The 116,606-nt window shown below is 38.9% G+C and overlaps 8 protein-coding genes across 11 annotated transcripts in view; 5 read left to right on the top strand and 3 right to left on the bottom strand.

Moving 5' to 3' along the window:
- Window positions 1-2,437: 2,437 nt before the first annotated feature.
- Window positions 2,438-5,412, bottom strand: mibp2 (muscle-specific beta 1 integrin binding protein 2). 2 transcript variants are annotated; one of them, XM_073850367.1, is made up of 8 exons: window positions 5,171-5,410; window positions 4,491-4,581; window positions 4,315-4,363; window positions 4,027-4,213; window positions 3,879-3,950; window positions 3,666-3,772; window positions 2,727-2,821; window positions 2,438-2,647 (listed from the first exon to the last, which is right to left on the bottom strand). In XM_073850367.1, exons 1-7 carry the CDS (start codon window positions 5,194-5,196, stop codon window positions 2,733-2,735), a joined length of 621 nt encoding a protein of 206 aa, XP_073706468.1. In that variant the 5' UTR covers window positions 5,197-5,410; the 3' UTR covers window positions 2,438-2,647; window positions 2,727-2,732. The 2 variants fall into 2 exon arrangements, with proteins under 2 accessions (XP_073706468.1, XP_073706469.1); XM_073850368.1 differs by lacking the exon at window positions 4,315-4,363 and having other exon boundaries at window positions 5,171-5,412.
- A 1,905-nt stretch (window positions 5,413-7,317) lies between these two features.
- LOC141345423 (CDC42 small effector protein 2-like) lies at window positions 7,318-11,818 on the top strand. Its single transcript, XM_073850275.1, has 5 exons — window positions 7,318-7,379; window positions 8,206-8,408; window positions 8,572-8,673; window positions 9,000-9,078; window positions 11,284-11,818. Exons 2-4 carry the CDS (start codon window positions 8,355-8,357, stop codon window positions 9,072-9,074), a joined length of 231 nt encoding a protein of 76 aa, XP_073706376.1. The 5' UTR covers window positions 7,318-7,379; window positions 8,206-8,354; the 3' UTR covers window positions 9,075-9,078; window positions 11,284-11,818.
- Window positions 11,819-14,234: 2,416 nt separating this feature from the next.
- On the top strand, window positions 14,235-32,807 carry LOC141345422 (signal peptide peptidase-like 2A). Of its 2 annotated transcripts, XM_073850273.1 has the most exons (17): window positions 14,235-14,450; window positions 14,533-14,643; window positions 17,376-17,552; window positions 17,630-17,719; window positions 20,545-20,678; window positions 20,757-20,908; window positions 20,976-21,072; window positions 22,962-23,063; window positions 24,727-24,808; window positions 24,893-24,967; window positions 25,051-25,104; window positions 25,185-25,238; window positions 26,435-26,534; window positions 27,380-27,460; window positions 27,553-27,716; window positions 30,685-30,718; window positions 32,459-32,807. In XM_073850273.1, exons 1-17 carry the CDS (start codon window positions 14,400-14,402, stop codon window positions 32,485-32,487), a joined length of 1,587 nt encoding a protein of 528 aa, XP_073706374.1. In that variant the 5' UTR covers window positions 14,235-14,399; the 3' UTR covers window positions 32,488-32,807. The 2 variants fall into 2 exon arrangements, with proteins under 2 accessions (XP_073706374.1, XP_073706375.1); XM_073850274.1 differs by lacking the exon at window positions 30,685-30,718.
- Window positions 32,808-35,366: 2,559 nt separating this feature from the next.
- trpm7 (transient receptor potential cation channel, subfamily M, member 7) lies at window positions 35,367-77,522 on the top strand. Its single transcript, XM_073850840.1, has 40 exons — window positions 35,367-35,553; window positions 46,674-46,753; window positions 46,938-46,976; window positions 47,062-47,260; window positions 48,411-48,624; window positions 49,098-49,222; window positions 50,292-50,463; window positions 50,779-50,953; window positions 52,021-52,144; window positions 52,231-52,303; window positions 52,571-52,671; window positions 53,578-53,712; window positions 54,152-54,205; window positions 54,286-54,426; window positions 54,681-54,797; window positions 54,877-55,154; window positions 56,112-56,340; window positions 56,419-56,568; window positions 56,748-56,891; window positions 58,276-58,404; window positions 59,515-59,766; window positions 59,845-60,019; window positions 62,796-62,928; window positions 62,999-63,183; window positions 63,259-63,391; window positions 65,190-65,791; window positions 68,312-68,406; window positions 68,488-68,578; window positions 68,758-68,825; window positions 68,972-68,997; window positions 69,691-69,716; window positions 69,822-69,869; window positions 70,111-70,155; window positions 70,374-70,439; window positions 71,617-71,900; window positions 73,261-73,343; window positions 73,423-73,628; window positions 74,154-74,205; window positions 75,451-75,557; window positions 76,653-77,522. Exons 1-40 carry the CDS (start codon window positions 35,551-35,553, stop codon window positions 76,781-76,783), a joined length of 5,490 nt encoding a protein of 1,829 aa, XP_073706941.1. The 5' UTR covers window positions 35,367-35,550; the 3' UTR covers window positions 76,784-77,522.
- A 3,791-nt stretch (window positions 77,523-81,313) lies between these two features.
- usp8 (ubiquitin specific peptidase 8) lies at window positions 81,314-96,567 on the bottom strand. Of its 2 annotated transcripts, none has more exons than XM_073849936.1 (19): window positions 96,419-96,567; window positions 96,019-96,136; window positions 94,431-94,575; window positions 94,208-94,293; window positions 92,115-92,250; window positions 91,615-91,657; window positions 91,381-91,537; window positions 90,512-90,674; window positions 89,527-89,668; window positions 88,141-88,367; window positions 87,588-88,064; window positions 86,809-86,883; window positions 86,438-86,733; window positions 86,137-86,361; window positions 84,925-85,135; window positions 84,599-84,835; window positions 84,239-84,381; window positions 82,742-82,874; window positions 81,314-82,649 (listed from the first exon to the last, which is right to left on the bottom strand). In XM_073849936.1, exons 2-19 carry the CDS (start codon window positions 96,120-96,122, stop codon window positions 82,491-82,493), a joined length of 3,159 nt encoding a protein of 1,052 aa, XP_073706037.1. In that variant the 5' UTR covers window positions 96,123-96,136; window positions 96,419-96,567; the 3' UTR covers window positions 81,314-82,490. The 2 variants fall into 2 exon arrangements, with proteins under 2 accessions (XP_073706037.1, XP_073706036.1); XM_073849935.1 differs by having other exon boundaries at window positions 91,615-91,660.
- A 358-nt stretch (window positions 96,568-96,925) lies between these two features.
- Window positions 96,926-107,274, top strand: gabpb1 (GA binding protein transcription factor subunit beta 1). The gene is made up of 8 exons (XM_073849937.1): window positions 96,926-97,216; window positions 101,252-101,359; window positions 101,437-101,604; window positions 101,745-101,939; window positions 104,772-104,919; window positions 105,216-105,395; window positions 105,503-105,657; window positions 106,375-107,274. Exons 1-8 carry the CDS (start codon window positions 97,079-97,081, stop codon window positions 106,522-106,524), a joined length of 1,242 nt encoding a protein of 413 aa, XP_073706038.1. The 5' UTR covers window positions 96,926-97,078; the 3' UTR covers window positions 106,525-107,274.
- Window positions 107,275-107,329: 55 nt separating this feature from the next.
- On the top strand, window positions 107,330-114,762 carry hdc (histidine decarboxylase). The gene is made up of 12 exons (XM_073849938.1): window positions 107,330-107,357; window positions 108,165-108,337; window positions 108,424-108,537; window positions 108,665-108,787; window positions 109,839-109,979; window positions 110,103-110,246; window positions 110,323-110,389; window positions 110,570-110,732; window positions 111,973-112,060; window positions 112,141-112,239; window positions 112,501-112,602; window positions 112,845-114,762. Exons 1-12 carry the CDS (start codon window positions 107,330-107,332, stop codon window positions 113,472-113,474), a joined length of 1,872 nt encoding a protein of 623 aa, XP_073706039.1. The 3' UTR covers window positions 113,475-114,762.
- A 173-nt stretch (window positions 114,763-114,935) lies between these two features.
- Window positions 114,936-116,606, bottom strand: part of LOC141345415 (long-chain fatty acid transport protein 2) — a 5,609-nt gene continuing 3,938 nt past the window's right edge. Inside the window, exons 4-7 of the mRNA XM_073850265.1 lie at window positions 116,349-116,394; window positions 115,581-115,678; window positions 115,377-115,507; window positions 114,936-115,112 (exon numbers count right to left, since the gene is read on the bottom strand). Coding sequence (XP_073706366.1) covers window positions 114,936-115,112; window positions 115,377-115,507; window positions 115,581-115,678; window positions 116,349-116,394 — 452 coding nt within the window. The remainder of the gene's footprint in view (window positions 115,113-115,376; window positions 115,508-115,580; window positions 115,679-116,348; window positions 116,395-116,606) is intronic.

Consider the following 116,606-nt stretch of genomic DNA (forward strand, 5'->3'; position numbering starts at 1 on the left):
GGCTTATCCTGTATCTATTATAATATTGACCTATTCATTGTTAGAGCTTTAGAAAATATAATGCATTAAAACACATGACAAACGTTCATGTGTTTATAATGCTATTTCATTTTGGTTACATTATTTATGACAAGATATAATGCACTGCAATGGACATTATGAATAGTTTATAATGCATGATACATAAAGGCTTTAAGTAAAGACACTGGATCTGATGAATCAAGTCTGTCCTACATGACCTACATTATATTTCTGTATGTACCGCGGTGAATAAAGCGTTATGTGAATGCGGTCGCTGGGTTTGGGGTGAGTGGAGAGTTAGTGTTTTGGCTCTATTTGGGGTTTATGAACAGCACATTCTTTATTTCAGCGGCTCCATTCACATCCTCCGTAATGAGTCCAGCGTCCAGATGCACAAACCACAGTTCAGTTGCTGTTCCAGCCTTTTACTGACCTTCACGTCAGACCGAACCCACGGGTAACATGTGGGTCACCAAACACAAGATGTTTCTAAAACACTGAATTCAGTCAAAGCAGAAATAACCATAATAATAATATCCATGAGTTCAGACTAATCTAACATCAGCTGATCACTGCGTAGCACCCATAGAGAACAACTATTACCTTTGGTTTAACAAGATAGTTCACCCAAACATAAAAAAAATTGTTTTACTGATCCTCAGGTCATCTAAGGTGAACACGACTTTTGTTCTCCAGTAATCTTGATGATTCATAAAATGCAAGTCAATGGCTGCCGTCATTTTAAGGCGAGACACTGCAGGTGAATAGGGTAAAGAATATTACTAATAGTTATCGCTTTACTTACCCAGTTGATTGATTACGTTGATAATTGCAAACTTTTTTAAAAGGTTTAAAATGCAAATGAGCATTATTTAATGAAATATGCGCTAATTTGCATACATTTCTACTAGAAAAATGGACACCGGATGAAGTCAGTTTCAAAATTCTTGTTTAATTTTTGACATATTAGAGTCAAATGTTTTTACAGAGGGGATTTTGGGTATCTCATTTCGTCACGACATAATTCGGAGAAAACTTAGTATAGACAGAAAACATTTTTGGGGGAATAAAATCAAGCAAATTCTATCTGAACAAATCCCTCTGTATAAACTTTCAGGATATAGACAGGAATAAAAAGTAAAGTGTGGTGTGTGTAAGAGCTGCTGAAGTGGAGATTTATGGCTCAGTGTAGGAGAAAAAAAACTCTTGGCCTTTAATAATCTGCATTGTAATTGAAATCTATTGACACAAATAGATAAAGTGCTATAAAAGAAACACTTAACAGTGTCTTTTGGATGTTTTCTTTCCCCTAGTCTGAAAAACCAAAAAGCCCAAAATCTCAAACTCGACAGGTGCATGAAAAAACAGCATTTTTACCTAAAGTGTCTCCCTTTAAGAGTCAATAAAATCATATCAGGCAGCTAAATAAATCCCTGTGGCCCCTGAGAATATATTTTCAGGAATAATGAAGTGAAACAATCAGTCGGTGTGAGAAACAAAACATTATTGATATTATTACCTCCATCAGACCTCAAGCAAAAAGGGAAATGTGATTATTTTTTCTGTGAACTGGTTCTTTCAGAGTTAGTTTCAATTGGACAGTAGGTTGAAGAACTAGTTCATTTATGTAATCACATAGTGATGTAACATATGCAATTATAGTATTTAAACACTCAATAATATAAAATGTGGATTTTTTTACTTAAACCATGAGAAACTAAAAACGTTAATTTTTCCCTTCATTCGGGTGTTTGGATCAAACACACACGATCTGAGGATGAATAAATTAACAGTACATTTTAATTTTTGAGTGAACTGTTCCTTTAAGAGTATCTCAATAATGACTAGACTAGACCTGAAAGATGATCTTGAAGGAGCATCAGGTGCAGTGAGATGTTCTCCTGAGGTTAATCAGCGTCTCACAGTTATGTAAGGCGTCTGAAGCGTGAGATTACCGCAGCTATCAGTCGCAGCAGCTGCAGTGACGCAAGCAGTGAGGACGCTATTTAGCGGTGAGCGTCTGAGAGGATGTGTTTAAGAAAAGAAATATGACGGAAACCATAATGACAGGTCTGCTCCGGCTGACCGACATAAACACTGACAGGACAACTGTCTCCCAAAACATGGTCACAGCCTCCGAATGTGGAGTAAACAGGGCAATGCATGTTGTGTTCCCTTAGTTACTCCTTCACTGACTCATATCCCAGTGTGTGACAAAGAGTGGAAAATACTTGCTTTAGAATGGAGTCCAGAATAATGGCTTATATGATTTTCATGCTGCCACATGTTTGCATTTGTTATGCAATGTGTCTTTTGAAGAACCAGTGGTTTGGAATGACTGTAATTTTTGGATGAATCACCAATCTTCCTTTATTTCCATCAATCACGCTCAGGAAAAAGTCAACAGACACAGACGTATGGCAGGAGCTTCATTTTATTGGCTTGTGCTCATAGCTGCAACCATGCTCAGAACATTCTCCCTCCTGATGTTGATACAGACGCAGCCTTATAACAGCTGCATAAGCAATAAATACAGAGGATATAAAAACAGATATAAAAACAACAGCGATGTAGACGCCGTCTGGGCCGGAGTAAACGCAGGAGTGGCTGAAGCTGATCGACAGATCTGTAATACAGACGTGACACGATCAGGAACAGGATTGAGAATCAAGAACATACTGAACATCAGATGGTGACATACACACCTTTGTTCAGGGCAGGTTGTTCTGGATGCTGTTCAGAATGTTGCCGTACACAAAGTTGTACAGTTGTTCCTTGGACATGGTTCCATCTAGTTGCACTGAAACACAAACACAATTAGAGTCTTGATGATCTATCAGCAGGAAAAAAAAGTTACTTTTAAAAGTAACATTACACTATTGCCTTACTCCTTAAAAAAAAAATTTTTTTTGCATTTGTTACTTTTTTGGAAGGTAATGCATGTTACTATTGCATTTTTCAATTCTCCCTCTTTATTTGAAAAAAAAAAAAAAAAAAAAAAAAAAAGTATCTGATGTTAACAGTTGTTACTTTTGCATTTCTTTTTTCTAAGTTCTCTCTGCTGTTCTTTATTTGAAAAAGTAACTTTGTGGTCTTCTTGTAAGTTAGTGTTACATTTTTGGAAAGTAATGCATTTTACTTTTGCGTTACATTTTCTTAATTTCTCTCTGGTGTTCTTTATTTGAAAAAGTAACTTTGTGGTCTTCTTGTGAGTTAAAGTGTTACATTTAAGTTCTTTCTGGTGTTCTTCATATGTAAAAGTAACTAATTTTTTTGTGAGCTAAAAAGCTACATTTTTGGAAAGTAATGCATTGTTACTTTTGTGTTTCTTTTTAAATTCTCCCTGTTGTTGTTTTTTTTTTAAATCTCAAAAAAATAACTGATGTTAAAAAAAAAAGTAACTTTTTTGGAAAGTAACTCGTGTTACTTTTGCATTACTTTTCTTAAACTAATGTTTTTCTTGCGAGTTCAAAAGTAATGCATTGTTACTTTAAGTTCTCTCTGCTGTTCTTTACTTGAAAAGTAACTGATGTTTTCTTTCAAGTTCAAAAGTAATGCATTACTTGAAGTTTCTTTAAAAAGTAATCCGATTACATCACTTGCATTATGTTATAATTAGCGGGACATCAAGTATCAACACTTACCAACATCAACCCCTGAGTCTTCCATGATTTTAGTGTGTTTGACATACATGGGCCAGACGTGTCCGTCGAACAGACCAGGTGGGTCTGGCACAGAATAGTTCCTTGAACTAAAACACACATAGAACGATCAGATACGTGACCCTTCAATCACTCCTCCAAACAAACAAACAAACAAACAAACAAACAAACAAACAAGCAGCAGATGTCACTCACCTCCTCCTCTTTTTGCACTCTTCGTATGGAATGGAAATAAAGTATCGTTGGTTGAACACATCGATCAAAGGTCTGCACAAGAGAAACTACGTTCAGTAAAAGCCCAAGTCTGATTGGTCACTCAAACACGTCTGTATGCGACACTCACCCGTAGGTGTACAGCAGAAACCCTTCCACGATCAGGATATGAACGCCTTCGTCCTCAACCTGATTGCGCGGAAGGATCTCGGAGTCCAGGGTGTTGTTGACGCCGTGAGATCGCTCGAACTTGACGGGGTTCATCTGCCAGGCGTGGATGGTGCTCATCATGGCGTCCATGTCCAGAGCAGTGATGACTGCGGAGGGAAACGCAAACAAGTGAGCAGGAGGGACGAATGTCGCGCCGCCGGACATGCAAAAGCACACACACCAACCCCTGGAGAAGAGCCCGGCTTACCATCGTACTGCTTAAAGCCATCTTCACCAACTTCAATCTCATCTTGGGGCTGAAACATACACCAATGAGATGCACTCCAGAACACCGCCGATCTGAGCCTCCCACCGCTAAACCCTTAACATCTCACCCCTATCGTCAATGTCTGACCCCTATGACCTGTGTCTGCTGATACTGACCTTGAAGAAGTCGTCCTGGTGGACCACACAGCAGTTGGGCAGGTTCTTGATCAGCCTGTCCGTCAGCGTAGTTTTACCACCGTTGGTGACCCTGCGGGATGGAAAAACACATGCGTTATGTTTTTATTTCGACTATTTTGTATGAATCGTTCATCCAGAAATTAATTCCACAAAAAGTTACTCATCATGGCGACGGTAGCCATTGACTTGCATAACATGGGGGGAAAAAATACTATGGTTACCGTCAAATCTTCCTTGTGTGTTCAGCACAAGCAAGAATGCATAGAGGTTTGGAACAAAATCGAGGAAAGTCAATAACACAGTTTTATTTATTTATTTATTTTGGGTGAACGGTCCCTTTAAGACGCTCACAGTGGAATAAACACCTAACGTTAGTAAACAAAGCAGATAAGTGTGGAAACTGTAGCGTCTGCCAAAACTGCAGTTACTATTACATAATTGTCATTAATTAGTCTAAAAAAATTTTTTTTAGTTTTATTTAAAACATTCCCGCCTGAACCCGATCTCCCGCCGTTTAAACACCATTCTATCATTCCGGCGGGAATTACCGTTACTATAGTGATTTTTGTTCTCCTCTCAAACAAAATGAGAGTGGCACGCGGCCTGCATCGAGCACGCGCTGCGCTCTCTCTCTCTCGCTCGCTCACTCACTCACTCACCCTCCGATTCCGATGATGATCTTCATCTTCAAACTGATTCAGACGCGCGTCAATGTCGGGAAAGTTGTTAGTAACACCGGATCGATGACCGTACGAAGGAAGGCGTGAAAAGAGAAGGTTTAAGGAAACGTCAACTACTTGATTCCTCCATGACGCTGAATGAAAGCTGGACGATGGCGCTTCCTCGCAATCTTCCACCAAAGAGAAACTCGTGTGCTCGCTGCTGCTCAGACACTACCCTCTGCTGCGCGCTGATTGGCTATATAAACACCGGCCAGCGGAAACCGCCCTCGGCCAATCACAGCGCAGGATCCTTAGCCCGCGTAAGCTCCGCCCACCGTGGGCCAGACAAATGGTATTTTTGTGTTGCTGATGATTCATGATGTTCCTTTGGGTGGATTTTTTTTTATGTAATACCGACAACACAATTTATTCTTTATAAATACACTACCAGGAGAAAGCGTTTGAACTGTTTTTATTTATTTATTTATTTATTTTTTAAAGTCTCTTCTGCTCACCAACCCTGCATTTATTTGATCCAAAGTACAACTAAAACAGTAAAATTGTGAACTATTTTGACTATTTAAAACAACTGCTTTCTATGTGAATATCTGTTAGACTGTAATTTATTTTTGTGATTTCAAAGCTGAATTTTCTAATATACTGATTTACTGCTCAAGAAATATTCCTGATTATTATCGATGTTGATGAAAGATCCAAAGACCAGCATTTATTGGAAATAAAAAGCTTTTGTAACATTATACACTATACCATTCAAAAGCTTGGAGTCAGTTTACATTTTTGGGGGTTTTTTTTTGGGAAGGAAATGATAGAAATGAATACTTTTATTTAGTTGGGATGCTTTAAATTAATCAAAAGTGATGATAAAGACATTTATAATGTTACAAAAGACTTCTATTTCAGATAAATGCTGCTCTTCTGAACTTTCTATTCATCAAAGAAACCTGAAAAAATTCTACTCAGCTGTTTTAAAAATAATAATAATGTTTTTGAGCAGTATATTAGAATGATTTCTGAAGGATCATATGATACTGAAGACTAGAGTAATGATGCTGAAAATTCAGCTTTGCATCACAGAAATAAATTACACTTGAACAGATATTCACATAGAAAGCAGTTGTTTTAAATAGTAAAATTATTTTAGAATATTAATGCTTTTGCTGTACTTTGAATCAAATAAATGCAGGTTTGGTGAGCAGAAGAGAATTCTTAAAAAAAAAAAACATTACAAATAGTGTAGTTTATGCTTTTAATTAGTTATTGTAGACATATATTTTACTAGACTTATTCTCTGTTCTTAATGAATTTAAACAGTTTTAAAGAGTAAAAAAAAGATTTAAATTAAATACAAGGCAATAACAAAGTACATTTCTCCAGATATCCTCATTAAGTGTGAACAAAACTCACACAGATCTTCTTTATTTAATAATCATTCATAAACTGTGACATATAGCGTTGTTTTCCTGGTGTTTTTGAGAGATCACATACACACTATACTAATATATGCTCCAGAGCTGAATGATAGTTTTTCGTGCTGGACGTGATGATGGTGCAGCAGTGAAGGGTTCTGGAGGAGTTCAGGGTTTTTCCATTCCTGATGATGCGTTTATTCCTTACATGGATACAGCGCACGCGCATGCGCGTTACACACACACACACGCGCACACTCCTGTACAAACACACGGTTCAAATATAATGAATTATGCAATGTGGCTTTGTTGGAATCTACAATATTTAGTTTAATGCCATCCAGGCGCGTCGCAGTTACTTTTCCTTTTTTATAATGACTGCTTATGTTTTCTAAAAAACAAACAGCGCGTATTTTATATATGGAGACATGAAAAAAAGAAGTTGATTTTTTTTTTTTTTTGCTGACTGTTTATTTATTGTAGTCTGAAAGAATCTCAAAGCGATCAATGTGGAAAGGTTTGTGAAAATATAAACTCATATGAGCGTCGCCCCCTGGTGGAGCAGATGCACTTTCACATCAGGTCAATCTCTCGTGTTCATGTAAATCCTGACGGCTTTTCTTCTTTTAGTTCACCAAGTGAGGTTACTGCGTTGTGCGCAAGCGAGCGCTATCAATAGACAAAACTACAAGCCCCGAGATGCACCGCGGCGGACCAGCGGCGGAAGAGGGCGGAGCCACTATCGGCTTTCTGACAGACGCTTTCAGGAAGTGCTCGAGGTAAGGCTTCACATCTTCCTTTTATTAAACATTTATCGCTAAAATCGCTTATTATAAGCGCGAGCTGTGATATTAAAGCTTGTTTTTCACCTCCAGGTTTGATTTTGTTCCTCTAGTTGTGCTGTAAGAGAGCATATTTGATTGTTAGCATGCTAGTTTGTGGCTGAGGTTTCCTGCTGCGCGTCTGTTTATTAATATTGGATGAATATAAATGCTTCATGTAATATTTAAGGCTTTTTAATGAGTTTAACAGCTGGAGACTGGTGCACTTACATTCCTAAAGCAAAACAGACAGATCTGTGGTGTGGAGCTCAGATTTGATCATGATTAATCGATTATTTTATACAGTTTGATGATGATGAGAAGGAGGAGGAGGAGGCTCTAGTGTCAGAAATGAGCTTGAACCTTTATAAAGGCATTTGTTTTCTACTAGATGTAAACATAATGCTTTAACCATGTAGTCATGTGTAATTTCGTTAAGGAACATACACAAAATCATCAATCAATCAGATTTATAATCAAATATAGTGGGGGTTTATCTCTTATAACTAGGCCTGCAATAGAATCTTATGAACTTCGTCAGATGTTATGAAGAGATGACAGAGCAGTTTATTACAGGGGGATTTTATGCCCAGAAACCCCTTTCAATTCTCTTTCTGAATGTCCACATTTTCAAGTTTCAATTTTAATTTCATTTTCTCTCAGAATTTGAACAGACACATTTATGTTTATGAACTCCAGCGGTGCCGTTTGCTCATTTGCTGCTGAAAATACGAGGAAGGTTGAATGTTGTTGAGATTTCCGCTGATTTAATTGTGTGTTTCAGGAGGATCCGTGAGCCTGGCATGCGTGCGTTGAGACGCTGAGATCAGCTTCCGGCAGACGCTTGCGGCCACTGAGCGAGAGCACAATAGAGCAAAACACACAGGAAGAGAGAGAAGAAAGTCAGACGGAGGAAGTTGCTGCAGAAGGAGCATGACAGAGTTCTGGGTGTGTTTCAGCTGCTGCGTCGCTGAACAGCCGCAACCCGTGAGTCTCAAACACTGGCTTATATATCCGTGATGAGGATGAGGATGATGAAGAGTGCAGAGACTCAGATGTGTGTGTGTTGATGTGTGTGAGTGTAGCAGGTCTTCCTGAGTCTCGCTTCATTGTTCCGCCCTCTTTTTTTCTCTTTGCGTGTGAATTGCAGAAGCGGAGGCGGAGGATAGATCGCTCTATGATCGGAGAACCCACAAACTTTATTCATATGACACACGTGGGCTCTGGAGACATGGGAATGAGTCTGGGAGCTGTGAGTATTCAACATTTAGAGAACGCACTCTCACCGAATTACGAATAGGACATCATTTTGTCCTCGGAGTGAATATTATCTAAATTTGTTGAGATTGGTGTTTTGCTACGCAAACCGCATAAATAAGCATTATTTGCATGAGGATGACTGAATCATTTTACTTGACACACAATTTGTTTGTAAGTCAAAAACAGATTTGATTAACAAATGAGCTGGTTTGTTGAAGCTGCCAGACTCAGGTTGAGATCAGAATGAGCGGAGCAGCTGTGGTGTTCTGGATGAAGTGATGTCCTGTGATCTTGATTTGTGGTGTTTGTGTGGGGCAGGTGGATTCGGTGCAGGCGCAGATGAAATCTAAAGGCGGTTACGGGAACGGCACGGCGGAGAGCGTTCAGGGCTGATCAGGTGATTGTCTGACTTCATCAATAGACAGCACTAGAATCATCTGTAATTCTGCATTACACAGGCTCCAGTTTAGTTTTCTGACAATTAGAACTTATGGCCATAAAATGTCTGAAATATTAAATAAAAAAACATGATGGTGGACAAACAGGAATTTAATTTTATGTATATTTAATGTTTTTTTTTTATCAAATTATCTAGTCAAAACTGTTTGAACAGTAAGATTTTTTAAAAAGTCTCTTCTGCTCACCTAGCCTGCATTTATTTGAGCCAATGTAGAGCAAAACTAGTAACATTTTGTAATGTTTTTACTATTTAAAATGACTGTTTTCTATTTTAATGTGTTAAAATATTATTTATTCCAGTGATTTCAAAGTTGAATTTTCAGCATCATTACTCCAGTCTTCAGTCTCACATGATCCTTCAGAAATCATTCTAATATGCTTTTTTTGCTGCTCTAAAAACATTTGTTATTATTATTATTATTATTATGTTGAAAACAGCCGAGTAGAATTTTTTTCAGGTTTCTTTGAAGAATATAAAGTTCAGAAGAACAGCATTTATTTAAAATAGAAATCTTTTTGTAACATTATAAATGTCTTTATCATCACTGTTGATCCATTTAAAGCATCCTTGCTAAATATAAGTATTAATTTCTGAAATTTCTTTCCCCCGAAAATCACACTGACTCCAAGCTTTTGAATGGTATAGTGTATGATGTTACAAAAGCTTTTTTATTTCAGATAAATTATGATCTTTGGATCTATCAAAGAATCCTGAAATAAATGAACTCAACTGTTTTAAATATTGATAATAATAATACTAATCAGAAAATCAGCATGTTAGAATGATTTCTGAAGGATCATGTGACACGGAAGACTGATGAAAATTCAGCTTTGATCACAGATTAAAATTACATTTTAAAACTTTTTAAATAGTAAAAATATTTCACAATATTACTGCCTTTGCTGTATTTTGGATCAAATAAATGCAGGCTTGGTGGAAGTGTCTTCTGCTCATCAAGGCTGATCAAAAATACAGAAAAAAAACCCAAAATACTGAAAAATGTTATTACAATATAAAATATATTTTTTATTTTAATATACTTTAAAATCTAATTACTCCTGTGATGCAAAGCTGAATTTTCATCAGTCTTCAGTGTCACATGATCCTTCAGAATTCATTCTAATACACTGATTCATTATTAGAATTATCGATGTTCTGCCAAATATTTTTTGTAACCTGTGATTCTTTTTGTTTTCAGGATTCTTTGATGAATAAGTTAACAGCATTTATTCAAAATAGAAACAATGTAAATCTATGCTATCACTTTATCAATTTAGCACATCCTTACTGAATAAAAGTATTAATTTCTTTCAAAAAAAGAAAAAAATCACTGACCCCTAAAAGTTTGAACAGTAGTGAATATTGTTAGAAAACCTTTCTATTTAAAAAAAAATGCTGTTCTTTTTAATTTTATTCATCAAAGAATCCTGAAAAATGTATCACAGGTTACAAAAAAATCTGTGACTGATAATAAATCAGTATATTAGAATGATTTCTGAAGGATCATGTGACACTGAAGACTGGAGTAATGATGCTGAAAATTCAGGAATAAATGTTTAACTTTTAATGATTTTTAATGTATATTAAAATAGAAGAACGTTGTTTTACTTCATAATAATATTTCACAGTATTACACTTTTTTTTTCTGTATTTTTGATCAAATAAATGCAGCCTTGATGAGATTAGAAACTTATTTAAAATCGTACTTTTGACCAACAGTGTGTTTTTGTCAGAACCTCGGAAGTTTTTGACAATCATTTACAGTTGAATACGTTACATTGCCCTCATGCTCATGTAGTATTCATTTTATTGTGCAGGTCTTATAAAAAGCATAACATTTTATTCAAAAGTCCTGCAGATAGATGAGCTGTGCTGTTATTCCGCTCTGAGTGTGTGTTTATGATGGTGATTTCTGATAGTGATCTAGTGCTTTGGAATGAAAGATTGATAAGCGAATTGAAGAGTTGATGTTCAGCTGTTATTGCTCATGATTCAGCGTAATAATCTGACACAGCGGCTGGTTAATGTTTGATATTCAGATCAGAAATCAAACCTGTTCTGCAGTCTGTTTGACGCTGCGATGTGTAAAAGTGTTAACCTCAGACTCTGAGATGTTGACTCTGCTTGTTTTGTGTCCTGCAGCCGGCGTGAGTCCGTCGGAAGCGCAGACGCTGGAGAGAGCGATCGGTTCGCCGACGGTTGTAGATATTTTTGTAATGAAAGCACTGCTATTCTTTTACCGCTTTATCGATTGTCCTGTACAAAACCTCCTTTAACGGTAGAGATTGATCAGAATGCCTGGCGAATACATGATTGTCTGTGAGCATCAATGTTCTGATGTGGTTTTTCCCATGGATCTGTATTTATTTCATGGTTAAATGGTGGCTGGGCCACATGAGATACGCAGAGACACAAATTCAGACGCTTCGGAGCTGTTATTCGGTCTGTAATAACTGCTTTTTGTTATGTTTTGTACCTTTCCAATATTCCCTGGACAATGGAATATCTTTTTTGTCGTTTTATCTTTTAAATGTGCTGTGTTTGCAGTAAACTTGAAATGTGCATCTCACTGTAATATTTGTGCAATGCTCGTACGGGATGCACTGACAGGAAAGTATTTTTGTACAAATCATGTTCATTTTCATTCTGATGCATAAATAAAATTTCAACCTTGTAACCCACTGTGTGTGTTTGTAGTGTTTCGGTGAACGCCGTGACGCCGATCGGATCCATCACACTTTATTAACGGAAACGCATCATCTTTTTATAGTCGTACATAATTATGTGAACTCATGCGTCTGAACTGTGAGTGTTGCTCAGGTTTTTCAGGTTCTGTTGGAACAGATCTGGGATTTCCAGACCTTCATGTTTATACCTTCATCAGATCATAAAACTAAATCAACTAGAACACCTCTGGAAACCAATACATCATAACATTCAAAAACAATTGATAATTCATAATAATAATTACAAAAACAGTTCATATTTATTCCTATATATATACTAGTAGAGATTGTTCTTGTTAATTAATAGGAATAAATAATAATTGGTCTAAAAACAGTCATATATATTTGTAGCAATAGCCAAAAATACATTGTATGGGTCAAAATGATCAATTTTATGCCAAAAATCATTAGGATATTAATATTTTGTACATTTCCTACCATAAATATATCAAAACTTAATTTTTGATTAGTAATATGCATTGCTAAGAACTTCATTTGGACAACTTTGAAGACGATTTTCTCAATATTTACATTTTTGCACCCTCAGATTCCAGAGAGATTCCAAATAACAAGTAGTATTACATATTCATGTCAAATTAACATTAGCTGCCAGAGAAACGAAAATAGAAAAATATAAAATTACATAAATTTGAATGCTTTCAGAGCATTACATGTTTTCAGTGCTTTTTGGTTATTTTTGTTTGTTCCAAGAGATTTACATACAATTTGAAGTCATTAATAAAATGTGAAAAATTTGATTTACATTGAGCCCACTTTTTTCTTATCTATATGGAATTATCAGAATAAAATAAATGTATAATATGTTTTTCTTCACAATTCAAATTTTCATTTTGTATAAAAAAAAAAGCACTTCAAATATACAAATTTCTATCATACATTCCATTTTTCTGTAAAGGGGAGACACTGCAGGCAAAAATAGTGTTTTTTCATGCACCTGTCAAGTCAAGTTTGAGATTTTGGGCTTTTTGGATGTTCATAAAGTGTTTAAAATTCTTTTATAGCACTTGATGTATTTGTGTCAATATATTTCAATTACAATACATATTTTTAAAAGCCAAGAGTTTTTTCTCCTACACCGAGCCATAAATCTCCACTTCAGTAGCACTTACACACACCACACTTTACTTTTTTCTTTAGATTCCTGTCTATATCCTGAAGGTTTTTACAGAGGGATTTGTTTATATTCAATTAGCTTGATTTTATACATCTTATTCCCCAAAAACTGTAAATAATCTATCTTTTTATAGTATTTTCTGAATTATTGAGTGACAAAATGAGATACCCAAAATTCCTTCTGTAAATTATGTAAAAAAAAAAAAAAAAAAAATAATAAACAAGAATTTTGTAACTGACTTCATCCCGTGTTTAGATTTATGTACTGGAAATGTATGCAAATTAGCGCACATTTCATTAAATAGTGGCTCATTTGCATATTAAACCCAAACATTTTAGAAAATTTGTTTACAAAAACTGTTTACATTATTAATGTGATCAATCAACTGAGTAAACAAGGTAATAACTGCTTTGCATTTAAAAATTATTTGACTCTATTCATCTGCAGTGTCTTGCCTTAATATAGAATTCCACATCTTTCCAAAATAATCTTAAATAAATACAATGAAAAAAAGATGCAAAATGGTTTCTGTATTTTTTTCAGTGTCACTTTTATACGTCATCAAGTCTATTTATTTATTTATTTATTATTTTTTTTTTTTATTGAACAATCATTCATGTACAAACAACTTGGCAATATCAAAACATCATTTTATTACAATATACAGAACAGGTGCATACAAATAAAATAGAAAGAGAACGGAGAGAGAAAGAAAGGATATCCAACCATAATGCATCCACATACATACAATGAAAAAACAATATCATCACAGAATATACATTTGTTAGTCTCAAGTCTTAAGTACTCACTGGATGGATTTATTCCGTTTAAAATTTTAAAATGAATTTCTTTAATTTTGGGAGATAAAGGAAATTTTAAGCATTTGAGGTTTCTGTATTTTTTTTTACATTTTTATTATTATTCAGTGCCACAGGAACAAGAGGTATTACATATTCATATCTAATTAACATTAGCTGCCAGAGGAAAAAAAAGAAACAAAATAGAAAAAATAAATTAAATTACATACATTTCAATGTTTTTAGAGCATTAAATGTTTTCAGAGCTTTTTTGTTTGTTTCAAGAGATTTACGTACAATTTAAAGTCATTAATAAAATGAGAAAAATTAGGTTTACACTGAGCCCACTTTTTTCTGAGGTTTCTGTATATTTTTATTTTCCTCGGTGTTGATGACGTCGGGCGTGACGCGTCCACTCATGTGACCCAGCGGCCGAACGCGGAAGCGGAAGCGAAAGCGTTTACCGTCGCTGTAAACATGACAGAAACGAAACCTAGAAAGTAAGTCGACGGTTAAAAATCGCCGGTTTTAAGTGAAATCAGAGTTCAGGAACTCGTCGTAAGTCGTTTTGTGTCGGAGTGTGACTCGGATGCGGCAGTGATGGCGGTAAAGGTGTTGTCGTTCCTCCTGCTGCTGTGGTGTTTCTCTCAGGTAAACTCTGGAACCGATTCCCTCAGAGCTGAAGATCGGCGAAACAGTGAATCAGCGCCTATTTATGTGTTTGTGTTCACAGGTGGACGGTCAGGAGGCGATTCTACACGTGTCTGATGGATCCACAGTCAGAGAATATTGTCTGGTGTATAACTCCTCATGGAGCAGCATCTCCGACAGTCTGAGTACAGCTGTGAGACAAACACACAACACACACAACACACACACACACACACGTCAAGTCACCTTTATTTATATAGCGCTTTTATCAATACAGATTGTGTCAAAGCACTGCACAGTATTTAAACAGAACAATAGTGTGTAAGTAACGCATTATTGTCCATAATCAATTTTCAGTTAAAGGCAGTTCATCAATGAATTCAGTGATATCATCGTCAGTTCAGTTCAAATAGTAAACGATATCGCTGGAAAGCGTCCCCAACTAAGCAAGCCAGAGGCGACAGCGGCAAGGAACCAAAACTCCACAGGTGACAGAAATGGAGAAAAAAACCTTGGGAGAAACCAGGCTCAGTCGGGGGACCAGTTCTCCTCTGGCCAGACCAAACCAGCAGTTTGTACCAATGTCTGATTGTAGAGAACTCATCAGGATCCTGTGGTGTGGCACCGATGGCCGTCAAGGTTGGCGAGGTCTTTATTGATGATCCGTCTCTGGAGCTCATCTGGTTGACATCCACGGCTATTGAAGTCATCTCCAGGTGGTGATCCATGATCTAAGCTGGGTACGGACTGGATCCAGGGGACTGCAGTGACCATCTGATCCGGATACAGGCTGGGTCTGGAGGCTACAGTGACCTCGGAATAAGAATGAAACAGACTAATATTAGCGTAGATGCCATTCTTTTTACGATGCAACGAGTGCATCAGGTGTTATAGGAGGTGTTTTCGGTTCCGGTTGACCTAATTAATGCAGCCTAACAATCCTTTAACGGATTTGAGTTATAGAAATGTAAGTGTAGGCCAGGTTAAAGAGATGTGTCTTTAATCTAGATTTAAACTGACAGAGTGTGTCTGCCTCCCGAACAGTGTTAGGTAGATTGTTCCAGAGTTTAGGCGCTAGATAAGAAAATGATCTGCCGCCGGCAGTTGATTTTGATATTCTAGGTATTATCAAATTGCCAGAATTATGAAAACGCAGCGGACGTGAAGGACTATAATATGATAAGAGCTCGCTCAAGTACTGAGGAGCTGAACCATTGAGGGATTTATAAGTAATTAGCAAGATTTTAAAATCTATACGATGTTTTATAGGGAGCCAATGCAGTGCTGACAGAACCGGGCTAATATGCTCATACTTTCTAGTTCTAGTAAGAACTCTAGCTGCTGCATTTTGGACCAGCTGGAGTTTGTTTATTAAGTGTGCAGAACAACCACCCAATAAAGCATTACAATAATCTACCCTTGAGGTCACATCACAGACTACGTTTACATGGACACCAGTAATCTAATTAATGACCTTATTCTGAATAAGACAATAATATGATTAAGCTGTTTACATGAGTTGCTTTTAGAATATTCCTTTCATATTCCCGTTTTACATGTTGTAGTACATAGATCAATTAATGACACACATTAGGTCCACACGCGACGCTATCAGTTCATCTTCATTATAGACTTTTGGATGTTTCGGTTTTAATTTTACAAAAACTTGAAGTGGCTCTGGACATATGCAACAATTTTTTTTAGAATGTGTGAGTAAAAATTTGCCGTGGTCGCATTTGTGCGAGTGCATGCTGCGCTGCTCCAAAGCGTCTGCTCCATACAGCGAGCGTTTCAGAGCCAGTCAGTTTTTAGGAAAAAAAAAAAAAAAAACCACACGCAAGTCGAAAGCCAGTTTAGTTTTACTTTTTTTTTTTTTTTTTTCATTTTGAAAACTCTTTGCCGTTTACCTCACATTACGCTTTGGAGGCTTTCTTTTATTTATTTTTTATTAATTGATTTGATTGCTCAGTGTTTGCGTGCCCTGTAATAAATTGTTTAGTCGGCACATGTGATGGAGTCCATGCCTTGTCTTATTAGTTTTTGTTAATAAATGATATAAGCTGGTTTTATTTTATTGTTGTTATGCTGTTTAATTAAAAATAACAAATCCATCTTTTAAAAATTTGTTTTAATCTTAAAATTGATAGGTGTAGCCTATATATGTTAGCAAAACCAAGATCATGAATTCTATAGTAAAAGTGAAAAGCATCCTAAGACATTCCAATAGCGGAAATCCCGTTCACAAAATTAAAATTCCAAATAATACTAATGAAAAAGAACGGGTGGAATGTTAACTACGTTTCCATAAAACTATAAATTATGATCACAGACAAACCATTTATCAGCAATGAGCATTGATTAATCCCATGTTGTAGCTAAAAAATAAAAATAAAAATGAAACCAAAGCATAAGCACGTGCGACCAACTGAGAGCGTTAGCCACGTTCCAGGCAACCCGTTACCCATGTTTTTCCAAACTTCTACCCGTGAAAGTGCACTGGAAAGGCAGTCAAACCCGTGAAGTCGTGGTTTGAAGACGTGATTTACGAGCTCAAAAACCTGCCTGGAACACAGCATTAGTGCGTATCCTGTCACAAAATGTGGCAAAAAGTCCTACACAAGGGGAATAGTGTGATTAAGGTGTGTACATGTCTTCCATAATGCGACTAAAATAGGAATACTCCACCTTTCTTAATTCGATTTATGTTTACTCAGATTATGACTTTAGTCGGATTAAATTAATCAAAAATCTCAGTTTACATGGTTGCTTCTTAATCAGAGTATTATCTTAATCGCATTAAAATCGGAATATTGTTGTCCATGTAAACGTACTCACACTCTCACACACTCAGGTGAACCTGCTACAGGTGTGTCATGTCTCTGTGTTTCTCTGTGTGTGTGTGTGTGTGTGTGTGTGTGTGTGCAGGTGGCCTATCCGCTGGTGAGCCTGATGTCCAGTCAGCTGTGTGAGAAGGGTCAGCAGGGTTCTCTGAAGGGTCAGGCCGTGGTGGTGATGAGGTACGGCTGTGAGTTCAGTCAGAAGGTTCTGGTTGCTCAGAATCTGAGTGCGTCTGTGCTTCTGGTGGCCACCACTGATAGTCTGGTAAGAGTCTGTCTGATCTCATTGTAAACGCCGACGTGAGCTTTTCATCTGACGCTCCTATGAACCTGATTTCACAGGTGACACCGTCAGTGAACGACTCCGAGTTCAGTAAGATGAAGATTCCTCTGGCCCTCATGAGACACCGGGACGTCCTGGACGCACTGCAGGTGAAGATGAAGTCGATGTCTTCTTCTATATAGGCCCAGAACTGGTGCAAACTGCCGTCCCACAACTAAAATACAAATTTAAAAAGCATTTAGGTGTTCTTATCTGAAATGTTTATTAAAATCCTTCTATTATCTATTGAAACCCACAATAATATTTAAAATATGTGACTCTGGACCACAAAACTAGTCTTAAGGGTCATTTTTTTATACATCATCTAAAAAGTTTTCCATTGATGTATTGTAACCTATTGTGCGTTATTTAAGCACCACACGAAGCAGGTCACCATTAACCAAGGGATTATTATTAAAAGGAAGAAGCAACAAAACCTATTAGAAAGACCCGCATATAAACTTGAGTGCAGGGTTAGGGAAATTCCCCGAATCCCAAGCCTTAAAGGGACAGACACCTAGACTGTTACAGTATGATGACAATATTTGGCTGAGATACAACTATTTGAAAATCTGCAATCTGAGGTTGCAAAAAAATCTAAATACTGAGAAAATCACCTTTAAAGGGGCTATATTCAATTTTCTGAAATTTGAACTCGCGACTGACACCTGTGGCCAAAAAACGGAAATGCTCTTCCTTTCTGCTCGCTCTGGCAGCGCGCGCTCGTACGTGCAAACTTCACAAGTCATCCGCTGCAAAGGAGTCAACATTATGTTTACAGAGGTAAGAACAGTCAAATACGTAACATTGACGTCACATCCGCAGACAGCGCGCGAAAAATCCGACCCGACAGAAAATACGAAAAATAGGATACAGGCTTATAGGTGCACCCACTGTGAGCTGACAAGGTGTCCGTATGCTCATCAGGAGATGTTTGAGTCATAAATAGTTAAATAAAAAGGCTATTGTTACGTTTATTTTGGGGGAAAAGTTGCATATAGCCCCTTTAAAGTTGTCCAAATGAAGTTCTTAGCAATGCATATTACTAATCGATAATTACATTTTGATATATTTATGGTATGAAATTTACTAAATATCTTCATGGTACATGATCTTAACATCCTAATGATTTTTGGCATAGAAGAAAAATTGATCATTTTTGACCCATGCAATGTATTTTTGGCTATTGCTGCAAATAACCCTGTGCTAGTTAAGACTGGTTTTGTGCTCCAGGGTCACATATTAGTAAGTGTAATATATATAAAGTCATCATTTATTGGGTACTTTCAATTGGGATTACATTTTTATTCCTGTCTATATTCTGAAGATTTTTACAGAGGGATTTGTTCATATAGAATTAGCTTGATTTTATTTTCGAAAAAAATGTAAAAAAATCGACCTGTTCTAAGTAATTTCTGAATATGTCCCAAACCTTAACCCCATATTTTATTCCATTGTTGTTTTATAAAAATATCTTTATGATTTTTTTAAAAAGTGAAGTAAAATGTGTCCCGCATTTTCTAAACTTAAACACACTTTAATTGGGAGCTATTCCATAATATTTATTTTTTAAATGTATACCACTGTTCAGAACTGATCTAACCATGTGCTGATTGGCATCTTTGAGTTAGGTTCAAAAGTATCTAAAATTATCACTACTGAAACATTTGGTGGAGTTTCAGCAGTGGCATCTTAGTTTTTTTTTGGGTGTTATCCCATAAAATTGTCAAAAAGTGACACATGATCCTCATATTTGGTGGAAATAAACAAAATGTTAGTACATTTGCATAACTGTACTTGCATAACTTTGCATAACATTCTCCTTTGCTCAGCAAGGCTGCATTTATTTGCACAATAAAAACACATGCCTGATTCAAGAAGGGGATCTTAAAAATGGCCAAAGAACTTTATTTTAATAACTTATTCACTTGAAGTTAAATTGTGCTTTGTTTTAACTCGAACGTTAAAAATGTTCAGTGTAAAGTAAATATTTTCAAATTGTTGTTTTGTAATGGATTTTTTTCTTTGAAAAGAAAATTTTGGCTCTTTAATTTATGCATTGGTGAAAAAAATTTGAAAAATACATGGGGGGAAAACAAAAAAAACTGTGTTCACAATTGGCCTTCAGACCAGTGTGTAATTTTGTTGGGTGCATACTAATAATGTTACTTTTTCCAAGTAACTAGTAAAGTAACGCATTACTTTTTAATTGACAAGAAATATCTGAGTTACTTTTTCAAATAAGTAACGCCAGTTACTGTTCCTCCATTTATTGATTAAAAGCTCTCCTGTCCCCATGTTGAGAGAAATCAAGAGTAAGATGTTCCTTTAGTTCTAGAATAAATGTGAACATGCATTAATTCATCTCACTCACTAAAAAACAGATCCAGTGTTCTTCAAAATGAATAAAAACACTGAAATTCAACACAAACCTGCAATAATTAAATATGTTCAATAATACAAATATCCTTTATGTATTTAATCCCATTTTATGAACCGATGTCTTTGATGCTGACCTTCGATGATCCAATTCATCCATACTAATAAGCAGAAATGACTCAAGATAATCTAACGTTTGTTTTCCTTTTTACTGCTAAAGAGTTGACATTATTTCTTCTGTGGTCTACTGTACAGACGACAATGTACTTTTCTCTAAATCTGAGGCTTTTTCTGTAAAAAGCTTTTACATTTTCCAAAAATAGAACTTTTTACATTAAAAACAAACAAGCAAGTCCTGCCCAGATTTAAAAAGTAACGCAAAAGTAACGTAACGCATTACTTTCCATAAAAGGTAACTAAGTAACGTAATTAGTCACTTTTTAGGGAGTGACTCAAGATTGTAACGCTTTACTTTTAAAAGTAACTTTCCTCAAGGCAGTTAATCAGTGATATGAGTGAGTATGATCAGTGTGTTGAGGGTGAGTGTGTCTCTCAGGTGTTTCCTCAGGGGATGGAGGTGAGGTTGTACGCTCCTCCTGTTCCTCCGTTTGACGGCAGTATCGTGGTGATGCTGCTGATCGCCGTGTTCACGGTGACGATGGGTGGATTCTGGAGCGGAGCGGCGGAGAAGTGAGTTAGTGATCATCATTGGTTTGCTGTGATGTGGATCGGGTGTGTGCTGATGTGCCGTTGTGTGTCGTCGTTGAGGCTGAAGCAGGCGGCGGGTCCGGCGTCTGACGCGGGCGAGGAACGCTCCGACAGCAACGAGCTCTCGCTCTACTCTCCTCTGAAGGTGCTGCTGTTCGTGGCCATGATGTGTGTGATGCTGGTGCTCATGTACTTCTTCTACCGCTGGCTGGGTGAGTCCTGCTGCTTTACGGTGTTCAGGAAGTGAGGAGTGTGACTGATGATTGTTTCCTCTTGCAGTTTATGTGATTATCGTCATCTTCTGCCTGGCGTCCGCGTCTGCGCTCTATAACTGCCTGGATTCACTGATGACGGCACTGGGATGCAGCACACTCAGGTCAGAAAACACACAAACACACACACTGACGTTAAAAAGCTTGGAGATCAGCAAGATTTTTTAATGTTTTTTATTTTTCTAATGGATCAAGGATGCATTTACTTGATCAAAAAAACCTGAAAATTTAACAGTAAAACTGCTAAATATTATTACAGTTTAAAATAATGTTTTTCTATTTTAATACGTTTTAAAATATAATTTATTTCTGTGTTCAAAGCTGAATTTTTTTGCATAATTACTCCAGTCTTCAGTGTCACATGATCCTTCGGAAATCATTCGAATATACTGATTTATTACTTTTATTATCGATGTTGGACACAGGATTTTTTTTTAATGAATAAAAAGTTTAAAAGAACAGCATTTATTCAAAATAGTAATCTTTTCTAACAATGTAAATCTTTGCTGTCAGTTTTTATCAATTTAACACATCCTTGCTGAATAAAAGTATTAATTTCTTTGACAAAAAGAAAGAATACAAATGAACTGACTGCAGATTTTTTAATGGCATTTTATAATGTTACAAAAGATTTCTGTTTTAAGTAAATGCTGTTTTTTAACTTTGTATTTATTGAAGCATCCTGTTCTTAATCCTGTAAATTAAAGATATGTTTTCAACATTGATAATAATCGGAGATGTTTGGTGAGCAGCATATTAGAATGATTTCTGAAGGATCATGTGACACTGAAGACTGCAGTAATGATGCTGAAAATTCAGATTTGATCGCAAAAATAAAATACTTTTTAACCGATATTCATATAAAAAACAGCTATTTTATATTGAAATAATATTTCACAATATTACTGTTTTTTATGAATTTTTGAACAAATAAACACTGCCTTAATGAGCATAAGAAACTTCTTTTAAAAAAATAACTCTTGAACTGTAGTGTACACGCACACAGTAACTATAATGGATAATAAAACTTTAACAATAATTGTAATCATAAAATAAAGTGTTAAAGCAAAGTAAAAAAAACTAAACTTATAAAAAGGTCAAAAGCACATAATTACCTAAACTAAAATTAAAACTGAAAATAAAATAAAAAAGGTAATTCAAAAAATAAAAAGTCTGAATAAAAAATTAAAAATATCTCAAATATGTCACTGACTGTAAGTTGCACCGGGTCAAATTTCATTATTACAATTGAGAAATTATTCCAAATGCATGTAAATAAAAACAAATATATCTGCATGCATTTTAGTTCAACAAATCCTTTAAATTTAACAACATTTAAAACGACAGGAATGAAAAATATAAATATAAAACAAATTAAACAAACTAACTATAGTGGCATTCATAATAAACAACATTAATTATGCACATATATGTGGAGCACAAAACCAAAAATACATTGTATGGGCAAAATTATTGATTTTTCTTTTATGCCAAAAATCATTAGAATATTAAGATCATGTTCCATAAAGATATTTTCTAAATTTCCTACCGTAAATATATCAACTCATTTGGACAACTTTAAAAGCGATTTTCTCAATATTTAGATTTTTTTTGCACCCTCAGACTCCAGATTTTGGAATCTCAATTTCAGAATATTAACCTTTATGACTGGTTTTGTGGTCCAGGGTCACATATTATGAACTAAATTAACTTCAAGTGAAACTTGAAATTTAGTGGGAAGGTTACAAATAAACATTCCTCTCTCATTCGAACCCGATCCACATGTGTGACGTTAACTGCGTTATAAAATTCCCTTTTAAACACAGCATGACTTATATTCTTGTATAAATGCGGTAGTTTATAAATAGCACTAGAACAGCAGTGTTGTGGAGAGTCTGGTGTGTCAGTATGAAGCTCATATGGGTTTGTGTTGTGTTTGATGTTGATGTTACTGAGGTTTGGCTCTGATTCTGAACTCTGTGTCATTTTCCAGTGTGTCCTGCCGAGGGAGAAGCGTTTCTATACGTTCACTGCTGCTCACCGCCGTCTGCATCACACTGTCTGTCATCTGGGGAGTGTATCGCAATGAAGACAGGTCTCTCTCTCTCTCTCTCTCTCTCACACACACACAGACAGATCTGTTGTCAGGCTCCGGTCAGTGGGTGTTCATAGCGTGGTTTGTTTTCGGAGCGACACACGTCTGTCTCAGAGTGATTCACACACAGTGTCCAGCTTCAGTGTTTTGACTTCCAGCTCAACAGAAGTCAGTGTGTGATGTCAACAGATGAGTCTCTTCCCCTTCACTGTGGTCCTTCCGAATTTCTCACTTCTGCATTTCTTCACTGTTTGTTTTGTATGTTTGGGTGTGTGTGGAACATCTTTATCTGATAAAACACACAGCTGGTTGTGTCATAACTGCTGTTTGCATCACTGTATAATATTACAGAGTACAGGACTCAGGGCTCTACACTTACTTTTATTTTTAGGAGCACTAGTGGTCATAACTTAAAACATTAAAGAGCACAGTCAAAATTTCAGGGGCACATTCTAATCAATAATCAAAACATCTGATCAAAAATTACCCTTCCTATTATGAGGTGATTTGACTTACGATATTTGATATTTGGCATTTTTGGCAACTTTCTTAAATGTATGTCATCTTTTATGTCAATTTAAAAAAAAAAAAAAAAAAAAAAAATATATATATATATATATATATATATAAGCTTTTTGAAATTTTTTATTAAAACAACTGGATAAGAACAAGTAGAATAAAAATAAGTTACCAATCAAATAAAATCAGTATTAACAAAATTAATTCATTTGTGGTGGCACAGAAGTGTCTTGTAGGTGTATTTTCATGTTTTAATGAGGCTCAGAGGTGGCATGAGTGCAATCAAATTCATAAATTCATGTTGAGATTAATGTTTTAAATATAACATCTTGAATACAGAAATATTAAATAATTTAAATAACTAAAAAGATACTTTAAAAATGAAACTAAATCTGCCAGCAGGTGGCGGCAAGTCACTGATTTATTTAAAACAAGTGACTGTCTTTATGAATGGGAAATTAAATCATTTCACTAGATTGGTTGAAAAACACACGTTCGTTCATAAACCAGACACCGCTGTGTTTGAATGCAGATGCGCAGCGGCTCAGCTGTGACTTCTTTCAGACTATTTTTGACGACGAAATAGAGCAAAGTCAGGCAGTAGTGTTCTAGTCAGACAATGTAAGTCTCTTAATATTAACTTTTTGTTTCGTTAACTGTTGTATTAAATCAATATCTCATTTACAAGCGCCCTTAAAAATCATTAATAGCTGCAACTCATCTTAGTTTGTCACAATCTCACAAAGTTCTATTATAATCAATGAAGAATGGATGAAGAAATCCGCACCGCACAATCAATCTCTTATTTACAGTCTCTACACTTTGTTTATGAAAGGATTGGTGAGATATATCTGTGATTCATTACTCAACATTGCAGAAACACGTAGAAACCTTTCAAGCTCCCCTCAACACAAATATGCTGATGGGGTCAGTCGCACTTCTGCTCCTAAATATTTTTTAATAGTCGCACTCAGTAGTTTTCAGTCGCAAATGCACTGTAGAGCCCTGGGACTGCAGTAATGCCGAATTTCAAAATCATGCAGTTAGTGCATTGCAAAGCCTGTGACTAAAATAAATAATCATGCAGTGTGTTTATCTCTGGGATGATCAGTTTGTGATGGTGTTTCTGCTCTGATGTGTGCAGGTGGATCTGGATTCTTCAGGATCTGCTGGGCATGGCGTTCTGCCTGAACTTCCTGAAGACCATCAGTCTGTCCAACTTCAAGGTGAGCTGTGTTTATAGTGTGGTGTGTGGCGGCTCTCTGCTGCGGATCCGACTGATCAAATCTGCGTTTGCTCATTTCCTGCAGATCTGTGTGATTCTGCTCAGTCTGCTGCTGCTCTACGACGTCTTCTTCGTCTTCATCACACCATTCTTGACAAAGGTGAGTATCAGCGAATCCACACTCAGCAGCGTCTGCTCGTGTTCTCATCTTAATGTGTGTGTGTTTATCTGTGTGTGTTTCAGAATGGAGAGAGCATCATGGTGCAGGTGGCTCTGGGGCCCGGTGCGGGAGGGAAGGTGAGTGTGAGCTCCTCGTGTGATCATCTGTGATCTGTGTGTGAATGATGTACGGCACTAACAGCAGCGTCTGGTTTTAGGGTGACAGCACTGGGGTGGAGGTTCCGGGCGAGAACGCATCCTCTTATGAGAAAGTAAGACAAACACATGCTGCACACTAGTCAACAGCAGAATATAGTGCTAGTGTACTACTTACTGCACACGGTGTATGAATCCTGTAAAAGCTTGTTCTTGCCACATGATTAAAAACATAATGTATATCTTGCAGTTCTGAGATGAAAAGTCACAGTTTTGAGAAATTAAATTCGCAATTGTGTGTTTGTAATTTTTTTTTCCATGGTGGAAACAAAGAAACAACATTGTAAACTTGGATTTGCAATAAAAATGCCAGGAGTTTATATCTTCCCGTTCTAACTTTTTTCCTTTACAACTGCAATAAGGAAAGAGTCAGAATTCTGAGATATAAACTTTTGCTTCCATAGAACAATGTTGGGGACATATTTAAGTCAAATTTCACCTCAAAATCAAAAGAAAAAATAATGACATTTTGCATTAAGGAAAATAAAGGCTATTTTTTAAAACCATTAAAGGATTACTCCACTTCCCAAAAAGAAAAAAAATCCTGATGATGTACTCACCTCCATGTCATCCAAGATGTTCATGCTTTCTTTCTTCAGTCGCAAAGAAATTACGTTTTTTTGAGGAAAACATTTCAGGATTTTTTTTCCATATAGTGGACTTCAGTGGTGCTCAACGGATTGAAGGTTAAAAATGCAGTTTCAGTGCAGCTTCAGTGACCCCAGACAAGGAATAAGGGTCTTATCTAGTGAAAAAATCTGTTATTTTATTTAAAAAATGTACAATATATGGATGTAAATGTACACTCTGGTTCAAGATGTCAGATTTTTCTTTTTTTTTTTTTACAAAATAATGATCATATTCCTCGGCTGGGATAGTTTAGAGCCCTTTGAAGCTGGAATTTTAATCCCAATCCATTGAAGTCCACTATATGGAGAAAATTCCTGGAATGTTTTCCTCAAAAAACGTAATCTCTTTGCAACTGAAGAAAAAAAGACATGCACATCTTTAAAGACATGGAGGTAAGTAAGTTATCAGAAATTTTTTTTTTGAAAGTGGAGTAATCCTCTAATATTATGACATCATTATCAGTTTAGCTGTTTAGCAGGTGATAGTTCACTTATCGCAACAATATAAACTATCACGCAGTTGAGATTTGCTATATAGTATATATTGCTGTATACAGTTAAAAGTTAAATGTACTACTGTGAACATATAGCTGTGTGATTAAATGAAGCGTGTGTGTTTCCAGTTGCCGGTGGTGATGCGTATCCCACAGTTCTCAGCGCTGGCTCAGAATCTGTGTATGATGCAGTTCTCCATTCTGGGCTACGGTGACATCATCATACCAGGTACATCATACAACACGCATCCCATGATCAGCACCAAACACCATCTCATGTTCTTCAGAAAAGTCCTTCAGCTCGCACAAATTCTTTGGTTTTCCAGCATTTTTGCATATTTGAACCCTTTCCAACAATGACTGTATGATTTTGAGATCCATCTTGAATGAGGATGTGTACATTTGCCTAAATGTCATATATTTTTTAATTTAGTACTATCTATAAAAGATATGTTTCCCAGAAGACAAAACTTTAAATTTCCCTGATCTTCAAATTTCAAAAGTTTTCACCCCCGGCTCTTAATGCATGGTTTTCCTTCTGGAGCATCAGTGAGTGTTTGAACCTTCTGTAATAGTTGCATATGAGTCCCTCAGTTGTCCTCAGTGTCAAAAGATGGATCTCAAAATCATACAGTCATTGTTGGAAAGGGTTCAAATACACAAAAATGCTGGAAAACCAAAGAATTTGTGGGAACTGAAGGGTTTTTCTGAAGAACAGCAGACAGTTTAACTGTTCAGGACAAACAAGGGACTCATGAACAACTATCACTAAACACAAAAACACAGCTGTGGATCATTCAGAGAACAACACAGTGTTAAGAATCAACGGGATGTAAACTTATTTGGACTTGTTTTGGACTATATGTACACATTTTATATGAAATATCTTATTCAGGTCAGTACTACATAAACAATAACACTTTGTATGATGTCTGTTATTTTGGTAAAATAATGAACATTTTGCAGATTCTGAAAGGGGGATGTAAACTTTTGACCTCAGCTGTATAAACCTGAGCTAGTATTGTACAAGATCATTGCCTTTGTCTCCTGAAGGGCTTGTGTTTCTGTCCGCAGGTCTGCTGGTGGCGTACTGTCACAGGTTTGACGTGTGGATGGGAAACTCCAGAAAAACCTACTTCATCTCCTGTGCCGTCGGTACGAGCGTCTGCTTTATCTGCTGCGGTCACCAGACTCAGACTGCACTAATGATGAGTTCAGACGCTGTAACGGTGTGTGTTGTTGTGTAGCGTACGCTGTGGGTCTGCTGGTGACGTTCGCAGTGATGTTGTTGTCTAAGATGGGTCAGCCGGCGCTGCTCTACCTGGTTCCCTGTACACTCCTCACCAGCGGCATACTGGCCTTCGCCCGCAAAGAGTTCAGACACTTCTGGAGCGGCACTGGCACCTATCAGGTGAGTCTGAGCGATTGATGTGTGTTTGCAGACACGCAGCAGTCTGAATGGGATTGTCACAGATTTTTCAGCCTGTAACAAACTGTATTGTGCCAGCAAATATGCACACGAGTGCTTCTAGAGCAACAGTACAGAACAGCACAAATACAACCCTAACCCTAACCCTGATTCTCAGAGAACCATCAAATCAGCTCTTCTGCACCTGCACACATTTCTGTGGTTTTAAGGGACAGTTCACACAAAAATGAACGTTTGCTGGTAATTTACTCATCCTCTGACCTTCCAAGATTTCCGTCACATTAAAGAAGATTTTTAGCTAAAACCGTCAATCTTGATAATTCTTTAAAATACTAGTCAATGGCTACTGGCACTTTAAGAGTCAATCAAAGCATATCAGCCAACATAAAATCAATGTCTCCTGATGATGTATTGAGGAATTATGAAGGGAAATGATCAATCTGTGCGAGGAATTGAATATTATTTACAGGATTATTATCTGTACACTGCAAAAATGCTTTTCTAGCTTTTTTTGTCTCGTTTCCAGACAAAATATCTAAAAATTCTTAAATCAAGAAGGATTTTCTAGACGAGTAAAAATCATTTTCTTGTTTTAGAAAAAGAAAATCAAAATTAAGTGAGTTTTTGTTTAGAACAAGCAAAATAATCTGCCAATGGGGTAAGAAAAAAATCTTATTTTAAACAGAAAACAAGATTAGTTTGCTTGTTTTAAGCAAAAATGCACTTAATTTTGACTTTTTTTAAAAATACAAGACAATAATTTTTACTCGTCTAGAAAGCCTTCTTGATTTAAAAATTTTTAGATATTTTGGCTGGAAAAAGACAAAAATCAGTGCAGTGTAATCAACAGTGAAATGGTTCAGTTTTTGAACAAATCAGTCTTTTGAATTGATTCTTAGTGAACTGAATGAGTTCATTAAATGAGACTAAATCATCTGAAACACTTTGTGGCTCAATCAAAACTCACTTTCAGACGCCTGACAGTCCCTCCAACTGATAATGAGCTGAAATGCTGCCGTATATCTGATCCTGTGATGAATGAACTGATTCAGTGCTCCAGATCGTCCAACAGACACTAAACTGAGGAAACAGTTCGACTTGGATCGAAGACCGATGAGCTGCTGATATCAACCAAACACTCGAATGAAAAGGAGAAATCAATGTTTTTATGGTTTCTCATGGTTTATGTAGAATACTGAGCTGATGACTTTATATGCTTTAGACATGAAAAACATCCACATTTCACATCATTATTGAGTGCTTTAGTAATATAATTATGTATATGTTACATCACTTAACATGGAGCACTAAACCAGTCTTAAGTAGCACAGGTATATTTGTAGTATTAGTCAAAAATACATTGTATGGGTCAAAATTATAAAAAAATAAATAATTTATGCTAAAAATGATTAGGATATTAAGATCATGTTCCATGAAGATATTTAGTAAATTTCCTGCTGTAAATATATCAAAACTTAATTTTTGATTAGTAATATGCATTGCTAAGAACTTCATTTGGACAACTTTAAATTTGATTTTCTCAGTATTTAGATTTTTTTGCACCCTCAGATTCCAGATTTATTAAATAGTTGTATCTCAGCCAAATATTGTCCTATCCTAACAAACCAGACATCAATGGAAAGCTGATTTATTCAGATTAGGCTGGTTTTGTGGCCCTGGGTCACAAATAAAATAAACTATCTAAAATAGCCATTTTGTAGAAAAAAAATCATATTTCCCATTTGTCTGAGGCTCTGGATTACAGGTAATAATTCTGTAAATAATGTTCAGTTTCTTGCACAGACCAATCGTTTTACTTCATAAAACCTCAGTATATCATCAGGAGCCGTGGGGATTCATTTGGACTTCATTTTTTGACTTTTAAAGTGTCGGCAGCCATTGATTTGCATTTTATGAATCACCAAGATTGATGGTTTCAGCTAAAAATCTTCTTTACGGTTACTGAAGAACAGTGTTGGGGAAAGTTACTTTTAAAAGTAATGCGTTACAATATTGCATTACTCCTTAAAGTAACTAATTGCGTTACTTAGTTACTTTTTCTGGAAAGTAATGTGTTACGTTACTTTTGCATTACTTTGTAAATCTGGGCAGGGCTTGCTTGTTTGTTTTTAATATAAAAAGTTGTATTTTTGTCAAATGTAAAAGCCTTTTCACAGCAAAAGCCTCAGGCTTAGAGAAAAGTAAATTGACGTCATTTCTGCTTATTAGTATGGATGAAGTGAATCATCGAAGGTCGGCAGCAAAGACATCGGTTCATAAAATGGGATTAAATACATAAAGGATATTTGTATTATTGAACATTTAATTATTGCAGGTTTGTGTTGAATTTCACTGTTTTTATTCATTTTGAAGAACACTGTATCTGTTTTTTAGTGAGTGAGATGAATTAATGCATGTTCACATTTATTCTAGAACTAAAGTAACATCTTACTCTTGATTTCTCTCAACATGGAGACAGGAGAGCTTTTAATCAATAAATGAGGGAAAGTAACTGCTGTTACTTATTTGAAAAAGTAACTTGTCAATTAAAAAGTAATGCGTTACTTTACTAGTTACTCGGACAAGTAATATTATTCGGTAACTTGCGTTATTCGTAATGCGTGAAGAACAGAAGTCGTGTACATGTTGGATGACTCGAGGATGAGTAAATGAACAGCAGTATCACTTTCTCGGGTCACGGGTTTGATTGTCAGGGAATGCATGAATGCAATGCAAGTTTGCTAAATGAATAAATGCACTTAGAGCAGCTGAAAGTTTTTAAACTCACCTAACAACAACATCATAATAATGAAGCTGATTAATGGCACAGGAAACTGACATTCGAGCATTAGATTAGAGTGTGTTTCTGATTGAGGTCTGTGTGTGAGAAAGAGGGATGTTATCTGAGATGCAGATATATGTGTGTGAAATGTGACTTGGTCTCCATCAGGTCCTGGACGAGTCTAGGAAGCCCTTATTATCAGGTTTGAGCTCTTGTTTTGTCCTCTGTTCTTCATCACTCTCGCTCAGTGCTGCCCCTGTCTGTCTGTCTGTCTGTCAGCTTCCTGCTCTAACGCCTCACTTCCTGCAGTGCACGTGTTCATCACATGGTGGCGCTACAGTACGCAGATTGTGGTGTCTGTGTGACGTAAATGTAGATGAGCTGCTTGTGTCTCTGTAGCATGTTTATATCTGATGATTTCAGTTTCTGATGTAACTAACACATGACCAGTGAGCATTTAAATATGAAAACAGCTGCATGAAATCACCTGCTGCTGAAGCGTGAACATCAATCCACTTTGTGACCATGTGTTTTGTAGTATCTTCCCATACATAGCGGGTCTCATTCACTAAGAATTATTATGTGGGTTATTCATATTCATACTCAGCTAACGCCTTATACACAATGCAAATATACACACATAAATTGTGATGAATTTGTAGTATTGTAAATGAACTACTGTATTTCTGAGGTTCATAAAACACAGTCAAATCATCTCCAGATAAAGGCTCTCAGAAAACATACAACTCTAAAATAAACTCTTAAGACACACAGAAGGATCCTTGAGTAAATCCTCAGAACCGGTTTAAACACAGCAAACACTTACTCTAGAGCGCTCATTAGCAGTCTGTAAAATACAGAAAAAAACTGTAATATTCTGAAATGTTAATGCGATTTAAAATAGTGGTTTTCTATTTTAATATACTTTAAAATATAATTTAAATTATTAATGCAAAGCTGAATTTTCAGCATCATTACTGCAGTCTTCAGTGTCACATGATCCTTCAGAAATCATTCTGATATACTGATTTATTATCAGTGTTTTTTGTAACTTGTGATACTTTTTTATTATTCTTTGATCAATAAAACATTAAAAAACAGCATTTATTTAAAATAGAAAACTTTTGTAACAATAAACTCCTCATTTAAAAAGTTTGAGGTCATTGAGTTTTTTTTTCTTTCTTTCTCTCTTTGAAAGAAATGAATACTTTTCTTCAGCAAGGATGTGTTAAATTGATCAAAAGTGATAGCAAAGTCTTATATTGTTAGAAAAGATTTATATTTTAAATAAATGTGGTTCTTAACTCTTTATTGATCAAAGAATCCTGAAAAAAGTATCACAGGTTCCAAAACAAATATTAAGCAGTTTCCAAAATTGATAATAAACCAGCATATTAGAATGATTCCTGAAGGATCATGTGACACTGAAGACTAGATAATGATGCTGAAAATTCAGCTTTGATCACAGAAATAAATTAGATTTTAAAGTATATTAAACTTTTTGTTTTGAATTGCAATGTTTCATAGTATTACTTCTGTATTTTGGATCAAATAAACAGAACGTTGATGAGCATAAGACACTTTTTCTTTTTTTAATAATTTAATTATGAGCAGTAAAGTTATTTTAATAATATGTCTTATATTTCTATTGTATTGTTATATTTTGTAAGCATTAAATATATTCAAATATGCATTAAATATCTATGTATAAGTATGATTTCATGTATGAGTACACAGTTAGTGAATGAGACTCATTGTTTTGGTTTTGTAAATACTACTTGATAAACCAGAACTAGACCAAAATAAAAACGTATGTATATTATGACAGATTTCCTTTATGCTACCAGTAGTCAAACTCTGGTTTTCTGTTTAGCCAGTGCATGGTGTGATTGTTGATGTGAGCGTAACTCAGTTCCAGTGCGGTGTGTCTGTGTCTCGTCAGATGGAGACGCTGGTGGAGTGAGGAGCTGAGGAAGTGACTGACGTGTGTTTCCTGTCACACGCGGCCAAAGAGAAATCAACGCCAACTGTTGGTGATGATCTGATGGGATGTTGTGTGTGTTTCTCTCTCATCATCATCATCATCACTCAATCACACTGGGACACTTTACTAAAACATCAGACTGTCTGAAAATGATTCTTTAAGGGGCCTTAACCAGATCAACCTGCTGTTTTTTTGTCTTTCACCTTTTTATGTGATCATTTTATAACGTGATGTTTGGAATATCTGACAGAAATGTAATTAACAGTTTAACTCTCTCTGTAATCAAAATAAACACATGAAAACTGAATAGAGGATGACTGATCATTGCAGACTGTGCTTATAAATGCAGAAAAGTGTCAAAACAGTGGTTCTGACACCTGAACTGAACTAACAGCAGGTGTGGGTCATATTTAGGGTCATATTATGACATCACATCCTGTTTTTGGTTCATTTAGGGGTCTCTAGTCTGTGTTGCATTCATATATATATTAGTCAAACTGTACTGGAGTTTATTTGGAAGCACCCAGGTTTGTAAGCCAGTGTTCACACTTATTCACATGAATATCAGAGCAATCGCACCAGAGTTCAGCTTAATTCAACCAAACCTCCTAACCCTCAAGCATCCTTCGGGACAAATTTGGGCAAAATCTTTATATATATATAGTTTCCTTAATCTGAGCAGTACAAGACTTGGCTACTTTTCCTAAATTTGCCACCTGAACACAAAAAAATTCAACTCAATTCAGTTAAGTGGTTGAAAAAAGAACTCCTTAATTTGGACAAAAATGGGCATCCAGAGCAAATGAATGGGAAATACTAAAATTCAGAGATTTTTTTTTATAATTTGTCCAATAAAAATCAATAAATCCAACACAATGCAGATCATATATATACATAAATGAAGGGGTGAGGCAAACATTTGCACTCGCACACAAACCCATATACAAAGCATTGAATGAGCCTATAAGACAGCAGTATTTTTTTTGCGATAAAAACAGTCACTAATACATATAAAACTTTACTGAATGAGCCAATGACTTTTTTTGTGCCACTCAGCCTCAAAATTAGACAAACATACACCACTCACAGATTCAATTCCTACTGCAAGATTTGTTGATTCCAAACAAATAATGTCTGGAACATGCTGCTTGTTGGGTTTATTGTTTATGCGTACCTGTTTAGCACCATTTGGTTCCATTTTACTTTTTTGAGTTATTGCAATTTTTTTTTTTTTGTTAGAATTTTTGGTTTATAGAGTTCAGCCTATATGCAGCCATTGAGTACTATTTTGATATTTTTATACCATCATATGTCACCAGATGTCACCAAAACTTTAGGATTTGGCTGTCTGCATTTACTGGAAGTTTTTTTTTTACTGAAGTATAATAAATATTAAATGTGACCCTGGACCAGAAAACCACTCATAAGGGTACATTATCTGAATAAATGAGATTTCCATTGATGTATGGTTTGTTAGGAAAGGACAATATCTGGCCAAAATACAACTATTTGGAAAACTGGAGTGAGGGTGCAAAAAATCCAAATATTAAGAAAATCACCTTTAAAGTTGTCCAAATGAAGCTCTTAGTAAAGCATATTACTAATCAACAATTACGTTTTGATATTTTTATGGTAGGAAATTTACAAAATATCTTCATGAAACATATATTATTCACCAGATGTCAGCAAAGTCTCAAAAACTTTAGATTTTGGCTGTCTGAACTTACTGGAATAAGCTAAAAATAAGCATATTTTAAAAGTATGGAGTTTTAAGAGATAAATACATAAAAAAAACAGGAAAAATCACAAAAAAGCATAAATTGATAGTGATATGACACACACACACACACACACACACACACACACACACACACATATATATATATATATATATATATATAAACATAATAATAAATGTGATTACACCTGAGACCTTCATGCCCAAATTTGTCCACAAAGGAGAAGTTAAGGGCTGCTATACGAAGGATGCTTGAGGGTTAAATGTGAAATCACCCTAAAAAAAGTTTAATTTCAGTCAGTCTTACACAGTACTGACGCTTTGAAACCTCACAAAAACACTTTAGTCCAACTAAAATCATACCAGCTGTTTTGTTATGGAAGCCCGTTTCCGCCACTGAATGAAAAATAAAAAGGTTATTGACTATTTATCTCACAATTCTGACTTTTTTTCTCTCGCAATTGCGAGTTTCTCAGAATTGCAAGAAAAAAAGTCACAACTGTGGGTTTATATCTCACAATTCTGAGGGAAAAAGTCCGAACTGCAAGTTTGCATCATGCAATTCTAAGAAAATCAGTGGCTGAAACAAGCTTCCATAGTTTTGTATCCAGGGTTGGTGTTAAAAATGTCAGTGTGAACACTAAGCTGACCAGGAATAAATGTATCATTTTGCTTTTTGATGTTTCTTGAAGTGAAGTACAAAAGTAAACACACTTGAAGTGCATATAAACACACTCAGTGTCTGCTGGAGTGTGTGTGTGTGTGTGTGTGTGTGTGTGTGTGTGTGTGTGTGTGTGTGTGTGTGTGTGTGTGTGTGTGTGCGTGTGTGTGTGCGTGCTGCTGCAGTGAGGATGACTATGGTACTGGATGAAGAGGATTACCATATTCATGTACTATGGTACTGACTTGACCACCTTAAAGAATACCATGGTGCAGGAGCTTGTTTTACGCTCTTTCACTTTCAGCAGCATGTGTGTGTGTGTGTGTGTGTACTGTAGGTGAGAGTGAGACGCGACGCGACGCCCCGCGGGTCCCACCACCGCCGCTGCTGCTGCTGCTGCTCCGCCCCGTGCATGTGACGCGCTGCGGGCTGACTCAGCGGGGGGGACGGGCTCAAACCGACTCCGTCACGCCGCGTCAGTCCGGAGTCGCACAATTATGAAAAATCCACCTTCCGCTGGAGCTGCAGCGGACGCACACGACTCCAACCGCCGCCACCGGGCTTTCCTTCCGAGGCTTACCGAGCAGCACAGCGCCGATAGATGGCTAGACGCCCCGGATCAGCGCCTCGCGAGTCTGAACGGTGAAGAGAATGGTACGGCTCTCCGCTGTTTTCTAGCGTTTGCTTGGCACGGACGCGACTGCGTGTTTCTGAGGCAAGTCTCCGCTTGCTGCATGAGACGAACGCGCTGACAGCTGCGGCTCGGGCGTCGCGTCGCGTCTAGGCTTTCTGGCTCGTGCTTCGCCGCTAGCTTTAGCCGCTGTGATTGACGCGTGTGCGCAGCGAGCCCCGGTACCGGCGACGCGGGCTGGAAACACCTGGCGTCGCGTTCGCGCAGACGTTTGAGCCGCCGACGTACGTAGATCGCAACGATCGTGCGCGTCCACGAAATTAAAGCCTCCGGTTATGGAAACAGTTGAGTTAGCCTAGCCGCTCGCGCTGCGGTCGTTTCCTCAACTCACCGACACGAACGGACCGTAAACAAACACGTGAAGAGTGTCGTAGTAACGTTAATGACGGTTAAACACCACAGTATTCGTAAACAGAAATACTGAGTTGGCGCCTCTGCCTGATTGGCGCGAGTTCTGAGGAAATTCCTGCGGCGGTTTGAGCTGCGCGGGGGATTATAGATGTCGCGCTGTTTTTATGTTCAGTAATACTTTGGAAATGGGTTTTGTGTTTATAAATTTGTTTTAAATGATAACCTGACACTCATCTCCCGTCAAAGCGTGCTCTGGCGGTCTGTCAGAGTGGCTGGAGAGGCGGCGGGAGCGCGCTTGGGGCGTCACGTGTCCTCACTGACATGTCAACTGCCCGCGAATAATCGAGTATAAATAAAGTCAGATCTTCGAATCCAGCGATGGTGAGTGATTAGTATGCAGTTTAAAATAGTGTCTTTAAACAAACTTGACAGAAAGTCGTGATGATTTTTGTTTGAGCGCTGTGATGTTCATCTCATGAGGTGTTCTGATAGTGGTTGGTTCTCGGCACAAAATGACAGAAAACTCTTGAAATAACTGCTTCAAAGGGTTCGTATTTTTATTATAGATGAGCTATTTGGCTCTCCCCCCAAAAATAACCGTGCTTCTGTGCAATGGATGTTAAAGAGATACTTGGTTTAGTGTTTAGTGTACTTGGTGTTTGTGTACTTCAGTGTTTATGGTGTCACTGTGAGACATGAATCAGATCCGATGTTTCTGGACCATTTGTTGGTGTACATTGGTATATAAGTGTCTGTTTATAATAGTTTAGTGACATTATTCCAATGTTTCATTCTAAAGAGCTCTTTTAGACTACATGTACACTACCGATCAAAAGTTATTGGACAGTAAGACTTTTAGGCCCGGTTTCACAGACAGGGCTTAGATTAAGGCAGGATTATCCCATAGTTCAATTAGGATATTGTATTTTATTATAGACATGCTTAGAAAAAAATATTACTGGTGTGCATCTTGAGACAAAACATTTTTTCCTGTGATCTAAGCTGAATTTTTTCAGCATCATTACTTCAGTCTTCAGTGTCACACGATTCAGAAATCATTCTAATATTCAGATTTTCTGATTCAAGAAACAATTCTTTGAGAATTTATCTGAAATAAAAAGCTTTTGTAACTTTATACCATTCAAAAGCTTGGAGTCAGTAATCTTGTTTATTTTTGAGAAAGAAATGATACAATTTAATACTTTTATTTAACAAGGATGCTTTAAATTGATCAAAAGTGATAATAAAGACATTTTATAATGTTACAAACGATTTCAGATGTTGTTCTGAACTTTCTAATCATCAAAGAAACCTGAAAAAATTCTACTTGGCTGTTTTCAACATAATGATAATACATTGTTTTGAACAGCAAATCAGCATATTAGAATGATTTCTGAAGACTGGAGTAATGATGCTGAAAATTCAGCTTTGAAATCACAGGAATAAATTACATTTTATAATATATATAAACAGAAGGCAGTTATATTAAATAGTAAAAATATTTCACAGTTGTACTGTTTTTGCTAAATAAATAAATGCAGGCTTGGTGAGCAGAGGAGACTTCTGTTCCAAAAACTTGTGACTGCTATAGTGTACATTCAGTCTTGCTGATCATTAGAATTCATGGTTTCTCTGAGAAACTGGTTTTGACCTGATCTTCCCTCCTGTGGTCGTTCTAGAGGACTGGAACCTGATTTACCTGCATTACAGGGTCGTGGGTGTTTTTCAGGGCCTAGAGCTGAATTTTTAGTCTAAACTAGTTGAGCTGACCCTAATGACCCCCAGTGTGTGTGGATGGGTGGCCTGTAGAACTGTGTGTTAAACATAAACATAATAGTTGTTGGTATTCAGTATTATCTTCAGTCAATCAATCAGTCAGTTGGATATAGTTTGGTGTTTAATTGAAGTGAGCTGGATGGAGCTATAGAGCGATGTGCATCATGATCCTTGTTGTTCTGAAAGCTTTTGGTCTGTCAACATTTACTTGACCTCATGCTGTTTAACTTCTGCTTCTTTGGAACGCAACACAAGATGTTTTGATAAATGTTTCAGTGTTGTATGATCATACAGTGAGGTCCAATGTTGTTTGGTTCCCAGTGTTCTTCATAGACCCACTTTATATGAAGTGTCGTTAACTACTATGTACTAACCTTTAAGTGAATCATTTGATACAATGCCCTTAATGTGGACATACATGTATTTTTAAAAACACTTTCCTGTAGTTACACTGCCGCTCAAAAGTTTTTTTTTTTTTAAAGTCTCTTATGCTCATCATAATTCCATTTATTTGATCAAAAATACAGAAAAAATTAATATTATTGCAATTCAAAATTTTGCAATCCTATTTTAATATACTTTAAAATCTAATTTATTTCTGTGATGCAAAGCTGAATTTTCATCAGCATCATTACTCCAGTCTTCAGTGTCACATGATCCTTCAGAAATCATTCTAATATACTGATTTATCATCAATGTTGGAAACAGTTGTGCTGCTTAAAATTTTTTTGCAACCTGTGATACTTTTTTCAGGATTCTTTGATGAATAAAAAGTTGTAATGAACAGCATTTATTCAAAATAGAAATCTTTTCGAACAATATAAGTCTTTACTTTCACTTTTTATCAATTTAACACATCCTTGCTGAATTAAAGTATTAATTTATTTCAAAGAGAGAAAGAAAGAAAAGATTTACTGACCCCAAACTTTGAACAAGGTGTTTATTGTTGCAAAAGTTTTCTATTTATTTATTAAAGAATCAAAGAAAAAATATTAAGCAGCACAACTGTTTCAAACACTGATAATAAATCAGCATATTAGAATGATTTCTGAAGGATCATGTCACACTGAAGACTGGAGTAATGATGCTGAAAATTCAGCTTTGATCACAGGAATAAATTAAATTTTTAAAGTATATTAAAATACAAAAGCACTATTTTAAATAGCATTAACATTTTACAGTATTACAGTTTTTTTTGTATTTTTAATCAAGTAAACAGCTTTGATGAGCAGAAAAGTTTTTTAAAAGCATTAATAATCTTACTGATCCCAAACTATTGAGTGGCAGTGTACATATGTAATTGATATCAGTTGTTACAGTACATCTGTTGACCTTAACCTACTTTCAACCCTAACCTAAACCCTAACCCAAACCACAACCTCAGCCATATCCCACCTCAACAGCAACTAAAGTGTTTTGCAATTCAACATGAACACAAGAGTTGCATTGTACCTTTCATTAACTTTATTTATTTATTGATAAGTACATAGACAGCTAACATGTTAAAGACCCCTAATATGAAGTAGGACTTTATTCATTTGTTCAGCTGTTTATTTTTGAATATTCTTCATAGCTGAACCTTCTAGAAGTTTAGATGAGGTTCCGGTGATTGACGGCGAGAGCAGCTATTACAGACGACAGCAAATACCTGTAGGTGAACAGATCAATAGAGTGAGCGGTGGAACCTGTTTGAGGATAATTGCCTCTGTTAGTATGCGAAAGAGGTGCTGACAGAACCACAGAAACCTGCGGAGGACGGTCTGAGTCTGTGAACACGTCTGTCTGTTCCATCAGTGAGTCTGTCAGTCCACTGCTGATGCTGAACGTCAGTCAGTGTGTTTCAGAGCATCAGTGACGTCAGACTCTCAATGCCTTTATACAACTAACCTGTGCTGTTTGGAGATCTCTAGACTCTAAAGATCTGACTTGAGTTTAATGTCTGAGACTCGAGAACATGTTGAGTTTGTGATGTGAATACAGTCTGTAACTTCTGCATTTTAAAAATGATTTTAAGTGGGGATGCAGCGAATGTTCGGCAACTGGAATTATTAATAAGCGAAAGGACAGAATAAATGATGATGAGACGTGATCAAATAGAGGCGTGCACTAATGATCAAACATGTGGTCAGTGTGGACGCATTTAAAACTGTCCGAGAAAGACACAAAAATCATTCCAAGCAGCGACAGCGAGAGACTGTTTAGAAGCGCATCGCATGTCTTCAGTAGAAGAGAAAGGTTACTGTATGATGACTGAAATCATCCATTAGTCAATCAACTCCAGAACGTTCTGTTGTCTAATACACCAGACACCAATTGTGTTTATTCTGACAGCAGCTCCTTAGCCAGGGTTCAGAGACCAAAGATGACAATCATTCACAAATCTGCTGCTGCCAGCAAACACTAGGACTGAGCTCTTCTTGCGGGTTTACCACTAAATAAAAGTCAACATTCAGAAATGTTAGTATTGGCATTTTACTGTTGTTCTGTCAAATAAAATAAAAAAGACAAAAATAATGATTGTTATCGTTATAAATATTAATACATTTATTCTAACATTCTCCTTTGCTCAGCAAGACTGCATTTATTTGTAGATTAAAAACACATGCCTGATTCAAGAAGGGGATCTTAAATGGCTAAGAATATTATTTTACTAACTAAATAAATTTTAAGTTAAATTGTGGTTTGTTGGTAGGCTATAATGTCTACTAGAATGTTAAAAATGTTCAGTGATAAGTAAATATTTTTAAATTGTTGTTTTGTAATTGAGTTTTTTTCTTTGAAAAGCAAGACAAAACTGTAAAAAGCAAATATTGGCTATTTAATTTATCTAATGGTGAAAATAATTGGCAAAATACATGAGGGGAAAACAGAAAAAATCATGTTCGTTAATCAGCCTTTGGCTCAGTGTGTAATTTTGTTCACCTTCCGCTTCAGCCAAGAATTTTCATTTCGGTGCATCCCTGATTTTCAGCGTTTTTATGACTGAACTGACTGTGTTTCTCAAAGTGATTGATATCTGTGCTTTAATCAATCAAATATCGTTGACTTACTTTGACGTCTGTGTGCGAGTTTCAGGCAAAGTTGTGAAAGATTTTTTTTCTTCACACAGAAACTAAAGAGTCACATGCTCAAGATTACTGTAATACCAGACCTGAACAAAAGAGAGTGTGTGTGTGTGTGTGTGTGTGTGTGTGTGTGTGTGTGTGTGTGTGTGTGTGTGTGTGTGTGTGTGTGTGTGTGTGTGTGTGTGTGTGTTGTTTCATTTGAGGAAAATAGAATTAAATTTCAGTCACCATTTTGTTGAACTTTTAAGAAGTCACTTCTGCTCACCAAGGCTGCATTTATTTGATCAAAAATATTGTAAAATTTTTAAATATTATTTTACTTCAAAATTGCAGTTTTCTATGTGAATATCTGTTAAAATGTAATTTATCTCTGTGATCAAACCTGGATTTTCAGCATCATTACTGCAGTTGAAATCTTTGTAACATTATAAATGTCTACAGTCACTTTTGATGATTTTAATGCATCCTTTCTTATCCATACTTATAATTAAATGACACATCATGACTCATTTCAGCGATTCTGGGACATCACTGACCCCTGCAGTGACCCCTGATGACCTGGTATTATCACATTGTGTGTTGACTGCAGGAATGAGGGTTTTGTTTGAAAGCACAGGAAGTTAGTTGTGTGTTTTGGACTGGAGATGCTCGTCCTCAGGACTGAATCAGCGCAGGTGTGTTTGTTATCTGCAGACGCTCTGATAAAGTCATTGGCGTTATCTCTGCGTTTATGGCGTTTTGAGTGCTGCGAGTTTCACGGCGTTTATCAGGATTGAGTTCATTAAGCTCTGAAGGGGTTTTACTGTCCAGACAGTATAAAGTTTGAAGTGTAAGTGATGGAGTCACTGAATCTAATCGTACAGGTGTCAGTTTGCATGTTTACTGTACAAACTAAACACTAGTTTTGGGAATCATCTTACAGCTCATTTAGGTTTTGATTTAGCAGATGCTTTTATCCAAAGTGATGAGCAATACAAGAATTGTGCAGAATAGAGAGCTCCGTTGATTATAATGGAACTTTGTGAGATCGCCATGAACTAAGATGACTGACGGTTTTTAACGATTTTTTAGGGAGTTTGTAAATGAGATATTGATTTAATACAACGGTTAAATAAACAAGAAGTTCATATTAAGTGACTTGCATTGCATTGAATCAGCCATTTGAACGAATCAAATGAATGAATGATTCAGTTATTAAATCAGTGACTTGCTGCCATCTACTGGCCGATTTAGTTTTATTTTGTTTTTTAAATCATTTAATATTTCTGTATTCAAAATGTCATATTTAAATAATGGATCCTTATCCTACTTGTTCTTATTCTGTTGTTTTAATTAGACTCCTTAAAAAATCTTAAAAATATATAATTTTTAAATAATCTGACATAAAAGATTATATGTGACCCTGGACCACAAAACCAGTCTTAAGTCGCTGGGGTATGTTTGTAGCAATAGCCAAAAATACATTGCATGGGTCAAAATTTTTGATTTTTCTTTTATGCCAAAAATCATTAAGAAATTAAGTAAAGTTCATGTTCCATGAAGATTTTTTTGTAAAATTCCTACTGTAAACATATCAAAATGTAATTTTCGATTAGCAATATGCATTGTTAAGAACCTAATTTGGACAACTTTAAAGGTGATTTTCTCAGTCTTTTTGATTTTTTTGCATCCTCAGATTTCTGATTTCAAATAGATGTATCTCAGCCAAATATTGTCCTATCCTAACAAACCATATACATCAATAGAAAGCTTATTTATTGAGCTTTCATATGATGTATAAATCTCAGTTTTGTTAAATTTAACCTTATGACTGGTTTTGTGGTCCAGGGTCACATATACTTTTAATAAAGTTAGAAAAATGCCATTACAAAGGTAAAAACAAAATTCCCCTGTAAATCACTTAAAGGAGTCAAATATCACCTGGTAATAGAAAAGCTAATTTTTTATTAGATTTTTTGATTATTGATTAGAAGGTTATGAGCACAAGTGCTCCTAAAAAGAAAAGTAAGCGTAAAGCCCTGGATGTGCTTGTTCTGTAAGGTTTCAGATATTGTTTCTAATAGTACAGTACTGTACTGTAGCAGTAAAGGTTATGGGTTCGATTCCCAGTGAGTGCAAGCTCTGATCAAATGGACTTGATGAAGACGAGGATGAAGGCCGAATGCATGAATGTAAAAGTAATCCTCACTATGTGTTTCAGAGCAGCGTAGGTGCGGATCTGTGACTCATGCTGGTTAGTTGTTTTCTGTAAGATGTTATAAAATAAAGCTGTAAAGGGTTGGGTTTGTTTGTTTGGATGGATGGTGTAAACACATGTTTACGCTGATCTGCCCTGCTGCAATCACAACACAATCTGTGCCAGTGAGCGACTCACATATACAGTCAGCTCTCTCTCTCTCTCTCTCTCTTTCTCTCTTTCTCTAATATTCTTGTTCTCAGTCAGAAACATTCATCACCCCTGTCGCGACCTCTTGCTGATTAACTGTGCTGAGAACCACAGTTTGGCGTTAACTAGTCCTGCGGTCTCTCTCTCTCTCTGTGTCTGTGTCTCAGCGTGTCTGGTGATGTTTCTGTATTCGCTGCTGCGTCAGAAGGATGAAGATGAAGAGTTTGAGGTAGACGGACATCATCTCAGTCTCAGTGTTTGTGGCTTTCAGTGTTTCTGCTCAAATATGTGTGTAATCCGCTCGTGTTCGCCGGACGCTCCGGACTCCACGGGGGCTGCTGTGAGCTCAGGCTGGGAATGGAAAGGAACTCTGGGAAATTTAATTAAAAATCCCTGGTGTTAAATCCGTCAGCCTGTTGCTCGCACTCCGTTCTAAAGAAACGCTTCGCGCAGAAATGATCGTTCTTTCGTCATTTAGTCGACTGCATGTCGTTCCAAACCTGTATGATTGACTTTGTTCTGTGGAAAACAAAAGACGACGTTTTGAGAAATGTGTTGGTGTTTGTTGTCCATATAGTGGAAGTCAATGGGGTCCAATGTTGTTTGGTTCTCAACATGTTCAACTGAAGAAAGTCATTCTGGATTGGAAAGTAATTGAGTTTTGGTTGAATAATTTTTAATTGGAGATATGGCAATAGACGTTGTGCTAATGGACGTCATTGACCACCTGATGAATATATCGCATGCAAAAACAGAATCGAGCTCCAGTGTGATTGGCTGCTGTACGTGATTTCCAGGGAATCGTGTCTACATTAGTCAACATATGAAGTGGATCAAAACCTTTCATCCAAGGTGTCCAAAACAATACCCATTTTTGTCTTACAGCTTTTTTGATCCACTTCAAATGGTGACTACTGTAGATCATCATCTGAGCTCAGGTTTATATTGGAAACACCTAGTCGCTGAGTTTGAAGTTTCAGAGCTTCATCACATCTTTGAAGACTTTCCTGCCCATAAATCTCAGCTGAAGATGATCTGTGGTTGATTTCCAGTGCAGGTTTCTGTCTGTCTTTCTGGGTGGATCTAGAAATCAGATCTAAGGTAGTAATCTAGCGTTTGTGTTTCTGTAGTTATTATTGTAAACCTCATGATTAGTGTTTAACCACCAGTCCTGATGTAAGTGGTAGTTTAGCAGATACAGATGAAGGTTAGACTCACAGTGAGTCTGTTTCTTTTCACAACACACATAAAAGCAGATTTATAGTAATGCATAATGTTTTTAATATTGTAATGTCTTAGTTTAGAGCTGGGCGATGGGTATAGTTTGCATTTAGAGACAATAATAACACTAGTCTTTGTAGAGCTGCTTTACAGCAGAATTTGGATTTGTCTCATATTTATGACACTGGAGCACAAAACCAATCTTAAGTATCGCGGGTATATTTAGAGCGATGGCCAAAAATACATTGTATGGGTCAAAATGATCGATTTTTCTTTTATGCCAAAATCATTAGGATATTAAGTAAAGATCATGTTCCATGAAGACACTTTGTACGTTTCCAACTGTAAATGTATCAAAACTTAATTTTTGATTAGTAATATGCATTGCTAAGAACTTCATTTGGACCACTTTAAAGGCGATTTTCTCAATATTTAGATTTTTTTGCACCCTCAGATTCCAGATTTTCAAATAGTTGTATCTCAGCCAAATATTGTCCTATCCTAACAAACCATACATCAATGGAAAGCTTATTTATTCAGTTTCTGATAATGTATAAACATAAATAAATAAATAAATAAAAACGACCATTATGACTGGTTTTGTGGTCCAGGGTCACATTAGATGATGTTTCCATCATTGATTCTGTTGTTACTGTGAATCTGCTTTGAAACGATCCGTATAAAGCGCTATAGAAATGTGACTTGACAAATAAGCATCGACCAAATGAGATTTGCTATTAGTATATATGGCTTAATGACAGCATATATATTCAGGTGGTGTTATGTATATATGTATAGTTGATAATTAAAGGTAGTTATTTGGTTTGTGGTGATGTTGAGAATCTGCAATAGAATCTGTCAAGTTTGATGTAATGGCAAACCTAATTACTATCAGCTGATGAGTGTCACGTGATTAAAATGACATGAGTTTTATGTTCATATGAGCGGTGCCTACAGCCGCAGCAGTTTGAGTTTCTCACAGGAATGTTGAGCTTTAGCTGAAACTGCGGTTTATTCGGACCCCTGTGGACCCTCGACACGTCCGTCAGGATTCTCATTCACTCCCACGACACACGATACTCTGTTTGCTCTAATTGTCTTCTGTGGTTCGCTCTGACAGACAGACGCTCTCGGCTTGTTTTCACTCAGGTTCTGTTATGATGGGATGAGAACAGCAGTATTAAATGCAAAAAAAAAAACATTTCTGTCGAGTGTCCAATACAAGGAATGCTCCACTTCTAAAAGAAACATTTCCAGATCATTTACTCACCCCCCTGTCATCCAAGATGTTCATGTCTTTCTTTCTTTAGTTGCAAAGAAATGACGTTTTTAGAAAAACATTCCAGGATTTTTCTCCATATAGTGGACTTCAATGGTGCTCAACAGATTGTAGGTTAACAATGCAGTTAGAAAGTGTGTAAATATTCTTTTTTTTTTTTATTATTATTATTATAAATAACTGATCGTTTCACTAGATAAGACCCTTCTTCCTCGGTTAAAAAAACGCATTTTTAACCTTCAGTCCATTGAGCACCATTGAAGTCCATTATATGGAGAAAAATCCTGGAATGTTTTCCTCAAAAAACTTACTTTCTTTGCGACTGAAGAAAAACAAGTAACTCTACATAATGTTACTCTTCAGCCAGTGGTCTGTTAGTAGTTTTGTTGGACCTGTAAAGTTCATGGCAGTATAAATGCATTGCATATAGATTTTTAAAGACATTTTTGTTACCTTTGTGCAACACTCTTGATGTTTGATGTAAAATCTGTGTTCAGACTGTAATGCGTAGTTTGGCTTTTCAGTGACTTGTTTTGCACCAAACACAAACAGCGTGTGTTTAACGTGGCGTCCGTATGAACAAAGATGTAGGTGTTTTAATGTTGGCATGCCTGTGTTTTTATTTTTTTTTAATTTAGACGTTGTAATGCCTAATCCAGTGAAACGACTTCTCTCTCGTGACGAATGCAGGACTTCTCCAGTCATTTAGTCTGGATAAACTCCGCCGCTTTCTTACAGTCCATTGCATGCTCTTAATTATATCTGCTTCCATTTGAGAGCCACACCCACATCTCAACATCCAATCAACAACTGATGCACCCATGCACCCAAGTCCCATCCTATGTTTTTCTTTTCAGTAATTCATTACACTCAGATGAACAATAATGAAGAAAAAATCTGACGCTGCTTCCGTTACGTCAAGACTTTACAGTTTTGGGTCATCATATTAGACTTAAATAAGATGTATTCAGAGTGACATGTCTAAAATGTGTTTTTCTCCCATAGTCCCAGAAGTCCTGGATCGAACACAGTTTCACCAAGAGGGAATGTGTCTATATACTGCCCGTGTCAAAAGATCCGCACAGGTACGTCATGAACTTCGTGTCATTATTAAAAGCTCAAACTTTCCAAACTGTCCAAACATCACCAGCGGGACTGAATCAAGCTTGAGTTCAATAATCTGACGTCATTCAACTGAGTTAATTATCATCTGCACACAATGGTAGTTCTGGATTCCAATATTCTAATTTCCAATATTCTTTTTTGCAGATGCCTCCCAGGATGCCAAATCTGCCAGCAGCTCGTGCGGTGAGTGTCACGAACTCGACATTATCATGTTTCACACGGTCGAGGGGTTCAGACGGAGCGTGTGCTGATGTGTGTTCGTGTTTAGATGCTGCTGCGGGCGTCTGGTTCGGCAGCACGTGGGCTTCTCCGCCACACTGGCAGTCAAATACTCAGACGTGCGGGTGACCGAGGGCGAGCTGTCCGATCTGGAGCAGTGGTCCGTGGAGAAACACACGGAGGAGAGTCCTACTGATGCTTATGGAGTCATCAACTTCCAGGGAGGATCGCATTCATACAGAGCCAAGGTCTGAACACAGACACACACACACACACACACACACACACACACACACACACACACACACACACACAGACACACACACAGACACACACAGAGAGAACACTTAGAATAATCATGAGTCACTTAATGATGTCACTCACTGCAGTGTTTTGGTCAGCTGGGGTTCAAGGATTACTCGACTTCCAGAATAAAAAATGTCCTGATCATTCACTCACCCCCATGTCATCCAGAATGTTCATGTCTTTTGTTCTTCAGTCGCAAAGAAATAAAGTTTTTTGAGGAAAACATTCCAGGATTTTTCTCCATATAGTGGACTTCAATGGTGCTCAACTGATTGATGGTTAAAAATGCAGTTTCAGGGCAGCTTCAAAAGACTCTAAACGATCCCAGCCGAGGAATAAGAGTCTTATCTAGCAAAACGATTGGGTATTTTCTGGAAAAAGGTACAATTAATACACTTTTTAACCACAACTGCTCATCTTGTCCATCTCTGCGATGCACATGCATACTCTGTGTACTCCAGTTCAAGACAGTTAGGGTATGTCCAAAAACTGGCATCTCATTTTCTCCTCCAACTTCGAAATAGTCCTACATCACTGTTTGACCTTTTTTTGTAAAGGGTGTTTGATCTTCTTTGCACGTTCACTTTGTAAACACTGGGTCGGTACTTCTGCAGCGATGTAGGACTGTTTTGAAGTTAGAAGAGAAATGAGATGGCAGTTTTTGGACATACCCTAACTTTCTCGAACCAGAGTACACAGAGTACACATGCGCATCGCAGAGATGGACAAGATGAGCAGTTGTGGTTAAAAAGTGTATTAATTGTACATTTTCTTAAAGTAACTGATCATTTCGCTAGATAAGACTCTTATTCCTAGGCTGGGATCGTTTAGAGCCCTTTGAAGCTGAACCCTTCAACCTCAATCCATTGAGCACCACTGAAGTCCACTGTATGGAGAAAAACCCTGGAATGTTTTCCGCAAAACACTTTATTCTGTACGACTGAAAAAAGAAAGACATAAACATCTTGGATGAAATGGGGGTGAGCAAATGATCAGAACATTTTTCTTTTGGAAGTGGAGTAATTCTTTAATGATGTCAGCGCGGTGTTGTGATTGGTCGGTGTTGGTAATGTCCTGCTCTGTTGTCCGCAGTATGTGCGTCTGTCGTATGACTCTCGTCCAGAGGCCGTCCTGAGGCTCATGCTGAAGGAATGGCAGATGGAGCTGCCAAAGATCGTCATCAGCGTTCACGGAGGAATCCAGAACTTCGACCTGCATCCGCGGATCAAACAGGTGGTGGGGAAAGGCCTGATCAAAGCTGCTGTCACCACCGGGGCCTGGATCCTGACCGGAGGGGTCAACACAGGTCATTACTAGTGCATCATGGGTACAGACGGGCGGCACCAGACTTTCTACCTGCTGTACAGATGGCAGACTCAGCAGATGTGTGTGTGTGTGTGTGTGTGTGTGTGTGTGTGTGTGTGTGTGTGTGTGTGTGTGTGTGTGTGTGTGTGTGTGTGTGTGTGTGTGTGTGTGTGTGTGTGTGTGTGTGTGTGAGTGTGTGAGTGTGTGTGAGTGTGTGTGTGAGTGTGTGTGAGTGTGTGAGTGTGTGTGAGTGTGTGTGTGTGTGTTTTGACACAGCAGCAGTTACAGGATTAACTTGATCATCATAATGACAGTCATTTGAGTTTAAAGATCAGGTCGATACACTTTATTAGTGTTTACACACTCACAGTGCCTCTAAACACACACACACCTCTGTAGAGAGGTCATGACCCCTTGAGGGTCACGGTCACTGTAAACCCGCTGACTGTGGGCGTTTTTCCACTGCGTTTCCAGGTGTGGCCAAACATGTGGGTGACGCTCTGAAGGAACACATGTCCAGATCGGCACGGAAAATCTGTACGGTGGGAATCGCACCCTGGGGAGTGATTGAAAACAGAAACGACCTCATCGGAAGAGACGTGAGACTCGTTTATAACACACATATGGCCCATTTATGATCCTTTCTTACACTTGACCATTACTGTAAATCTGACTGAACAGCTGCATCACATCACAAAAACAAGTTTCAATAGCAAATCAGCATATTGGAATGATTTGACTGAAGAGTGGAATAATGATGCTGAAAATTCAGCATTGACCACAGGAATAAATTACATTTTAACAAATATTCACATAGAAAACAGATGTTATAAATTGTAATAATATTTCACTATTTTTACAGTATTTGATTAAATAAATGCATCCTTTGTGAGCGACTTTTTTACACACATTAAACAATCTTAATGACTCCAAATCTTTTGAGTGGTAGTGTACAAACAACAAACTGATGGAAATATAACATGTATGTATGTAAGTATGTCAGTCGAAGATCCACATCAAAAGAAAAAAAAAAGATTTTATGTCCACAGAAAGCATGTTAAATGTAAGTGATTACCTTTAAGTGATTTTTGGAGAATAAAATGTCAAAATTTGGTTGGAATAATGTTACATTATCATTCAGTGTAACACAATATTTATGTAAAAATTCAAACAACATGCTTATTTTGACTTGTGCATATTAAAATATAGAAAAGAATAAGGGAGCATATTAAATTTAATTATGTTTTAAATGAGTAAAAAATTCTTACTGACAAATGGGCAAAACTTAGGATTGTAGCAAATTTAAAAAATGTAGAATTACAACTAATTAGTATTTGGGGTGAAAGAAATGTATCTCTTAATATGTCATAAATAGTTTTTTGTTGTAAATATGCCTGACAAGATTGTTACACTGAATCACATTTTAATGGGTGTCTTCTGTAAATTAGGGGAAAATGTATTATATACATTTTTGCTAAAAAAAGAAATTAAATTAAACTGAAAACTTTTTTTTTTGTGAAAAAACAACAATTTAAAGCACTATTACACTTATTGTTTTTATTTTCAAACCCTTTTGGTCTTCGATCTCAAATTAGAAAATAAATCAGTGTTTTAAATCACAAAAAAGAGTGTTTTAGAAGCATCATTGTGGTGTGTTTGTGTGTTCAGGTTGTAGCGCCGTACCAAACGCTGCTGAATCCTCTCAGTAAACTCAACGTGCTGAACAACTTCCACTCTCATTTCGTCCTGGTGGATGATGGGACAGTTGGGAAATACGGAGCTGAAGTCAGACTCAGGAGAGAGCTGGAGAAACACATTAACCTGCAGAGAATCCACGCCCGTAAGAGAGAGAGAGAGACACACACACACACACACACACACACACACAGACACAGACACAGACACACACACACACACACACACACACACACACACACACACACACACACACGCACACACACACAGATTAACACACACACGTTCGAGTTGCAAACAGCTGGTCGTAAGCATCTATTATCCTGCAATCATTGTTATTCACACCAGCAACAGCAGTTCCTCACTCTTCATTCAGACTCTTTCACATGTTAGAATTACAGCGACGTTATCAGAAATAAAAAAAGGAATAGTAATATAAATATAAAACGTGTGTGCGCAGGTATCGGTCAGGGTGTCCCGGTCGTGGCTCTGATCTTTGAAGGAGGTCCAAATGTGATCCTGACGGTGCTGGAGTATCTTCAGGAGAGTCCGCCGGTGCCGGTGGTGGTGTGTGAGGGAACGGGACGCGCCGCTGATATACTGGCATACGTACACAAGCAGACGGAGCAGGACGGGTATTAAACACTATGATTTATGGGAATCTCTGAACCAGGGCTGTGCAATTAATCCAAATTCAGTTACGATTTCGATTTCTGCTTCAAACTATCATGAAAATGCAGTAATCGAGATGAAACCATTATTGCGCCCCATTCCGCTGCTTTCCAGTGGTGCGCTTTCGCTCCTCCTTAAAAGCCTAATTCCACATGCAAATCAGCAAAATCATGTAACGTGGCTTTCATAAAACGAGACGTCCTTGATTTATTAATGTGTCCTTGATGTTGTGTTTTCTAAAAGCACGCAAGAAAATTTGTGCTGTTCTGTGTATGCGCTCAGAGACGGAGCAGAACACAGACATGTAACGTTAAAGTTAACTTTTAGCTCAAGTTGTGCGCCTAAACGGTCAAATATACGCATAAATATTTCAAAATGAGGCGCTTGGTGATTATTGATGTAAACCCTTGTCAGTTCTGTCTTAAATGATCATAAACAGTTGAGAATGAAAATCCGTGTGTAACAGTTTATTGGATCCGTGTGGCTCTTAAAGCGGCAACAAATAATATTCCTTCTGCCGTCTCTGTGCTTAATATTAATAAAACGTAAAAATACAAAGAGAAAAATCACTCACTGCTCTTGAATGAAGGACTTTTGTAGTTTTAATAAGAAACAAAGCATGTTTAATTCTTACAGTGGAGACACTGTTTTATTTTATATTCAAATAATTACATTCAATTTCTCTAGTAGGCTGTTAGACTACTTTAGACTTGCTTAAAAGTATTCATTTTCCCCCCAAAAAAGCACCGTTTGTATCTTTTTTTTTTTCCTGTTGTATTGCCATCTTTAAATTAATCACTAATATAAAGTTTTGGACCCAGTCATAATTGTGTTGAATAATCATGATTACAATATTGACCAAAATAATTGTGATTATGATTTTAAAAATCGAGCAGCCCTACTCTGAACTCATGGCTTGTATCTGCTTATGTTTGTCAGAATGACAGCAGTCTGATGCTATTACTGTGATTTCTGTTCTAAGAGCTTGATACGATTCAGATCATGAAACCTTTTGTGTCTGTGTTTGTAGAGCGCTGCCTGATGGAGTTGAGGCTGATATCATTGCGACGATCAAGAAAACATTCAACTTCAGCCAAAGTGACGCGCTGCATCTCTTCCAGACGCTGATGGAGTGCATGAAGAACAAAGAGCTGGTGAACAAACACTCAGTATTTGGTCAATATGCTCTGGTTGATGAGTGTTTATGAGTGTTTGACCCTTGTGTGTGTGTGTGTTTCAGATCACAGTGTTTCCTGTGGGCTCAGAGGACCATCAGGACATCGATGTGGCCATCCTGAAGGCTCTGCTCAAAGGTCAGTGAGGAGCGACCTTTGACAATTTTATATTGTGAAAGTGAATGAAGGTTTTGTTTGTCTGGAGTGTCAGTGAACGATGGTTTTGTCTTTCAGCAGGTTGAATGCGGTGTTTGCTGCAGATTAAACATGTTCAGATGCTCAAACATTTACTGAAACACTTTATCAAAGTCTAAACTACTTCACGTCTCTGACATCATCTTGTGTGTGTGTGTGTGTGTGTGTGTGTGTGTGTGTGTGTGTGTGTGTGTGTGTGTGTGTTCTCAGGCACTAACACGTCAGCCTTTGATCAGCTGGTCCTGACGCTGGCGTGGGATCGGGTGGACATCGCTAAAGATCATGTGTTTGTTTACGGACAACAGCTGCTGGTTCGTACCTGTGTGTGTTTGTGTGCCGATAAACACAGAGAGAAACAATTGTGTCGTGTTTGTAGTAAACACTCTCTCACACACACACTGTGACCTACTGACCTCTCAGCACAATCTGATACACTAACAGATACCATGATACTTTAACATGTGTCAGTGTAATTACATGTTGTGGAAGCTGTTTTCTGTAAAAATAAAAACTTGGTGAACAATAAGAAAACATGACAATAATATATTAGTATTAAAAAATAATATGTGACCATGAAGCACAAAACCAGTCGTAAATAGCACAGGTATATTTGTAGCAATGGCCAACAATACACTGTATGGGTAAAAATGTAGAATTTTCTTTTATGCCAAAAATCATTAGGATATTAAGATCATGTTCCATAAATACATTTAAAAAATGTTCTAATGTAAATATATCAAAACTAAATTTTTGATTAGTAATATGCATTGCTAAGAATTTCATTTGGACAACTTTAAAGGTGATTTTCTCAGTATTTTGATTTATTTTGCACGCTCAGATTGCAGATTTTCAAATAGTTGTATCCTAACTGGTTTTGTGGTCCAGGGTCACAAATGATTAACAAAAGTGAAGCCAAAGAGAGTTACGTTCACTTTTTAAAGTGATTAGTTCACCCAGAAATCATTATTGTCATCGTTTACTCTTCCTCAGATTGTTCCAAACCTGTATGAGTTTCTTCTGCCAAAAACAAATTATAATTTGAAGAATGTTGGGAGCCAAATGACAATGGACCCCACTGGTGTCAAAAAATGGATGTTTATCAAAATATTTACTGTTGTTGTTGTTGATGATTATTGGGTGAACTGTCTCTTTAAATTTAGGTTCAGAGTAAAGTTCAACAAAACTTTGAAAGTATTAAAGTTTGTTTGTGTGTGTAGGTGGGTTCCCTCGAGCAAGCGATGTTGGATGCGTTGGTGATGGACCGTGTGGAGTTTGTGAAGCTCCTGATCGAGAATGGCGTCAGTATGCACCGCTTCCTTACAATCACACGCCTGGAGGAGCTCTACAACACGGTACACACACACTTACACACGTGATCCTGGACCACAAAACCAGTCATAATGGTCAGTTTCATAAATCAGCTATCCATTGATGTATGGTTTGATAGGATAGGACAATATTTGGCTGAGATACAACTATTAGAAAATCTGGAATCTGAGAAATTTCGCCTTTTAAAGTTGTGCAAATAAAGTTCTCAGCAATGCATATTACTAATCAAAAATTACATTTTGATATATTTACAGTAGGACATTTACTAAATATCTTCATGGAACATGATCTTAATATCCTAATGATTTTTGGCATTGAAGAAGAGTTGATCATTTTGACCCACACTGTGTATTGCTGGCTATTGCTACAAAGAGGCTGGTTTTGTGCTCCAGGGTCACCAATGTGCTGTTTCTCATATGCAGAGTATAAACTGGTCACATCTGAACATTTCTGTTCTCACAGAAACAAACTCTAACCAACCCGACGCTCTATCACCTGGTGAGGGACGTCAAACAGGTAAAGCTGCTCGACTGATGCTCAAATGTCTGACGCCAAACTGCAGTCCATCAGTTTATTTTCCTGGTGTTTTCTGGTAGGGTAACCTTCCGCCCAACTATAAAATCACGCTGATCGACGTGGGACTGGTGATCGAGTATCTAATGGGAGGAACGTACAGGTGCAACTACACTCGCAAACGCTTCCGCATCATCTACAACAACCTGCACGGGAACAGCCGGGTAAATGAGCGCCGACCGAACCCTTCGCAAATGGGTTTACATCAGGCAGAATGTTTACTAAAAATATTTACTTCAATCATATGTGCTTTGTTACTGTTCTCTGATGCAGGATGATTTTTTTCTTTAATATTTAAAAATGTTTCCAGACTATGTTTTTGCCTTAAAACAATTCCTGCATTTTCCTTAGACTCTATTACTATTTAATTATGAGTCAGAGATCTAATGCTTTGTGTCTGTCTCTGTCTGTCTGTCAGCGGTCGGGTCGACACATGGCCGGCAGCTCCCACGAGTCCTTCAGCATTCAGGCAGATAAAAAGGAGAAAACACGACACAATCACTTCATCAACACGGCTCAGCCCTACAAACCCAGAGTGAGACGAGTGTTGCCGTATCTCTCGCAGTGTGTGTGTTTTTGTGTATTTGTGCTTTAACGGTGCGCTTGTTCCTCAGCTGGATTCGGTGTCTGAGCAGCAGAAGAAGAAGAGCAAGGAGGAGGTGGTGGACATCGACGATCCGGAGACGCGGCGGTTCCCGTACCCCTTCAACGAGCTGCTGGTGTGGGCCGTGCTGATGAAGCGGCAGAAGATGTCTCTGTTCTTCTGGCAGCACGGAGAGGAGTCCATGGCCAAAGCCCTGGTGGCCTGCAAACTGCTGCGCTCCATGGGATACGAGGCCAAGAAGAGCGACGTGGTGGACGACACCTCAGAGGAGCTGAAGGAGTATTCAAAGTCAGTCAATAATGATGGAAGGAGAAGGTTACTTCCAGAACAAACATTTACAGATAATGTACTCACCTCCTTGTCATCCAAGATGTTCATGTCTTTCTTCAGTCGTAAAGAAATAGTTTTTTGAGGAAAACATTTCAGGATTACTCTCCATATAGTGCACTTCTATGGTGCTCTGAGTTTGAACTTCCAAAATGCAGTTTAAATGCAGCTTCAAAGGACTCTAAACGACCCCAGCCGAGGAAGAAGGGTCTCATCTAGCGAATCAATTGGCTATTTTCAAGAAAGAAAAAAAATACAATTGATACTTTTTGACCTCAAATGCTGGTCTTGTGTAACTCTGCATGCACTCCTGTTCAAGACAGTTAGGGTATGTCTAAAAACTCCCGTCTCATTTTCTCCTCCAACTTCAAAATCATCCTACATCACTGTTTGACCTTTTTTGTAAAGGGTGTTTGATCTTCTTTGCACGTTCACTTTGTAAACACTGGGTCGGTACTTCTGCAGCGATGTAGGATGATTCTGAAGTTTAAGGAGATAATGAGATGGGAGTTTTTAGACATACCCTAACTGTCTTGAACCAGAGTACATGCAGTTTTAGACGAGACCAGCATTTGTGGTTAAAAAGTGTATAAATTGTCTCTTTTTTTCTTTTTTAAATAACCAGTCGTTTTGCTAGATAAGACTCTTAATCCTCGGCTGGGATTGTTTAGAGCACCACTATATTGAGAAAATTCCTGAAATGTTTTCCCCAAAAAACATTTCTTTACGACTAAAGACAAGAAAGACATGAACATCTTGGATGACAAGGAGGTGAGTAAATGATCTGTAAATTTTTGTTTTGGAAGTAAATGAAGAATCAAAAGAATCATATCTGAAAATGATAATTTTGCATTGTGTTCAGTCTGAGTTTGTGATGAGTGTTAATGTGTTTGTGTTTGTGTGTGTGTGTGTGTTTAGTGAGTTCGGCACGCTGGCGGTGGATCTGCTGGAGCAGTCGTTCAGACAGGACGAGACGATGGCCATGAAGCTGCTGACGTACGAGCTGAAGAACTGGAGCAACTCCACCTGTCTGAAGCTGGCCGTGTCGTCGCGTCTCCGGCCGTTCGTGGCTCACACCTGCACACAGATGCTGCTGTCCGACATGTGGATGGGCCGCCTCAACATGCGCAAGAACTCCTGGTACAAGGTAGAGCCGGCATCTCTCTAGCGCTCACACCCTCCTGCATCCCTCAGGTGATGGTTCCAATGATGTGTGTTTGTGCAGGTGATCCTCAGCATCCTGGTCCCTCCTGCCATCCTCCTGCTGGAGTACAAGACCAAAGCGGAGATGTCCCACATTCCCCAGTCGCAGGACGCCCATCAGAGCATGGAGGACAGCGAGCACAACCTGCAGCACCGTGATGACATCCCAATGGTACGGATCAAACATTAAATGTGCTTTAAGTGCGATAACGTGCCTTAACCGTCGTTCTGATCGCAGATGCTCAGAAACGGTCAATCTTTACACAAGCGTGTGTTTTCTCATGCTGTTGCACAATCGCACTGGCACAGATTGACAGAGCCGCTCTGATCTCTGTTCTGTGTTTCTGTCAGGATGTGTTTAAGGAACCCCGTCTGAACGAGATCGCCGACGCCAAGAATGTAACGGAGGTGCATGTTCGTTCCCGCCGCTTACCCGTCACACGCAAGTTCTACGCCTTTTACCACGCGCCCATCGTCAAGTTCTGGTTCAACACGGTACGTACGACTGCTTTCTCACGCCGTTAGTGTAATTCCCAGCACTTGAAGTGTTCTGGGTTGTTGTTCCCATGTGATAGTATCAGAGACACTCGCTCCTGCATAAACCCAGCGCGTTACACACAGATAAACATCACACACCTACTGGAACGTTCACTAGTGACACTTCAACCAGACCTGAGTGTGTGTCTCCAGTGGTTGATCATTCATCTGGTGTTTCTCATGTAAGGGTTTGATGTGAATGTGTTGATGAACCATTAAAGATTGTCAGAAAAGCCAATGATTGTTTTGAGTGTGTGATCTGAATCATTAGTTCTTTGAGTGATTCTTGAGCAGCTGTGCAATCGTACCAGTCACAGAAAACATTTACTGTACCAATTTACTGTATAAAGCAGATTTTGCCACTTTTTTGTGGATGAATAGGTTAAAAGAGGGACTTTTCTCAAAATTCTTCACTACAAAAACAATAATGATACGAAATTATGGCAGACATATTATATTTGAATAGTAAAAAGTACTTTTATTGATTTAAATGAAATACAATCAAGAGGTTTATTTATTCTGTTTTCACAATCTCTATTGTGCACCTCTTATTTGACAAAAAAATGGAATTGTTTTCATTTAATTACATTTTAAAATATTTAAGGATTACTCCACTTCCAAAAATTCCTGATAATGTCCTCACCCGTTTGTCATCCAAGATGTTCATGTCTTTCTTTCTTCCGTCGCAAAGAAATTACGTTTTTTGAGGAAAACATTCCAGGATTTTTCTCCATATATTCTCCATATGTGCATCACAGAGCTTGACAAGATGAGCTTCTGAGGTTAAAATCTATAGAAATTGTATTTGTTTTTAGTAATATAACTGATTGTTTCACTAGATAAGGCTCTTATTCGTCGTCTGGGATCGTTTAGAGCCCTTTGTAGCTGCATTTAAACTGCAATTTTAACCTTCAATCCATTGAGCACCATTAAAGTCCACTATATGGAGAAAAATCCTGAAATGTAATTTCTTTGCGACTGAAGAAAGAAAGACATGAATATGTTGGATGACAGGGGGTGAGTACATTATAAGGAAATCTTTATTCTGGAAGTGGAGTAATCCTTTAAATCGTTACAATTTTATGAATGAATTTGATCAGGTTTTTATTTTGATCATTTGTATCAAATCATAAAAAAACTAAACCCAGAAAGTCAAAATTTGAGAAAAATGCTACGTTTCATAGACCCCTTTTATTGAGTGTTTCTTGTGTGTGTGTTTGTGATCAGTCACTGGTGGGATATTAGTGTATAAACCGTATAATTGAGGTCTTCAGTCTGATCTTCATCTGCTGTGTGTCTGTGATTATGAGGAGATCTGAGCTCTCTTACATCTGTGTTCTAGCTCTTTTATATCGGTTTCCTGATGCTGTATTCGTACGTGGTGTTGGTGAAGATGGAGCTGTTTCCGACTCCTCAGGAATGGGTCGTCATTGTTTGCATCTTCACGCTCGCGGTGGAGAAGATTCGAGAGGTTTGTGTGTTTGAATGTTTTAACAAGGAGTTTCAGAGATGTTTAATTATTTGAGCAGCATTCGTTACAGTTCAGCTGAATGTTTAACCCTGCCGTCTGATCATTGACTCTTCGCTAGAACAGACTATGATCAGGGGTTTAGTGATCTCGGGGCCCTAAGCTAATTCCAGGTCTGGGGCCCCAACACAATAACTATGTGCTCTTTCATGCCTAACCCTTATTTTGCTCGCTCGCTCTCATAGTTTACAGTCTATTAGTCTCTTCACAATCAGTAATCAGTCAACCTGATGCTGTTCTAAAGCCATCTTAAAGGAGTAGTTCACTTTCTGAGCTAAAATGTACAGATAATGTACTACCCCCTTGTCAACCAAGATGTTCGTGTTTTTCTTTCTTCAGTCGTAAGGAAATTGTTTTTTGAGTAAAACATTTCAGGATTTGTCTCCATATAGTGGACTTCTATGGTGCCCCCGAGTTTGAACTTCCATTTGCAGCTTGAAAGGGCTCTAAACGATCACAGCCAAAGAAATGAAGGATCTTATCAACAAAATGTTATTTTTTCCTAAAAAAAAATTACTATTTTATATACTACTTCTCCTCATATGCTCGGCAAGACGAGCGTTTGAGATTAAAAATTATATAAGTTGTAAATGTTTTTAGAAAATAACCAATCGTTACGCTAGATATGACCATTATTCCTCATCTGGGATCGTTTAGAGTCTTTTGAAGCTGCATTGTGGAAGTTCAAACTCGTGGGCACCATAGAAGTCCACTATATGGAGAGAAATCCTGAAATGTTTTCCTCAAAAAACACCATTTCCCTACGACTGAAGAAAGAAAGACATGAACATCTTGGATGACAAGGGGGTGAGTACATTATCTGTACATTTTTGTTCTGAAAGTGAACTACTCCTTTAAGCTACCTTTTTATCAATCACAAAAGAAGTTGCAAAACGGTTTGCTTTCCATTTGATAAATTGTAAACTTTTCCAATCTTTTTACAAACATGAAATTATCCCATGCCGCTCATTGCATATTCCAGGTGTTCTGAAGGGTCAGGAGGTCACAGGTGTGTTTGTGTTCATGTATCATCGCTACATTTGTTTCCTCTAGATGTTCATGTCTGAAGGAGGCAAGATCAGTCAGAAGATTAAAGTGTGGTTCAGCGACTACTTCAACATTTCCGATTTTCTGGCCATCCTGATGTTCTTCGTGGGCTTCGGCCTGCGCTTCGGCTCGGGGAACGTGTTCATCGCGGGCCGCATCGTGTACTGTCTGAACATCATCTTCTGGTACGTGCGGCTGCTGGATATCCTGGCGGTGAATCAGCAGGCGGGGCCGTACGTCATGATGATCGGGAAGATGGTGAGCAAACGGCCGTTCCGTGGTTGACTAGAGCCGCTCGTCTCATCCGCCGCTGATCGCTCTCTAATCGTCCCGCAGGTGGCCAACATGTTCTACATCGTGGTCATTATGGCCGTCGTGCTGCTGAGTTTTGGAGTTCCTCGTAAAGCCATTTTGTACCCGAACGAAGATCCCTCGTGGACTTTGGCCAAAGACGTGGTGTTTCAGCCTTATTGGATGATGTACGGTGAAGTTTACGCCTACGAGATCGACGGTAAACTCACACAGAACCCTTCACCACACCATCACATCTGCAGAATTAAAATAAGTATTATGTCAGAGCAAAGCACAGGTTACACTGTCAGGAACACGTTCAGCTTAACACACAAAAAAACGCTTCTTGGGATCTACTTAAACAGCAGTACATGAAAACAATGAAAATGGGTATTAAAATAAGCTTCATTTTCTTTATGAACAATGCCACTTTCTAGTAAAATAAGTAAAATTGATTATTTGCAAAAAAGGACTAATGTTACTTGTAGTTGTAGTCTTTTTTTTCACAAAGTAATTATATGTACACTGCCGCTCAAAAGTTTGGCATCAGTAAGTCTCTTATGCTGATCAAAGTTACATGTATTTGATCAAAAATACAGAAAAACGTAATAGTATGAAATATTATTGCAATTTAATAATGCTTTAAAATCTAATTTATTTCTGTGATCAAAGCTGAATTTTCAGCATCATTACTCCAGTCTTCAGTGTCACATGATCCTTCAGAAATCATTCTAATATACTGATTTATTACTTTTATTATCAATGTTGGAAACAATTTTTTTTTCGAACCTGATACTTTTTTCAGGATTTTTTGATGAATAAAAAGTTACAAATAACAGCATTTATTCAAAATAGAATTTGTTTTCTAACAAAATAAGTCTTTACTATCACTTTTTATCAATTTAACACATCCTTGCTGAGTAAACGTATTAATTTCTTTTAAAGAAAGATTTAAAGAAAGACCCCAAACTTTGAACGAGGTGTTTGTTACAAAGGTTTTCTATGTTAAATAAGTGCTGTTCTTTTTAATGTTTTATTTATTAAACAATCCTGATAAAAGTATCAGGTTCGAAAAAAAATTTAAGCAGCACAACTAATAATAAATCAGTATATTAGAATGATTTCTGAAGGATCGTGTGACACTGAAGACTGGAGTAATGGTGCTGAAAATACAGCTTTGATCACAGAAATAAATTACATTTTAAAGTATGTTGAAATAGAAAACCACAGTTTTAAATTGAATTAACATTTTACAAAATTAAATTTTTTTTCTGTATTTTTAATTAAATGAACGCAGCCTTGATGAGCAGAAAAAATCTTTACTGATCCCAAACTTTTTAGTGGCAGTGTAAAACTATATATTAAAGATGATTTCACACACACACACACACACACACACACACACACACACACACACACACACACATATATATATATATATATATTAGTGGTGGGTATAGATAAATTTTTTTAATCTAGATTAATCTCACTGTAATTTTGGAATTAATTCTGCCATTCAGAATATGTGTGCTACCCAAATAACTGGGGCATTTTTACTGGTAAAAAGGGTCTAGCAACGCCCCTGCCCTGAAGCAAAGCCGGCGGCTTCATAGCTGCATCCATGTTACGTCTGGTTTGATGTGGTAATTTCACAGTAGGCAAACACACAGGTCCGAAGACTCGTTCTCGCCCCCTACAGTGCAGTTCGGCTAGGTATACATCCACGCTAAAATATCAATGTGAAAGTCATCATAGCTTGCGTAGTATAGACTCAGCTCCCAACCCTAACTTTGAGAATAGATTAACGGCGATATTTTTTTTATCGCCCGATAAGAGTCTCACGTTAACGCAGCACATTAACACCGATAACGGCCCACCTCTAATATATATATATCAGCTTTAATGCAATTTTAATAACAGAAGCAGTCAAAACAGTGGATGTTCAAATACACTATCTATTGTCTAATAATTTTATTAATAAGCTCTTTTTTGTGGCTGTGTGGATGCAGTAAAAGCAGAGAACATCAGGCTCATGTTTGCATATTCTTCTGTCTCTGGCCATAATTCTGACCTTGAAATCAGGATTTGACATTAAATATCTTGCATGTGAAAATGGGCTGAGAATTAACAGATTCAGGCAGGAATCATGTGTTTGTGTTCTTCTTTAATCATCAGAGAAACAGCACAAGACTTTTTCACCACACAAATGTTTCTCGAAATCAAAAATGCTATAAAATGCATCGCGTAAAGTGAGGAAATGTGACATGAATGAGCAAAACAAACAATTTAGTACAGGGTTTCCGCGGGGCATTAAAAAGCATTAAAAGTCATTAAATTGATTTTGCAAAAATGAAGGCCTTAAATGGCATTAAAAAGCATTAAATTGTTTTATACTGGCATTAAAACTTTAACTTTAGTGTTGAAGAAACAAATATTATCAATTTATCTTGAATATAGCCTGTATAATTAATAACTTTGATACACTGTCGCAAAGTATGATAAACACGGAACCAGTTTGGTAATTGCTTCTGGCCGGTCTAAAATTGTGTGACAGACTTTTTTAGAGCAGCCAGTTTTAGCCTCTAAGATATTCTTGATGATATTTGAAATTTTGAAATCGGCAAATAAACGCTGACATATTAAGCTGTCTCCTGATCCATTTCTAATTATGTTCAGCAGAGTAATGTATGTTCATTGTTGCCTCATTGTAAGACCGCATGAAAAAATGCATTATAATATACACGCATTCATACACAGGCGTGTTAGTTATTGGTTGTGTGTGGCATTAAAAATGTTAGAAATGGCATTAAAAAGGGCATTAAAAGGCATTAAATAAGATTTGAAAATCCTGCAGAAACCCTGTAGTAATAAACTTATATTGGATTTAATTTAGCACAAATGATGCAGTTATTAATTCTGTCTGTGTGATGTTGTTGTTGTAGTAATGATGATGTAGTAGTGGTTTGTGGTCATATGTGAGGTGTGTGTGTTGGCAGTGTGTGCGAACTCAAGTGAGGATCACGCTCGTGAGCTGTGTGCGACGGGTGTGTGGTTGACTCCGCTGCTGCAGGCCGTCTATCTGTTCGTCCAGTATATCCTCATGGTCAACCTGCTCATCGCCTTCTTCAAGTGAGTGACTGGTGCCGCCGTACGCCGTGTGACGCCGTTCACGATAACTGAGCCTGTCGTTTCTCCGCAGTAACGTCTACATGCAGGTGAAGTCCATCTCCAACCTGGTGTGGAAATACCAGCGTTACCACTTCATCATGGCGTATCACGACAAACCCGTCCTGCCTCCGCCGCTGATTCTGTTCAGCCACGCCGGGTCTGTCCTGTCCTCCATCTGCAGGAAGAGGAAGAAGGACAGCAACGCCTACGGACCAAGTAATGCACCTCACCCTCTGTGGAAGCGCTTCTGCTCGTGTCTGACGCCGCTTTGACTGTTGTGCTGTTTTTCAGAGCTCTTCCTGACGGAGGAGGACCAGAAGAAGCTGCACGACTTTGAGGAGCAGTGCGTGGAGACATACTTCCATGAGAAGGACGATCAGTTTCACTCTGGGAGTGAAGAGAGAATCAGGCTCACGTCTGACAGGTACGATTTACACGCTGCAAAAAATACTTTTCTTACTTTTGTTCTTATTTGTCTTGTTTCCAGACAAAATATCTAAAAATGTTTAAATCAAGAAGGATTTTCTAAAGGAGTAAAAATTATTGTCTTGTTTTCAGAAAAAAACTATGCAAAATTAAGTGTGTTTTTGCTTGAAACAAGCTAAATAATCTGCCATTGGGGTAAGAAAAATAATCTTGTTTTCTGTTTATAATTTAAAAAAAATTGTTTACCCCATTGGCAAATTATTTAACTTGTTCTAAGCAAAAACTCGCTTAATTTTGACTTGTTTTTTCTGAAAACAAGACAATTTTTACTTGTCTAGAAAATCCTTCGAGATGTAAGACATTTTGGCTGAAAACAAAACAAAAAGAAAAGAAAAAGCATTTTTTGCAGTGCAACTCATGCATCACAGTCCAAAACACAACATAATGCACGTTATTAACTGTTTGAAATAAATTATTGAGATTTGATAATTTGATTATTTACTGACAGGCTCTTATCTTTCAGCATTATAAAAGAGTGTCCTCACGTTGTCATAGTGTAAGATTATGTTTATATAAAAGTACACTTTTACAGCCAGTCAGACACATTTATGGCTGATAGATTCACTCAGCAGTAGCAGCTGACCTTTGCTGTTCTTCAAATGATGTAATTTTTATGTAATCTGAGGATTCGCTTGATGTGTTTGTTGATTTATGAGAATTAAACATTACAGAACCTCAAACAGAAGGTCATGGGTTTGATTCCCAGCGAATGCATGAACTGAAAAACTGTTTACCTTGAATGCAAAACTTCAGATAAAGCATCTGACAAACGCATGAGTGTAAATGTGAAACCTATCCTGCATTCCTGCAGTGCAGACAGTAGAACATGGCACTTGCAACCCCAAAACCATGGGTTCAAAAACTGTATACCTAAAATGCAATGCAAGTGGCTTTGGATAAAAGCATCTGCCAAATGCATAAATGTAAATGTGAAACCTAAAGCTCCTGGTAAAGTGATTATTTTCCCTAAAGAAACAATATGCACTGCTGCTCAAATGTTTGGGATCGGACTTGTAATGTTTTTTTTTAAGAAGTCTCTTATGCTCATCAAGGCTGCATTCATTTGATCAAAAATACTGAAAAAATCTGTAATATTGTGAAATATTATTTACATTTTTAAATCGCTGTTTTCTATGTGAATATGTTTTAAAATGTAATTTATTCCTGTGATGCAAAGCTGAATTTTCATCAGCTGTTACTCCGGTCTTCAGTGTCACATGATCCTTCAGAAATCCTTCAGAAATCCTTCTAATATACTGATTTATTATTAGAATGATCAATGTTGGAAACAGTTGTGAAACAAGTTGGAAACAACACATCTATTTAAAATAATTTCTGTTCTTTTTAACCTTTTATTGAATAAAGAATCCTGAAAAAAGTATCACAGGTTCCAAAAAAATATTAAGCAGTACAACTGTTTCCAACACTGATAATAAATCAGCATATTAGAATGATTTCTGAAGGAGCATGTGACACTGAAGACCGGAGTAACAGCTGATGAAAATTCAGCTTTGCATCACAGGAATAAATTACATTTTAAAACATATTCACATAGAAAACAGCGATTTAAAAATGTAAATAATATTTCACAATATTACAGATTTTTTCAGTATTTTTGATCAAATAAATGCAGCCTTGATGAGCAAAAGAAATGTCTTTAAAAACCATTTAAAAAAATGCCGATATTGTGAAAAGTGCAATACAAATAAAGGAGATTTAAATTGTTTGTTTTTTAGGGTGGAAACGATGTGTGTGCAGCTGAAGGAGGTTGGAAACAAGGTGAACTTCATCAAGCGCTCTTTGCACACGCTGGATTCTCAGATCGGACACCTGCAGGACCTGTCTGTGCTCACGGTGGACACGCTGAAGGCCCTGACGGCGCAGCGAGCGTCCGAGGCCAGCAAAGTGCACAACCAGATCACGCGTGAACTCAGCGTCTCCAAGAACCTGGGGCCCGACGTGACGGGACACTCGAAGTCTAGCGCGCTGGTGCGGTGCAGCGTGGGATTCCTGCCTCCCGCCGCCAGCATCGCAGAGTCTCTGTTCGGGGGCGGAGCCGAGGAGCGAGCGCTGCAGAGGCAGTGGGCGGAGCTTCCTCCGAGTGCCGAGGTGGGATCCTCCGGCCGCGCCTTACCACGCTCCCTCACTCACGCGCACACACACTCACCGCAGCTGCGGCACCGAGGACACTTCGTGTTGGAGGAAGCGGGTCCCAGCGGTTTGGTCAGCGCTCCGGCGGCCGCGGCCACGTTCTTCGTCAGCACGCCGTCGCAGCTCACCGACTCGCAAACGCACACGGAGCCGTCGCACGTCGCAGTGGAGTTCGGGGCCTTCGTGGGTGAGTATGAGGAGGAAGAGGAGGGTGATTATGAGAGGAGTGATGAGCCTGAGGGCGAAGGATACGTCAATTACGCCTTCGCCGACGACGAAGACCCGCCCGACAGAAACACGCCCCTGCCGGGCCTCCCTCTGGCCCCTGAGCACCGGCCCCGGGGACCACGGCGCCTCCTGAGAGACGACCGCTGCAGACGCGCGCTGAACAGACTCAAACAGAGAAACGGAGGTTTGGCTTCGGTCCACCGCTGGGAATCGGGGAACCCCGCCCTAACCGTGACCCTTGACCCTCACCCCGTCCGCATGACCCTGTGTGTGTTGGAGAGGGTGAGACGGGTGACCTCTGACCTCTGGCGGTGGTTTCATCTCGACCAGTCCCTTTTTACTAAACGTCCCTCGGGAGTGAAAACAGTTCTGTCGTGTCCGGTGTGTGTTTGACTGCGCTAGACTAAACTAACCCTGGGCTGGTGCTGGTTTGGGGTTACTGGTTACTCGATGTCATCTGAGGGAAACGTTTAAAGGGATAGTTCACCCAGAAATGAAAATGTGATGTTGATCTGTTTACCCCCAGGGCGTCCAAGATGTAGGTGACTTTGTTTCTTCAGTCGAACACAAACAAAGATTTTTATCTCAAACCGTTGCAGTCTGTCAGCCATATAATGGCAGTCAATAGGATCCATGGCTTTGAGAGTCAAAAAAATATACACAGGCAAAACCAAATTAAACCCTGCGGGTCGTGGTCTTAACACATGAAACGATCGGTTTGTGCAAGAAACTGAACAGTATTTATATAATTGTTCACTTGTGATCCACCGCAACTTCCAACTGTCCTGAGCATGTGACGAAGAGAACCATAACTTCAGTCACTCAAGCTTAATAGGGTCATATGATGTTGCTAAAAAAGAGCATTATTTTGTGTATTTGTTGTAATGCAATGTGTTTATGCGGTTTGAGGTTCAAAAAACATATTTTCCACATACTGTATATTATTGTTGCTCCTCTGTGCCCCGCCTTTCTGAAACGCCTCAAATTTTTACAAAACTCTTTGTTGATGGAAACCGAGGTGTTCTCTGATTGGCCAGCTATCCGGTGCGTCATGATTGGCCGAATACCTCAAGCGTGTGACGGAAATGTTACGCCTCTTACCATGTTGTTTCTCGGTGTGACGAGACAGAAACAATCAAACCCATTATAAACCAGGCATTCGTTGCATCCAGTGGGGACATAACTACTGATTATAATGACTCTTACTGTCTTTTTACGCGTTGCGTTAAACATAACATAACACCATGTCTGTATTTGCGATCGTAGAACGAGAAACAACAAGCACTACTCTACACTGATCAAAACTGGTGTTTGAATAGTCAGTAAGGAATTCTTTAAACATGAAAACGTACTTACAGGCTGTGAGTCAGAAGCGCAGACTGTTCTTGCAACATTGGATTTGCCCCACTTTACAGCCTTAACCCTTTGTGTACAGCTGGCATTGTAAGCTGCTCTCCCAGGTTCAGGAAACAGTCCTCCGTCAAATGCGCATCACCCACAATATTTGTGTTGTACTGTTCCGGAACAGTGTTGTAAATATAACTTAACCTCTGATTTCTAGTTGTGTCCTCATTTGGAAGGCCAAACAAAGTACTTTCGCTTTTGCTTTCTCAATGAAACACATGCGTCTCCACAACATGGCAGCTGCAACACTACTACAGCCGCTAAAAGTTACGCCGCCTTTATTTCCATATACAGCGGGGCGTGTTTGAACGAGTCGTTTTAGAAAGGTGTGGCTGAGTCTTAACTTTTATAATAAATATCTCTTTGGTTTTGAGACTTTAAGCTTTGCAACTTTACAGATTTTATCTATGCACAAACAGCTCGTAACACTCCAAAGACAAAGGAAAATAAGAAACCACATCATATGACCTCTTTAAAAGTTGGGAGTCAGTGAAAAGTCAACACCCCCGGATGAGTTCACACAAGCAAACGTAATCTTTTAGTTTTTAATCAGTTGCAACAATCAGGATAAGCACAAGTAATTACCATTTTGAGTAGCTGTCGTACCCATAATCTCTCTGTGTAGACAATGAGACAGATCACTTCCGTGTATGCGTCTACTATGTTAGATCACGTTGACGCGTCACGCACCGGTATGCAGGACAGTTGGACGTTGCGGTGGATCAGAGTTTTTAAAAAATGATATATTGTTCAGTTTCTTGCACAGACCGATCGTTTTGTGTGTTTAGACCTCAGTGTATCGTCACGAGCCGCAGGGTTTAATTTGGTTTTGTCTTGAGTATGTTTTTTTGACTCTAAAAGCCGTGAATCCCATATGACTGACAGACTGCAACGGTTTGAGTTAAATACCTTTGTTTGTGTTCTACTGAAGAAACAAAGTCACCTACGTCTTGGATGCTCTGGGGGTAAACAGATCAACATCACATTTTCATTTTTAGGGTGAACTATCCCTTTAACATGGTGACTGCAATCCTCACAAATGCCTTTGAACTCACTTTCCCATTTTTCTCCAAAGGTCACAAGGATGATCCTGAGGGTCAGAGGTCATTTCCTAAAGAGGGTGCTGTCAGCGGGCGGCAGTCGAGTCCCTCCGGAAAGGCTCGAGATGTGGTGCGTATCGTGTTCTGAAAGTAAGAGATGATGTGATTCTCTCCGGTGCGGCTCAAACACGTCTTGTGTGTGTTTCTGCAGGCGGTGGCGCAGGGTCACATCCGGACGGTGAACTCATACGCCGGTTTCACCGAGTTCGACAGAAACCCTTCGTTCCTGCATCCAGAGTCCAGTGAGTGTAAACGGCAGCGTTACGCAACACCAGCCGCTCTAAACATTAACCCTGATTCAGCAGCTTGACAACAACATGAGCTCTAACGCCACCTGCTGGAGGATGGATGCTGTTGCACATTAATCTCTTGATTTGATCAAGTTAAAACATTCATGACATCTCTTATTTGTGTGTTTCAGCACTCAGTAAGCAGGAGAGGACGCGTGTGTCATTAGAGGACGTCTCACGTTATGAGGATCTGCTGTTGGTCAGTCAAACACACAGTGACACACAATCAGTGTGTTTTAGAGAAGCTTCTCACAGACACACACACACACACACACACACACACACACACACACACACACACACACACACACACACGCCGTAACTCTGTTTGTCTTTTGTTCACAGGGGAAATCAACACAATCCAGCAAACTGTGAGTAACTGTGTGTTAATGGAATGTTTTGAAAACAAATAGTGACTGTGTTTTTATAATTGAATGCTGCTTTAGCTCACTAGTGCTTGTGGTCATGGGTTGGATAAAACTATGTTCGTTTGGTGCAATGCAATTTGCTTTAAATAAAAACTTCCAAATGCATAAATGTACATCTAGTGTTTTGAACAGCTTTCTGTGAGGGTTCATATTGGGTTTGGACAGAAAAGAAAATTTGTGACCCTGAACCACAAACCCAGTCATAAGAATCAATTTTTTTTAATTGAGATTTATACAGTGTCTGAAAGCTGAATAGGGCAATATTTGGCTGAGATACAACTATTGAAAATCTGAGGGTGCAAAAAAAAAAAAAAAATATTGAGAAAATCACCAAATGAAGTTCTTAGCAATGCATATTACTAATCAAAAATTAAGTTTTGATATATTTACGATAGGAAACGTACAAAATGTCTTCATGGAACATGATCTTTACATAATATCCTAATGGTTTTTGGCTTAAAAGACAAATCTATTATTTTGACCTGTAAAAATGCTACTTAAGACTGGTTTTGTGCTCCAGGATCATTAACCTGATAGAAAATACTGCAAGTGTAAGACGTGAGCTCACTGGTATAGTCAGACAAACCTGTGTGTGTGATTTATTTTGATTATCTTGTTTGTTTCTCTGGTGTTCAGGAGTCCAGGAGATGACATCTCAAACAGTGAGTCTTTCATCACATTTAATGATCGTCTGATCCACAAACATCACGACAGCTGAATGATCCTAGCTTTAGTCTGACCTCTGTCTCTCTGTGTGTGTGTTTCAGCGGGTCTGTACGCCGGTCGACACTCACATCTGGCCACGCGCAAGGACTGTAAGTCTGACCCCTGCTGGCGTCTCTCAGTACTACACTATCGGGATGTAGCCATATCAAAAATGAAACAATAATATCGAGATGTGAAGTCCACAATACAATATTTATTCTACGATATTGATAATACCATTACATCCCTACTGCACCACACTGATAGCATGAGGAGCACTAATACCTGTAGTAATACTGTAGTATTTTGTGTTGTTCTGCTCATTCTCTGCTCTGTGTGTTTGTGGAGCAGCGATCGGTTCTCCGTTCAAGCCCATGGAGAGTTATCAGTATTCAGGTCAGTGTTTCTGTCATTCCATCCAACAAAAGCATAAATGTGTCCTGATTCAAACCCGACCCACGACGCCTGACTCAAAGACAGACAGTAATGAGAGTGTGATTAAGTGTGGTGGTGTGGGTTTGAAGCAGGCGTGTGCAGCGGCTCCTGTGACGTGTTCTGACATCAGCCCTGTGTGTGTGTCTGTGTGTGTGTGTGTGTGTGTGTGTGTGTATTAGCGGTGGAGCGTAATAACCTGATGCGGTTGTCTCAGAGTATTCCATTCACCCCAGTGCCCCCTAGAGGTAAGACGCAACACTGCCCTCCTGCCCTCCTGTCTCTCTCTGTCCCATCAGGCTTTGCTGTATTTCATGCAGTTCTGGGCGGCGTGACACAAGAATGTGTTTCACAATAAATACATCTGACTGATTTTTACAGGCATTTACTTAAAGAAGTTTACTTCCAGAACAAAAATGTACAGATGATGTACTCACCCCCTTGTCATCCAAGATGTTCATGTCTTTCTTTCTTCAGTCGATAAGAATTTGTTATTTGAGGAAACATTTCAGGATTTCTCTCCATATAGTGGACTTCTATGGTGCCCCTGAGTTTGAACTTCCAAAATGTAGTTTAAATGCAGCTTCAAAGGACTCTAAACGATCCCAGCTGAGGAAGAAGAGTCTTATCTAGCGAAACGATGGGCTATTTTCTAAAAAAAAAATTGACAGTTTATATACTTTTTAACCCCAAATGCTCATCTTGCCTAGCTCTGTTTGTACTGTGTACTCCGGTTCAAGACAGTTAGGGTATGTAATAAAAACACATCTCATTTTCTCCTCCAACTTCAAAATCATCCTTCTTTGCTGTTTTACCTTGGGTGTAAGGGTGTTTGATCTTCTTTGCACGTTCACTTTGTAAACACTGGGTCGGTACTTCTGCAGCGATGGAGGACGATTTTGTAGTTGATAAAATGTGAGTTTTTGGACATACCCTAACTGTCTTGAACCGGAGTACACAGAGTACGCATGTGCATCACAGAGCTAGACAAGATGAGCATTTGTGGTTAAAAAGTGTATAAATTGTCAACTTTTTTAGAAAATAACAGCTCATTTCGCTAGATAAGACCCTTCTTCCTCGGCTGGGATCGTTTAGAATCCTTTGAAGCTGCATTTAACTGTATTTTAGAAGCTCAAACTCGCGGGCACCATAGAAGTCCACTGTTTTCCTCAAAAAATATAATTTAAAGTTTAATAGCGATATAATTTCAATAGAATCAACATCGGATCAGATGAAGTACCTTTAGTTTGCGAAAGACTGAATTCGATCAGAACCGTTCTCCAAATGTAATCATAACACAGAGTTGTTTGATCTAGGATGTGGTTCACGTCTCCCAGCCCTGCGGTGTATTTGTGTGTTGATACGGTGATTGTGAGCTCATGGGTGGTGTTTGAGCGAGGCGTGTGGTGTTTGCGTGTCCTGCAGGTGAGCCGGTGACCGTGTATCGTCTGGAGGAGAGTTCTCCCAACAGCATCAATAACAGCATGTCGTCGTGGGCTCAGCGCGGACTCTGTGCCAAGATCGAGTTCCTCAGTAAAGAGGAGATGGGGGGCGGCCTGCGGCGGGCGCTGAAGGTGCTCTGCACCTGGTCCGAATACGACATCCTGAAACCCGGACACCTGTACATCGTCAAATCCTTCCTGCCTGAGGTGGTCAACACCTGGCAAAGCATTTACAAAGAGGACACAGTCCTGCACCTCTGTCTCAGGGTACGAACACACAACATGTCAGAGAATGTTAGCTTACACACACATATATATATGTGTCTCTGGAGCACTAAAGGTAGCACAGGTATATTTGGTATGGGGCAAAATTATTGATTTTTCTTTTATGCCAAAAATGATTAGGATATTAAGATCATGTTCCTTGAAGATATTTTGTAAATTTTCTACTATAAATATATCAGAGTTTAATTTTTGATTAGTGATATGCATTGCTAAGAACTTCATTTGTTCAACTTTAAAGGAGATTTACGTAATATTTAGAATTTTTTTGCACCCTCAGATTACAGATTTTCTGATGGTTGTATTTCAGCCAAATATTGTCCTGTCCTAACAAACCATACATCAATGGAAAGCTGATAATCTCAATCCTTCTGTCTACAAACTTCTCAAACACCTCTGATTGTGATTGAATCACAAAAGGTTTTTTACCCCATTTAAACCCACATTTGTGACCCTGGAGCACAAAACCAGTCATAAGGGTCAATTTTTTTAAATTGAGGTTGACATATGTGACCCTGGACCACAAAACCAGTCTTAAGTCGCTGGGGTATATTTGTAGCAATAGCCAAAAATACTTTGTGTGGGTCAAAATTATTGATTTTTCTTTTATGCCAAAAATCATTAGGAAATTAAGTAAAGATCATGTTCCATGAAGATTTCTTGTAAAAATCCTACTGTAAACATATAAAAATGTAATTTTTGATTAGTAATATGCATTGTTAATAACCTAATTTGGACAACTTTAAAGGTGTTTTTCTCAGTATTTTGAATTTTTTGCCCCCTCAGATTCCTGATTTTAAAATAGATGTATCTCAGCCAAATATTGTCCTATCCTAACAAACCATACATCAATAGAAAGCTTATTTATTGATGTATACATCTCAGTTTTGTAAAATTTTACCTTATGACTGGTTTTGTGGTCCAGGGTCACATATTATCTGAAAAACCAATGGATAAACTTTCTATTGATGTATGGTTTGTGAGGATAGGACAATATTTGGCTGAAATACAACTATTTGACAGTCTGTAATCTGAGGGTGCAAAAAAAAATCTAAATATTAAGATAATCGCCTTTACAGTTGTCTAAATGAAGTTCTTAGCAATGCGTGTTACTAATCAAAAATTAAGTTTTTCTATATTTATGGTAGGAAATTTGCTAAATATCTTCTTGGAACATGATCGTAATATCCTAATGATTTTTGTCATAAAAGAAAAAAAATATTTTGACCCATACAATGCTTTGTTGGCTATTGCTACTTTAGGTTTTGTGCTCCAGGGTCACATTTAGTGAGCGAGTGTTGATGTCAGTGTGAGACATGTGAACGTGTGTTTGTGTTGTGAACAGGAAATTCAGCAGCAGAGAGCAGCTCAGAAACTCACATTTGCCTTCAATCAGATCAGACCCAAAACCATCCCATACTCCCCCAGGTACAGACACACACTTACACTCCTGCAGATGTGGAGGATTGAGGATGTTGCTGAGGCTCTGGACTGTGTTTCTCTGCAGGTTTCTGGAGGTGTTCCTGCTCTACTGTCATTCTGCCGGTCAGTGGTTCGCCATCGAGGAGTGCATCACTGGAGATTTCCGCAAGTTTAATAACAACAACGGAGACGAAATCGTCCCGACAAACCTTCTGGAAGAAACCATGCTGGCCTTCAGCCACTGGACGTACGAGTACACAAGAGGAGAGATGCTCGTGCTCGACCTGCAGGGTTGGTGTCTGTCCATCTGTGATACAGTAATCTGTGCTCCAGCTAAACACACTTGATGCTAGTCCCTATCTGTTGCATACGTTCTTAAAAAATTAAAATGGTTCTTTATTGGCATCACTTGTTTCATGAAGAACTTTGAACATTCATGAAACCTTTCAAATGCAGAACAGGTTCTTTAGATTTTTAAAATGGTTCTTTTTAGAACTGTTCACTGAAAGGTTCTTTGGGCAACCAAAAATGGTTCCTTCTATGGCATCACTGCAAAAACAACCTTTTGGAACCTTTATTATGAAGAGTGTATATAGATGAGTACAAGTTGTCTATTTGTGGTCTGAACAAGAAAGAAGTGTGTATGACATTAGAACACCTCCAGAGTGACTAAATGATGACTGGATTTTAATTTCTGGGTGAACAGTACTGTAGAAACACTTTACCATTGCAGGTGTTTTTATAAACTTGAGTTTGTTTTATGACAGATGCATGAGTTGAAATGATGAATGAGGTTTGACTGATTTCTGTCTCTAGGGGTCGGTGAGATACTGACGGATCCGTCAGTCATTAAGAGCGGAGAGAAAGGGTGAGAAACGCCTTATTTTAACAATATAGATGTTAGTCGGTTTATATAATCAATATCACACAAAGAGTGCTGTTTTTTCTCCATAAGTCAGCATGATTACACATGTGATATTGATTTTAGATGCAGTTCAATAAAAAAGACGTTAATATTAAGAGACTTATATTTTAGTCGTAATATTTCCTGTTTTTGCTCTGAGCAACACGACTGTGATTCGCTCCTGAATGAATCAACTGTTCAAGAAATGATTGGGTTCATTTGTAGTGACTTGCTGCCATCTGCTGGTGCTTATGATTTATATTTTTATTTTTAAATATGTGTCTCTGGAGCACAAAACCAGTCTTAAGTAGCATGTGTATATTTGTAGCAATAGCCAACAATACATCGTATGAGTCAATTTTATGCCAAAATCATTAGGATATTAAGTAAAGATCATGTTCCATGAAGATGTTTAGTACATTTCCTACCGTAAATATATCAACACTTGTATAACAAAAATGTTTGATTAGTAATGTGCATTGCTAAGATGATTTTCTCAATATCTAGATTTTTTTGCACCCTCAGATTCCAGATGTCATTTAGTTGCATCTCAGCCAAATATTGTCCTATCCTAACATAGAAGTCTTATGTATTCAGCTTTCAATCTTAACTTCAAAAAATGTACTTATGACTGGTTTTGTGGTCCGCATTCAGCATTATCAAAACATTTATATATTTATAACTGCAGGTCTCTCTGAGCTGCATTAAACAGTGTGTAAATACATAAATACATTCAAATGCCACTTTAGACGCTGCTTCTGTTTCCTCTGCAAATATGAATTTCATTGATACTGATTTCATTTGCTTGGTAACAGCCCAAAGGTAAGAATTTGACTCAAAAGATGATGCACTCTGTTAGAAAAAATAGCTTAATAAAAATTAAACTTATTGGAAAATATTATTTTCTATCACTGCTATGAACCACACAGAATATGAAGAATATCACAAAATTCAGGAGTCAGCTGTCCGCTGTAGTCTTTAAGATACTAACATAACACACTCAGCTAAATTTCATCTAATTATCATTATCAATAAAATCCCAGAAAATATCCAGATATAATTTTCTGTCAATATTGACACCCCTAGTTGCACCTGATTTATTTTTTGACTGAAATAAAACCAAGCTGTGAGGGACTGATGTACACTGTGTTTAGTTGTCTATTACAACTTGTATATTAATAATTTCATTTTTATGTCTAATTGTGTCAGGTCTTACGATATGATCTTTGGCCCTGCGAATCTCGGTGACGATGCCATTCGAAACTTCCGCTCCAAACATCACTGCAACTCCTGCTGCCGCAAACTCAAACTTCCAGGTGAGTTTAATCATCGCTGAACAGAATGACACTGGGCGCCCGGATGAGGAAAAACATGCATTTTGTTCTTTTAATATGATGTACAGTGCCTTGCAAAAGTATTCATTCCTTTTTTTATTTTTTTACATTTTGTTTTGTTGCAGCATTATGTTAAACTGCTTTAAATGAGTTTTTCCCCACATCAGTTTACACTCCATACACCATAATAATGACAAAGCAAAAACCAGATTTGCAAATTTGACAAGTTTATTAAAAATAAAACACTGAAATAAGTAGATTGCATAAGTATTCATCCCCTTAACTCAGTCCATAGTTGAAGCAGCTTTACAGCCTCAAGTGTTTTTGGGTCTGATGTGAGCATCTTTGCACATCTGCATTTGGCAATTATCTGCCATTCTTTGCCTCACCTTTTCACCTCTCCATCTCTGTCAGCTTGGACATTTTCTAGAGTCCTAGTTGTTCCAGTCGTCTTCCATTATGGAGAATGCTTCTGTCAACCTTCAATGCAGCAGATTTGTTTCTGAACTCTTCTCTAGATCATCGCCTTAACGCAAGTCTGTCACTGAGCTCTACAGGCAGTTATCTTGGTTTTTGCTCTGATCTGCATTTTCAGCTGTTAGACCTTTTCTGAGAGGTGTGTGTCTTTCTAAATCAGACTCATTCAAATGAATTTGCCACAGTTTAACTCCACTCCAAGTGTAGGAACATCTAGAAGCAATATGAATGCTCCTGAGATACATTTCCAGTGTCCCAGAAAAGGGTATGAATACTTTTCAGTTTTTTATTTTTAATAAATTTGCACAAATGTTAAAAACCTATTTTTTTGCTTTGTCATTATGGAGTAGGGAGTGTAGATTGATGTGGGGAAAAAGTCATTTAAAGCAGTTTAACATAAGGCAGCAACATAGCAAAATGTGAAAAAAAAAATGAAGCGGTATGAATAATTTCGCAAGGCACGCAGGTAGGTGCATATAATTCAGTATTTACTTCAATTAAGTTTTGTTATTTTGTGTTAATTCTGACTGATTTGTAAGTGAATTATCTCACCTGTATCTGTCCGTTTGAGATGAGTTTTCTTTGTGTGTTTGTGGTCAGATCTGAAGCGGAACGACTACACTCCTGATAAACTGACACTGCAGCATGACCCCACTGAGGGCCCGTCCCACTCTCCGCCTACAGGGGGCGCCACTAAAGAACAGCGGCCCTCCATGCACTCAATGCTGTGAGCCACACACACACACACACACACCAGCACACACTCGCATCACTGAACAGACTACAGAACTACCACACGCTGTGTGTGTGTGTGTGTGTGTGTGTGTGTGTGTGTGAGAGCGTTTTATATGAACGCGTCGCCTCTGAACAAATGAACAGATGCAATCTAGAGATGTTTTATTAAATCACATTTTATCCTGTACAATTATAACAGGGACTATCAGCTTTTAAAAGTATTTTTTAACGTTTTTATGTCTGTATGAAAATTATAAAGTGGTTAATAACTGGTACAATATCACTGTATAGAGTTAAATATTTATTCTAAACTACGACAAGTTGCCTTGTATAAAATAAAAAGCAATTTTCCATGTGCTGTCTGTCACTTTTTGGAAAGAACACTTGCTCATTATACTATTATCATATTTTGTACAGAGCTGTATGCCAAGAGAATGTTTTTATGTACAGAGCTGTATGAATGCATTTACGGTTCAGACTTCCTTTGTGTCGATTATGGGCAGATTGCAATGGTCCACGCAATCGAGACTCACCTTTATCATGTTACAGCGGTACTTTTGTCCTTTGTTGTCGTCCGAGTATCGTGTGAGAGTGTTAATCTAGTGTATCTCATAGATACATTTATCTGGCACGATGCTATCAGCTGAAACGTGAGAATATTTGATGCTGGGGATATTATATTCATGGATCTGTACACTTTTTTTACTGTATATTTAATAAAACACTGAAAAATCATCCAAAGGTCATCTATGTCTGTTTCCTCTAACTCTGAAATTCATCTCCTTCAGCTTCTGTAATGTGTTTGTGATTTATGGTGATGATGTGTGTTTAAAAGTGCAGAGAACAGCAACATTGGAGAACGGTCAGTTTACAGCTCAATCCTCAAACCTGAGCTCCTATGGACAGGCTCTTATTTGCATATCTTGTTTATATTCTTTAAACACTTTGCTAATTCTATTTAATTCAGTTTTAACTGCATTTTTTGTGTACAGCACTTTACAACATTACATTTGTAAAGCTAAACCTATAAAGATTACTATATTCCTTTCACACTGACAATAACATCAGTAATCAAGCTGCTTAAAATCAAATTCTGATTGGCTGTCAGTGTTTTTTATATACACTGTAGAAAAAATAACGAAACAAAATTGTAGTCTCAATGATAAAACGTTAGCATTAGTTACTCTGTGTAGTAATAATTGCTCTTCTCTTATGGTTAAAATGATTACATCAGAATTTCCAGCGCAGATCCCAAATCATTTGATTTAAATCGGATCTTCAAACGCGGATCGCGAATCATTTGATTCAAATCGGATCTTCAAACGCGGATCGCGAATCGTTTGATTCAAATCGGATCTTCAAAAGCGGATCGCGAATCGTTTGATTCAAATCGGATCTTCAAAAGCGGATCGCGAATCATTTGATTCAAATTGGATCTTCAAACGTGGATCGCGAATCTTTTGATTCAAATCGGATCTTCAAAAGCGGATCGCGAATCGTTTGATTCAAATCGGATCTTCAAAAGCGGAACGCGAATCATTTGATTCAAATCGGATCTTCAAAAGCGGATCGCGAATCATTTGATTCAAATCGGATCTTTAAACGCGGATCGCGAATCAATTGATTCAAATCGGATCTTCAAAAGCGGATTGCGAATCATTTGATTCAAATCGGATCTTCAAACGCGGATTGCGAATCAATTGATTCAAATCTGATCTTCAAACGTGGATCGCGAATCGTTTGATTCAAATCAGATCTTCAAAAGCGGATCGCGAATCGTTTGATTCAAATCAGATCTTCAAACGCAGATCACGAATCTTTTTATTCAAATCAGATTTTAAACGCGGATCGCGAATCAATTGATTTAAGTCAAATTCTGATTCCCAACGATGTAACATAACGATAAGGTTAGTTCCTCTGTGTAGTAATAATTGTTCTTCTCTTAGGGATAAAATGATAATTAAAACGTACTATTTACTGTTTTATCATCATTGGCATTAACGGTGTTTTAGTCAGTTCATCCCACGTGACGTTCATTGGTTGTCTGCACTTATAGATGTCTTTGGATATTACTTTACAAACTAATTGACTAGATTTACAGGTAAAACGCCAAACAATTTAATCAGTATTTTAAAATGGAGTCAAACAGAAGCGCGTGAAAAGTGTGTTTCGCCTGAGATCACCGTAGCAACCGTAAAACGCGGGAGAGAGCTGTGGTAATTCCTTTCTTTACTTTAGAGCTTTGTGTAAACGTCTTCATAAATCGTTTAACTGTTCTAATGGAGCCAGAATAAACTAGATAACAGCTTTGTTCTGTTATTACTAATGTTTTAATGTGTGTTTGTGAAGTAAAAGTAGCTCCCTCAGAGAGAATCCTGTCAGAATGTGTTTCTGCGATCGACGGAGAAAAACCGCGAAGAGATTTTCCCTCAAGATTTATGTGAATGGAATCATTTGATCATGTTCGGACAAACAATCACGTAAGTGACGTTTGGACACTAAAAACTGTATTTAGTGACGTTTTTGGAGCATTTAGTAGCGCTAATGGCACTGTTTACAATATTCGATAAACAGCTGAAAATCTGTATTATTAGCACCTGTTGTATTACCTCATTAACATGAATAACTTTGTTGTATTCCTCATTTAAAAGTTGATTTGTATTAATTGAAAAATTGCTGATTAAATGGATGTAAATGTCTGTGCCTTGAAATATCATTTAAAAACCTTAGAACACAAATAATATGTGCTGAAACTATGACTCTATGATGAACACCTCAGTGGCCCAATAGTTCTGTCAGCTGGTCCTCCTCACCCTCACTGACCCTAACCCCAACAAACCTGCTGACAGGTAACTAGTCCAGTTCGTCTCACTGTTTCTTGTAAGACAACAGATGAGTAAATGTTATTATTTGTGTTCATCGGATGCAGGTCAACTGAGTCACACCTCTGTCTGAAGAAGGTGAACCTTCATATGCTCCGGGACACCAGACACATTCTCAACAGGTAAACACACACACACACACACACACACACACACACACACACACACACACACACACACACACACACACACACACACACACACACACACACACACACACACACTCACTCACTCACTTTTTGTCAATAAGCACATATCTTTTAACACAGAATTGACACTGCAGCCCATCTGATGTTGATCTTATGCAGCCCCGGCCCTTTCAGCGCTGCTTTATACATTACAATGATCATCATCACTTTCAAATATTTAATACAATATACACTGATAAACATTCACTTTCAACTGAGTTCCTATTGAACTGTCAGCAACTGAACTGCTGCTCAAACTATTTCAAATATAGTGAATTAAGCTACAATCTCCATCATAACGCACACTGATTCCATCTAACATGTATTTTCAGCTGCAGCTGGTCATATTAATGGAGTGTTGCACTAGTTAGCAGTAAACCGCTTACCTCACCTCAATATGCTCCTAGATTTGTGTTGGATGTTATCTCGAAATGTTGATATTTTATTTGTAAACATCATAGTTTTTTCCCTTATTTTTAGTTAATGAATCAATTTCTTTAAGATGGAACTTCAAACGTGGATCGCGAATCAATTTGATTCATATCAGGACGAGCTCATATCACAAATCATTTGATTTAAACTGGAACTTCAAACGCGGTTCGTGGATCATTTAATTCAAATCGGAATCATTTGATTCAAATCTGGACTAATGCGGATCGCAAATCAAATCAAACCAAAAATCCTTTAAAACAAACAAACAAGAAAACATGAACAGAGATACCAAGAGAGTCTGATCCAGGTCCAAAAAATGTTTTAACAGATCTTAGTGAGCACAGACCAAATCTAACATTCACAGATATATATATATGTGACCCTGGACCACAAAACCAGTCATAAGGTTAAATTTTACAAAACTGAGATGTATACATCATATAAAAGTTCAATAATTAAGCTTTTTATTGAGGTCTGGTTTGTTAGGATAGGACAATATTTGGCCGAGATACATCTATTTGAAAATCTGGAATCTGAGGGTGCAAAAAAAATCAAAATACTGAGAAAATCACCTTTAAAGTTGTTCAAATTAAGTTCTTAACAATGCATATAACTAATAAAAAATTACATTTTGATATATTTACAGTAGGTGTTTTACAAAAAATCCTCATGGAACATGATTTTTACACAATTTCCTAATGATTTTTGGCATAAAAGAAAAATCAATAATTTTGACCCACACAAAGTATTTTTGGCTATTGCTACAAACATACCCCAGTGACTTAAGACTGGTTTTGTGGTCCAGGGTCACATATTTATACACAGTTCATCTGTTTACCACTGTGCATATATATAGGCTGTTTATTGATGCTAAGAAACGTAGCATCTTTGCACGATAACGTAGAATGTGTCAAATTAATCTGGCTTTTACGTCGGCTTCAAACGCAGCTCATCCAGTCAGATTTCAGTTCAACAAACACAGACCCACAATCCTGCTGCTGTCAGAGTTACACAAGACTCATAGTGTGTTTACGTCTGTTTATTTATGCATGTATAAGGTTTATAGGCTAATACATGAATTTAAGAATGCGCTTAATATTATAAGAAACCAGGTGAGAGAATCACTCAGTCAGTCCATCAGGAGCTCATGCCGAACCTCATGCCACAGTCAGAGATGCTGCCGAACGGTGGAGACACGTGCCGCCGCTCACACTATAAAGCAGCTCCATCCATCCATTAGTACAGAGACACGTGTCTCTGCGTGTGTGTGTGTGTGTGTGTGTGTGTGTGTGTGTGTGTGTGTGTGTGTGTCTCTGTGTGTGTGTGTGTGTGTGTGTGTCTCTGTGTGTGTGTGTGTGTGTGTGTGTGTGTGTGTGTGTGTGTGTGTGTGTGTGTGTGTGTGTGTGTGTGTGTGTGTGTGTGTGTGTGTGTGTGTGTGTGTGTCTCTGTGTGTGTGTGTTATGACGGCGTCAGATCTAATGCGGCTCCTCTGACTGTAGTGTCACTGATGATGGGCTTTAATGCAGTAGTTTGAGTCTCAGTCTGATGAGGGTTATTGCACTGCTGTGATTAGATCCCTGAACACTAGTCTACAGAACAGGGCTCAAGCTGGAGGATGCTAACGTCTCGACCGCGGTTTAGTACTGTGAATGTCGTGACACCGACGAGTGTGTTAGTGAGTGATTTCATGTTATATGAGAAGAACAATCAGCTGAATTTTCTGATCCAGAGCTTCCGTTACTTTCAGATCCAACAGCACCGGTTATATTTGGTCACCATATAAATAAATGAAACGCGTCTCCCTAAGCGGCAGGTGCACGTCTAATGAGCGGTTTAGATTATAGTGCGCGTATATTGGCGTCTAATCTCACACGGTCCGTCTAAATGACATCAAGTCCAGCCGTGAGTTTGGAGAGAGCAGTCCGTCTCTCCTGTGTTCAGACTCCTGCTACAGTCCTACAGGAATACAGATGCTGCTTAACCGCCCACTGAGAGAGAGAGAGAGAGAGAGAGAGAGACACAGACAGAGAGAGAGAGAAAGAGAGAGAGAGAGACACAGACAGAGAGAGAGAGAGAGAGAGAGGTTCCCTCAGCAGAAGTGTCCATCAGTCCTCGCACAAAGGGCTTTAGCTCCACCCACAGCTGCATGTCAAACATGCGCCAATCACCTGGTCACCATGGTGACGACCTGTTGCCATCCCTCATAGAGAGGAATAGAAGAAGATGTAGGCGGCCGCCGTGCGGACGGAGGAGGCGGAGATGTCGGACACCTCGTGATCATCAAACTTGTACCAGCGCTGCTTGACGGGGTTCTTGCAGTAGGCAGTGTAATGACCACCGTCCATCCCGCCGTAATGATTCTGTGGAGGAGAGGAGACATCACAGATCCATCTGAAACTCACGCTCACATGTGTTTGTGTCTGTGTTCGTGTCTGTGCGGTCATGTACTCACAGACACAGCGTACAGGTTGTACTTCTTCAGGTTTTGTTTGGGTCCGATGACGTACTGTGACAGGTCCAGATTATCCAGCGGGAAATCCACCAGCGTCTGCAGCTTTTCCCGCCACCGGCCGTCATATTTAAACCTTATAAACACACAAAACATTTCACATACTGCTTTACGGGATATCAAAGCAAGAAATGTCTAAAGGATTAGTTTGCTTTCAGAACCAAATTTACAGATAATTTACTCACCGCTTTGGCATCCAAGATGTTCATGACTTTCTTCAGTCGTAAAGAAATTGTTTTTTGAGGGAAACATTTCAGGAATGTTCTCCATATAGTGGACTTCTATGGTGTCCCGAGTTTGAACTTCCAAAATGCAGTTTAAATGCCGCTTCAAAGGACTCTAAACAATCCCAGCTGAGGAAGAAGGGTCTTATCTAGTGAAACAATTGGTCACTTTCTTAAATACATGAATATTTATACACTTTTTAACTACAAATGCTCATCTTGTCCATCTCTGTGATGCACATGCGTACTCTGTGCTCTCTGGTTCATGACAGTTAGGGTATGTTGAAAAACTCCCATCTCATTTTCTCCTCCAACTTCAGAATCATCCTCCATCACTCCAGAAGTACCGACCCAGTGTTTACAAAGTGAACGTGCAAAGAAGATCAAATGCCCTTTACAAAAAAAGGTCAAACAGCAATCATTCTGAAGTTGGAGGAGAAAATGAGTTTTTCAACATACCCTAACTGTCTTGAACCGGAGTACGCATACAGTATGTATCGCAGAGATGGACAAGATGAGCATTTGTGGTTAAAAAGTGTATAAATTGTAATTTTTGACCGATTGTTTCAGTAGATAAGACCCTTCTTCTTCAGCTGGGATCGTTTAGAGTCCTTTGAAGCTGCATTTTGGAAGTTCAAACTTGCAGGCACCATTGAAGTCCACTATATGGAGAACATTCCTGAATTGTTTTCCTCAAAAAACATAATTTCTTTATGACTGAAGACAGACAGACATGAACATCTTGGATGACAAGGGGGTGAGTAAATGATCTGTACATTTTTGTGCTGGAAGTGAACCAATCCTTTAAAACACAATTTTAATGCATTCAGCCACGTTAAAGGACCAAATGCAGTAAACACATAATTAACAAAGCATGTAATCTACAGACACCCAAATGAGTCTAGAGTAAGAATGCTACGTGTTTAATTATGTTTTGTGGCTTACTGCATTAAAACAGTGGTTTTAAATGACTAAACATTATTATTAATCATACTATGTACAGACAAACCTGAGTCTGTTTTAACACATTCAGCCAAGTTAAGCATTTTTCTTAGTGGTTTTCTATGGGACTCATGTCTGTTCTACTTCTGGACTCATCTGCTTGTCTGTACATGGTATGCTTTATTAAAAATGTGTTTATTGAGTTTGGTCTTTTAAAAACACAGTTTGATTGCATTAAGCCACATTAAGTGTTTTAGAATTCACTGTCACTCACCGTTTCAAGTGTACAAGTAAAATAGGAGGAACTTTCCAGATCTGCATCTTCTTGATGGCGTCTCTGTGTGTCTTACAGTGGCGGCAGTAGAAGCGGTTGCTGTCGGTCAAACGCTCCTCTTTAGAGAACAGCTTCAGGCAGTCCTGTATGAACACACATCAGCGTGAGATCGGCACTGATTAAAGCCTGTTCACACTACAGATGATCACTATAAAGCATTAATCAATGTGAGAATAGCGATTCCACACCAACTGGAAACACTGACATTTTATTTTATTTTTCAAAATATTAAACAAAACAGAAGATATTACTATTGCAATAATACTATTGTACTGGGGTTCCATAGATCTAGTGTGTGACCTGTAGTGAGCACTTGCTGCTGGACGTCATCTCTAGCGTCAGGTACATGAAGGTCTCGAAGGTGCGGGACTTGTGCTGGCAGCTCATGCACTGAACCGTGGACTTGAACTGGCCCTGGAACAGAGCCACGATGATGGACTCGTTCAGGAGCTTGTGTTTAGACCAGGCCAGGTCTGCGGCGTTCACGTCATCCAGATGATCGATGTCTTCTTCCTTATAACCGCGTCGTTTATCCGCCTGAAGGACAGAACGAGAGAATGTGCGTCTTTATCACGAGGCGCATCACTCCTGAAGAACACGTTCGGCTCTCGCTAGCGGCGCCGTACCTTATTGAGATCCTCGTGCAGGCCGTCCATGAGGAACAGCAGCAGCTCCTGTGAGTCCTGGTGCTCGTAGCTGGAGAAGCGGTTGTTGATTTTACAGATGGTGCCTTTAAAATCCTGAGGGCTGATCATTTTGTACTGTCCCGACCACAGCGCCTTCATGATCACGCTGAACTCCTCTGCCACCTCACCCTTATGACCCAGAATATTGGCCCTGCGAAACACACTCAGAATCACTCTGATTCACACTGAATGATCGTTTAAAGCAGTGGTTCTCAACCCCAGTCCTCTGGGTCCACTGCTCTGGAGGTTTATATGTTTCTGAATCTGACACACTCAGTTCGGTTCATGGCTCTTTCTCCTAATGAGCTGATGATCTGAGTCAGGTGTGTTAAATGAAGGAGACATACAAAATGTGCAATGCAGTGTGCCCTGAGGACTGGAGTTGAGATAATTTACTCACCCCCTTTTCGTCCAAGATGGTCTTTCTTTCTTCAGTTTTAAAGAAATTATGTTTTTTTGAGGAAAACCTTTCAGGATTTCTCTCCATATAGTGGACTTCTATGGTGCCCTGAGTTTGAACTTCCAAAATGCAGTTTAAATGCAGCTTCAAAGGACTCAAAACGATCCCAGCCGAGGAAGAAGGGTCTCATCTAGCGAAATGAGTGGTTATTTTCTCCTCCAACTTCAAAATTGTCCTAAATCGCTGTTTTACCTTTTTTTTTTTTTTGTAAAGGGCATTTGATCTTCTTTGCACGTTCACTTTGTAAACACTGGGTCGGTACTTCTGCAGCGATGGAGGACGATTCTGAAGTTGGAGGAGAAAATGAGAGTTTTTCCACATACCCTAACTGTCTTGAACCGGAGTGCAGAGTACACATGTGCATCACAGAGATAGACCAGCATTTGTGGTTAAAAAGTGTTAGGGTTAGACTGATCGTTTCGCTAGATGAGACCCTTCTTCCTCAGCTGGGATCGTTTAGAGTCCTTTGAAGCTGCATTTAAACTGCATTTTGGAAGTTCAAACTCGGGGCACCATAGAAGTCCACTATATGGAGAACATTCCTGAAATGGATTCTTCAAAAAACAATTTGCTTATGACTGAAGGAAGAAAGGCATGAATGATCTTGGATGACAAGGGGGTGAGTACATTATCTGTAAAAAAAAAAAATTCTGGACGTGAACTAAATCTTTAATCAGTGATGTCTGAATTACCGGTTAATGTCGTCCTGATAGAAGTTCCTGGTGAAATAATCTGCCATGGCGACTGTGTTACACAGACACTGGAGGATGGAGTTCATGTAGCAGGTGTTGCCGAGATTGCGGAGGCCTGTTAGTAACGGCCCCTGACCTCCGAACACCGGGTTCAGGTTCCGGATCTTAGCCGCAGACGGGCGTGCGATCTCCACTTTAGTGTAAGCGGCGGCGGGTGTCAGCGGCCTGAGACACAAACACACATCAGTACGTCTGTGAGGAGCTTGTGTGCGAGTGAGTGAGTGAGTGTTTGTGTACGTACTTGTTTTCTCTGTTGATGGTGGGCACAGCTGCAGGTTTTCTGCTGGTCTCTGCGTTTAGTTCCTGGCTGATGTCTGGAGAGGAGTATGAGCGCTTGAGTTTGGACTGCTCTCGCTCCCGCTCCTTCTCTCTCTCGCGCTCTCGCTCCTTGTCTTTCTCCGTCTCGGCGAGCGGCGGTGGTTTGGCTTTAGCGGCGCTGGGCTGAATCTGAGGCGTGTTGACCTCTGGAGGGTACAGGTGCACGCGGTTGGTGGGAGAGTGGTAATATCGGTAGGTGCCCGTCACCGTGTCCAGAAACTGCAGACGAGCAGCTCAGAGTTAGCAACCCCAGCGAACAACAACCACAGGACAAACCAATGCTGCTGCTCTTACCTTCATCCAGCCGTCTGGGAGTCCAGGGACCATTCGGCCCATCTCCTCACTGTGTGCTCGCGTCAGCGGCTCCCTCTGGAACACACGCACAAGGGTGAGTTTATGTGTCAGTTTCAAGGATTACTCCACTTTCTGAATAAAAATTTCCTGTAATAATGTAATGTACTCACCCCCATGCCATTTAAGATATTCATGTCTTGCTTTCTTCAGTCGCAAAGAAATCAAGTTTTCCATATAGTGGTCATAACAGATTGAAGGTTAAAAATGCAGTTTCAGTGCAGCTTCAAAGGACTCTAAACAACCCCAGCTGAGGAATAAAGGTCTTATCTAGTGAAACGATCTGTCATTTACTAAAAATAAATAAATAAATGTATACACTTTCTGACCTCAAATGCATGTCTAACTCTGCAATGCATGCTCTGCACAGAGTACACATGTATATCGCAGAGCTAGATGAGCATTTGAGGTTAAAACCTACATAAATTGATATTTTATTTTTAGAAAATAACAGGGTGTTTTGGTAGACCCTTTTTTTCTCAGCTGGGATCGTTTAGAGTCCTTTGAAGCTGCGCTGAAACTGCATTTTTAACCTTTAATCCGTTGAGCACCATTGAAGTCCTCTATATGGAGAAAAATCCTGGAATGTATTCCTCAAAAATTGTTATTTCTTTGCGACTGAAGAAAGAAAGACATGAACATCTTGGATGACATGGGGGTGAGTGAATGATCAGGAAATGTCTATTTTGGAAGTGTAGTCCTGTAAGTGTGGAGTCACTCACGTTGGTGAAAGGCGCAGGTGAATCCAGTGACATGCTCTTCATGGCGGCGTCCAGTGGCACATCCTTCTGGGCTTTCCTGGCCTTCTCGTCTCTCGCGTGTCCCTGATCCTCCTCTTCTGCCGTCTGCCTCTCCAGTTTCTTCCTCTCTTTCTCCTCCTCCTTCTTCTTCTCATTCTGTTCTCGCTGATGTCTCTCGGCCGCCTCTCTCTCCTCTCGGGCTCGCTGCTCTTTCTCCTTCTCCTCCAGGGCTCGTTTGCGTTGCTCCTGCTCTTTACGGGCTTTCTCCATCAGACTGACGGTCTCAGCGTGGATCTCCCTGCGCTCCTCTTCGCTCAGAGCTCTGGACGGGTCCAGCGTGGGTTTGACCGAGCGGTCGGGGACCACGGGGCCGTTGTCTGCCGCGGGACCGTTGCTCGCTAAAGGCTCGTCGCTAGGCTTTGTGCCCGGTTTCACCGCTGGTTTCTTGGAGCGGTCGACCTGCGTTCAGAGGAAGCGTTAGTGAGTGTTTGTGTGAGTGTGGGATGTTCAGCGCTCTGCTCCAGGTGTACCTCACCTGTGGAGTGTGTCGGGGCGAGGCGGTGGGCGGTAAGGTGGCGGGCGGCACAGTGACGTCTGTCTTTGCGGGTTGTGCGAGCGGCACAGGTGTGATTGCGGGCGGTTCTGCAGGTGGTTCTGTGAGCGGCTCCGGGTCCGCGGTTCTGCCATTGAGCTGCACGACCGCAGGCTCCTCACTCACGATCACGGGTTCGGGCTCCTCCAGCGACGGGTACGTGAAGTTCACTGAAATCACGACAGGAACTTCATTTATCAGCATAGAGAACATACACACATAGAACTATAACTATAAAGGTAATTAAACAACTCACACACAATCATGTTCTGTTTATTATAAGCACTGCAGTTTCATCTAAAGTTCACTTCCAGATCAAAAATGTACAGATAATTGCAGTTCATGTCTTTCTTTCTTTAGTCACAAAGAAATTATGTTTTTTGAAGAAAACATTTCAAGATTTCTCTCTATATAGTGGACTTCTATGGTGCCCACGAGTTTAAACTTCCAAAATATAGTTACAGTGCAGCTTTAAAGGGCTCTAAACGATTCCTAAACAGGCCTTATCTAACAAAATGATCATGAACGTTATTTTCAATATATATATATATATATATATATATATATATATACACTTTTTAACCTCAAATGCTCATCTTGTCTAGATCTGCAATATGCAAGACAGTTAGAGTATGTCAATAATCTTGTTTTCTCCTCCAATTTCAAAATCATCCTATTCTGCAGAAGTAAAAAGGTAAAACAGTAATGTAAAATGATTTTGAAGTTAGAGGAGAAAATGAGAGTTTTTCAACATACCCTAACTGTCTTGACTACACAGAGTATGCATCGCAGAGCTAGACAAGACCAGCATTTAAGGTTAAAAAGTATATAAATTGTACAATTATTTTTTTAGAAAATAACTGATCGTTTCGCTAGATAAGACCCTTCTTCCTCAGCTGGGATCGTTTAGAGTCCTTTGAAGCTGCATTTAAACTGCATTTAACTCACGGGCACCATAGAAGTCCACTATATGGAGAGAAATCCTGAAATGTTTTCTTCAAAAAAACAATTTCTTTATGACTAAAGAACATTTTGGATGACAAAGGGGTGAGTCAATTATCTGTAAATTTTAGGTTTGGAAGTGAACTTCTCCTTTAAATGCTCAAACTCTTTAAAGTCAGATGGATTCTGAGAAAAGTTTGACTTAATTATTCGATCCAAGACAATTACAAAACCTTTTCTCCTTGTGGAGCATCAAGGTCATGATCAAGGTCAATCACAAATTCAAACCACTAAACTTTCAGTTGTCTCAAATTGAGACGTTTTTAATATCCAGTGTGTATATTAGGATGTATTAGTGCACGATATGTCGTATGATGTGAGACTCACGCTGTGGCAGTGTGCTGGGCGTCTGCTGTCGAGGGGGTTTGATTTTAGCGTTGCTGGTGTACATCGGGTAAAAGAGCAACCAGTTGTCGTACCCACCGTCCAGCACCAGCGGCTCACTGCGCAGGATCGTACTGCTGTCCCACTGCACACACACATATATCAGATATGACACACACACACACACACACACACACACACACACATCAGATATGACACACACACACACACACACACACACATCAGATATGACACACACACACACACACACACACACACACACACACACACACACACACACATCAGATATGACACACACACACACACACACACATCAGATATGACACACACACACACACACACACACACACACACACACACACATATATATATATATCAGATATGACACACACACACACACACACACACACACACACACACACACATATATATATATCAGATATGACACACACACACACACACACACACACACACACATATATATATCAGATATGACACACACACACACACACATATATATATATCAGATATGACACACACACACACACACACACACACACACACACACACATATCAGATATGACACACACACACACACACACACACACACATATCAGATATGACACACACACACACACACACACACACACACACACATATCAGATATGACACACACACACACACACACACATATCAGATATGACACACACACACACACACACACATATCAGATATGACACACACACACACACACACACACACACATATCAGATATGACACACACACACACACACACATATCAGATATGACACACACACACACACACACACATATCAGATATGACACACACACACACACACACACATATCAGATATGACACACACACACACACACACACACACATATCAGATATGACACACACACACACACACACTGAGCTGGAGATACACTGCCAGCCCTATAGTACCTTAAAGAGAGCATCTTTCAGACTCTGTAGAGTGGTTCCCAGTTTGAGATCAGAGACACAGCTGAACCAGTCCAACAGAACCACGTAATCCACAAACCCACGGCGCTTCCAGTCCTCCAGAGACTCTGCAGGAAGCTTCAGCTCAATCTGATTCACCGTCACCCTGACCATCAGCAGCACATTACAGTATTCAATACTCATATATACCAGTCGAACAGATTACAGAAAAAAAACAAACATTTTTTTTCAAATTCATAAATACGCAATAAAACAAAATATGAAAAAAGCTAGTTGCAGAGGCAATATTTGTTAAAGTTTAACTAAACCAAAATAGAAATAAAATTTAAAAACTATATAGAATTTTTTCAAGTGACAAAAAACAAGAAATTTAACCAAAATGGAAAATACAAAAATATAAACTAAACAATAATATAGTTAACCAAAACTTAAAAAGTCAATAAAAATTTCATTTTCATTTAATTTTCATGTATTGAAAAAAAAAAAAAAAACTATATAGGCTTCTTTTTAATGACCAAAAAAATTCACAAGAAATTTAACCAAGACTAATTTTAAAAATAAATAAATAACACTAAATTATGCTAAAATTCCACTAAATGCAGAGGTCCAGCATACATCACTGTCATTTCACTAGGTGTTATGAGATTCTGATTAAGGTCATTTAGATCACATTGATCATTTAGTTGCATTTAGAAAATTGATTTTTGGAATATGCAGACTTGACTATTATTTTAGATGTGTTTGTTAGCATGCTGTAGAAACAGAGTGAGGATAAGGACGTGTAACTGGCCGAATGAAAGCGCACTGAGATGAGTGTGATGTCTGTGTATCTGAGCAGGAGTGAGATTCACCCCGGACTGACGGCCTCCTGAGGAACGCTGATGTACATCTGAGACGGAACACAGATCTGAGACTCCTCGAAGTCCTGTCTGGGCCGCGCGTCCATCACCAGCACGCTTATACTGGGATCCGTCATCAGCTGGAACAGATCCTTAGCGCTGATGCTTCCTGATGGGACGGAAAACAGGCGTCACAAAACGACAAACACACAGAGATGCAGGAAAATACACCAGGAAACACGGTACCTTTATCACATCCAGTCTTACTGTTATTGGGCTCCTCTTTACCCTGCTGTAAACACACAACAGGAAAATGAATCATTAACAAATCACTTCAAAACATACATCATGATGGCCTGTAAACTTTGAACATTGAGCTGCTTAACTGGTGGAGTGCCAGATGCTAGATAAACTACTTCACCAGTCAAACATAAGATCAAACATATGTGTCTCTATGGCATATTCATACTGTTCCTTTTTTAGCTACAGAAGATCAGATAAACTTGTCACATGTTAAAGCTCATAGTCAGTTTGCATTCAGCCAGACCTGGGTCACAATGCAGGTTGTCTTGTGTAATCTGAATAGATGCTTCTTTTAATTACCACAATATAAGTTATTGAAGCAGCATAAAGATTCAGGAGTTGATCATCTACAGAGATGCTTGTTTGACACATCAAAGCTTATTAAAGTCAATGATGAAGCCACACAACATGATGTTATTTCCAGTCCAGTAGCATTACAGCACCTTCTTATTGTCCTTCTTCTCTGAAGGTCCTCTAGGTGAAGCAGGTCCATCTTTTTCTGTTCTTTCTTCTCGTCGACTTATTTCCTCCTTTCTCTCTTTCTCTTCCAGCCTTTTTCGCACTTCTACTTCCTCATACCTGAGAGGACAACGCAAGCAGAGGAACAAAGAGTTTGTGAGACAGAACAGAGTGTGTGTGTGTTTACACTTAGACTAACATCTGTCTCAGAACATATTAATAGATGATTGACAGGTGAGTGGGCGGAGCTTTGATGTTTTCTGCGATGCATCTGAACTCAGAGCTCACACTACAGACTGAATGTGATTTGAGAATCATTTACATTTACATTTGAGAATCCTGTATTTAGCTCGGAAAATTTGTGAGACAGATGTTAATAGCAGGTGTAAATGGGTGTGTGTTAGGGATGCACCGAATGTTTGGCAACTGAAATTATTCGGACGAAAATAGCAAAACAGCTCTTTCGGTGTTCATAAGCGAAAAAGCCAAATAAATTATACCGAACAATGATGCGATCAAATAGAGGCACTCTAATGCAGCAAACATGTGTTCAGTGTGGAAGCATTTAAAACTGTCAGAGAAAGACGCAAAAATCATTCCAACAGGGATGTGATTTTTCCGGATTAATCCGGAATTCCGGATTTTTCGACCTGAAAATGTGACCTATGTCACGTATTTGCAACCACTGATTTTGATTTTAAAAGGAGTTTATTGATTTAAAAACGATTTGATCGGCGGGGGGGGGGTGTTGTCTTAGTATATTTCCCTGCTTTTTTGTCCTTAGCCAATCACATGCCTGTTCCAAGCAGCGAGAGACTGTTTAGAAGCGCATCGCATGTCTTCATGAGGAGAGAAAGGTTACTGTATGATGACTGAAATCATCCATTAGTCAATCAACTCCAGAACGTTCTGTTGTCTAATACAGCGGTTCCCAATTCCAGTCCTCGCGCCCCACCGCTCCGCACATTTTGCATGTCTCTCTTAGTTAACACACCTGATTCAGATAACCAGCTCATTAGAAGTGAGGTCCGTGCAGGAACTGCGATCCGATTGACACGGTCCCTGCAAAGTGTTCATTGCTCCCTGCTCCCTAAGCGGGGGAAATCTGTTTACTATACTTCGAAACATTCATTCACATATTTGCGCTACGCCACCGCATGCAGCGTCTTCACACACAGATGAAACTTACTAGAGAAGTGTGACATAAGCGCATCTGTGAATAAATGCATTTTAAATTTACGTCTCGCACGCTTTAATGACCTTCAAATGGAACACATACGCTCGCTCCGAACTAATGAATAATGCCGGAATATCCTGTGATGTCCACTTCGAAGGGCAGTAACGTTGGAATAGAACAAACGTCGGAAGCGATGCGTGAAACACACAAATGTGCAGAGCGGTGGGTCGCGAGGACTGGAATTGGGAACCGCTGAACTAATACACCAGACACCAATTGTATTTATTCTGACAGCAGCTCCTTAGCCACGGTTCAAAGACCAAAGATGACAATCATTCACAAATCTGCTGCTGCCAGCAAACACTAGGACTGAGCTCTTCTTGCGGGTTTACCACTAAATAAAAGTCAACATTCAGAAATGTTAGTGTTGGCATTTTACTGTTGTTCTATAAAATAAAATAAAATAACGCAAAAATAATTCCAACTGCTCTATTAATACATTTATTCTAACATTCTCCTTTGCATTAAAAACACATGCCTGATTCAAGAAGGGGCTCTTAAAAATGGCCAAAGAATATTATTTTACTAACTTATTAATTTTTAGTTAAATTGTGCTTTGTTGGTAGGCTATAATGTCTACTAAAATGTTACAAATCTTAAATAAATATTTTAAAATTGTTGTTTAGTAACTGATTTTTTTTTCTTTGAAAAGCAAGACAAAGCTGTAAAAAGCACATTTTGGCTATTTAATTTATGCAATGGTGAAAACAATTGGCAAAATACACGAGGGAAAAACACATAAAAACATGTTCGGTAATCTGCCTTTGGCCCAGTGTGTAATTTTGTTCGGCTTCGGCTTCCGCTTCCTCCCTAGTGTGTATGTTTGTGAGAAACACTGACCGGAGCTTCAAACTTTCTGAAAGTTTCTCTGCCTCCTCAATGGCCTTTTTAAAGCTGGTCGGTCCAAGCATAGACAGGAAGAATTCCTGAAAGCAGTCAAACACAGCAGTGATTGACAGGACACGCATCACATTTGAAGACATCTAAACGTGACACAATGATCTCCTCCTCAATAATCATGTCTCCACCATTATAATCTCCCATAATGCACTAGCGGCTCTACCTGCTGCTGCTTGAAGTCGGGTCTCTTCTTGATGAGGTCATAGACCGTCAGATACTTCATGTACAGAACGTAAGCTCTCTCCTCATCGCGGTCCAGACGACACTCCTCCGCCGCCTTGAAGATCTTGCAGGCGCTCTGGACATAGCTGAAACACACAAACTCCTATTACAGCTAATAATGTTGTCAATAATGTTCAGTGTCTTGCACAGACCAATTGTTTCGCTTCATAATTCCTCAATATATCGTCAGGAGACACTGGCATTCATTTTGTGTTGCCTGATATGCTTTTATTTACTCTTAAAGTTCCATTGACTTGCATTTTATCAATTACCAAGATTCACAGTTTCAGCTAAAAATCTTCTTTAGTGTTCTACTGATGAAATGGATGTCTGCTGCTGATCTGATCTGAGTTTCCCAAAAGCATCATGAGTATATCTGGTCGTACAGACCGCAGGTGCCAGTGTTTCTACCATCTACTTGTGTTTATGATGCTTTTGAGAAAAGCGTTGCCACAAATGGACATCTTCTGTAATCAATTCATGTGTAATCCAGATTATCTTCAAGACATTATCTAATCAGATCCTTCTGTTTGATGACAGTATTATTAAAGATTGTCCTAATCCTAACAACACACTACATTACTTCATTTGTGAAAACCGTTGCCGCTTTTCATTAGGGACAAGCTATATAGTGCTAACAACTGATGCTAAAGAATGGTTAATAGATCTTAAACAGAACAGTAAAGAAGATTTTTAGTGCAACTGTGGTACTTGGTGATTCATAAGTCAGTGTAGGAGTCAAAAAAATCATATCAGACAACACAAAATTAATACCTGTGGCTCCTGACAATACTTTGAGCAATTATGAAGTGAAATGATCAAAACTGAACATTATTTACAGCATTATGACTGTAATCCAGAGCCTATATATCCGGTTCACAAACGAATCATTCTCTTGAGCTGAATATTTTTAGTGAACTAGTTTAATCAGATATGAGTATGTGTGAACCAAACACTGGACTGGAGAGAAGAAATCAATCAATGTTTTTATGGTTACGTATTGTTTATGTAGAAAGCTAAGATGAAGAAGACTAGTTTATTCACTCTATATGCTTTAGACGTGTAAAACATCCTCATTTCACAAGACTGAGTGTCTTAATGATATAATTATGTATACATTACATCTCTGTGTGATTACATAAATAAACTAGTTCACTGAAGAGAATCAGTTCATAGAAAAGAATCATTTCCCTGTTTGTCTGAGGCTCTGGATTAACGGTAATAATGTTATAAATCATGTTCAGTTTCTCACACGGATTGATTGTTTCACTTTATAAGATCTCAATATATCATCAGGAGCCATGGGGATTCATTTTGTGTTGCCTGATCTGATTATTTTTCACTCTCATAGAGCTGGTAGTTATTTACTTTTTTAAAAAGAATCAGCCAGATTTATATTTTCATCTGAAAATCATCTTGGAGAACAAAAGTCAGCTGCATCTCAGTTGGCGTGACTATTTTCAGGTCATGGAAATAATGTAAATCAGACCCAAATCCCTTGTGCTTCAGATCAATGCGTTCACACTCACTGTCTGGTGCTGGATTTTTCTGGTTTGATTTCTGCTTTCTTGTTGAGTTCGCCCAGTGATGTGGACAGATACAGATCCTTCAATCCAGTGGAAACAGACGGCATTTCAGCTCATATTCCTAAAACGACGCAAAGACTCAATAATCAGACTACAGTAAACATTCAAGAACATAATCAGTCAAAATAATCAAAATATTCAGACTCGACACAGCGTCATCAGAGTAATTAGACCAATGACAGAATAATTAGAGTTATGACATAATTAGACTTTCAACAACCTCTAATGAACCAGTCAGATCAATGATGATGAGTGTGATGACAGCAGATTCAGAACTACAGTAAATAAAGAACTGTCTGTTTATTTATCATCGTCAGTATCGCGGTTAACCGTGACAACTCACCCAGAACACACCGCTGAAATAAAATCCTGTCTGAAAACACACCGGGATCAGCAGTGAAGCGCAGATCAGTCCGGAAAAGTGAAGTTTATCTGGACTAATGACAGTAAACAGCCTGAAAGTGCTCGATCAAACGCGGAAGTCAGCGGATTCAAAAAGCGGAAGCTTTATTTAAAAACACACCGCGGACACACGCAACTTCAAACCATTGACAGAAGCGTGTTTACTATAGATATGAACACACACAAAAATACACATATGACACATATGATGTGTGCTTCCTATCTGTGTTTAAACACTCATTCAATATATTAAACACTGATTTTTATCAGCATTATTTGACACGTATGCACTGTCAGCTCGACAGTAAATCGCTCGGTGTCATAAACTAAATATCACTGAGGAGATTCGAATTAAGATTAAAAAAAGTCATAATGTTGATGTCTGTTGTCTCTTGCGCACTTCAGTCAGCTGATTCCTGTCAGGGCGCATGCGCGCTGCCCTCAGTCTGCTTTACCACAGTTTTGATTTTTTAAAATAAAGAAATCACGATAGACTATATCTTACAGATAATAATCTAATATTAGAAAAATAAAGATCCCGAGGCTTTGCTGCAGCAGAGGGTGAATATGGTGTTCATGGTTTATTTAGCATGTGTTCTGTATGTTCTTGTATACTGGAGACTGTCGTCGATCTGCGCGCCCCCGCGCTCGCGCTCGTGCCCGCTGCTGTATTATTGTCATCTCGGTTTGTTTTCAGGCCGTTTTTGGGCGGATTCGGTTTTCAGGTTCTGCTCGGACGGTAAGAAATACTAAATTCAGCGTGATCGCGTCCGCCGGATGTGGAAGTTGATGAGTTTGTGGGTATTAATATTTCCTCTTCCCCCGGAACACGAGCGATTTCCTGTTTATTGCTTTTAACGGGCCGCACGAGACGCTGCTGTGCCGCTTCATGTTTACCGATGAAGATGATGATGATGAAGATGAAGATGTTGTTTTAGGCCTGAGATGAAGCTCTGCGTTATATATAACCCATTTAATGTAACTGTTAGATAAGAGCGGTGTCTGCTGGAGGAAAGCGTTTGTTCTGTCAGCCTGAGAAACACAACAATAAACAACTCAATGATCATCGAATAAATGAACAGAGACTATTCTAATTAATTATTAGCTCAAGAATAGCAAGATTTAAGTTTTGTCATTTTAGGTTTCCGAGGTGTTTTTTATTTTTCTGGGAATTGGTTTCCGTGATAATGTTTTTACAGTTATTCCATTTAACTGTTAGCCTGGCAAGCCAGACCCACATAAATGTAGGGTCTGGGCACTCTCCATAGACAGGGCTCAACTGGAGGGGTGGGATAAACGGTTGTCTTTCAAACTCCTCTCCACGCAATAGGATAGCGCTACAACCAATCAGAGACTTAGTCGGTCAGGTGACGTAGTCAGAGCGACGAAGATTTTTAACAAAAATCAGTGCACTGTGCAGTGTGTCAGCTAAATAATAGACATAGATGGGCACTAAACCTTTAAAAGTAAACAAAAACATGCACAGACAAATCCAAATTACACCCTGCGGCTCGTGACGATACATTGATGTCCTAAGACACGAAACGATCGGTTTTTGCAAGAAAATGAACAGTATTTATATAATTTTCTTTTTACCTTTGATACACATCCACGTCCATCTGTCATGAGCACGAGTTTAGCATATCTATGATTCGACTCGTCACATGTGAACGCGCTTTGATGTAGTATACGCAAACACCGAAAGGGGAAATATGTAAAAAAAAAAGTCCAGGATGAGTTTGCGCAAGCAAACGTAATCTTTTTCAGCTTTAAATGGGTTTGAACAACCAGGACAAGCGCAAGTAATTACCATTTTGAATAGCAGCTATATCCACAATCTCTTGTGCTGTGTAAACAATGAGTGTCGTATACACGCCACAGATCGCTTCCGGTGTTTGCGTATTCTACACCACAGCGCGTTCAGATGTAACGAGCTCCTGCTCAGGACACATGGACGTGGCTGTGTATCAAAAGTAAAAAAATATATAAATACTGTTCAGTTTTCCACGCTTAATTCACGGAACCAGGAATTCATGTCTGACTGAACTTATGGTCGCAGTTCAGTCGTCATCATGTTAAGCCCGCCCACCGACTCGTGATTGGCCCGGTACATCTTGGATTTTTCGGAAATTTAAGTGAATTGAGAGTAACTAGACTGACCTTAGAAGCAAATGTAATTTGCTGCCGCTAGGGGCGCGTCTAGATTCTAGGCTATTTAACTGTGGTATTTGTGGTAAAAACGGAGTAAATGTTGGTAAATTGGTGACTCTTTATTACATCAAGTGACTGATTTAATACTGTTTTAAAAAAATTGACTTAATGAATGAGTGACATTTCCTATAAGATACTTGTACAGTAAAACCATGGTAAAGTATCATACAGACAACACTTTATTATTGCCATAACAGTTGATTGGAATTTGTGTTTTAATAAAACATTATTATACACTAGAGCTGGGGTTCTCCTCAGTGCACATAATGTCTTAGATGTCTCCCTATTGAACAAGTTAATGAGATGATGATTAAGTCGTTAATTATAAAAATTATTGGGACTTTAGTAGCTTGTTTTGTGATGTTAATATGTTTATCTGATTAGTTTGTTGATTATCACCATTGTTGAGATTCATAAACTGATGTCTGTGTTTGATGTCTATGTTTGGTCAACTAGTTCAGTGGTTGATGTTCTTGAGATATTGTTTTAGTTGTTTATAATAATTGATCAGCACAGCACTGCTGAAGAGCACTAAATTGAGATCAACATAGACAAAACACAATACACCATATCCAAACATAAACACATACAGTGCCTTGCGAAATTATTCATACCCCTTCATTTTTTTCACATTTTATGTTACAGCATTATGTTAAACTACTTTAAATTACTTTTAAAGTACTTCCCCACATCAATCTACACTCCCTACTCCATAATGGCAAAGCAAAAAATAGGTTTTTAACATTTGTGCAAATTTATTAAAAATAAAAAACCAAAAAGATCCCGTTTCATAAGTATTCATACCCTTTTCTGGGACACTGGAAATGTATCTCAGGAGCATTCATATTGCTTCTAGATGTTCCTACACTTGGAGTGGAGTTAAACTGTGGCAAATTCATTTGAATGAGTCTGATTTAGAAAGACACACTCCTCTCAGAAAGGGTCTAACAGCTGAAAATGCAGATCAGAGCAAATGGAGTAGGGAGTGTAGATTGATGTGGGGAAAAAAGTAATTTAAAGTAGTTTAACGTAAGGCAGCAACATAGCAAAATGTGAAAAAAATGAAGGGTATGAATAATTTCGCAAGGCACTGTAACTAATCTCATCTGATGTTAAGGTATTTTGGCTGTGCTTTGCTGTAATAAAAGAGTTTTGAAAACATTACAATAGCCCAAAAACAGGTTAAAAGTTAAGAGGTTAATTAAAAGAAACATTTTTATGTGATTTTTTTTTGTCCATGTTTTCTCCAGTGATTGCGATGGTTAACAGCAGGCGTTCCTCATTAATGACTCAGTCATCACTTCATTATCTCATTAACTTGTTTATGTGTTCAAGAGGGAGACGGCTAAAAATTATGTGCTGGATTTGAGGACCTCTGCACTAGAGAAACCATGACATAAAAACAGCACATATGGAATAGCTTTCTATGAGACACAGTGCAGATTTACATTTACATTGATGCATTTGCCAGCTGCTTTCATTCAAAGTGACTTTGGCATTCAAAGTAGCTTCACGTCATATCAGCTCATGCATTCCCTGCGAATCGAACCCATGACTGTAGTGTTTGTAGCTTGAGGTCATGAACAGTGTGTGTCAGGATTACTGTGGGTCTTATAAAGTCTCAATTCACCCGTATAAATAAATAAAGCCTAAAAAGCTCTTAAATTACAGTCCCGTATGTGTTAAATGTTGCACGCATTGCAAAAAATATATAGATATTCTAAATCAATATTAATAATTAAATCAAGATACATTTATTTGAGATGCAAAGTCTTGAAAAATGTAAAACGAGTGAAAAAAAGAGAATGAAAATGAGTTTGAATTAAGAGTCTGAGCCTTTAGACAGATTGGTTCTTGTTTTAATCATAAACTCATTTTGATCAATTTCTCAGAAAACAAGACTTTTTATTTTGCCATTTTGCGTCTCCAGTAAATGCATCTTGATTTAAGAATCTTTAGACACATGTACTGGAAAACAAGACAAAAATACGGATTCTAGTGTTTCAGTGCAGATATTTTAATAAAGTAATTGAAGATCTTTTGGAAGTTGTATTTTCAAACTATGCTAAAACAAGATATGTTACATTTAGAGAAGATGTGACCTGGACAACCAAACCAGTCATAAGGGTATCATCTGGAAGCTAAAAAAAAGGCTTTCAATTGATTTATGGTTTGTTAGAATAAGACAATATTTGGCCAATTATTTGAAAATCTGGAAGCTGAGGGTGCAAAAATTGTTCTTAGCAATGCATATTACCAAACCAAAAATATGTTTTGGGGTATTTATGTTAGGAAGTTTACTAAATAACTTCGTGGAACATAATCTTTACTTAATATCCTAATGATTTTTGGCATTAAAGAAAAAAATATCACTTTGACCCACACAATGTATTGTTGGCTATTGCTGCAAAGATAGCCGTGATACTTAAGACTGGTTTTGGTCCAGGGTCACATATGCTTATTTTCCTAAATTGTCTTTACATAGTTATAAAATGACCTTCATAAAACCTGCAGAAACTCTGTTGTGTGTGAATGAGGTGGATAAATGTGCGTCTGCTTTCAGATGTCTCTGGTGGATTTGGGAAAGAAGCTCCTGGAAGCGGCTCGTGCCGGTCAGGACGATGAGGTCCGGATACTGATGGCGAATGGAGCTCCGTTCACCACCGACTGGGTGAGTGTTTGTGTGTGACGATGACAGCGTTCAGGACTGCGTGTGGTTTACGGTGTGCTTTCCTGTGTGTGCGGCAGCTGGGCACGTCTCCGCTGCACCTGTCGGCTCAGTTCGGCCATTACTCCACCACTGAGGTGCTGCTGCGCGCCGGAGTGAGCCGAGACGCCCGCACCAAAGTGGACCGGACGCCGCTGCACATGGCCGCTTCTGAGGGTCACTGGCGCATCGTGGAGCTGCTGCTGAAGGTGAGCGTCCAGCGCGTTACGGGCCGCCGGTGGCTCTTTGATGTTTGACTCTCAATGCATTTGCCTGTAATTTGCCACTTAAAGTGTGGCCTTTCATCATCCGCCGGAGCAACCATCACAAAGACTCCATTCATGTGCAGCACGGCGCCGACGTGAACGCCAAGGACATGCTGAAGATGAGCGCGCTGCACTGGGCCGTGGAGCACAGCCACAGAGACGTGGTGGAGCTGCTGCTGCGCTTCGGAGCCGACGTTCACGCTCAGAGCAAGTTCTGCAAAAACGCGCTGGACATCGCGCTGGACAACAGCAGCCACGAGCTGGTGGAGATACTGCAGGTACACACACCTTCCTTCATCTTCATCACAGGCTGTTCTCCTGAACGCATGAGGCCTGTCCAGATGATCTCAAGCAGTTTTCTTCTGAATGTTTGAATTTCTGCTTGACTTTCAGAGTCTTTAATACATGAATGTGTGAAACAAGAGCAGTTTGATGAGGCAACCACCTGCTGATAAAAACAATCCTTTCTCCAACGCGGTGTTTTCAGTCTTATTCTAAATGAGCTCAGATCATCTTTAGTTCATCTAGTGGGTTTTTGGTCTCCAGAAACACCCAACACAAAGGGATTCTGCTTTTCACCATCACTTGTGTGCTGACACACAACTTTGTCCATATTGTCACTAGAAGATCCCATTATGACCAGAGTTATTACAGTTAATTAAAACTAAGACCATAAAAAATTAAATTCATTTAAATAAATGTTAACTGAAATAAAATTGAATAAAATAGGGAAAAAACTTTTTAATTTCAGCTGGTTTTTCAAAGCAGCATTTGCATCTTTGTTTTAGTCTAACCTGAACATCTGAAATAAAAACTGTATAGACATAAAAAATAGCTAACAAAATGGCAAAAACACAATAAAAAATATTACCGGGGTTCATGCGCTTTAAGTCATTTAAGCACATATGCAAAAAGACATTATGTAGCAAGCCTTTTTTGGAAATACAAGTAATTTACCATAAAAAAAATGTTATGTTTTGTAACGTTTATGACTGTTATAGCTAGGGATGCACCGATACGAATCGGTCGATCATGCTTGCGCGTTTTGTCAGTAAAGCCGGTTCTGTAATCAGCGGTAAATGGCATCAGGTGCGTGATTTCACGTTGAGCCGTATATACTACACACAGCCGTTGTTCACTGACGAGCTGCGCACATTCACACTGATAATGAACATTGATTTGAGCAGCTCGTCGGTAAACAACGGCTGTGTGTAGTATATACGGCTCAACGTGAAATCACGCACCTGATGCCATTTACCGCTGATTACAGAACCGGCTTTACTGACAAAACACGCAAGTGATCGGCCGATTCGGATCGGTGCATCCCTAGTTATAGCTGTGGTCGGATATCCTTTCAGCTTTGCATGCTTGTTTAGTATCATCTACCACACGTTGCTCACCGTGAAGCTTTGAGTTTTCCTTTAGGCTTTATAGGATTTGGGGTAAATTTGGACAGGCCCCTTTTCTAAACGACCCCATTATAGCTTCCCAAAGGGTAAATTTCAACATTTTTTTGATAATTATTGACCTAGAGAGAACAGAATTGTACTGCAGTGTTTTTTCCAGATTGAGCGAAAAACCTAGGACTTGTTTGCAAAAGTAGGTTTTTACATTTTCTCGATCATTTAACACAGCAGTGGTTCTAGAGACAAATTTGTCTGGAATGATACGAATATCGCGTGTAAGTGCAAAAAAATGTGCACTGCACAAATGCAATATACCCCTTCAGTGGCCGATTTCTTTCAAATTTCTTACAGACTTTTGGGGCTGTGAGTCGAACAGGCCCACCGAGTTTCGTTCCGATTGGCCTCCGTTAACCATGTCTAACAGGTGCTTAAACTTTATCGGCCATTGGTGGCCATGTTTTTTTGAGACACGCAAATGTCCTTATAGACACTTGTGGCCCTTTGGACCAAGACTGTGCACAGCAATTTTTATGTTGATAGGACAAATAATTGCGTAGATATAGCTATATTTTATGTGTTTTCCCTCTTACAGCACCACCAAGTGGCCAAGCTCCATGAGTTTTGTCCTGCGGCCTTACATAAGTGTTCTGAGTTTGGAGAAGATATCTCATTCCGTTCAGGAGTTATAGACATTTTACTAAAAGTGGCCCTGCTCCTTTCCAACATTTTGGCGTTCCTTTGTGGGTCGAAAGCTCAACTTTTTGTTGATAATTATTGATAATCGCCCTTTGAATTTTTCTGCACTGGTTTGGTTCCGATTGGGCAAAAAACCTAGGACTAGTTCACAAAACTAGGTTTTACCAGAAATTAGCCTGCGACTAACAGTTTAGGAGTTACGAGTGATTTCACTCTTTTGATGGCTGTAGCGCCCCCGTCAGGCCGATTGGGGCGAGCCTTGGCGTCGTTGTAGGTGGTGTGAGTACTACCATCTCTCCACGTTTCAAGTCTCTCTACGACCTATGGTTTGGTCTGCACCATCAGTTTTACATGGAGATCGCTGATTCATGACCATTCTAACAATTACAATAGGGCTTGAACCCCTGATTAGTAAAACTTTAAAATTAAATAAACAATAATTAATTACATTTATAATATAAAAAAATACAGTAGTATCTCAACGATAATAACACTGGGTGTGACGTTTTTTTTTTTGAAAGATTTATTTTTGGCGTTTTTGCCTTTATTTTGATAGGACAGATCAGAATTGACAGGAAGCGAAGTGGGAGAGAGATGGGGGGCGGAATAGGTCCTCGAGTCGGGATTCGAACACGGGACGCCCGGAGCTCAACGGCGCTGTATGTCGACACGCTGCCCACAAGGCTATCGGCGCCGACAAAAGTGCATTTTTTTTTAAAGAAACATGCATGAATGAATCTTCCGGACTGTAAACTGTTTGTTCATGAAGTAGCATCAGTGCTTTGATCAGACAGATCAGATCGTTCGTTGTGTGTTGTTTAGCCCTCAACAGCTGCTTGAATCATGAGTTTCTACATTTTACATTCATGTACTATATTTGGCAGCTGTTCAGCTGAACTGAGCTGGATTTGAGGTGGATTTGTTTATGGATGATAGGTAGTACTTGAATGTACACAAACTAATTATCTGTAATACACAGTAATGATGAATATAATGATTGCGCGTCAGGTGGCGATGCAGAACCAGATCAACACGAACCCCGAGAGTCCGGACACGCTGACCATCCACACGTCCGCGCCGCAGTTCATCATCGGGCCTGGAGGAGTGGTGAACCTCGCCGGACTCGTGTCGCCCGCCAACGGCAGCAAATCCACAGGTGAGCAGACCTCTCCGACCCGCGTGTTTATGAATGAGCTCCGTGAAAGAGGCCTTTGTCCAGACACACGTGACGCACGATTGTGTGTTCGCCCTCCGCGCAATGAAGAAAATTGCCCTGCGCTTATCCCAACAAACAGCGTCTCGGAGCAGCATCAAAGCGCTGTGATTAGACCCTGAAATAAGCCTGATGTTGCTGCCGGACGCTTCCTGTCATATTTGATCAGAACAAGTGCTTTCTGACTGGAAATGTCGATCGGACGATCAGATGTGGTCTAACCCTCGTCTCTGACGCAGTCGTGGCCGCAGAGGAGGTGATCACCGCAGACTCCGTCGACGGGGCCATACAGCAGGTCGTGAGCTCTGGAGGTCAGCAGGTCATCACCATAGTAACAGACGGCATCCAGCTGGGCAACCTGCAGACGGGCGCAGGCATCAGCCAGCCCATAATAGTCACCATGCCCGACGGGCAGCAGGGTGAGAGAAACACACAAGCATCCGCATCTGGAGAAATATATCATATTAAAACACTAAGTGAGTGTGTGTGTGTTTAGCTCTCTCAGAGTGTGTTTGTGCTCCTGCAGTGCTGACAGTGTCTGACACAGAGGTCGCAGAGGAAACGGTGATCAGCGAAGAGCCGTCCGTCAAGCGGCAGCGTGTGAAAGAAGAAGACGACGATCAGATGACAGAAACACAAGACATTCAGATCCAGCAGACGCTCTCACTGGAGGACTTTCAGGTACAGAGACACATCCCACAATCCCTCTCGTAAACCTGTTTCTGATATGTGCAAAAACATGCTTTTGGTAAAATTCCTCCTGCTCAAACATGGGATCAAGGTGCTCGCAACACCAGTTTTTAATGGGTTCGATTCCCATGGAATGCATGAACTGATGTTTACTTTAAATGCAATGCAAGTCTCTTTGGATACAAGCATCTTCCAAATGCATCATTGTAAATGTATATTTTTTATCTAATTAATTAAAGAAGCATACGTGACCCTGGACACAAAACCTGGTCTTAAGTAGCAGGGATATTTTTATAATATGGGTCAAAATGATCAATTTCTCTTTTTTGCCAAAAAATCATTAGGATATTAAGTAAAGATCATGTTCCATGAAGATATTTGTCAATTTTCTACCATAAATATATAAAAACTTAATTTTTGATTAGTAAAATGCATTGCTAAGAACTTCATTTGGACAACTTTAAAAGCGATTTTCTCAATATTTAGATTTTTTTGCACCCTCAGTTTGCAGATTATCAAATAGTTGTATCTCAGCCAAATATTGTCCTATCCTCACAAACCAGACATAAATTGAAAGCCTATTTATTCAGCATTTATGTATATGTATAAATATCTATTAAAAAATGTTGACCCTTGTGACTGGTTTTGTGGTCCAGGGTCACATATAATAAAGAGCGTATAACACACATGACATTGCGTGTGTAACAGGAGAAGGTGGCTCTTCTGAAGCAGCTGGAGGAGGCCAATCGCGAGGCGCAGAAATACAGACAGCAGTTCCTGAAGAAGGAGCAGGAGGCGGAGGCGTACAGACAGAAGCTGGAGGCCATCACACGGCAGAGCGCCAAGAAAGCCTCGTGAAACTCTGAAACACACCGGACATCCGTGTTCACAGTGCTGAAGTGACTGCTCTGTGCTTTCTGTGACTGGATCGTCATTCATTTACTTCAGTTCGCATCATAAAGCACCTCAGCTCTGGTGCTCGTGTGGCCGACACGGGTTCGATTCGGACCCACATCCCAACACCCTCCACCGGCCTTTCAATAAAGAGACAAAAGCCTCTCTAAACACAAACGAGGATGTTTGATTGCAGAGTAATGTCCGCTGTGGTGTAATGATGTGTTTGATCTGCAGCTCACATCTGATCCAATCCTTCATCAGACTCCCTAAGACTTGTTTTCCTCACTGATAATCAACACTGATATGCTCTTGTGTTTATAGGTTCCTCCTGCTTGTTGTTTGTGATGCATTTTTCAGGATTTCTGTCATAAAGATTCTTATTTTTAAAAGCAGTGTTGGATTTGCGTTCTTTGAGGAGGATCTGAGGATCTGAAACACATCTTGACGGTAGAAAACACACATAAAGCTGAAAAAATGCACAATAAACAGGTTTTACAGTCTCAACAGCAGTGTTTCAGCATCTCCGGTGTCTGTGAGTCTATGACAGTATTGGGAATGTTCTGAGCTCTTTAATGTCATGTGGTATCAGTGCTCATACACACAGGTCTGTAATGAAGGTGCAGAACCGCTGTTCTGAATCAAAGCGTGTCTTTGTGTAGTTGATGTGTTTGCGTCAGTGGGCGTCTCTGTGGACAGCAGCTATAAGAGCGGACTGAGATCTGAAGCGGCTCAAACACGCTGGTCTTCTCCTCCTCTGACAGACGTGATGCAGGCGCAGGAGTACGCGATGAGAGGTAATGATCTGAACCTTCAGCTGAGGACAGTCTTACACTGCAACAAATGCTTATCTTACTTTGATTTTTTTGTCTTGTTTCCAGACAAAATATCTAACAATTCTTAAATCAAGGAGGATTTTCTAGATGAGTAAGAATTATTGTCTTGTTTTCAGAAAAAAAAACAAGTTAAAATTAAGTGTTTTTGCTTAGAACAAGCTAAATAATCTGCCAATGGCGTAAGCAAAAAACATTTTCAAACAGAAAACAGGATTATTTTTCTTACTCCATTGGCCGATTGTTTTGCTTGTTTCGAGCAAAAACACTTTATTTTGACTGAAGAAAATAATATTTACTCGTATAGAAAATCCTTCTTGATTTAAGAATTTTTAGATATTTTGGCTGGCAACGACAAAAAATCTAAGTAAGAAAAGCATTTGTTGCAGTGTAGTAAGGACATGTCTTATATGAGTGGTTTTTAATTAGTTTTACAGGACACAGCTAAGATTTGTACATAAATGACTGGTTTCCATCTCATTCACTTTCTGAATAAATGACAACCAGGACATTAGAATCACTTTAAAATGTTTGCATTCTGTTGTCAATTGATGAATTATTGTAAGGTTATTTTAATGCATTGAACAGATTTGATATTTACGTTCTGCTGTAATATCCGTCTGTGCTCCATCGTTTGTTTTTATAACTTTTCTCTAATGTTGTTCAGTCTTGTATTTGCATTGATTTATAGTAAGTTCTCAGTGTGTTTGCAGTTTATGTGTGTTGATGTTCCTCTGTGGTGTGTGTGTGTGTGTGTGTGTGTGTGTGTAGGGAAGGAGATGGTGGATTTCATCCAGCAGTATCTCACACAGATCCGTGAGCGGCGGGTCGTTCCAGACGTTCAGCCGGGTTTCATGCGTCCTCTGCTGCCCAGCAGCGCCCCGTTTGAGCCGGACGACTGGAGCAGCATCATGCGGGACGTGGAGAACATCATCCTGCCTGGGGTCCGTCTGTCTGTCAGTCAGTCACTCCGTCTGTCCTGTTCAACTCCAGTATGCTGTAATGCTCCTGTCTGTCTGTCTGTCTGTAGGTTGTTCATTGGCAGAGTCCTCACATGCATGCATATTTCCCTGCGCTCACCTCATGGCCATCTCTGCTGGGAGACATGCTGGCAGACGCCATCAACTGCCTCGGCTTCACCTGGGTAAAACACACACACACACACACACACACACACACACACACACACACACACACACACACACACACACACACACACAGTGTGTCAGATGTGTGCATCATGTTAAATAGTAGATGTGTGTGTTCTTTAGGCTTCTAGTCCAGCATGCACTGAGCTGGAGATGTGTGTGTTAGACTGGTTGTGTAAGGCGCTTGGGTTGCCAGATCATTATTTACACCATCATCCACAGAGCAACGGAGGAGGAATCCTGCAGGTATAAAACACATCACAACTCAACCACACACAGACTGTTCCTGGATCAGATCTACTGTAAACACTGTGACTAACGTGCATCACACACAGTACATTTGTTTGCATACTGATTTAAAATGCATGTCATAAACAAGCTTGAGTCATCTTTATGTTCAGATGTTTTCTGGGTAATGTTTGGACTCTACTACTGATTCTGTCACTGATGAGTTTCGATGCTGCATACACTACAAAATAAGGGTTATCTTAGATTTTTTTCTAGTTAAAATATAAAAAAAATCTTAAATTAAAATGCATTTACTAGATAAGCAAAATTACATCAGATATTTAGTTTGGTTTCCAGGAGAAAAACTAAATTAAGTGCAGTTTACCTAAAATAAGTATTGTTTTAAGAATATTTTATTTACCCCACTGCCAGATCGTTTTACTTAGTTCTAGGGGGGAGGGGGATAAATTAAGTGCATTTAGCTTCAAACAAAATTGATTATCTTATGTCATTTTGCTTATTTAGTAAATGCTAAATTAAATCTTAATTTAAGAATTTTTAGATATTCTGACTAGAAAGAAGATAAAAATACAAAGACAAGCCATTTTTTGCAGTGTATTCACTGCTAAAAATGCTTTTCTTGTTTAGATGTTTTGTCTAGTTTCCAGCCAAAATATCGAAAAATTCTCACATCAAGAAGTATTTTCTAAACAAGTAAAAATTATTTTCTAATTGTCAAAATGAAGTGTGTTTTTGCTTAGAACAAGCCAAATAATCTGCCAATGGGTTTAGCAAAAGAAATCTTATTATAAACAAACAAACAAGATTATTTTTCTTACCCCATTGGCAGATTATTTAGCTTGTTCTAAGCAAAAACACACTTCATTTTGACTTAATATAATACATAATTTTTACTCATCTAGAAACTCCTTCTTTATTTTAGAATTTTTAAGATATTTTGTGTACGTGAGAAAAGCATTTTTGCAGTGCATTAGTGCACAGACATGTCAGTGAGCATGTTTGGTGTTGAGTTGGTCAGTAGTAATGTGTGTAAGTGATTGCTGTGTAGAGTACGGTCAGCGAGTGCACTCTGGTCGCTCTGCTCACCGCGAGGAAGGACCGAATCCTGCAGATGAAGACTGAATTCACACACGCCGACACGGACGAGTCAGTGCTGAACTCCAGACTCATCGCCTACGCCTCCGACCAGGTACAACATCAGTCATCACTACGGCCTGTTCACAACACGATTAATGAGGAGGAAGATGAAGATGGCAGTTCTACAAGTGTCTTGTAGTTCATCATGAAGTCACTAAGTGTTTTGGTCCTGTAGGCTCATTCGTCAGTGGAGAAGGCCGGTCTGATCTCTCTGGTGAAGATCAGGTTCCTGGAGACGGACGAGGCGTTTTCTCTGCGTGGAGAAACTCTTCAGCGCGCCATCGACGAGGACCGCAGGAGAGGTTTGGTACCAGTGATGGTGAATCAGACTCAGCCAATCAGCGTTTAGTTCAGTAGTGCTGCCGTGTGTCTGAATGTGTGTCTGTGTCCTGCAGCTGTGCGCCACGCTCGGATCCACCGGAGTGTGTTCCTTTGACCGTCTGGATGAACTCGGCCCCATCTGTAAGTATTGACCAATCAGACAGCTCTACATCAACTTCTCTAATCCAAAGACCAAATACTGATTCTGTTTCTACAACATGTCATGTGACTGAACCATATGAACCATACAGGAAGTGCTTCTGAATGTTCTGCAGCTCATGAATTACCGCATTTGTTTGTAAATTGTGTTTGTGTCCTGAGGTGCGCGTGAGGGTCTCTGGCTGCACGTGGATGCGGCGTACGCAGGTTCTGCTCTGCTGTGTCCTGAACTGCGATATTTTCTCAACGGAATCGAGTTTGCAGATTCATTCGTCTTCAACCCATCCAAGTGGATGATGGTCCATTTCGACTGTACGGCGTTCTGGTGAGAGACACCTGTGTCCTGTTTATTTACTGATTCCTCTTTCCTTTTCCTGTTGGAAACTGTAGACTGCAGGGAGAAATTCACATGTAATCTGTTCTGCTCACCAACATTTATTTGATCAGAAATACAGTAAAATTGTGAAATAATTACATTTTAAAATAGCTGTTTTCTATGTGAATATCTGTTACAAGGTAATTAATTTCTGTGATCAGAGCTAAACTTTCAGCATCATTACTCCCAGCGTTGAGGAAAGTTACGTTTAAAAGTAATGCGTTACAATATTGAGTTACTCCCTAATAAAGTAACTAATTACGTTACTTAGTTACTTTTTATGGATTAGTTATGTTACTTTTGCATTAGTTTTTAAATCTGGGCAGGGCTTGCTTGTTTGTTTTTAATATAAAAAGTTACATTTTTGACAGCAAAAGTCAGGCTTAGAGAAAAATAAATTGAAGTTTGTACAGTAGACCGCAGAAGAAAACATGTCAACTCTTCAGCAATAAAAAAGAAAAACAATTTTTGCAAAGGTCAGTAGTGAAAACACTGGCTAATAAAATGGGACTAAACACATAAAAGATATTTGCATTATTTACCATATTTAATTATTGCATCTTATTCTGAGCTGCATTTCACAGTTTTTATTGAATTTGAGGAATAATGAATCTGTTTTTTTTTAGTGAGTGAGATGAATTAATGCATGTTCACATTTATTTTAGAACTAAAGTAACATCTTACTCCTGATTTCTCTCAACATGGGGACAGGAGAGCTTTTAATCAATAAATGGGGGAAAAAGTAACTGGTGTTGCTTATTTGGAAAAGTAACCCAGAAATGTTTTTGTCAGTTAAAAAGTAATGCTTTAATAGTTACTTTAATAGTTACTTGAAAAAAAAGAATCTGATTACATAACTCACATTACTTGTAATGCATTACCCCCAACACTGATTACTCCAGTGTCACATGATCTTTCAGAAATCATTCTAATATGCTGATTTGCTGCTCAAGAAACATTTCTGATATCAGTGTTGAAAACAACTAATATCGGTGATAGCAATTTTTTTGTGGAAACTGTGATACGTTTTATTTTTCAGGATTCACAGATGAATAGTTCAAAAGAACAGTATTTATTTGAAATTGAAATCTTTTTCTACATTATAAATGTCTTTACTGTCAATTTTGATAAATCAAATGCATTCGTGATGAATAAGTGTGATTATTTAATGAATCTCATATCTGTAAAGGGTGAAGAATAAGATGAAGCTCCAGCAGACGTTCACCGTCGACCCGCTTTACCTGAGACACGAGAACTCAGACGCCACTGACTTCATGGTAGAGTCACGCTACACTGGCTAGTATGTGTTTATCTGTTTGATTCCTGCTGTTTATCGAGTAAATCTGGTCTTCTGCAGCACTGGCAGATCTCTCTGAGTCGCCGCTTTCGCTCTCTGAAGCTGTGGTTTGTGATGCGCTCCTTCGGTCTGAAGAACCTGCAGGCTCACATTCGACACGTGAGTCACGCCATTACGCTTTATTGCAGTAATATAATCATTTTTTTACTTTACAAATCCTTATAAATGAAAAAGATGCCCTGTAAAACTCTGACACACTTAATAAATAATCACATCAAGCAGAAATCATTTCTTAAATCATTGTAAGGCAAATAATTGCACTGAATTCAACACGTCAGTTTGTGTTCGATCGGTTTCATGAACAGTCAGAGTTAATGCTGCTGTTTCCTGTCTGTGATGATGCGTTTCCTGTGATGTCAGAGCGTGGAGATGGCAAAGCTGTTCGAGTCTCTAGTCAGAAACGACACAAACTTCCAGATCCCAGCGCAGCGGCACCTCGGCCTGGTCGTCTTCTGCTTACGAGTGAGAGAATGACGCTTCAGCACCCAAACACCAAAGCAGACAGGAACAGGAAATATAATCGAATGTCATGAAATCACAACAATAACACCATACGCACAGTTTGTTGATTATTGATCAGGTGTCTTATAAACAGTACTGTCTGCACCATGAACAATGCGCCGTTTCTACCTGATTGCAGAGTAACACAAATCATGTTGATAAGTCATAACCAATTCACATCAGCACGATTCTTCTGTTCTCAGGCTGGAAACGGACCGACGCAGGAGTTACTGCGGAAACTGACTAAATCGGGGCAGATGTTTCTGATTCCGGCCGCCATCGGGAACAAACTCATCATCCGCTTCACCGTGACGTCCCAGTTCACCAGCGCCGAGGACATCCAGAGGGACTGGAGCCTGATCCGGCAGACGGCCAAAGAGGTGCTGCGCTCCTGCTCTCTCACGCGCCAGCCCAGCATCATCTCAGACGAGAGCTTCGAGGAGAACCGAGAGGACGCGCCGCTCACCATCCACGCCGAGCTGAGCCGAATGCGTCTGGAGCCCATGATAGACGAGCGTCTGGTTCGACAGGGCCAAAGACGGGCCATCCGTTCCCTGAGCTGCGGCGCCGAACTGCCCCCCGCCCGACCCGAGCGCGCACCGCCGCAGAGAGACGCCCCGCTGGAGCAGATCCCCGAGCGGCCGCCGCCGGCGCAGCACAGGACGCAGAAGCGTCTGCTGAAGTTCCACAGCGTGCCCAGCCTGTCGCAGGTGTGGGCGCAGTGCGGCATGCAGCAGCTCTACCACCCCTTCAGACGAGGATGGGTCACCAGCAGGGCCAGCTGCTTCAACTGCTTCCCTCTAGCCGAAACCAGCCCGCTGCCCACCAAATAACACACACACTCACACATGCACTGACACACACAAACACTCACACCCTTGTGACACACAATCTAGCATACACACACTCAAACTCTCACACAATCACAACACACTCGTGCACACTCTCGCAGAAGCACACACACACACACACACACACACACACACACACACACTTCTGCATACTCGCAAACACGTACTCGCATGTGCACACTCACACATGCACTCTTGTGCACTCTTGCACAAGCACACTCGCATAGATACTCGTGTACACAGATTCATGCACACTTGCAAACACATGCATACTCTTGTACATACACACACACACACACACACACACACACACACACACACACACTTCTGCATACTCGCAAACACGTACTCGCATGTGCACACTCACACATGCACTCTTGTGCACTCTTGCACAAGCACACTCGCATAGATACTCGTGTACACAGATTCATGCACACTTGCAAACACATGCATACTCTTGTACATACACACACACGCACGCACGCACGCACGCACGCACGCACGCACGCACGCACGCACGCACGCACGCACACACACACACACACACACACACACACACACACACACACACACACACACACACACACACACACACACACACACACACACACAGCTGTGGATCAGCTTCTCCAGGACTGTCAGGATGTTTTCACACAGGCAGGTCAGTGAAGTATCAGCACACTACTGTATCTGTGACCATTAACTAACATCTAAAAATTGTGTGTTAAGTGATAGAAATACTGAATCTCAGGGGAAGTTTCATTGAATATTTCAGGATGACAGAAGGTTTGGTAATCCCTGATTTAGGCATAAAATAATGTCTGTGAAGTTATAATTTATATTTTATATTTTTGTTATAGCAGATCTTCTTGTGCTCATCATAATAAAAGCTTCGTCTACATTACACGTTTGACTTCATGTAACAGTGAAGAAGGAGAAACACCATGAGTAACATGTCCGTCTGTCTTCACATGTTTAAAGCATCCCACGATGCACCTGAAGAAAAGATGAGTGTCCAGAGCTGGAATCTGGTTCTTTTAAACACTTTCATTCACCCGCATGTGATGATCCCCTTCATAAATGATAAAGGCGGTTTATATTTTCATGTATACAGATGCATTTATACTGTATATGAAAAGTTGTGATGATGTAAAGTGTGATGTTATTTAATATTTACTTCGTGTTAGTATACCATGTACAGTATGTATTTATTTGTTTACCGAATATTAGTAATAATATTAGGTTTCAGTAATATTGGATATGTGTTGCTTGTTTGGATCTTTTTGTGTTATTTGCGAGTTTGATGTCTTCACTGGTATTCTGATGTGTATGACTATAATAATAAGAATGAGCAGATGTATATACAGTAGGTTAATGATATATTGTGTATTAAATGTATTAAAATCATCCTCTGTCTAAAATCAGTTTACAGTTTTGTGTTGGTCAGAGTCTCATGTGTCCCTTTATGATCGAACTGTAAATCTCCTCCGTCATGGGCACAAACGTCTGCTTGGACTCGTCCAGGAAGAAGAGTTTATTCTGGATGAGGTTTGGGTCGAATCCCTCCTTCACCAGCTGACCTTTGACCTGTTTGAAGGTTCCCGTCACGTCCAGCTCGTCCTGCAGAGGAACAAACCACAGTCAGATGGGCTTCGGATCACACTGAGGTCAGGTGGGAAAAGCCAAAAATACAAACTCAGATTTCCAAATTCTGTTGGACAAAATAGTCCTGTGTGTTTATACATAATCATCATGAGATACTGGACGTGCTTCCTCAACAATTTAACAACTATTCACTTCCTCATTACGACTGAACTGCTTTGACAGCTCATCGGAGACATTAAGAGTGTGTGTGTTCAGCAGGTGATGGAGGTGAAGTCGTGCCTGTATTCTGATGAAGCGTGGTCTGGCGTACGCCGGCAGGAGGTTCTTCACGTGTTCGTATGTGGCAGATCCGGCAAACTCCATCCCGTCCGTGAGTTTGAGAGCCGCCATTCCAACACGTCCCCCGTGACCTGAGAGAAACACATCAAACACCTGAGACCGGCTGACAAACGCAGCTCCTCCATCAGTACTGAACGTCCTGACCTGAGACTTTCACACCGTAGACGTTTGCAGCTTCAATGGAATCCAGCATCAGCAAAATCTCAGACACTTCCGTCGTGGCCACATTTTCCCCTTTCCACCTGAATCACCAGAACCAGGAATGACTATCACACCAACAGGCTACTTTAGACACTCAACTGACTATCTTTGAAACTACGGTCAACTAGCAGTCACTATTAGCAGATTAATATCTGCTTACACTTTATTTTAATAGTCTTCAACACACATTCGACTGACTGTAAATAACTTAAAGAAGTAGATCACTTCCAGAACAAACATTTACAGATAATTTACTCACCTCCTTGTCATCCAAGATGTTCATGTTTGTTTTTTAAAAGAAAATTTCAGGATTTCTCTCCATATAGTGGACTTCTATGGTGCAAGTTTGAACTTCCAAAATGCAATGCAAAAAATGCTTTTCTTATTAGATTTTTTTCTTGTTTCCAGCCAAAATATCTACAAATTCTTAAATCAAGACGAGTAAAAAATATTGTCTTGTTTTCAGAAAAAACAAGTCCAAATTAAGTGTGTTTTTGCTTATAACAAGCAAAATAATCTGTTTGATTTTTGAAAGTAGATTTTTTTGCTTACCCCATTGGCAGATTATTTTGCTTGTTCAAAGCAAAAACGTCTCAGGTTACGTATGTAACCATAGTTCCCTGAGAACAGGGAACTCAACGGTGCGTCCTGGTGGACACTATGGGAACTGCCTTCAGCGAGACTCAAATAAAGCCTGCATACTAAGGGTACCATCTGGACAGAGCTTTAGCGTATACACAGAGCTCTTTAGCAGACTCTGATGAGTGGAGGTCTCACACAGGGTTCTCTAACCAGGGAAGGCCTAACTACGCTCATCTTTACGCTTAAAGTAATTAGCGAGGCTCAAAGGAGCCTACAAGCTACCTAGAACTGCCCAGGATGGAACTGTGAGAAATCAGCCTAAAAGTGAGCCTCTAGTAAGGTGAAGGTCTCAGCAGAACAACTCTCAGCGAGAGGAGGCCTGATTAC

The sequence above is a fragment of the Garra rufa genome, chromosome 11 (genome assembly GCF_049309525.1).
Source record: "Garra rufa chromosome 11, GarRuf1.0, whole genome shotgun sequence".
Lineage (NCBI taxonomy): Eukaryota > Metazoa > Chordata > Actinopteri > Cypriniformes > Cyprinidae > Garra > Garra rufa.

Excerpts from the sequence above, each read along its gene's own strand:
- mibp2 (XM_073850367.1), bottom strand. The coding sequence starts at position 5,196 with ATGAAGATCATCATCGGAATCGGAGG. Across the intron at positions 4,364-4,490 it reads ACCAGGACGACTTCTTCAAG|CCCCAAGATGAGATTGAAGT; the intron begins GTCAGTATCAGC and ends TGTATGTTTCAG. Across the intron at positions 3,773-3,878 it reads GAGTGCAAAAAGAGGAGGAG|TTCAAGGAACTATTCTGTGC; the intron begins GTGAGTGACATC and ends TGTGTGTTTTAG.
- LOC141345423 (XM_073850275.1), top strand. The coding sequence starts at position 8,355 with ATGACAGAGTTCTGGGTGTGTTTCAGCTGCTGCGTCGCTGAACAGCCG. Across the intron at positions 8,409-8,571 it reads TCGCTGAACAGCCGCAACCC|AAGCGGAGGCGGAGGATAGA; the intron begins GTGAGTCTCAAA and ends TGTGAATTGCAG. Across the intron at positions 8,674-8,999 it reads TGGGAATGAGTCTGGGAGCT|GTGGATTCGGTGCAGGCGCA; the intron begins GTGAGTATTCAA and ends TGTGTGGGGCAG.
- LOC141345422 (XM_073850273.1), top strand. The coding sequence starts at position 14,400 with ATGGCGGTAAAGGTGTTGTCGTTCCTCCTGCTGCTGTGGTGTTTCTCT. Across the intron at positions 21,073-22,961 it reads CTGGGATGCAGCACACTCAG|TGTGTCCTGCCGAGGGAGAA; the intron begins GTCAGAAAACAC and ends GTCATTTTCCAG. Across the intron at positions 24,809-24,892 it reads TCAGTCTGTCCAACTTCAAG|ATCTGTGTGATTCTGCTCAG; the intron begins GTGAGCTGTGTT and ends CATTTCCTGCAG.
- trpm7 (XM_073850840.1), top strand. Across the intron at positions 70,440-71,616 it reads CACCCCAGTGCCCCCTAGAG|GTGAGCCGGTGACCGTGTAT; the intron begins GTAAGACGCAAC and ends CGTGTCCTGCAG. Across the intron at positions 73,629-74,153 it reads GCTCGTGCTCGACCTGCAGG|GGGTCGGTGAGATACTGACG; the intron begins GTTGGTGTCTGT and ends TTCTGTCTCTAG.
- usp8 (XM_073849935.1), bottom strand. The coding sequence starts at position 96,122 with ATGCCGTCTGTTTCCACTGGATTGAAGGATCTGTATCTGTCCACATCA. Across the intron at positions 88,368-89,526 it reads GCCCAGCACACTGCCACAGC|TGAACTTCACGTACCCGTCG; the intron begins GTGAGTCTCACA and ends TCGTGATTTCAG. Across the intron at positions 85,136-86,136 it reads TATCAGGACGACATTAACCG|GGCCAATATTCTGGGTCATA; the intron begins GTAATTCAGACA and ends TGTGTTTCGCAG.
- gabpb1 (XM_073849937.1), top strand. The coding sequence starts at position 97,079 with ATGTTCTTGTATACTGGAGACTGTCGTCGATCTGCGCGCCCCCGCGCT. Across the intron at positions 101,360-101,436 it reads CTCCGTTCACCACCGACTGG|CTGGGCACGTCTCCGCTGCA; the intron begins GTGAGTGTTTGT and ends TGTGTGCGGCAG. Across the intron at positions 105,658-106,374 it reads TCTCACTGGAGGACTTTCAG|GAGAAGGTGGCTCTTCTGAA; the intron begins GTACAGAGACAC and ends CGTGTGTAACAG.
- hdc (XM_073849938.1), top strand. The coding sequence starts at position 107,330 with ATGCAGGCGCAGGAGTACGCGATGAGAG. Across the intron at positions 110,247-110,322 it reads GAGGTTTGGTACCAGTGATG|CTGTGCGCCACGCTCGGATC; the intron begins GTGAATCAGACT and ends TGTGTCCTGCAG. Across the intron at positions 112,603-112,844 it reads TGGTCGTCTTCTGCTTACGA|GCTGGAAACGGACCGACGCA; the intron begins GTGAGAGAATGA and ends TTCTGTTCTCAG.